The sequence below is a fragment of the Neomonachus schauinslandi genome, chromosome 6 (assembly GCF_002201575.2).
Source record: "Neomonachus schauinslandi chromosome 6, ASM220157v2, whole genome shotgun sequence".
Taxonomy (NCBI): domain Eukaryota; kingdom Metazoa; phylum Chordata; class Mammalia; order Carnivora; family Phocidae; genus Neomonachus; species Neomonachus schauinslandi.
Window position 1 is genome coordinate 101,452,566 of NC_058408.1, and position 144,179 is coordinate 101,596,744.

Consider the following 144,179-nt stretch of genomic DNA (forward strand, 5'->3'; position numbering starts at 1 on the left):
TGTATTCATCATCAGTCAATTTTAGAACATTTTCCTTACCCCAAAAGGAAATTCTACACACCTTAGCCATCACTTCCTGATTACCCAGTCTCCAGGCAACCACTAATCCACTTTTGTTCTCTATAGATTTGCCTATTTTGGACATTTCCTGTATATGGAATCATACAATACTTTGTCCTTGGTGTACATCCGTCTATAAATGAAGTATCAATACTTCATTCCCTCTTGTTCCTGAGTAATACTCCATTGTATGGCTTTTCTAGCTTCTTAAGGTAGAAACTTAAGTTATTAATTTTGGACTTTTCTTTTTCTAATATAGATACTAAGTACTTTAAACTTTCATCTAAGCACTAATTATTTCCATCATACTTACTAAGGGTTTTCTCTATTCTTTCTCTAATTAAATATATTGTATTTTTTATAATGTCCTTTAATATTCTAAGAAAAAAATAATAGGATGAGAAACATGATCTCTGATGTATATATCTCTCAGGCTCAACTGCAATATTCCTTGAAAAAAATTGGTGGAGGGATTTTACTTGTGGAACTTAAAAAATTATTTAAATTCAATTTAGTTAACATATACTGTATTATTAGTTTCAGGGGTAGAATTTAGTGATTCATCAATTGCATATAACACCCAGTGCTCATTACATCAAGTGCCCTCAATGCCCGTAATCCAGTTATCTCTCCCCCACACCTCCCCTCCAGCCACCCTCAGTTTGTTTCCTAGAGTTCAGCGTCTCATGGATTGCCTCCCTATTTTCATCTTATTTTATTTTTCCTTCCTTTGCCCTATGTTCATTTTTTTTGTTTCTTAAATTCCACATATGAGTGAAATCATATGGTATTTGTCTTTCTCTGACTGAATTTCTTCAAGAAAATACTTCATCACAATACATTTCTATCAGCTGTTCTTGATCAAATTGCTGAGATCAGGGTTTCTCAACTTTGGTGCTATTGACATTTGGGGCTGATAATTCTTATCTTTCTTTTGTTCTTTTTTTTTTTCCTTCTTTCTCTCCTTCTTTCTGATATAACTGACATACAAGATTATATTAGTTTCAGATGTACAATATAATGATTCAGTATTTGTATATATTGTGAAATAATCATAATAAATCATTAATATCCATCACCAAACATAGTTACAATTTTTTTCTTATGAGAACTTTTAAGATTTACTCTCTTAGCAACTTTCAAATATACAATACAGTATTATTAACTATAATTACAAGGGTGTACATTACATCTCCAAGATTTATTTTATAACTGGAAATTTGAACCTTTTGACTACCCTCACCCATTTCACCCCCTCCCCCTCCCCTCTGGCAACTACCAGTCTGTTCTCTATACTTACGAGTTCAGGTTTTTTTGTTGTTTTATTTTTGTAGAGTCCACAGATAAATAAGATCATACTATTTATCTCTGTCCAGCTTATTTCGGTGAGCATAATGTCCTCAAGGTCCATCCATCTAGTCACAAGTGGCAAAATTTTCTTTTCTATAGTTGAATAGTATTCCATTTTGTGTATACACGCACAGAGCCCCCCACATTTTCTTTATCCATTCATTCATTGATGGACACTTAGGTTGCTTCCATGTCTTGGCTATTGTAAATAATACTGCAGTGCACATGGGGGTGCCTATTTATAAGTTGTGCTTTTATTTCCTTTAGATAAATACCCAGAAGTGGAATTACTAGATCATATGGTTGTTCTATTTTTAGTTTTTTGAGGTACTTCCATACTGTTTTCCATAGTAGCTGCACTGTAAATACATTGATTTTAAAACTATTTTGGTATTTCACTATAAAGATTAAAAGTTAATTTTCCTGTAAATGCTATTGTTTTCCACAACAGTCACTGTCTTTCATATCTAACTATTTCATAATTTCCTTTCTGGTATCTGAAGCTCATTTTCTAGATTTTTTTGGAAGGGATCATAAGAACATAGAAGTTCCTACATGTTCATCGATTTGTGCCCTTTATACTTGAAGGTTAGTTATGCCAGATATAAAATTTTTTGTTCACATTTTCTTTCCTTGGCTATCTTAAATATCTGTGTTCTTCTGGGATAAAAGTGTTGCTGTCAATATCTGATCATGATATAATTTTCTCTCTAAGTCATGTGGACTTTCTGCCAAAATGCTCAAAGAAATTTTCTCCCTCTTTAAAATCTGGTAATTTACAAGAATGTATTGGTGTTGGTCATTTTGACTCACTATTCACAGATACACAATGTTCTTTTTCTTTTTTTTTTTTTTTAAAAGATTTTATTTATTTATTTGAGACAGAAAGAGAGAGCACACGAGAGGGGGGAGGGTCAGAGGGAGAAGCAGGCTCCCCGCCGAGCAGGGAGCCTGATGTGGGACTCGATCCCCGGACTCCAAGATCATGACCTGAGCCGAAGGCAGTCGCTCAACCGACTGAGCCACCCAGGCGGCCCACAATGTTCTTTTTCAATATATAGTTTTAAATATTTTAAAGAAAGTGTTGTGTCAGTCCCAGCCTATTGATAGTGATGCTGTCACCTAGGAATGCCTGAGACACTTGCCTGGGCCCATGTTAGTTGTGGCAAACTCCAATAGACATTTCCTAGACTGGAGCCAAAGTTGGTGCTAGACCATTCCTTGTCATACTTATTATGATTGCAGGGCACACCTGAGCAAAAGCCATCAGAGACTTAGAAGAACAAAATTTATTACTGGCAGATTCTGAAGGATGCAGGGCATGTCTGAGGGTTACATGGCAAAAACACAGATAGAATGGGCAGGAGCACAGACCTGAGCTCTGTCTTTATTAGGGTCTGAGGGTGGTGTGCCTAAGGTTTCATGGATTCTTTTTTTTTTTTTTTTTTAAGATTTTATTTATTTATTTGACAGAGATACAGCGAGAGAGGGAACACAAGCAGGGGGAGTGGGGGAGGGAGAAGCAGGCTTCCTGCAGAGGAAGGAGCCCAATGAGGGGCTCGATCCCAGGACCCTGGGATCATGACCTGAGCCGAAGACAGACGCTTAACTACTGAGCCACCCAGGTGCCCCTCATGGGTTCATTCTTTATTGGCAAATTCAAACATAAGAGTAGAAATTAGTGCATGGGAGGGGTGCCTAGGTGGCTCAGTCGTTAAGTGTCTGCCTTCAGCTCAGGTCATGATCCCAGGGTCTGGGGATCGAGCCCTGCATCCTGCTCCCTGCTCAGCGGGGAGCCTGCTTCTCCCTCCCCCACTCCCCCTGCTTGTGTTCCCTCTCTTGCTGTGTCTCTCTCTGTCAAATAAATTCTTAAAAAAAAAAAAAAAAAAAAGGAAGAAAGAAAGAAAAGAAATTAGTGCATGGGAAGGGAAAAATAGGGACACTCAACTGTTCAGTTATCCAGGTTACCCAGGAATTTCTAAAAGAGGAACTTCATGGGTGGGGACAGCCTGGTTCCTTATCCAGCTGTTTTACTTATAGCTGCATTATACAGTTGGCAATATCTTTGTTGGAGATGGATGTCTTTGAAATGCATGCCTTGGCAATCAAAGGCTTAATGTCAAGCAGTTATATTACAATCAAAAACGTAATGACAGACACTTAAAGTACAGAAAGTTTTCTTGAAATACAATTTTTTAAAAGATTTTATTTATTTATTTGACAGAGAGAGACACAGCGAGAGAGGGAACACAAGCAGGGGGAGTGGGAGGGGGAGAAGCAGGCCTCCCGCGGAGCAGGGAGCCCGATGTGGGGCTCGATCCCAGGACCCTGGGATCATGACCTGAGCCGAAGGCAGATGCTTAATGCCCTGAGCCACCCAGGCACCCCTTGAAATACAATTTTTAATCATTATTCTCTTCACTTTGTTTTGTTATTTATTTAGGAATTTCTATTATCACTATGTTAGATCTTCTTTGCTTATTTTCAATGTCATTTTCTTTTTAATTCTTTTATTTTTAAAATTGTCCTCCTTTTTAAATTTTTTTTTAAAGATTTTATTTATTTATTTGAGAGGGAGAGTGAGAGAGAGAGAGAGAGCACAAGAGGGAGGAGCGGGAGAGGGAGAAGCAGACTCCCCGCCGAGCAGGGAGCCCAATGCGGGACTCGATCCCTGGACTCCAGGATCATGACCTGAGCCGAAGGCGGTCGCCCAACCGACTGAGCCACCCAGGCACCCCTCCTTTTTAAATTTTTTAAACTTTATTTATCCAGTCATCTGTTAGTGCACTTGGATTGCTTTCATCTTTTGGTTTTTATGAATAATGCTGCTATGAACTTGGGTATGCAAATATCTCTTTGAGTCCTTGCTTTTGATTCTTTTGGGTATAGACCCCAAAAAAGGAATTGCTGGATCACAGGGTAATTCTATTTTAGTTTTTTTCAAACTTTTTATTGTAGTAAAATTTAGAATTTTAACCATTTTAAGTGTACATTAAGTACATTCATGTTGTTGTGCAACCATCACCACCATCTGTCTCCAGAACTTTTTCATCTTCCCCAACTGCAACTGTATCCATTAAACAGTAACTCCTCATTAACCCCTGGCTGCAACCCTTGGCAACCACTATTCTACTTTCTCTGTCTATGAATTTGATTTTTCTCGATACCTCATCTAAGTGGAATCATATGATATTTGTCCTTTTGTGTCTGGCTTATTTCACTCAACATGTTTACAGGGTTCATCCATGTAGCATGGGTCAGAATAACCTTCCTTGGGCGCCTATATGTGTGTGTGTGTGTGTGTGTGCGTGCGCACGTGTGCATGTGTGTGTGTTTAAATCTTCCCATGTACATGGCCGCTTTTAAATCTCTTAATTTCCATAAAACTCTCATCCCAGCCTGTGGGGGGGGGCCTTCTATATTATTGTGCTACCTGTAATCTCTTGCCTTACATATCTGCAGGTCTGTGGTCCCCATATAGCTTTAACAGTGTCTGATGCTTCCCAGGGCTTTTTCTAGTTATAAACTTTTCCTTATCTGAACTCTGAGTTAGGTGAAAGAGACCAGTCCTTCAGGCAGCTTCCAAACAGGCTAGAATGTTAAAAACTAGGCCTGTTCTGTTCCCTCTGGTTCAAGATAAGAAACTGGGAATTGGGCAACTACTTCCTACCACTTACTTAGCACCAGTTTTAGGGTAGGGCAAGAGTAAATAAACACACCACAAAATTTCCTACCATTTTGAGTGTGGCTTTTTCTTGACTGGGCATTCATCTGGTTACTGTAAACCTTTGGCTGTTTTTCAGACCTCTAGACATCTATGAAGTTATCCAGTTTCTAGTTGTTTATTTCATGTTTCCAAGGGGATACAGGAGCTTGGAGCTTCCTAGTCTGCTATCTTCTTCTAGAAGATACATTGATCTTGATATTCTTGACTCCTTGATACATTATTTGCAAAGCTATATAAGTATTCCAAAGTGTTTTTCCTCATTATGGTAAGACATACAGAATTTGCTCCCCCTATCCCAAACAAGATGCAAATCACACATATTAAACTCTCTTAGTGCTTTTAAAAATGCAGAATCAAACAACTTGTATGCTTTAGAGCAATGCTATTTAAGCTGGTTCTCACTGAGATAAGAACCTATAACACAATGGAAATAACACATTGCTTTTTTCATCTTGAAAATCTTGCTATGAAAAAGTTAACTGAACAAAACCATGTACTTATTAATGTAGTTTGTTTACATTTTGATGTAATTTCCTTATCTTGTTGTGGACCAGTAGCAAATCCCATGGCAACTCTTCTACAAACCACTCTAAGTAGCACTGTTTCAGAGCACTTCTAATTATTACCTTAGTTTAACTTTCTATAGACTGTTTTCTCATGGTTGCAGAAGTAAAAAGGGAATGTGAGAGAAATAACACTGATTTATTTTTAATAAGGACCACTTTTTTTCCATCTCAAAACAAAAGTCTGACAAGTGTTTCATGTCACAGAGCCTTAACTTTGTTGCCTTATAAATGTAAAGCAAAAATAGAACATAACTAAATTCAACTATTATGTAAGTTATTTTATCTTCTAAGAGTTAACAACTACAATAAGTTTTATTATACAGAAATCAAGGGATAAGATTAATATGTTATTAGAAGTTAACCATTATGTAGTTATTTTACATAATATAACTCCTGATATATTCAAACCTATGTAAAACCTACATTGCAGTGGAGTTTATATTTAAGGCTTTAAAATAGATATTACAGTAATAATTCTGGGTCTTTGCTGCACTTAAAATTAGTGAATGCCTTTTCTAGAAAAGATTGACTCAAGATACAATTCATCTCCCTAAAATGCCCTGAAATATAAAAGTGTGTATCACTGTGTTCTATTTGAAAGTATCTATTCTGAATTCTTTAAAATATTTAGCCTAAAACAGGCTTGTATAAGAAATAACCCTATTGGGATATTGGAATAACCATATAACAAAATCTAAGGATTTTCTCTTTTTGGATTTTAAAGCTTATTTTATCTGTCATTATCTTGCTTTATACAACTAATTTCAACAGAAGACTGCTGCAGTAGAAATTCAACAAGACCTCAAAAAGCAGAGTATGGATGACTTCCACTCCTTTTGGCTATTCCTTTTATTAAAAATCTGTTTTTACATTTGATAAGACTGCCTTAATCCTAATGTTTATTTTTTATAGCTTATCAGTCTTACTGCATCAAAATGTATATTTAGGTGAATGCTACATTCACACAGAAAGTAAACTTAAAATTCTCAAATAAAAGTTAATACCATTGATTATATTCTCTATGCTGTACCTTTGAACCCCATGATTACTCATTCCATTAATGGAAGCCTATACCTCCCATTTCCCTTCACCCATTTTGCCCACACCCCCCACACCTCTCCCTCTGGCAAACATCAGTTTGTTTTCTGTATTTATGAGTCTGTTTCTTCAATTTGTTTTTTAGATTCTACATATAAGTGAAGTCATATGATATTTGTCTTTCTCTCACTGACTTATTTCACTTGGCATAATACTAAGTCCATCCATGTTAGTTAACCATAAAAAAGAACGAGATCTTGCCATTAAATATATATATAAACTATATAACTATATATTATCCATTCCTCTATCAATACACATGGGTTGCTTCCAGATCTTGGTTATTGTAAATAATGCTGCAATAAACATAGAAGTGCAAAATCTTTTGAAGTAGTGTTTTCAGGGTTGTTTTGTTTTATTTTGTTTTGTTTTGTTTCTTGTAAATACCCAGGAGTGTAATTACTGGATCATATGATATTTCTATTTTTAATTTTTTGAGGAGTCTCCATACTGTTTCCCACAGTGGCTATACCAGTTTGCATTCCCACCAACAGTGCATGGGGGTTCTTTTTTCTCTACATCCTCACCAACACTTGTTATGTCTTGTGTTTTTGATTCTAGGTATTCTGACAGGTGTAAGGTGGTAGATATCTCATTGTGGTTTTAATTCACATTTCCCTAATGATGAGTGATGCCGAGCATCTCTTGATGTGTCTGTTGGCCATCTGTATGTCTTCTTTGGAAAAATGTCTATTCAGGTCCTCTGCCCATTTTTAAATCACATTGTTTTTTTGGTGTTGAGTTGTATAAGTTCTTAATGTATTTTGGATATCAACCCCTTATCAGAAATATAATTTACAAATATATTCTCTCATTCAGTAGGTTGCTTTTTTGTTCTGTTGATTTCCTTCACTATAAAAAACCCTGTCATTTTGGTGTAGTTCCAGTAGTTTATATTTGCCTTTTTTCCCCCTTGCCTGAAGACACCTATCTAGAAAAATGTTGCTAAGGCTGATGTAAAAGAAATTACTGCCTATATTTCTTTCAGGAGTTTTATAGTTTCATGTTTCACATTTAGGTTTTAATCCACTTTGAGTTTTGTGTGTGTATGGTTAAGACTAGTGGTCCAATTTCATTCTTTTGCATGAAGCTGTTGTTTTCCCAGCACCATTTATTGAAGAGACTGTCTTTTCCACATTATATATTCTTACCACCTTTGCTATAGATTGGCCATATAAATACAGGTTTATTTCGGCCTCTCTATGCTGTTCGTTGATTTATGTGTCTGTTTTTGTACCATACTGTTTTGATGACTATAGCTTTGTAGTATATCTTGAAATCTGGAACTGTGATGCCACTAGTTTTGTTTTTCTTTCTCAAGATGGCTTTGGCTATTTGGGTTCTTTTGTGGTTCCATATAAATTTTAGGATTATTTGCTATAGTTCTTTTTAAAAATGCTGTTGGTATTTTGGTAGGGATTGCATTGAATATGTAGATTGCTTTGACTCAGTATGGATATTTTAACAATATTCTTGTAATCCATGAGCATGGAATGTCTTACCATTTTTTCTGTCATCTTCAATTTCTTTCATCAATGTTTTATAGCTTTCAGAGTAGAGGTCTTTTACCTCCTTGTTTAAGTTTATTTTTAGGTATTCTTGTTCAATTGTAAATAGAATTGTTTTCTTAATTTCTCTCTGGTACTTCATTATTAGTGTATAGAAACACAACATTTCTATGTATAGCTTTTATATCCTGCAAATTTACTTAATTCTAATAGTTTTTGGGTTGGAGTCTTTAGGGTTTTCTATGTATAATATCATGTCATCTACAAATAGTGACAGTTTACCTTCTTCCTTACCAATTAGAATGCCTGTTATTTTTCTTGTCTGACTGCTGTGGCTAGGACCCCAGTACTATGTTGAATAAAACTAGTAAGACTGGATATCCTTGTCTTGTTCCTAATCTTAAAGGAAAAGCTCTGATTTTCACCACTGTGATGTTAGCTGTTGGTTTTTCATAAATGGTCTTTATTATGCTGAGGTATGAACCCTCTAAACCCACTTTGTTGAGAGTTTTTGTCATGAATGGATGTTAGATTTTGTCAAATGCTTTTTTTGTATCTATTGAGATGATCATGATTTTTCTTCTTTTTGTTAATGTGGTGTGTCACGTTGATGGAGTTGCAAATATTGAACCATCCTTGCATCCCTGGAATAAATCCCACTTGATTATGGTGAATGATCCTTTTTCCCCCAGATTTATTAGAGAGAGAGAGCAGGGGGAGGGGCAGCAGGAGAGGGAGAGAGAGAGACTCTCAAGCAGACTCCCTGCTGAGTGCAGAGCCCAACACAGGACTCAATCTCATGACCCTGAGATCATGACCTGAGCCAAAATCAAGAGTCAGATGCTTGACTGAGCCACTCAGGCACCCTGGTGAATGATCCTTTTAATGTATTGTTTACAATTGTGGTTTGCTAATATTTTGTTGAGGAGGTTTGCATCTATGTTCATCAGGGACATTGGCCTGTAGTTTTCTTTTTGTAGTGTCTTCAGTTTTGTTAGGGCAATATTGGCCTTGTAGAACATACTGGGAAGCTTTCCTTCCTCTATTTTATTGGAATATTTTGAGAATAGGTGTTAACTCTTCATTAATTGTTTGGTAGAATTCACCTGTCAATCCATGTAGTGCTGGACTTTTGGTTGTTGGGAATTTTTTTATTACTAATTCAATTTGTTACTTACAATTGTTCTGTTTGGATTTTATTTTTCTTCCTACTTCAGTTTAGGAGGTTTCTTTTTTTTCTTTTTAAAGATTTTATTTATTTGAGAGAGAGCACACACACGAGTAGGGAGGAGGGGCAGAGGGAGAGGGAGAAACAGACTCCTCGCTGAGCAGGGAGCCTGATGTGGGACTCGATCCCAGGACCCTGGGATCATGACCTGAGCCAAAGGCAGATGCTTAATTGACTGAGCCACCCAGGAACCCAGTTTAGGAAGTTTCTGAAAATGTATTCATTTCTTCTAGGTTGTTCAATTTGTTGGCATATTTTTTCTAGTAGTCTCATAATCCTTTGCATTTCTGTGGTGTTGGGTTGTTACTTCTCTTTGATTTCTGATTTCATTTATTTGGGTTGTCTCTTTTTTTCTTGATGAGTGTGACTAAAGGTTTATCAGTTTTATTTGTTTCAAAGAACTAGCTCTTGGTTTCATTGATTTTTCTTTTTGTCTCTATTATTTCCTTCCACTGACTTTGGCCTTGGTTGTTTTTTTTTTTTTTTTTTCTAGCCCCTTTAAGTGTAAGGCTAGATAGCATATTTGAGATTTTGTTTCTTGAGGTATGTATGCTTTTATTACTATAAATTTTCCTCTTAGAACTGTTTTCACTGTGTCTCAAAGACTTTGGACCATTGTGTTTTCATTTTCATTTGTCTTCATGTATTTTTTTTTATTTCCTCTTTGATTTCTTGGTTGACCCATTCATTGTTTAGTAGCATGTTATTTAACCTTCATGTATCTGTTTATTATAGATTTCTTCTTGTGATTGATTTCTAGTTTAATACCATTGTGGTCAGAAAAGATGCATAATATGATTTCAGTCTTCTTAAATGTATTGAGATTTGTGACCCAGTATGTGATCTATCCTGGAGAATGGTCCATGTGCACTTGGAAAGAATGTGTGTTCTATTGGTTTTGGATGGAATGTCCTGTATGTATCTGTAAAGTCCATTCAGTTTAATGTGGCATTCAATGACACTGTTTCCTTATTGGTTTTCTTCCTGGATGACCTATCCATTGATATTAAGTGGCGTGTTAAAGTCACCTACTATTATTGTATTACTGTCAATTTTTCCCTTTATGTCTATTAATATTTGCTGTATGTACTTAGGTGCTCCAATGTTGGGTGCATAGACACTTGGTAATTATTATATCCTCTTGTTGGATTGGTTTATCATTGTTAATGGCCTTGTCATTTGTTACATTCTTCTTTTTGTCTGATAAAAGTATTGCTACCTTGGCTTCCCGCCCCCTGCCCCATGCCTTCTATTTGCATGGAGTACCTTTTCCCATCCTTTTACTTTCAGTCTGTGTCTTTAGTCTTAAGTCTCTTGTAGGCAGCATATAGATGGTTCTTGTTTTTTATCCATTCCACCACCCTATGTGTTTTGATTGGAGCGTCTAGACCATTTACATTTAAAGTGGTTATTGATAGGTATATACTTATTGCATTTTGTTAATTGTTTTCTGGCTGGTTTTGTAGTTTTTCTTGTTCCTTTCTTCTGCTGTGATTGATGCCTTTCTTTAGTTTGTTTGGCTTTCTTTCCCTGTATTTTTTTGTGTATCTGTTACAGGTTTTGGGTTTGTGGTTACCATGAGGTTCATATATAACATCCTAAGGATATATGTATTAACTTGATGGTTCAGTTTGAACACATTCTAAAAACTTTTTTAATCCCCTGCCAACATGTGTTCTGTGTATGGTATCATATCTTACATCTTTTTATTCAGACATTTTCTTCTAATTATGGCCTTTTACATGTAAAGAAAAGTCCTTTAACATTTCTTATAAGGCTGGTTTAGTAGTAATTAACTTTCAGTGGGGAAACTATTCCTCCTTCAATTCTGAATGATAATCTTACAGGTAGTCTTGATTGCAGGTTTTTTCCTTTCAGCAGCCACTCCCGTCTAACCTACAAATTTCTGCTGAAAAATTAGTCTTATGGGGTTTCCCCTTGTACCTATTTTCTTCTCTCTTGCTGCTTTTCAAATTCTCTTTGATCTTTGACATTTTAATTATGTGTTGTGGTGTAGACCACCTTGAGTTCATCTTGTTTGAACTCTGCTTCCTGAACCTAGATGTGTTTCCTTCCCCAGGTAAGGGAAGTTTTCTACCCCTTACTCTCTCTTTCTTCTTCTGGGACCCCTATAATGTGAATGTTTGTTTGCTTGAGATTGTCTAAGAGATCCCTTAAAGTATCCTCATTTTTAAAAATTCTTTTTTCAGGGTATTGGGTAACAACCAGTTAGGCATCTGACTCATGATCTCAGCTCAGGTCTTGATCTCCGGGTCATGAGTTCAAACCCCACGTTGGGCTCCACACTGGGCATGAAGCCTACTTAATAAAAATTCTTTGTTTTGCTGTTCAGCCTGGTTGCTTTCTATTATCCTTTCAAATAATTGATCCATTCTTCTACATCTGCTAATCTGTTGATTCCCTTTATGGTATTTTTTTTAAGATTTCATTCATTTATTTGAGAGAGAGATGTTGGGGAAGAAAGGCAGAGGGAGAAGCAGACTCCCCACTGAACAGGGAGCCCGACAGAGGACTTGATCCCAGGACCCCGGGACCATGACCTGAGCCGAAGGCAGACGTTCAACTGACTGAGCCACCCATGTGCCGTGTTATTGTATTCTTCAACTCGGTTCTTTTTATATTTTCCTTGTTTTCAAGTTCTCACAGAGCTCTTCCACTGTTCTCTCCAGTGCAGTATCTTTATGATCATTAAACTCTTTACCAGAAATATTGCTTATCTCCATTTAGTTCTTTCTCTGAGGTTTTGTCTTCTTTCATTTGCAACATATTTCTCTCTCCCCATTTTGCTTGACTTTGTGTTTATTTCTATGAATTAGGTGGAACAGCTACTTCTAAACTCAAAGGAATGGTCTTGTGTAAGGCCATCCCATGTAAACTATGTGTACCTGATGACTTTGGTTTGCTGGCTGGAGCTGTGTGTGGCATAGGCTGGAGTGCTGGGGCTGTCCTTGTGGGATGGCCAGAGCTGCAATGGGCATAGTCTGGGTGGTCCCTGGGCTCTCTGTGCAGAGGGTACCAGGGCAGGCTAGCTGAAGAGTGTATGGACTAGGGCAGCCCTTGGGATCTCTGCAGAGGGTACCCAGGTGAAGTACAAGCTGGGGAATCGGTTATGCTCCATGTAGGAGGCACCCTGGTGGGGGGTAGCTGGAGCCAAGGTTGGGTGTGGGCTGGGGGGTTCTGGGGCACTCCCTACAGAGTGTGCCCTGGCAGGTGAACATAGCTGAAGTGGGCATGGGCTGGCCTGGTCCTGGGGCTCTTGGTGCAGGGGGCACCCGGGCAGAACAGCTGAAACTGATAGTGGGTGCAAGTGCTAAGTGCAGAGGGTGCCCTACAGGAGCAGTTGGAGCTAAGGCAGGTTATGGGCCAGTGAATCCTGGAGCACTCCACACAGGGGTGCTTTGGTGGAGTGGCTGGAACCATGGCAGGCACCGGCCAGGGGTTCCTGGAGTGCTATGCTACAGGTGCCCTGGCAAGTCCTCTGGAGCCAAAGTGGTGCAGGTTTGGAGTGCTCTGGGGTGTTCTGTGCCTCTGTCATCTGACAGATGGCTGGAGCTACAGTGAGCACTCACTAAGGGTGTCCTGGTGTGTGCTCCATCTGGGCTGCAGCTGAGGCTGCCTTGGTGGGATGGCTGGGACTGGCATGGGCTAGAAGCCTGGGTCTCACTAAGGTGGTAAGCCTGCTCGGGTGCTCAGACCCTGCCTCCATCCATGCTATCAAAGTGAAGGGCACTTGCTAGCCCCTCCAACCTAAAGAGCGTTCCAACAGCTCCCCCATCCTTTGGCAGAGTTCCCTTATATTCTGGTTGCTCCTTTAAATCACAGCTTTTTTTTTTTCTGTGCCCCAGGGCATCCAGAGCTGGTATGTAGCCCTCCTTTAATGTTCACCATAAAAAAAAAAAAAAAAAAAAAAAAAGATTGCAATGACCACTGGACTCAAAACTTTTTATGGAATTTTTTTTTTCTCCTTTTCATCTGGAAAGAAAAATAGTTGGTAATGAAACTTGGGAGGGTTCTGTAAGATCTAACACTGAAGAGAGTTTACTGATCCCCACGGAGAGTTTGGATTGAATATAATGAAGAAATCTGTAAGAATGTCATTTCCTTCTGAAATATATATTATTTTTATTCTACTTGCTAAATCACATAGGGTAATAAAGGTTAGTTTCCATTCACTGAACCCCCATTTTATTTCTATCCTTTGGCATTTACATTGCTTCTAGCATGATTATTTCTTTTAAATAAATCATCTATAGCCACAAAATCTAAGATTAAATCATCTATAGCCACAAAATCTAAGATTAAAATACTGAAGCTAATTTTCAAATTTCCTACCAAAATAGTTGTGAAACAAAGGGTATTTTGGAGAAAGGAATTGGTAAAAGTAATAATACCTTCTTACCCAAGCAACCAAATTCTTTCTTAAATATTTAAATAGTGCATAAAGGATAGAAAGCCCTCGTATGAACTAAGATTCACCATAAGAAATGTAAAAAGTCCAAAGGGTCAATGGGTATACTTCATTATGATCACAGCTTTATATTACACCTTATTTTTGAATAAGAGAGAGCTTAAGTAACATTATTGTAGTAACTCCATAACCATAGTAAAGTTGTAGTGCTCCTTTTGAAGGAAACCTATTTTGATTAAGTATCTGCAAGTTCAGAGAGCCTAAATTTTCTACCATATCAGTGTGACATTAGAGTGAATGAAAACCAAGGGGATAAACCTCAGTACTCTGCATTAAAAAAAAAAAAAAAAACAATAGAAATCACCTGTTGTCACTATAGTATGCATTCACATTCAAGTATGAAAAATACCACACAGAAAACAAAAACATTTTTAAAAAAAGATTTAAGATCATAAATAGGTCATTGTTGTCACAACACATTTCAGAATTGAGAAAAACATTTTGGCTTTTTAGAAAAGATTTTTTTTTTTATCAATTCCCTCATCATTAAAAGGACTTGTACATTTTACAATTTCCAGTCTCCTAAGGCACAATAGTTTATCAGAATACCAATATCATCACCCTGCTATAGCAGGAATAAGAGGCAAGGTATTAGCACTAAGAAAAACAGCAAATTTTATGGACAAAATCATCAGTCATTTAAGAAAAGGGGGAAAGAAACAAACTAATGATCATTTTAGTTAAGAACCAGTGTTGTTATATAGGGCTTTGTGTTAAAAATTTTTGTTTAATCAAAGTATTTTAACTCAGATTTAATTCACCACAGAGGAGCTATGAGAGAAGAATGGGACTGGTAAAATACAGTATACTTTCTTTAAAAAGATTTGGAAGGAAAAAAATCAACTTAGAATAGCATATGGGGCAAACATCAAATGGAACCCAGATCAGAGGCCTAGTTTATTCCTAGTCTTCAGGCAGATCCAGAAAAGAAGACTAGGTAAACCTAATACCTAGGTACACACTATGAAGCTTCTGTTCCTTAATCACATGGCCCATTCTAGCCTACCCCCTAAACACTGAGATGTAGTGAAATACTAGAGAAATACTAGAATCAGATGCTTAAACTGTTTTCTTTATCCAACCAAGAAGTTCTTTAGGAAATAAGTGTAAAAATTCCTCATTTTAAACTCTACCTTGCTTTATCCTCTGTGATACCAACTGAACTTTAAAGGTTTGTATGTACAATATGGTGATTTAGTGTTACTTTTAAAAGAAAAAACCCACAAAGTTAGTGATTGTCCACAGATGAAACATCGGATGAGGTTCATGACTGAAATCAATCATGGAGTGTTAGTCAATTGTAAACGCTGGAAAGTTAAGACCGGGAAATGTGCATATCAGACACATTAGAGTATAACAGGAGAGGAAGGGAAGCCTATTTGTCATTCCAATTCTGATAAGGTACATGGTCTTCGAAATTCTTGTCCACGTTCATGGAGCCACTTATTAGATACTGTGAGAGAAAAAAAATATATTAATATTCTCTACTATCTAACTAGTTTAACAAAGTTTCTATATGAGCTAAAAGTTTAAGACCAAATAAGATGAAGGCAGATGGTACTTAGGCACTTTTTTAAAAGCTTCCCTAAATGCTGGACACACATTTGAGAGTCTATGTATGTGCACTTCCTAAAGTAACTGATGTTCAATCAAAGGCTTGAAATGAAAACACAATTGGAATTAAGATATAGGTACAGACAGAACATTGTTTTACCTGTTTGCAAAATACGATCTCTAATAGAGACATTTTAAAAATGAACACAAAGCCTCCACTCTACAGGAACAATTCTACAATCAATCACTATTATGTGCTCATTAAGTTTCCTTGATTCCAAGATACTGCTTTTCAATGTACCTCAAATGGAATTTTCTACTCCTCCTATATCCTAGAGCCCAATCAGTGGCATCAATGCGTGCAAAATACCTAAACTAGGACCCCTAATTACTCTTTTATCTTTCTCAACTCCTGTCTCCAATCTTTTATTAATCAAACCCTGTCACTTTTCCTTGTATATCTCTTCAATCTCTTTACTCTCCAACAGTTTTGCTGCTGCCTTAGTCCAGGCTTTCATCCTCGCCCACTTAGACAAGGGAAAAGAGCCTTCTAAACTGATCTCCCAGTCACTAGTCTCTCTTCATTCTAGTCCAGTGATTCTCAAACATTATCATCATCAGGGGAGATTTTTAAAATTCTAATGATCAGGTGTCACTCCTTAGTCCTGCTATGTCTGATATGGTAGCCACTAGACACATGTGGCTACTAAGTACTTGAAAGGTGGCTAGTGACACATACTGGAATGGATTTATAGGGTTAAGTAATATGTATTAAAATAACTTCACCTGTTTCTATTTTGTTTTAATGTGGCCGGTCATGCTAGCATGACCCTGAGTGTGTCTCTAGCCTCACATGAGTCCTGGCCCCGGTCTCTAACAGGCCTGGAAAACATACTGCTCTTAGCTTCAAGACCAAACTTTAAAATTAAGCTTTGAAGAAGCCTCCCCCAAATATAAGGAGTCACCATCTGTTTACATCACTGTATTAGTGGGTACTATTCTAATTTATCCATTAGCATGTCTCAATCAGAGACGATTGTAAACTTGAGGGAAAGATACTGGTCTCATTCAAGTGGGAATACTGTTAAAATCTGTCATCAGAATTCTGAGCTGTTGAAACCAAATATATTAAGATCAGAAACTGGCTTGGCTGAATCCCTTTCAATGTTAGAAATCACAAGAGAATATAGGAAATATTTACCCCATTTGTTTCCCACTAGCACTGGACAGGCTGCATGCCGTGTACTATAATCTCCTTCTCCACTGGCAAACAGATTATACCAGAAAACAGCAGTTCCCTGTGGAGAATAATACAAAATTATCTCTAAATATCAGGTTATCACTTTTTGCAAAAATTAAATTTTCCTCTGTTCCTGTGAGGAAGTACACCTCAATGGCAGCATTATATCTTCTCTAATAAAATTCTAAAAATATAGTCATTTACAAAATTTTGGTGATCATATGAAAATATTAACACCACAAAGTTGCTTGACAAATCTTACAATAGCAAGATGGAGGGATAAACATCATATGGAACCCATTTTTATCTTATTTATTTAAAAGATTTTATTTATTTGACACAGAGACACAGCAAGAGAGGGAACACAAGCAGGGGGAGTGGGAGAGGGAGAAGCAGGCTTCCCGCTGAGCAGGGAGCCCGATGCAGGGCTCGATCCCAGGACCCTGGAATCATGACCTGGGCCGAAGGCAGACGCTTAACGACTGAGCCACCCAGGCACCCCTGGAACCCATTTTAGGAATGAAAACTTTAAGTACTAATCCTTGGTTGTTCATTACCTCTAGGTAATCATAAAAATTGTGCCATAAAAATATTCAAAATTTTGGGGCACCTGGGTGGCTCAGTCGTTAAGCATCTGCCTTCGGCTCGGGTCATGATCCAGGGTCCTGGGATCCAGCCCCACAGTGGGCTCTCTGCTCAGCGGAAAGCCTGCTTCTCCCTCTCCCACTCCCCTTGCTTGTGTTCCCTCTTTTGCTGTCTGTCAAATAAAATCTTAAAAAAAAATTTAAAATTTACCTGGTATACCTAGTAAGTAAATTTTACCTAGTAAGGATTATCTCTATCTTTAAAAATGGAGTTAATTAAACCATGAAATTGAGGTGCATCTCCTCCTCAGGGAAAAAACAGACCCACAAAATTTAACAAATGAATCAAGTTTACCTTTTTGGGCCAAACACTAGCTCCTACTTCAGGAAAAACAGTGGCTCCTCCTGCTGACACATCACTCATCTGTAAGAATTCCAGAGTATTATCAGAAGCACTGGTATAATAAAGTTAAATATGCCATTGTGAGGAAGATAGGATACTGCACAGAATATGAGAATATCTGGACTTATACCTAACATAGATAGGTTTGTGCATGCTACTCAGTTTTTAAACAAAATGCTGTTTAGGTTTACATAAGTAAAAAAATAAAAAGCAAAGAAATGATACAGTCAGGAAAGGCAATAAGGATATCTTTTATGTCTTATAGCTAGAGGTAAAAAGAGATTATTTAAAACCAATACACCAAGTAATACAGGGGTATAATTATGCATTTATTGCACTAAAGTATAACCTCCATGGGGACAGGACTTTTCATTTGTTCACTGCTGAGCTTTAGTGTCTACAGTAGTAATAGTAGGTGCTCCTAACTAGGTATTTACCCAAGGAATATGAAAACACTAATTCAAAAGGATATATGTACCCCTATGTTTATTAGAGCATTATTTACAATAGCTAAATTATGGAAGAAGCCCAAGTATCCATTGAAAGATTAATGGATAAAGAAGATGTGATGTATATATGCACAATGGAATATTATTCAGCCATAAAAAAGAATGAAACCTTGCCATTTGCAATGACATGGACAGAGCCAGAGAGTATTATGCTAAGCAAAGTAAGTCAGAGACAGACAAATACCATATGATTTCACTCATATTTGGAATTTAAGAAACAAAAAAAAGGGGAAAAGAGAGAAACCAAGAAATAAACTCTTAACTACATGATGGTTACCAGACGGAAAGTCAGGGGTGGATGGGTTAAAGAGGTGATGGGGATTAAGGAGTGCACTTGTGATGAGCACCGGGTAATGTATGGAAGTGGTGAATCACGAACTTGTACACCTGAAACTAGTATCACACTGTATGTCAACTGTACTGGAATTAAAATCTTAAAAATTTTAAAATGCAACCTAGAATAAAAACACAAATCTTCCAAATTGAGGAAGCACATGGACAAAATGAGACAAAGGAAACACAGATCATAAAGACTGTATCAAAAAGCAAAACCCAACTATTGCTACATCCAAGAGTCACATCTAAAACAAGGGACTTAAACACTGAAAACAAAAAGATTTGCCAGGCAAATGTTATATCAAAGAAAACAGAGTTTGATCTTAATGCTTTTATTTTGATTTAAACTGTGCCTGATATTAAGTGAGATAAATAAGGGTATTTTACTATGATAAATACAGCATCAGTAGCAAAGCGCTATCAGCTCTGTAAGCAATGAAAAAACAATGAAAAAGTTGTGCTAAATGGCCCATCTAGGAACAGTATTTAAACAATGGGGGGGGGGGACATGAATTACTAATCTAATCAAAATGCTATATAATTAAAGAACATATTAGTAATTAACATAAAATCTAATGGTCAAATCTAATATTCATGGATATTGGACCAAGTAATACAGCATCAATATTCATAAAAGAAAAAAAAGTCTCTCAAACATCAGAAAAGATGACCAACCTCTCTAATAAGAGAAATGCAAATTAAAGCCACAAAAACTGCTAGTCTAATAAGTGAAAGATGTACAGATCGAAAAAGGTGGGATATAAATTGGTACAATAATGGAAGTTCACCTCTAAAAAGTATACAAGATTTCACAGCATGAATTTTGTATAATGTATCAAGCTTCTCCCCTGGTTTTCCCTTTGTGGTAATTCTCTCTCATCTTTAACTTAGTTATATTACAGTACTTAAATCTTTTTCGAAACAGATAAAGTTGTAAGAGGGGAGGGTGGGAGAATAATAAGGTAGGAAGGTGAGAAGGTAGGTTGAATAGAGGGAAAGCGGAATGGAGGAAATAGAGTAAAAGACACACAGGGAAGGTGAAGGGAGCAATGAAGAAAGAAAATGAGACTGAGCAGAGATACACGGATCATTCAAATGGGGACGGGATAGAAAGTGTAATGAAATAAGCAAAATTTAAGTCTAGATATAAAATACATTTTTTAAGTTAACAAAGGTTACTACTGTAGATTATATTTTCCAAATATTATACCAATATGCCCTGTCCTACATGTTTTTTTACATGACACCAATATCCTTATCGAGTGGTAGAGTCTATGTCCTCTCCCCCTGAACCTTGGCAGATCTTTGTAATTGCCTTGATTAATAAAATGCAGAAGTGACATTATTTGACTTCTGAGGGTAGGTAATGAAAATGCCATGCATTTCAGCCTTGCTTTTTGTGGAGACATGAGCTCTTGTAATCCAGTCACCATGCTGGGAGGAAGCCCAGACCACATGCAGGTATTCTGGCCAAAGCCAGTCTCAACCTCAGCCTTCAAAATGACCTCTGACTGCAAATGCATGAAAGATCCAGAGCAAGAACCAGGAGTGAAGCCCGCTCAACCTCACAACCAAGAGAGATAAAAACCTGGAACACTACATCAAAAACTAACGATGTACTGTTGCTGACTAACATAACATAATAAAAAAGTTATTTTAATCCATTCAGTTTTGTGGTGATTTGTGGTTATTTGTTATGCAGCAGTAGAGAACTGGAGCAAATATTATGACCAAAGTTAAGTTGTTCAGTTCATATACCTAAACATATAGAAAAAATAAAAAAATACCATACTGTTTGAAACTTTAATAAACAACGTGAAAATGGTTAGTTACTCTTAATGGGGCTGCCAAGGTGTTATAATGTGCTATTATCTTGATCTAGCTGCTGCTTACACCAGATGTGTTCACTGTGAAAATTTATGAAGTTAAATACTTATGATTTGTATACTTCTTCTGATATATATCAAAAAAATTCAAAAGGAGTTTGTTAAAATATGTGTGAATATATACAGAGGTGCTTATATATGCATATTAACAGTCCATACTCCAAAATATCAACAATGATTATCTCCAAATATAGATACTGTTAGTAATTTCAGCATTCTTATTCAGGTTTTAATATTATAATCTGAAAAAGTTACAAATGCAAAAAAAAAAAACCCTCCACTTACTCAGTTGTAAAAACTTTAGAATGTTAAATAAGGTCTAAGGAAAACAAACATCTGAACACATCAAAATAAATGTCATGTAATAAAATCCCATCTTAAAATAAAAATTTTAGCTGTAACTTACATAAAACAGCCATGTAGCAATTCTATTTCCTGTCCCCAGCTCTTTGAAAGCATCTGGTTCATCTTTCTGTGAATAAAACACAGTGAAATTCAGTAATGCAAATTATCTAGTGGCAACTAAACACCAGTAATATGCTAAAGGATATGCCTAACCCCAAAAGGTTCATTTATAATGTCTGGTGCAGGGCGCCTGGGTGGCTCAGTTGGTTAAGCGACTGCCTGCAGCTCAGGTCATGATCCCAGGGTCCTGGGATCGAGTCCCACATCGGGCTCCCGGCTCAGCGGGGAGCCTGCTTCTCCCTCTGACCCTCTCCCCTCTCATGCTGTTTCTCTCCTGCTCACTCTCTAATAAATAAATAAATAAATAATCTTAAAAAATACATATATAATGTCTGGTGCACAATATATAGCAGTCACTTAAATACTTGTTGGATTTCAATTCAGCTTGTACAGTGAATACTTTTGGTAAGACCATTGCAGGGAAAAAAACCCCCACATTTATTAGCCTAAATAACGAAAACCAATATCTACTATCTATAGATTATTAATAAAATTCATGCCTATAGTTTTGCTTCCAAAAAGACAGAGAGCCTCATAGCTACATTTATGAACTCTGTTCTCTGTGGGTAAAAAGTTTATTTTGAGATTTACTTTGAACTCGTTATCCATTCAAATGTTTACTGTGATTATGCTTGTCATTCTTTTAGACAGTCAGCACTTTAATCTGGCTGGAGAATTCACATCTGGCTATTTAAATCTAAATTAGGGGTGCCTGCACGGCTTGGTCCGATAAATGTAAGCCTTAGCTCAGGTCATGATCTCAGGGTCCTGGGATCGAGCCCCGTGTCGGGCTCCCTGCTCAGCAAGGAGTCTGCTTCTCCCTCTCCCTCTGCCCCTACCCCCTGCTCGTTCTCTGTCTCAAATAAATAAATAAAATCTTTTTTTAAAAATCTAAATCAAAATACAACACAGTCTCTTGGCAGTTATCCCAGGAAAATGAAAATGGATTTTTCACACAGAAATTTACACACATCTTTATTTGTGACAGCCCCAAACTGGAAACTACCCTAACATCCTTCAAAGGATGAATGACTAAACAAACTGAGGTGTGTCCATACCATAAAATAGTACTCAGCAATAAAAAAGGAACACACTGTTACATTCTGTAAGAACATGAACCTCAAGGGAATTATGCTGAGTGAAAAGAGAAGATCTCAAAAGGATACATACTGCATACAAGTCTAACATTTGTGAAACGACAATTGAGACAGGTTAGAGGAGTGCTAACCAGCAGTTAGGAACGGGAAGCAGAAGGGTATGTGCAGCTACAGAGCAGTACTATGAGGGAGTCTGGCAGCGATGGTGCACTTATGCACCCTGACTGTGGTAGTAGTTTCACAAAGCTACACATGTAATAAAACTGCATAGACACACACACACCTAAATTAGTGTAAATGTAACTGGTGAAATATGAATAAGCTCGGTGGCTTGTGCCAATGCCTATTTCTTGGTTTTGATAATGTGCTACAGTAATGGAAGATGTTAACAGTGGGGGAGGCTGAGGGAACGGTTCACGGGACCTCCTGGTACATTTCTTCACAACTTCCTAAGAATCTGTAATGATTTCTAAATAAAAAAACTAAGAAAAAAATTTAGTTGCACTAATATCAGGACTTGAATTATACTCTTTCACATCATCCAAGACTCTCAGACATTTTTCAATAATTGAAAATAGAAGGGAAAGAAACTAAAAATATATTCTTTGCTGGCCTACACAGAAGAGTCTAGGGTTCTGGGATTTAAGATGGTCAAGGGCTATAACACAATAAAAGCTGTGTTTTCTTTCAAAAGAATATACTCATTTTAAAATGGTAATAGATCAATAAATTTATTAAAGTACCTGAGGCAGTTTAGTTCTTAGAATTCATTTAATTTTTAAAAAATACTTCTCCCTGAATTTATTTTACTTTTTTTTTTTTTTAAAGATTTTATTTATTTATTTGACAGAGACTATGCATGTGCACAATCAGGGGAGCTGCAGAGGGAGAGTGAGAAACAGGCTCCTCACTAAGCAGGGAGCCTGACGTGGGGCTCAATCCCAGGACCTCGGGATCATGACCTGAGCCAAAGGCAGACGCTTAACCTACCGAGCCACCCAGGCACCCCTAGAATTCAGGTAATTATGATAAAGCTTAATTAAGATTTGATAATGTATAATTTATAGCTTAATGTGAAAAAAGAAAAGTTACACCGTTTTAGCAAACTGCTTCGATATTATTTATTCTCCAGTGTCTCTACATCTATTTTGTATTTATCTTCCTATCTCTCAGCATATTCTTGTAATTTCTTCAGATTTATCAGCTAATTTACTAATTCACTTCAACTGTCTCTAACCTGTTTTAATTTATCCAAACTTTAAATTTCAACAATTACTTTTTTCTACCTAGAGCTTCCATTTGTTTTTCAAATGTTAAATCATTTTGAAAGTTAATTAATTTTTATCCTTTAATTTTTAAAAATATTATACAGTTATTTTATATTCTGTATCTGATAACTACCTAACATCCTGGGGGCATCTAAATGTGTGGGTTGTTTCAGTCTCACCAATGGTGTCTTATTACCAGTTAGTAATTTCTTTTTTAATCAGTTCCTGTTTGGCTGACCTTAATCTTTAAAATTCCTGAGGTGTTAGAATGAGGATGCCTGTTTTCTGCCAGGTACCAAGGAGCACTATCTAACTGAACAACTTTAATTTCTCCTCTTCCAGGGTAGTGAAAATTCAAATCCAAGGTTCATGTGGGAGCAGGCCTATGCTTTCAAACTTCCAGAAAAGGCTCTCATACACATTACATCCCCACCAGGGTGATGACAGGCAACTCTCCTTAAGGCTCCTAACTCAAAGTAGATTATTTTCAGGCTATTCGTTCTCTGAGGGTGTAATCCTTTTGGAGATTCAGGTTTTATGCACGGGTCTCTCAGGTTCAGTAGCCTGCGCAGTGGTAGGTTCTCTCACAGAGGTGTTAGTCCCCAAAGCTCTATATTCCTGGAGGCACATGCTTTCAGCTTCAGCTTTTCTGCCACCCCCTTTAACTCTAATTTTAGTTTCTAAGTTTTCCTTGTTCATTTTGCCTTTGGGAATTTCCTTTACTTTCTTCCAGGCTCAGCAATGCATTTAAAAGTATCTAATTTTTTTTTACTGTGTATCTAAGGGTTTTTTACTGCTAAAAAGGTTTTATAGGATATCTATTCCACCATGCTTCCACAAATTGCAAACAGACTATAAATTTTTAATACTAAAATAACAGAATTAACACGTCATGCCTGAGTTTCAGCAGAACTCCTACCGTCCCCATTTTTTTTTTAAGATTTTATTTATTCCTTTGAGACACAGAGATACAGAGAGAGAAAGAGAGAGAGAAAGCATGAGCAGGGAGAGAGGCAGAGGGAGAGGGAGAAGCAGGCTCCTCACTGAGCCAGGAGCCCGATGTGGGGCTCGATCCCAGGACCCTGGGATCATGACCTGAGCCGAAGGCAGACACTTTACCATCTGAGCCACCCAGGTGCCCCCTTCCCCATTTTTTTTTTACTTACCCGTGCAAAATCAAAATGGGGTTCATACTGTCCTCCAACTCCATAATTTGCTACCTGAAGGAGAGGAACAAAGTATGCATTAAAAAGAATCAAGACTACTATTCAAAAAATTTGTAAGTCCTATTTTGGTGTCTTATATGTCATGGTTATGTAGTCCTAGAGAAATAAGAAGCAAAGCAGTTTAAATCAATGAGAGTTCCTAAGGAACCAAGGACAAAAATCTAAGGACAGCTACTATATGATTATTTTAGAACCTTAGTTAATATGTTTTTCTTTAGCAAATGTTTGGGGTACATGTTTTCCTCTAATACATAACTTAAACTAAAATTTGAGTTAGAATTTTTAAATTAGGGCGCCTGGGTGGCTCAGTTGGTTAAGCGACTGCCTTCGGCTCAGGTCATGATCCTGGAGCCCCAGGATCGAGTCCCACATCGGGCTCCCTGCTCGGCGGGGGGTCTGCTTCTCCCTCTGACCCTCTTCCCTCTCGTGCTCTCTGTCTCTCATTCTCTCTCTCTCAAATAAATAAAATCTTTAAAAAAAAAAAAAAGAATTTTTAAATTAAAATGTTTAGTTATAATTTTCTAGGATCAGGATTTTGAGATTTCTTTTTTTTTTTTTTAAGATTTTATTTATTTATTTGACAGAGATACACACAGCGAGAGAGGGAACACAAGCAGGGGAAGTGGGAGAGGGAGAAGCAGGATTCCCGCGGAGCAGGGAGCCTGACATGGGGCTTGATCCCAGGACCCCGGGATCATGACCCGAGCCGAAGGCAGATGCCCAACGACTGAGCCACCCAGGCACCCCAGGGTTTTGAGATTTCTATTATTAATTTTTACTAAACATTTTCCTTTGGAATTTAAATCAAGACTCATGTTTTCCAAAGCCCCAAATGCTGGGAAACTCCCAATCTATTTTAATAAAATCTCCTCCTACATATTTTTTTTACCCTAAGGTAAAAGAGGGAGGAAGTTAACATGAAAATTATTCCTGCTGGAGGGCCCTAACAATTTCAGTTGATAATGACAATCTCAACGTGAAGCAGCAAAAGGAAGTAAGAAAAGTATCTCTAAGTTCTAGTCTTCTCAGTTATAATATATGTAACTTTCAGTACAATCTCAGTTTTCTTATTTATAAACTAAGGAGAATGATACCTTCCTGAACTCCTTCCTTGCATCCCAATATGACAAAATGAAAGGAGAATGTAATTGAAAGAGCGCTGCTGATGAAATGAAAGAACATAATTAAGAGAGTGCTGCCCACAGCCTGGCTGAGATACAGCACAGAAGAGGCAGCTGGAAAAACGTGTGGGGTATACAGGAGGATTTACTAATCTCAGAGCACGTGCTGGACGGACAGGGATTTGGGGGACACTTCTCTAAGAACAAAATAGCTAGAAGGTGTCATTTCCCTTCCTTGTTCCCCCAGCCTAGATATGCAGAGACCTGTGGGAACCCGGGCAGCAGAACACTCTCCTGCTCACAGTGAGAGCCCTGGCTCCACATTCTTCCGCACACACGCCCCCTCCATCCCAGGCAGCTTCAGGTCTTTCTCACACAGCAGACCTGCATGAACCTTACTAACTGCAAACCTCCTCCTTCCCTGAGCTCTTCTATGGACCCACCCCTCCATTCCAGCCTGGGCAGGAGTTTTCCCAGGGGCTGGAAGCCCTCACCCACAGAAACCTGTGCAGATCTTGCTAGCACCATGAGCCCCAGCTCTCTCCAATACACTCTTAGGCAGAGTCCATCCAAAACAGTGCCACAAGCCTAGAAGTGTGCAAGTAGCCCTGCCAGGGGCCTCCACCACTCCAAAGTGACTCCTGCCCTGGGGAGAGGTGAAGATAAATACATGCACCTGTCAGACTGTGGCCCAGCAGGGGGCCAGTCTGATTGCAGGCTCCACCCTCCAACAAAAGCTTCTCAGGGCAAAACACAGGGAAAGCACCCGGCAGTTTAGTGCTATTGCATCTTTGGCAAACATCTGATCTGACTCAGTTTTAGCCTACAGTGGCCCCAGACTGGCCCACTAACAACACAGGGACCAAAACCTGCTCACAACAGGCAAGGAGAGTCATTGCAGACAACCGGACTAAAGGCAAACTTGGCTCAGCCGCAACAGTAGGGTGCATGCAACATACAGAGGAGATACCCTTGAAGCACTGGGTTCTGGTGAACAGGGGACATTGCACTGCAGGGCACTATAGGACCTCTTCTTCATAAAGCCACTACTTTCAAGAGCAGGAGACACAGCTGACTTACCTGACACATAGAAACAAACACAGAGAGTTAGACAAAATAAGGGGACAGAGGACTATGACCCAAAATGAAAGATCAGGAAAAAATTACAAGAGACCTAAGTGAAACAGAGGTAAGTAATATACCTGATAGAGAATTTAAAGTAATAGTCATAAAGATACTCACTGGACTTGAGAACAAAGTGAAGGACCTCAATGAGACCCTCAACAAAGAGATAGAAAACATAAAAAAGAACCAATCAGAGATGAACAACTCAATAACTGAAATTAAAAATATACTAGAGGGAATAAATAGAACAGAGGAAGTAGAATAGAGTAAAGGAAAGCAATCAAGTTGAACAGGAAAGAGAAAAAAGATAATAAATGAGAACAGACTAAGAGAACTCAGTGACACCATCAAATGTAGTAATATTTGCATTACACAGATTCTAGAAGGAAAAGAGAAAGAAAAGGAAGCAGAAAATTTATTTGAAGAAATAATAGCTGAAAAGTTCCCAAATCTGGGGAAGGAAACAGAAATCCAGCTCCAGGAGGTACAGAGAACCCCCAACAAAATCAACATGAAAGTCCACACCAAGACACAAAGTAATTAAAATGGCAGAAAGCAGTGATAGCGAATTTTAAAAGCAGCAAAAGAAAATAGACTACTATATGCATATGATGTTATATATAAACCTCATGGTAGCCATAAATCAAAAACTGGTAATAAATGTGCAAAAAAATAAAGAGAAAGGAATTCAAGTGTATCACTAAAGAAAGCCAGCAAAGCATGAGAGAAGAGAACAAGAGAAAAAAGGAAGAACTACAAAAGCAACCATAAAACAAGTAACAAAATGACAATAAGTACATACCTATCAATAATTAATGTAAATGGACTAAGCACTCCAATCAAAAAACAGGGTGACAAAATGGATAAAAAAGGCAAGACACATTTATATGCTACCTACAAGAGAGTCATTTCAGACCTAAAGACACATGCAGATTGAAAGTGAAGGGATTTTGTAAAAGCATTTATCCTGCAAGTGGAAGTGAAAAGAAAGCCAGGATAGCAATACTTATACTGGACAAAACAGATTTTAAAACAAAGACTGTAACAAAAGACAAAGAAGGACACTATATAATCATAAAGGGGACAATCCAACAAGAAGATATAACAATTGTAAACATTTATGCACCCAACATGGGAGCACCCAAATACATAAAACAGCTAATAACAAACATAAAGGGGGGTGCCTGTGTGGCTCAGTCGGTTAAGCGTCTGCCTTTGGCTCAGGTCATGATCTTGGAGTCCTGAGATTGAGCCCTGTGTCGGGCTCCCTGCTCAGCAGGGAGTCTGCTTCTCCCTCTCTCTGCCCCTCCCTTCACTCCTGCTCTCTCTTGCTCACTCTCTCAAATAAATAAAAATCTTAAAAAAAGAAACCATAAAGGAAATAATTGGTAATGTTACAATAATACCAGGGGACTTTAACACTCACTTACACCAATGGACAGATCATTCAAACAAAAAAAATCAGTAAGAAAAGAGTGGCTTTGGATGACACACTGGACCAGACGGATCTAGTAAGATATACTCAGAATATCCCACCCTAAAACAGCAGAATATACATTCATGTGCACATGGACCATTCTCCAGAACAGGTCACATATTAGGTCACAAAACAAGTCTCAACAAATTAAAAAGATTAAAGTCATACCAAATATCTTTTTTGACCACAATGCTATGAAACTAGAAATCAACCACAAGAAAAAACTGGAAAGGACACAAATACATGGAGGTTAAATAACATGCTACTAAACAATAATGGGCCAACCAAGAAATCAATAAAAAAAAAAGTACATGGAAACAAATGAAAATGGTCCGAAATCTTTGGGATGCAGCAAAACCTGTCCTAGGAAGGAAGTTTATAGTAATGCAGGCCTACCTCAAAAACAAGAAAAATCTCAAATATACAACCTAACCTTACACCTAAGAGAGCTAGAAAAAGAACAAACAAAACCCCAAACCAGTAGGAAGATGAAAATAATAAAGATTAGAGCAGAAATAAATGAAATAGAAACTACAAACACAGATCAATGAAACCAGGAGCTGATTCTTTGAAAAGATCAATAAAATTGATAAGCCTCTAGCCAGACTCATCAAAAAAAAATAAATAAAATAAACAAAAACAGAAATCAAAGAGGAGAAATAACAATCGACACCAAAGAAATACAAAGAATTGTAAGACAATATTAGGAAAAATTATATACCAACAAATTGGACAACCTAGGAAAAAATGGCTAAGTTCCTAGAAACATATTAACCTCCTAAAACCAAATCAGGAAGAAACAGAAAATAGAGACTGATTTGGCAATGAAATTGAATCAGTAATCAAAAACTCGCAACAAACACATCTCCAAGACCAGATGGCTTCACAGGTAAATTCTATCAAATATTTAAAGAAGAGTTATACGGGCGCCTGGGTGGCTCAGTTGGTTAAGCGACTGCCTTCGGCTCAGGTCATGATCCTGGAGTCCCGGGATCGAGTCCCGTATCGGGCTCCCTGCTCAGCGGGGAGTCTGCTTCTCCCTCTCGTGCTCTCTGTCTCTCATTCTCTCTGTCTCAAATAAATAAATAAAAAATAAAATCTTTAAAGAAGAGTTATACGTATTCTCGAACTATTCCAAAAATAGAAGAGGAAGGAAAGCTTCCAAATACATTCTATGAGGCCAGCATTACCCTGATACCAAAACCAGATAAGACACTACACAAGAGAAAACTACAGGCCAATACCTCTGATGAACACAAAAATCTTCAACAAAATATTAGAAAACCAAGTTCAACAATACATTAAAAACTCATTCAACATGGGGCGCCTGGGTGGCTCAGTAAGCACCGGCTCTTGATTTCAGCTCAGGTCATGATCTCAGAGTCCTGGGACTGAGTCCCATGTTGGGCTCTGTGCTTAGAGGGAGTCTGCTTGACTCTCCCTATACCCCTGCCCCTCCTCTTGCTCTCTCTCTCTCAAAATAAATAAATAATCTTTAAAAAAAATACAACTCATTCACCACGATCAAGTGGGATTTATTCCTGGTATGCAAGGGTGGTTCAATATTTGCAAAACAATCACTGTGATATTGTCACATCAATAAGATAAAGGATAAAAATCGTGATTATTTCAATAGATTCAGAAAAAGCATTTCACAAAGTATAACATTCATTCATGATAGAAACCTTCAACAAAGGAGGTTTAGAGGGAACACAGTAACATAATAAAGGCCATATATGAAAAACAGCTACTCAAATGAGGAAAAACAGAACTTTTCCCCTAATGACAGGAAGAAGACAAGGATGTCCATTATTTTTTTTTTTTTTAAAGATTTTATTTATTTATTTGACCTAGAAAGAGAGACAGAAAGAGTACACAAGCAGGGGGAGTAGCAGAGGGAGAGGGAGAAGTAGGCTCCCCGCTGAGCAGGGAGCCCGATGCGGGGCTCGATCCCAGGACACTGGGATCATGACTTGAGCCGAAGGCAGACGCTTAACCAACTGAGCCACCCAGGCGCCCCAAGGATGTCCATCTTTACTATTTTTATTCAACATAGTACTGGGAGCTGTAGCCACAGCAATCAGACAAGAAAAAAAAAATAGAAGGCATTCAACATGGTAAGGAAGAAGTAAAACTTTCATTATTTGCAGATGACATGATACTATATATAGAAAATCCTAAAGACTCCACCAAAAAAACTACTTGAACTGATAATTCAGTAAGGTCACAGGATACAAAATTAATATACAGAAATCCATTTGCATTTCTATACACTGATAATGAAGTAGCAGAAAGAAATTAAGAAAACAGTCCCAGTTACAATTTAACCGAAAATAATAGAATACCTAGGAATACACCCAACCAAGGAGGTGAAAGACCTGTACTCAGAAAACTATAGAACACTGATGAAAGAAATTGAAGATGACTATAAAACACTGATGAAAGAAACTGAAATGGAAAGATATTCCATGCTCATGAATTAGAAGAACAAATACTGTTAAAATGTCCATACTGCCCAAAGCAATCTACAGATTTAATGCAATCCCTATCAAAATACCAACAGCATTTTTTACAGAACTAGAACAAAGAATACAAAAATTTGTATGGAACCACAAAAGACCTCCAACAGCCAAAGCAATCTATTTTTTTTTTTAAGATTTTATTTTTTTTGAGAGAGAGGGAGAGAGTGAGAGAGAGAGCACAGCAGGGGAGAGGCAGAGGGAGAGAGAGAGGCAGATCCCCTGCAGAGCAGGGAGCTAGACTTGGGGCTTGATCTCAGGACCCTGGGATCATGGCCTGAGCTGAAGGCAGATGCTTAACTGACTGAGCCACCCAGGCACCACTAGCCAAAGCAATCTTGAAAAAGAAGAACAAAACTGCAGGTACCATACACAAACATAAAGTTGAAATGGATTAAAGAACCAATGTGATACCTCAAACCATAAAAATCCTAGCAGAGAGCACAGGCAGTAATTTCTCTGACATTGGCTGTAGCAACATTTTTCTAGACATGTCTCTTATGGCAAGGGAACAAAAGCAAAAATAAACTACTGGGATTACATCAACATAAAAAGCCTCTGCACAGCAATCACAAAACAAAAAGGCAAACTATTGAATAGGAGAAGATACCTGCAAACGATGTATCTGATAAAGGATTGGTATCCAAAATAAAAGAACTTATACAACTCAACACCCACAACACAATCCAATTTAAAAATGGGCATAAGACATGAACACACATTTCTCCAAAGATGACATACAGATGGCCAACAGACACATGAAAATATGCTCAACATCATTCATCATCAGGGAAATGTAAATCAAAGCCACAATGAGCTATCAACTCACACCAGTCAGAATGGCTAAAATAAAAAATGCAAGAAACAACAGGTGTTGGCGAGGTTGTGGAGAAAAAGGGACCCTCGTGCACTGTTGGTGGGAATGTAAATTGCTGCAGCCATTGTGGAAAACAGTATGGAAATTCCTCAAAAAATTAAAAATAGAATTACCATATGATCCAGTAATTCCAGAATACAAAAACACTAATTCAAAGATATATGCACCCCTACATTTATTGCAGCATTATTTACAACAGCCAACTTTTGGAAGCAACTCAAGTGTTCATTGACAGATGAATGGATAAAGTTATGGTATATAAGCACAATGAAATATTACTCAGCCACAAAAAAAAGAATGAAATCTAGCCATTTGCAACATCATGGATGGATCTAGAGAAGATAATGCTCAGTGAAATAAATTAGTCAGAGAAAGACAAATAATATTCATATGATTTCACTCATATGTGGAATTTAAGAAACAAAGGAAAAAAGAGACAAACCAAAAAACAGACTTAACTATAGAGAATAATCTGATGGTTACTAGATAGGAGATGGTTGGTGGGGATGGGTGAAATAGATGATAGGGATTAAGAGTACACTTATCATGATGAGCACTGAGTAATGTACAAAATTGCTGAATCACTATATTGTACTTCTGAGACTAATATAAAATTGTATGTTAACTATACTGGAATTTAATAAAATAGAAAGAAAAGAAAAAGAAAGCATAAACAACTAAAAAAACCCCCAAAGCCAAAAAACAAAAAAAACCTATCAGACTTCATCAAAATCAAAAATTTTGTGCCAAACGACACCATCAAGAAAATGAAAGATGACCTACAGAACGGGAGAAAATATTTACAAACCATGTATCTGATAATGCTCCTATATCCAGAATGAAAAAAGAACACTTACAACTCAACAATAAAAACACAAACAACCCAATTAGTCAAAGGATTTGAACAAAAATTTTTTCAAAGAAATAAATGGCAAATATGCACATGAAAAGATGCTCAACACCATTAGCCATCAGGGAAATGCAAATGAAAACTGTAATGAGAAAAAAGAAACAGACAAGAATAAGTGTTGACACAGATGTGAAAAATTGTAATCCTCATACTCTGTCAATGGAATTACAAAATTGTGCAGCCATTTTGGAAAACAGTTTGGCAGTTCCTCAAATTGTAAAGTCACCACATGACTCAGCAGTTCCACAGATACCTATATACCCAAGAAAAAATTAAATGTTTGTACAAAAACATGTACACAAACATTCATAGCAGCACTAGCCATTATAGTCAAAAAGTGCAAACAACCCAAATATCCTTCAGCTGATAGATACATGAAGTTGTGATACATCCAAACAATGGAATATTATTCAGGCATGAAAAAGAATAAAGTGCTGATACATTGAAAACATTACATTAAGTGATATAAGCCAGATACAATAGGCCACATATTGTATTACTCCATTTATATGAAATATCTAGAAAAGGCAAATTCATAGATAGCCAGAAAGGAGATTAGTAGTTGCCACTGGCATTAGGGAGAGGGAATGGAGAGTGACTGCTTAAAGTTTTTGAAGTGATGAAATAGTCTTATAATTAGATAGTGGTGATAGCTGCATAAGCATATGCATGTAATAAAACCAGGGTAAATTTTAAGGTATGTGAATTCTATCTCAATAGAAAGAAAAAAAACACATTAAAAAAAAAAAAAAAACTGCCCCTGGTTACCTGACAGGTTTAGTTAGGAATGACAAAAAATTATATAATAAATATATAAAATATATTTATATTTTATTATATTATATATTATATTAATATTTACATAATATTAATGTTACATATTGTTCATTTCCCTATAAATTTATACTTAACAGTACGAGTTTTTAATGTTTTGTAAAAGAATTTTAGAGCTCACAGACTAATCCTAATTTTTCTCATTGATTATTAAAGAGTAGTTTGTTTGGTTTCAGCTTGCATATTCACTTTTAGGGTCCCCAACTCTCCTACAATACCTAATCAGTGCCCATACAATGTTAGGAAATCTCATCTGCAACATTTTTTGAAAAAGTATAAAGAAATAATGTGATAGCATATGGTTTAAGGATAATGTGATTACCTACCTGTAATTCCTCTGCTGTGGAAACATCTAGTCCTGTTAGATCTTGTATTCTCATATTAATTCGAGACACCACAGGGTTTTCATAGCCAGAGAGCCAGGCACTAAGAACAAGAAGAAAATATTACTTATAATGTTTCAATACATAAAGACTAATGGCCATCATTTTAAAAGCCGTAATATATGGGACATTAAGCCTTATGTATAGGCATTTAGTTGGCTTGCTTGTTTGATATGATTTTTATTAAACAATGTTGTCATTTTAAAAAATGCTACATTTTACAGTTAAAGGTTAGAAAAGAAAAAAACTCATTTATTACAGTTTCTTTGAAAACAGCTGGATTAATGTAAGAAGGCTATATAGGGCTATTACATTGAGAATTTTTAAAAATTCTATAAAAATACATATCAAACTGAAAACAATTCTTTTTTACATTAGGCATAGGAACTGACTGGGGTGGAGGTCATAGGGTTTTTAGCTTGATTTATATAGTGTAAATATTTTATAAGAAAAAAATTCATGTAGGGGCACCTGGGTGGCTCAGTCAGTTAAGCATCTGACTCTTGATTTCGGCTCAGGTCATGATCTCTGTGAGATCATGAGCACTGTGTTGGGCTCTGTACTCAGTGGGGAGTCTGCTTGGGATTCTCTCTCCCTCTCCCTCTGCCCCTACCCCTGCTCACACACTCTTTCTCTCTAAAATAATTAAATCTTAAAATAAATAAATAATTCATGTATTACTTGCATAAATAAAAATAAGTTTTTAAAAGGTACCAAAACACCCAGTAGGAGGGCTATAATAAAAACAGGTGGACGGGGGCACCTGGATGGCTCAGTCAGTTAAGTGTTCAACTCTTAGCTCAGAGCGTGATCTCAGGGTCTTGAGTTCAAGCCCCATGTTGGGCTCCCTGCTGGGCGTGAAGCCTACTTAAAACAAAACAAAATAAAACAAAACGATGGACAGTAACAGGTGCTGATGAGAATGTGAAGAAATCAGAACCCTCACACATTGCTGGTAGGAATGTAAAAATGGTGCAGCCAGTTTGGAAAACAGTTTGGCAGTTCCTCAAATTTTTAAACATACAGTTACCATATGACTCAGCAGTTCCACTTCCAGGTACATACCCAAGAGAAATTAAAACGTATGTTCATACAAAAACTTGTACATGAATGTTCATAGCAGGATTATTAATGGCCAAAAAGTGTAAATAATCCAAATATTCACCAACTGATGAGTAGATACATAAAATGTGATACATCCATATGATGGATTATTGTGCCATGAAAAGGAATTGGGTACTGATAAACGCCACAATACGGATGAACCTTGAAAACACTGTTAAGTAAGCAAGATACAAAAGACCACATACTATGATTTCATTTATAGGAAATATCCAAAATAGGCAAGTCAACAGATAGAGAAAGTAGATCAGTGGTTGCCAGAAGAAGGAGGAAATGGGGAGTTAACTGCTAATAAGTACAGGCTTTCTTTTCAGGGTGATGGGAATGTTCGGAAATTAGATAATGGTAAAGGTTGCACAACTAAAAACACTAAAAACCATTGAACTGTACACTGTAAAGGAGTGAATTTTATGGTATGGGAACTATAGCTAAATTTAAAAAGGCACCCCAAATTAAGCTATCTCCTATGGTCTATCAGCTTTCTTTCTTCACTTCTCTCATCAACCTCTGATTCCATGATCCATCATTTCAACAACATTCTTGCTAAATGCCTAAATTAAACTGGCAAAAGTATTATCCTCAATGAATTTTTTTCTCTAAGCTTATACCTGTGTCATCAAACTCTACTGGAGAAAGTCATGAAATAGGGCAAATGTGTTCCACTGATAATTCATGAACACCAACTTCAAATGGGTCCTTACTCCTACTCCTTCTTCTACTCTGAACCCCAACCCACCTCAGCTTCCCCCTTCTCTCAGTACATATCCCCTACTTCAGAGAATATAGAAACCATACACTTTACCTACATTTGCATCTATCTGTTCCTTTTAGATCATCTAGTTCCTTCATTCCAGTTCCAGAGAGGAAATTTCTCTCCATTATCTAAGGCTAACCCTCTGCCTTAGATTCTATAATTTTCTGACATTTTAGGAAGCATAAATCATTGATTAGCCCTTCTCTCTCTTACATAATCAACTTTCCTTCTCAATTCCTCCCACGGCTTTTAACTGAGCTTAAGTCTCCTCTCCCTTAAATAAATAAACAAACATTGGGCGCCTGGATGGCTCAGTCAGTTGAGTGTCTGCCTTCAGCTCTGCCTTCAGCTCAGGTCATGATCCCGGGGTTCTGGGATCGAGCCCCATGTTGGGCTCCCTGATCACTGGAGAGCCTGCTTCTCCCTCTCCCTCTGCCTATTGCTCTGCCTCTTGTGCTCTCTCTCTCTAATAAAATCTTAAAAAGAAAAAAAAAACTGAACCAGGATAATTACTACTGTTAGAAAATTGACATTTCTCACATCCATGTCAAAAGAAAATATATAGGATTCTTCTTGATCTGATAAGACTGATTTCAGGAAAATCATTTTTAAAATAGTAAATAACAATATAATTTCTCAAACTATGCTAAGAAGTTGTCAGAAAGGCAGCTATAATCTATAATTAGAATTGACAGGATTAGGGGCGCCTGGATGGCTCAGTTGGTTAAGTGTCTGCCTCCGGCTCAGGTCATGATTCCAGGGTCCTGGGATAGAGCCCTATGTTGGGCTCTCTGCTCAACAGGGAGTCTGCTTCTCCCCCTCCCTCTGCTCGCTTGCTCTCTCTCACTCTCACGTGTGCATGCTAATAAATAAAATCTTAAAAAAAATAAAAAATTCACAGGATTAGGAATGTATTTTGAAACATTAAGAACCACATCTCTTTTTTAACTTTACATTAATGCACGTTTTTCACTGGTAAGGCGATTTTTTGCTGTGGATGCCACGATTAGCAAGTCTCTTCTTAAGTAAGATACACTCTCTGGTTCAAGACTAAAATGAGTTTTCTAATTTTGCCCTCTCTTGGAACACAGGCAACTATCTTTGTCTTTTGTATGCAGGTAGGCAAATATTGTGAAATGCAGTTATTGCAGTCTTCTAGATTTTATTCTCTCACAGTTAAACAGGGCAATTATTTATTATTAAGAATAAGATTCTGGGGCGCTTGGGTGGCTCAGTCGTTAAGCGTCTGCCTTCAGCTCAGGTCATGATCCCAGGATCCTGGGATTGAGCCCTGCGTTGGGCTCCCTGCTCCACAGGAAACCCTTTCCCTCTCCCACTCCCCCTGCTGGTGTTCCCTCTCTCACTGTGGCTCTCTGTCAAATAAATAAGTAAAAATCTTAAAAAAAAAAGACTCTTTGAGGGGCGCCTGGGTGGCTCAGTCAGTTAAGCATCTGCCTTCAGCTCAGGTCATGATCTCAGGGTCCTGGGATGGAGTCCGGCATTGGGCTTCTTGCTCAGCAGAGTCTGCTTCTCCCTCTCCCGCTCCCCCTGCTTGTGCTGTCTCTCAAATAAATAAAATCTTAAAAAAAAAAAAAAAAAAGAGTAAGACTTTGAAACACTTTCAGTTTTTAAAATAGCAAGGCTTCTGAAATACTGCTCAAAACTAGCTTTCAATTTTGGTGTATGACCTGATACTGACACATTTGATCTGTTAATAGTTTTTTCTATCAACTATACTTTGCCCTCAGTAGGGGTTAGTGTTGTAGTTTCAAATAACTTTTACAGAAATAGATTTTAAAATAAGTTTTAATTTCACTGAATTGAGATTTTTATCACTCATGTACCTGTGGAAGGTAATTTGAGCACATACATATTTGCCTACATATGTGTGTGTGTATGTTTTTAAAGTAAGCTACTTTTACCATTAAAATAAACCAGACTACACGGACAAACTATGAGAAACAGTTTGTCTTCCTTAGAAATCCTTTTCTAGGTTGAAGAGGACAAGTAGTTTGCTGAATGATTTATGAGGCTATAGGCTTTTCATCATTTCTTAACTCCACCTAGCCCTGTCTCACCACCACAGCAATAAGCATGTCCACTTCCTCAGCAGCACGAGCCTCTAATGTGTCAAAAAAAGGTTGTTGACTGAGCATTCAATGCTGTTTTGCAGTCTTTCAACAACTCTCTCTCCACTTTATGCCCAACCTTGGCATCAAAGAAACTATCCACAAGCTCAAGAATATCTTCCTCTGTAGAGTGCACAAGTCACAGTTTCTGTGCCTCTACTCTCCCTGAAGAATAGATATGCACCTTCATTCCAGCTTCTTTCCATTTCCTAGCTGCTGGAATGACATCTTCAATGAATGCTGTTCTTATTCTCCCACCTGTAAAATACTGCCTTCCACATGAATCTTTATATTTGTTATCAGTACCATGGTTTTCCATCCAGAGATCTCTGCCAGCACACATGATCTACCACAGCTTGGACATCTATTGTAGATCATCCACCCCATTCCCAGATGTTGCAGAGGTCAAAATACCCTATCCTGATGGGAATCCTCTTCAGCCTGTTACCTCAAAAGACTGAGGTCCTACTGGCACTCTTCTTTCCAAGAAGGAAGAAGTATTTTTCTCTGCGGTTAATTCTTAACATTTTCTCTGATATAAGGAAATAAGATGCTCTTCACAAAAGCAATCATGCTTATAGTCCTTCTGATATATAACAAGACCACAGTGACTTTGGTGGGCACCTACTGGATGCTACTATGGGAATCACCCTTGGTCCAGAGGGTGGAGAGTGGCGGCAGCTGTGCCCCCAGAACCATTCATCTCAGAGCTGGCAACTGCCTGCAACTGAAGCACTTCAGGGAGAGGCTACCTCCATGCCCCCAGAAGTGGAGAAGGCAGCTGCCCCTAATGTTTTTACAGTACTATATATCTTACTTTGTAGCATTTTTCACACTAATTGTATATTAATTTATTGTTTGATTAAGGTAAGATGTCTTCATTCAACTACTAGTCCCAAATACGTAAATTCTGCCTGGTTTTGCTCACCACTGTACCTGCAGAACCTATTACAGTGCCTGGCACATAGCAGATGCTCAATAAATATTTGCTGAATGAAGAAATGAATGAATCATAGAGACTTCCCAGAACTAATCCAAGATTTATTCTATTTTACCATACTACTTGTCTGGTGATCCCTTGTAAATTTATATGGACTGACTGAGTAGAATTCCTTAGTGTAGCAGAAATAGGAAGGATCTAAGAATTTTACTGTTATAAAGGGTGCAGCAGATAAATACATTAAGAACTTACTTCTCTAAATTCTGACTGAGTTCCTAGTAGAACTAGGAACTAATCTAGTCTGTCAGTGTACCTATATTTCTGGCTGGCAACAATTTGATAGATTTTTGAACTTTATAATCCACAAACTACTGACTTGATTTTGTAGATAACTGCAACACAAAATTGGCAAGTGTTCTATTAAAATTTCAGGGGCACCTGGGTGGTGCAGTTGGCTAAGCATCCGACTCTCGGTTTCGGCTCAGGTTGTGATCTCAGCATTGTGAGATCAAGCCCCGCATTGGGCTCCGTGCTCAGCACTGAGTCTCTTTCCTTCTCCCTCTGCCCCTCCCCCTGCTCGTGCATGCTCTCTCTCTCTCAAAATAAATATCTTTAAGAAAAATTCAAACTAGGGCGCCTGGGTGGCTCAGTTGGTTAAGCGACTGCCTTCGGCTCAGGTCATGATCCTGGAGTCCCTGGATCGAGTCCCGCATCGGGCTCCCTGCTCGGCAGGGAGTCTGCTTCTCCCTTTGACCCTCCTCCCTCTCATGCTCTCTGTCCCTCATTCTCTCTGTCTCAAATAAATAAATAAAATCTTTAAAAAAAAAAAAAAAAGAAAAGAAAAATTCAAACTAGATGCATCTTTTTTTTTTTTTAATGTTTTATTTATTTATTCATGAGAGAGAGAGAGAGAGAGAGGAGAGGCAGAGGGAGAAGCAGGCTCCTTGCCTAGCAGGGAGCCCAATACGGGACTCGATCCCAGGACCCTAGGATCATGACCTGAGCCGAAGGCAGATGCTTAACCATCTGAACCACCCAGGCACCCAAACTAGATGCATCTTGAGAATTGTTCCTATTCCATCCTGGAACCTATCACCCACAGAGAACCTGTCTCCTACTTCTGTTACCTTCAACTTCCTTCCTTGCTACCACAAGCATCGATTCCTACCTTTTCTCTAATACTTTGGTAGAAGCATCATCCTTCAGCCTTACAGAGACTGGATCTTTTCTCTACATTTTTGAACCTACCCTTTTTAACTCAAATTGTTGCTAGCCAGAAAGACAGGTACACGGACATACTAGATTAGCTCCTAGTTCTACTAAGAACTCAGTCAGAAATGGGAGAAAGAAGTTCTAACTCAAGCTACCAATTACTGCCTCTCTTTTTTATCTTTAATCTTCTTTGACAATGCTTACTCTTCTGCTAAAGTTTCCTGCTACCAAGAACGCCTTCACTTTTGTTATTCTAGCAAATTACCATTACAATCTTTCACTTTACACTTTTAAAATTATAAAAGCAAGAAATGTGGGGCATCTGGGGGATTCAGTCAGTTAAGCATCCAACTCTTGATCTCAGCTCAGGTCCTGAACTCAAGCTTGTGAGTTTAAGCCTGGTGTTGGACTCTATGCTGGGTGTGGAGCCTACACACACATAAATAAATAAAATTTATATATATATATAAAAGCAAGAAATGTTTGTTATATTCAGTAAATAGTCCGGGGACAATGGATAACCACATGCAAAAGAAAGATGTTGTCCCTACCTCATATCATAAAAAAAAAAAAAAAAGACCTCAAAAGGGATTAAAGACCTAAATGTAAAAGCTAAAATTATAAAACTCTTAGAAAAAACTGTAAGTGTAAATCTTTGTGATCTTAAATTAGACACTAGTTTAGCTATGACATCAGAAGTATAAGCAACAACAAAAAAATAAACTGGGTATCATCAAAATTAAAAATTTTGTGCTTCAAAGGACACCATCAATAAAGTGAAAAGACAACTCAGAGAATGGAAGAAAATCTCTGCAAATCAAATGTCTGATAAGGACTTGTGTCTAAAAAATATAAAGAACTATTACCACTAAATAAAAGATAACTCAATTTAAAAATGGGCAAAGGATCTAAATAGTCTCCAAAGAAAATATACAAATGGCCAATAAGCACATGGAAAGATGCTCAACATCATTAGCCACTGGGAAATGCAAATCAAAATCACAATGAGATAGCATATCACACCCACTAGGATGGCTATAATCATCAAAAGAACAGACAGTAACAAGTACTGATGAGGATGTGAAGAAATTGGAATAACCCATACATTGCTGGTAGGACTGTAAAATGGTACTGCCACTTTGGAGAAGTTTGGCAGTTCCTCAAATGGGTAAATACAGAGTTACCATATGACCTAGCAATTTCACTCCTAGGTATACACCCAAGAGAAACTTAAACTTATGTTCACATAAAAACTTGTACATGAATGTTCAGAGCAGCATTATTCATAATAGCCAAAAAGTAGAAACAACCCAACTGTCTATCAATAGATGAATAAAAGATAAATAAAATGTGGTATATCCATACAATGGAATATTATTCAGCCATGAAAAGGAATGAAGTACAGATACATACATCAACATCAATGAACCTTACAAATACGGCAAGTAAAAGAAGCCAGATGCAAAAGGCCACATATTACAGGATTTCATTTATATGTAATATCCAGAACAGGGACACCTGGGTGGTTCAGTTGGTTAAGTGTCTGACTTCAGCTCTGGTCATGGTCTCAGGATCCTGGGATCGAGCCTTGCATTGTGCTCTGTGCACAACAGGGAGAACAGAGAGTCTGCTTGTCCCTCTCCCTTTGCCCATCCCCCTGCTCATGCTCTCTCTCTCTTATATAGATAAATAAAATCTTAAAAAAAAAAAAAAAAATCCAGAACAGGCAAATTATCCATAAAGACAGAAAGTAGATTTGTGGTCACCCGGGGCTGGGGTGGCGGGGGGGGGGGGGGGGGGGGGGGGGGGGGGGGGGGGCGTTGTGAATTGAGGGTTGGGTAGTCATTGCTAAAGCAGAATTTCTCTTCCAGGTAATGAAAATGTTCTAAAATTCATTGTGGTGAGGGGCGCCTGGGTGGCTCAGTTGGTTAAGTGGCTGCCTTTGGCTCAGGTCATGATCCCAGGGTCTTAGGATTGAGCCCCACATCAGGCTCCCTGCTCAATGAGCAGCCTGTTTCTTCCTCTCCACTGGTTGTGCTCTCTCTCTCTCAAATAAATAAAATCTTGTAAAAAATAAAATAAAATTCATTGTGGTGATGGACACACAACTCTGGATATATTAAAAGCCACTTAATTGTACATTTTCAACCAATGAATTGTACGGTACATGTATCTCCCAATAAAGCTATTTAAAAAAAGAAATACATATAAAAATTTCAAACTGCATATACAAAAGAATACAAAGTCCCTTTCCTAGTCCCACTCCTCACAGGTAAACTGTATGTTATAACAAATAGGTACATATCCTCTCAACATTTCTCCCTGTGTATAAACAAATATACAGAGAGAATTTTTTAATAAATAGGAATCTACTCACCTTCCAATCTCTCACATCAATATACACATTCACTTTTTCTCCCTGAAAATACTTCTGACATCTTCCAAGTCAATACATATAGCACTACCTCAGTTTAAAAAAAAAGATTGTGGTAAAAAAATACGTAACATAAAATTGACCATTTAACCATTTTTAAGTGTAAAATTCAATAGCATTCACAAAGTTGTGCAATGATCACCACTATTTCCAGAACTTCTCATCATCCCAAACAGACACTCTGTACCCATTAAACAGTAATTTGCCATTTTGGGCACCTAGGTGGCTCAATCAGTTGAGTGGCTGCCTTCGGCTTGGGTTATGATCCCAGGGTCCTGGGATGGAACCCCGCATCAGGCTCCTTGCTCAGCAGGGAGTGAGCTTCTCTACCTGACCTTCCCCCATCTTGTGCTCTCTCTCTCACTCTCTCAAATGGATGAATAAAATCTTTTTAAAAAATAATAATTTGCCATTTCTCTCTCCTCCCAGCCCCTGGTAACCTCTAATCCACTTTTTAGCTGCATGATTTTTTCATTCTAGGTACCTCCTATATAGAATCACATAATATTTGTCCTTTTGCATCTTATTTCATTTGGTATAATTTCCTCAAGGTTCATCCATATTGTGGCATGTATCAGAATTCCATTCCTTTTTAAGGCCGAATGATATTCCATTATATGGATATACATCATTTTATCTATTCATCCATGAATGCACACCTGGGTTGCTTCCACCTTTTGGCTACTGTGAATAATGCTGTTATGAACATGAGTGTACAAGTACCTGCTTGAGTCCCTCCTTTCAATTCTTTTCGGTTATGCCTAGCAGTGGAATTTCTGGATCATATAGTAACCCTATGTTTAACTTTTTGAGGAAATACCAGACTCTTTTCCATAACAACTATATCACTTTACATTTCCATTCCACAGTGTTTTTTAACTACTACTTTTCATTTTTTAAATTTATTTATTTACTAAAGATTTTATTTATTTTTGAGAGAGAACAAGTGGGGAGAGGAGCAGAGGAGAAGCAGGCTCCCCGCTGAGCAGGGAGCCCGATGTAGGACTCCATCCCAGGAACCTGGGATCATGACCTCAGCCAAAGGCAGATGCTTAACCAACTGAGCCACCCAGGCACCCCCATTTTTTTCATTTTTAAAGATTTATTTATTTGAGAGACAGAGAAAGCACGCATGAGAGCATGAGCAGGAGGGACAAAGGGAGAGGGAGAGAGAGAATTCCAAGCAGACTGCTCCAAGGGCAGAGCCTTGACTCAGGGCTCGATCTCATGACCCTAACATCACAACCTGAGCCAAAGCCAAGAGTCGGATGTTCAACTAACTGAGCCACCCAGGTGCCCCTGCTTTTCATTTTAAAATGAAGTATCTTTACTTCCAAAATGACCATTAAGGTCTACCAATAAAGCACTGGTTAAATAAGGTTATTTCTACTTTTTCTCTATTACAAATAATATCTCCCGGTTGAACTCCTAGATGTGAAACTGCTAGATGACTTTTACATTTTGATGAATGATGTCAAATTGTTCTCCCAAAAAGTATTTTATACTTTTACCGTATGTTTATGAGTGCCCATTTCAGAAAATACTTGCCAGTATCAATCTTTTTAATTTTTGCTAATCTTAAAGGAAAAATATTTTAATCCTAATTGTTTAGATTTTTTAAAAAGTTTTAATTTACACTTTTTGTTATACCATAAATGATCTCAATGGAAGGTGTGAGGCTTAGCAGTTAAAGTTATTAATGATTAAAGGTTAAAAAATAAACTTAATTGTGGTTCTGTTACTGTCACTAGAGAGGAAAATAAACTCTACTCATGCATGTAAAGTTATTTCACTTAATTTGACTTTCACGTGAAAACCTCTCCAAAATATAAAAGGATTCTCTTTAGTTACATTTAAAACATTTCATTCATCTGGATCCCAACTGCTAATCTGTCTTCAGCAACATTGTTATAGATCTATCAGGTAATCTAAGAAATGAGCCCTGAATTTAGATTGTTGTAACATTGCTCAAAAATTCAGTGGAGACACTGAGGATACTGTAATATATATTAACTATCTATTCTTTAGGATTTGGAAGTCTTATTCCTGCATTAAATTTTATTAACAGAAATGAAGGTTCTTTCTTCTAAGTACTCAGTGTTTTTTAACTGAATTAGAATGTAAGGTTACAGTATTTTCCATTACTAATTAGATAACACAAACTATATTCCTTTTGGTCTTAATTACAGGAACCCCAAATCTATCACTGGAATGCTTTCTTTTTTTCTCCTTTTTTTTTTTAAGTAGGCTCCACACCCCACAACATGGGGCTTCAACTTAAAATTCCAAGATCAAGACCTGAGCTGAGATCCAGAGTTGGACACTTAACCAACTGAGCCACCCAGGTGCCCCTGGAATGTTTTGAGTAAGGAGCAACATTCTCACACTGCATGACTATATTTCTAATATATTAATAAGGACATCATGTTCAAGTAAATAGATAGACAATATCATTTTGGAGGTTTGGGAGATTATTACAAAACTTCCAAAGGAAAATGCAAGTGATATAATTTCCACTACTTTCTTCCAACCCAACACGTGAAAATTGACATTTTACAATTAGCTAATATAAAAACTATGTGATTTTTTGCAAAGGCAAAAAGTAATTCAGGACCCCAAGTGCCAGTTAGAGAGAGCAAACTTTCAATAATTCTTCTCTAAGTGCTTGACGGTTAACAAAGAAAGGCTGATCGGGCGCCTGGGTGGCTCAGTTGGTTAAGCGACTGCCTTCGGCTCAGGTCATGATCCTGGAGTCCCGGGATCGAGTCCCGCATCGGGCTCCCTGTTCAGCAGGGAGTCTGCTTCTCCCTCTGACCCTCCTCCCTCTCATGCTCTCTGTCTCTCATTCTCTCTCTCGCAAATAAATAAAATTTAAAAAAAAAAAAAGAAAGGCTGATCATCTAGCCTGGGAATTTATCCTGGCCCTTTGGATCTTAGTGGGACAATTACACAATCATACTATATAGATCTATCCGTTTCAGTTATCTCAATCTGAGAACTACTGTTCAACCTAACAGACTGTCGTTGTTAAAAGCGACTCCAATTTAAAAAAAATCTGAAATATTCAAAGATGTTTGTATTTGCCCCATACTATAAAATAATAATAAGCTTTTATATTGTATTTGTTCCTTATTTCCATGGGTAAATTAAATCGTAAGCATAAGAAAATGCCATATTATGGGAAATCTGTATATCAGAGTAAGAAAAGGAAAACTATTTCTAAAAATAACCTACCAGAATCAAAGAAGCTTTTTCTACCACACTAGATTGTTTATTTGCATATCTCTTAATATTACTTTAACTGGACTTTATGAGCTCACATAACTAAATGTCTTTTCAGAGCATGTAAACTCAATGTTTACTTTTCCAAAACTAAAATTCCACTTCTCTGCTGTAGCCAAAATTATTAGCATCTCCATTAACAAGCTGTAGTAAATTTTTAGTTTTTTTTTTTTTTTAATTATGGAAAGGACAGACATGACTTACCAAACGTTCAGAGATAGTCAATAAAGTAAATAAACAGTAATGGATTTCCACACATACTTTACCCGAATAAAATTCTATTTGCTAGGATGCTGGAACATATTTTTCCTTCCACGGAAGATGATGCAATCACTTAGAAATTTCTCAAAATACAGATATTTGAAATTCCCTTCTGACCCATTCAAAATACAGATGTTCCCACAGCAAAAGGAACTACATTAACTGACATCAGTACACATAAATTTTTCTATTTTACATTTGAGATGCCTTTTTCAGAGGTATAATATATGAAGTAAACCTAAAACACTCATTTATTTCACTTGTAGGAATATTCAAAATTCAGATTCCAGTGATGGGTAAAAAATGTCTTGACATAGCTAATAAATTCCCAAAAAAGCAAAAACTTACTTGCTAAAATATGAAATGTTTAGGATATTTTATGGAGCAAATTCCTTCTTTAACAGTTAAGGCCTCTCTCTCAACATACGTATTTTCTTTTTAAAAGACTTGCTGAACAATTTTCCTTGAGTAAATATGAGTATTTGAACACGAACACACACACACACACACACACACACACACACACACACACACACACCCGCATACTCTGCTAAGATTGGGTGAATTTATTCTGGTGTTAGTCTTCCAATGCTTCTAATGCTGCTGGCTAAATGCCTTCTATTGCCATATATAATATAAAGTATGGTTGTGTCTTTCTAAAAAATCCAATAAAATTGCTTCTCAGAGCTATAAAGTTAGAATATTTTAAAAATAAGCCCAAAAGGCTTAGAAGTATTTAGTTCTTAAGGAAAAAAAGTCTGTAGATCACCTTTCCAAGAGTAATTTATTTTGCCTTACTGGTAAGAGTCCAATGACTCTGTGGGCTGGATATTTCTTCAGAAGGTCCACTGTATATATAAAAAAATTTCCAAAAAGGACTTCCAAAGAACTAAGTTCATGAAATTTTCTTTTATGTGCTTCCTAAAAGCATCCAAATCTGGAGAATTTAGAAACAAGCCTTATGACAGTAAAAATGCCTAAAACCATATAGTAATCTTTGATAAAATACATAATGGCTTATTTTTTAAAAAATAAAAGGTTAATTTTTAAAGACATGAGTAAGATTCTGTAATAAAATGGAAAATTAGCTGAAGTTTAACTTGAAATTTAGAGTTAATTACAATGCACAGAAGCATTATAAATCATGTATCAAAACATTATCCAAATTAATTTCTACAAATCCTTAGTCTCCCTGAAATCAAAGTCGTATGATAGAAATTAAATTTTCTTCATGTCTTCTAGTTTGCTGGGGGCAGGTAGCATGGGGCACACGGTTAGGAAACCAGGATATGTGTGCTGGCATGTTGAAGGTTATTACCATATGAAGGACATATAGCTTTGCTCAAAAACAGTAAGGAAACAATGCATTCTGTACAGCCTTCATAGTACTTTTGTTATGACTTACAGCAATAATATTCAAAATTTCTGTTCCAGTAACTCCTAAAATAGTTGTTAAATCTATGTACTTACTTTCTGCACATTTTAGTTGAAAACCAGAATTTTTCATCAAATAGTTTGAAAGAATTCTGAAATTAGTGGTAATTTCTGAAAAATGATCTTTTTTTTAACGTATCCAGTGGAATCTAAATACCACGATGATTTAATGCCCACCATGACTCACTTTTAAAAAAATACATGAATGAATTTTTTAGTACTTGGGAACTTTTGTATCATTCTTTTTTTTCCCCCCTTGAACTGCATTTTCATTCCATTCTTATCTTAGAATAGTGGCTTTCAACATGGGTAGAGAGGTGAAGTCTCTGGGGTGGTGGTGGGAATTTTGCCTACCAGGGGATGTTTGGCAAAGTCTGGAGACATTTTTGATTGTCAAAACTGGGATGAAGGGCATTACTGGCATCTAGTGGGTGCCAGAGATGCTGCTAAATGTCATACAAAGCTATGTCACTTACTCTGTGGGCTCCTTCTAAGTTATATACATGAGTTACACAGTAATCTACTGTTAAAAATTATTTCAGTGATCAGCTAGTAACTTAAGAACATTCTCTTTAAACATTGTTAAAAGCAAAGAATTTGAAACCAATTGACTTAAAAAGGATGTGTTATGGAATCCTTCAAGGCATGCACTTTCTCAATACCTGCAGCTATTCTGGTGACCCAGAGATTTTTATACCTTTGCTTTACTATAGAAGCCAAATTAGGCCTTGTTTCTACGAAGGTTCTTTGGGAACTTCTCTTACTTCAATATCGGAACACAACTTCACTTTTCAATTAGGGTCTGAGGAGTCTCAGCAGGCATTTTGAAATCCAGTAAGTTACTTCTGGAAAATCTCTGTTAACTGCCCCATAACCATGTCTGTTTATTAGTCTATCATGAAAATTCAAGCATGGTTGTCATGCCTAAGCCTAGGTCTTAGAAACCTTTATGAAAATTAGATTCTCAAGAAGGAAAATGGTCCAAATAGGACTAAAATTCTCTCCATTACTCCCTTACCTCTTAGATACTCTGTACTGTGCTGTGGTCAATTTTCCAGTCTCAGGGTCATGTACTGTAGCTCGGCTCAGCTACAAAAAAAGAGAAAGGACAAGGACTTACTCACGTAGCAGGCAATTTTGGGCTTTTGTTTGTTTTGTTTTGCCAAGCCACAGGTGATTGGAAGGGTTCAGATTGGTCTGGATGGTAGGTAATGGTTTCAAATCAGCAAAAACATTTAGACAGGTGGCAATAAAAGCCACTTCCAAATCAAGAGAAAATGGGTTGACATATTTTTGTTGTAGATTTATTGTCCTTTCACTTTTTTTTAAAAAAATCATTTGAAAATATATGTAAATGATTTATAGCACTGGGTTTCACAGGAGCTTTCTCAGATCTAGAAGTTTAAAGTCCTTTAAGTATTTTGACAAAAGAATAGTTAATAGTCTCTTTAAATTTATTTTTTAAAACTCTCACTGAGATAAAACTGTTAAGTCTCTCTGGCAAAGTAAAAGGCAAATAAGTTCATGAGTAATAGTAGTTAGAAGACTGAGATCAGAAGCATAACCCTTCTTTCCATTGCCAACTTTCTAGTCAGCAAGTTTTTTAAAATAACTCCAACAGGAGGAATACAGATTACTCCAAAATGACAATGGTATTCCACAAGATGAATGAACAAATGCCAATACAAATCACTATGAAGAATGATGTGAATTTACTGCAGCATTTATGAATATGAGAGAACTATATAAACAAAGACTACTCCCAGATTAATCCAGGCTGCTGCTTTTTCTTTTTTTTCCCTTTTGGCAAGAAAAAGGAAAAAGAAAACAAGTATCAAGCCATTTCCTGGAGATTTGATTCCTGACCTGAAGAGAAATGCAAAGCGTATTAATTCCCTCAAAACAAAAGACCAATTAAAGATTAAAAAAAGAACTTCTAGTTAAAGGGAAAGACCTGTGAAACACAAAGCAGTTTATCCATGCGTATATAAATAGGCGGTGACTTGAGCTGGAGACTGAAAATGACCTACTTCCCTTAAATGAATATTCCTGTAGGATGTACAAAACACTCATTAGAGGGCAAAATATGCAACATACACATCTCTTACCTTTTGCTAATTCTGTAATGTACCGTCTCCAAGTCTCCTGTTATTGGGTTTGAAATGGTGGCTCGCCTCAGCTGTGAAGCCAACCATCAAAATAGTTGCATTACAAAACAAAAAAAAATGAATCACATTTATCCAACCAGTCAGAATTCTGGGATTTTTACAAAGGAGGATGAAAAGAGAAAAGAACTCCATAAGACTTCCAGTCACCCTGTGTTGAGCCTTGAGAGACAGTTGGCTTTTAAGCTTTTTTTGTTGTTGTTATTTTTTATATTTTGTTTTTGCTTTGCATGAATGGAGGGTACACAAACAAAAGAGATTAGAAATTAAATTTCTTTCAGTCGTTGGAGGAGACTGGGAGGGAAGAAATTTCTAAAATTTGATGTCTAATTTATAGTTATAAGAATGGCTATTTGTAGTTAATGATCCGTTTCAAACTTTTGATGTTAATTTTTTTTAGTGATGGAACTGTTTACAAAGGTTAATGCTGTCCAAAATTTCTTTCAGGGTCCATCTTTACTTCTTTCAACATATCTGTTCATGTATTTCACATATACAGTGAAATAATCTTGGACTCAGCAGAAAGGCAGATGAAAAGAACTCATAAATGTACAAAAACAGTAGGAAAGAGAGGACCAGCCAAGATAATGACTTCAAACTAACAAATAAAAATGATTCTGAAATTTGAAAAGAGTATAGGGCGCCTGGGTGGCTCAGTCGGTTAAGCGACTGCCTTCGGCTCAGGTCATGATCCTGGAGTCCCTGGATCGAGTCCCGCATCGGGCTCCCTGCTCGGCGGGGAGTCTGCTTCTCCCTCTGACCCTCCCCCCTCTCATGTGCTTGCTCTCTCTCATCCTCTCTCTCTCAAATAAATAAATAAAAAATCTTTAAAAAAAAAGAAAAGAGTATAAAATTTTTATCGGCACTGAATTTTTTGATTAAAATAATCCAACTGAGGCATCCCCTTTGAAGACTGAGGCCTCCAAATCCAGAGATACAAGACTTGACCTCTTAGCTGAAATGAATTCTTAAAAAATATTCCACCAAGGTATTTTGGTTTACTGGGTTTACTGACCACAAAGAATGGACTAAAACAGAAATTGAAAAGATACCAATAGAATATGGTGTGATTTAAGTAGTGCTCTGGAAGATTTATAAGAATTCCCTTGGACAGCACCTATACATATTAGACCAGTCTTTTCCATTTAAAATGTAATCTTTGGTTAAAAAAAAAAAGTACCAATCTGGAATAGTAAAACTTAACAGCAACAAAAATTCTGACCTTAAGTTTAAGTACAGATATCCAGATAATTAAACCTTTATAACAAGGATCAGCAACCTATGGCCCATGCACCAAATTCAGCCTGCCACTGGTTTTTGGAAATAAAGTTTTATTGAAATATAGCCATGCTCATTTATATATTTTCTATGGCTGCTTTCACACTACAATGTAGACTTGAGTATTTGTGATAGATGACATAGCCAGCAAAGCCTGAAATATGTTTATTATTTGTACCTTTACAGAAAAAATTTGCCAACTCCTGTACAGAGCACAGATAAGCTTAATGTTTAACAATCTCTTTATGAAACTGATGGCAGTTTGTATTACTATCAATGAGATCAAATAGGTTTTAAGAACAAGCTGATGGGAAAAAAGGCAAGAGCATAAAGGGTAGTCTTTCTCAAATTCTCACAGAAGAAGAATTTCTATGCTAAACACTAAGTTTATGGGATTGTGTTTACATTAAATTATTTTCCTTAATGAATCACTAAATTCTACCTCTGAAACTAATAATACACTATATGTTAATTAAATTGAATTGAAATAGGGCGCCTGAGTGGCTCAGATGGTTAAGCGTCTGCCTTCGGCTCAGGTCATGATCCCGGCATCCTGGGATCGAGTCCCGCATCGGGCTCCCTGCTCCTTGGGAGCCTGCTTCTCCTCTGCCTCTCTCTCTCTGTCTCCCATGAATTAAAAAAAAAAAAAAATTGAATTGAATTGAAATAAAAAAATTTTTTTAAAATTGTTTTCCTTAAGATAAATGATAGGAGTTAAAGTCAGAAAACTATGATGTCCTTATTTCAAATTAGCATGATGCTTGTGCAATTATATCTTTCCAGTAATAATGTGCCCAAAGAGGAATAAAAATACTTCAAGTATTCCTTCAGATAAAAATATTGAAGATATGAGAAAGTTGGTCTTTGATTAGCCTATGAGACTAAAGGGTTTGAAAATACATACAAAACTTTTTCAGGAAGATGCTGAAACATCTGTGAATAAAATCAGTGTGAATAAAAAAATCTCATCTATGATTTTCATAATTTAGTGTTTAAAACCCAGTTGCAGGGTATGCTATTTGTGTTAATAACAAACTGAGGAAAAACTAGTATAAACAGAGCTTATTAACAACTCCATTATGTTGTGACAGCAATATCTAAAACTATCTGTGGGGTTACTGCCATATCAATTGTCATCTTTGTAATCTTGCAAAGGCAAAACTAATACACAGGTAGAGTAAATTGAGAGAAAAAAATTATTTACCCTTGGTTTTGCTAGATCTTTGACAATTTCAATTTCTGCATCAGAAATAATATCATGGAAGCGAATAATACGAGGCTTGTCCCACTCATCCTCCTGTTTGGCTGGAGCCAGAATGAATTTAGGATTCCGGTTTCCATCATGGTAACGGCAAAAGAGTTTTTTCTGTCTCCGAGGAGTCTAAACATAAAGTTAAGAAAATGATAAACATATTAGAGTAATAATGCTTGCTCCTATGCAAAAAAGAAACAATAATCCTGCTTGCGTATACATAGAGCATTGATGGAAGAATATACAAAAGATAGTACTCTGCAAGTATTTTGCATCAAATAGGACATTCAGGATTTAAAAGTTTTATTAATGATTATTTTCTGGGAGAGATGCTAGGCCTTAAATAAGAAAAAAGATAGGGTTTCACTTTTAACCCATGTCTCATCAAAATAAAGTTCGGGTATCTAAATATAAAGAATAATGAAATATTTATGAAAATATGAAATGAATGACCTGCATTGCTCCAAACTTCACAAAGTAACTGGGAAGCACCCAGAGAAAAAGTTTTTAAAAGGAAAAATAAAACAAAACCTCACCAGGTTTTCCTAAATACCTCCCAGTTAGATGCTTGCAGCATAAACAAATTTAGTTAGTTTTAAAAAGCAAAGATGAAAATGAGTAATTCTGAAAAAGAGAAAATAAGTTATTAAAGGCGGGTGCTTTTATTGATGACTATTAAAAATAGAGTGATCGACAAAACAAATAAATGTTCCTTTCAATCTATATTAACTAAATTATCCATTGCTGATTCTTCTCTTGATTAAACATCATATATGAAATAGAAATAATATTAGTTTTTGTTTGTTTTTGTTTTTTTAAAAGATTTTATTTATTTGACAGAGTGAATGAGAGAGCACAAGCAGGGAGAGCGGCAAAGGGAGAGGGAGAAGCAGGCTCCATTCCAGGACCCTGGGATCATGACCTGAGCTGAAGGCAGATGCTTAACCGACTGAGCCACCCAAGTGCCCCTAGTTTTTAATTATTAGCTAACATCCTAAGACAAATAATGATGCATGTTTATTCTCCATGTACTTTATTTACCTAGAGTCAAATCTAAAGATTTATTTATTATAAGTCTTTGATAGAATGATGAGGTGAATTTAACTATTCTGAGAGTAAAGATGATCCTTGATTTTGGGCAGAGTTGACATGTGTGTGTCACATCAACACACTGGTAAATTAAACAGACTTCTGTTTTATACCTATGGCTCTATTTTGATTTCTTCTTTAAGATTTATTAAAGGCAATAAAATAGTATCTGCTTACTACTAGAAATTTGAACACTAACTAGATGTATAATATTATGGAAATATTGTGCACCTTTTTAGGTGTAACAATAGTTTTTTGGTTATTTTTTGAGTATCTTCAACAGATGTGTAATAAAATATTTAGGTGTGAAATTAAAAAAAAGAAATGTTTCGTGAGTCTATCAGACTGTCATTATCCTTTTATTTACTCATTAGCACCCAAAGCAAAAGTAAGCATGTTCTTCCAGGAGTCCATAAACTTAGCTCTCAAAAGTGTCAACATAGATATGATCTACGCATTTGCTGTTAAGAGATTAAGCTGTCAACAGTAAGTCCTCAAATATCAAAAAGTCACCAATATCAAAATGTACAGCCCAGCTTGACTTTATTAGTAGCAGAGAAAAACTTAACACACTATTCAAATGTTTACACTTAAAAGTACTTACTTCAAAAATTCACTAATTCCTTCTACATATGCCTGCCTTCAACTGAAAACTAGTACCACATGATATTCCTTAAAAACGGGTTCCATGCTTTATCAATTAATGTTGGGAAGCAATGTATAGCATATCCATATTGTACATTATCATAAAAAGGCTCTGAAAAGCCCTGGGGCCGAACAAAAACCTATGTTCCCAGACTTGAACTTTTTTGTTTGTGGTCTTTTATCTATTAACACCCTGAAACACTAGTACTCTGAGTTATAAATACATAAATACAGATACACAATAAAGAAAAGGATATTTATAGGCACATTTAAGTATTAAAAAAAATAAATGTTAAAGCCAAAATCTGCAGAAACTCTTTCGGCATTTTAAGTATTTCTTAAATAGACTAACACAACATTTCACTAAGCAATCCTGTCAAGGTCAACTAGGAGTAAAACCACAAAAGATTATTGTATAGATGAGTTCTTTTTTTACAGGATGGGTTAAGCTGGTATATTATTTCCGCTTAAGACTGTGGAAATATCTTTTGCATTAAAATATAAGAAAAAATCTTATCACTTCCCTTAAACTATCTGATCCTTCATCTTATAAAAATAAGCCTCTTTTGGCCTATGCAAAGAGTTATATTACCAAAAATACACAAAATGGCATAATGATTCAACAGCTTTATTCTAAAGCTATTTTACTAATCGTTGGAGCACACTGTGACACCCACAATAAGTTGATGTGGCATACTGTAATACTTTAACAGTTAATTCTAATTTTTATGACATAGGCTTAAATATAAAAGAACTCTGATTCTCTCCAGAACTATGTACAAACACACACACACATTCATACACACACACAATTGGCTTTTCCACTTTACCATTTTGATACCCTCCCCACGGCACAGCATTTCGTACTTCTGTCTCTCTGGCAGGTAATCCACAGCAGCCCCTTTTTTCTTCAGTGTGGTTTTCTGATCAGATTGGTCATCTGAAGCGGACTTATTGACATCTTTTTCTTTAGCCATTATATATTCAAAATATTTTAAGTTACCATTAGCTCTCTGGTGTTCAGGATCTATTGGATAAGGAAGAAAGCATGACCATGGTTAAGTTTACAGTCATTCAAGCATCCGAATATAGTAATATAAAAATAGAGGCCCATATAATTTACCTTCCAAACCAGGATACTTATGAGAGTGAAAGGAGGCACTAATAAAAATTATTATACCAGGGGTGCCTGGGTAGCTCAGTCAGTTAAGCGACCAACTCTTGGTTTCAGTTCAGGTTTGATCTGGGGCTGTGCGATGAGCCCTGCTTCCAGCTCCACACTCAGCACAGAGTCTGCTTGAGATTCTTTCTACTGCCACCCCCACCCTGCTCACGCATCCTCTCTCTCTCAAACTAAATAAAATCTTTTTTAAAAATTATGGTACCAAAATAACAGGTATAAAGTAAATCACATAGAGTCACCCTATGTAAAAAGGGTTCTGGAGAAGGAATCAGCCATTTATTTCAAAGTAGCAAATATTCTACTTTGAGAAATTATTAATCAGCCAAATGAATTATGATCAATTTGAAGCCAAATGAATTCTAGGGGCGCCTGGATGGCTCAGTCCATTAAGTGTCTGCCTTCAGCTCAGGTTATGATCCCAGCATCCTGGGATCGAGCTCCACATCAGGCTCCATGCTTGGCAGGGAGCCTGCTTCTCCTTTTCCCTCTGCCTGCCTACTTGTGATCTCTCTCACTCTCTCTGTCAAATAAATAAATAAAATCTTTTTAAAAAATGAATTCTAAAATATTACTCATTCTACTTATTTTAAGCAATGTTAAAGATTTTTCTGAAACTGAAATGTAATCATCATGGGGAAGACAGTGTATGCAGTTCAAAAGCAACGTTCACCACAGATACATTATAAATGCAGAACATAGCCTACTTCCGAGGGCTGAGAGAATTTCAGTCCCAAAATTCTACGTGAGATGGAAAAAGAGAAACTAAAGTTATAATTTTCAAATAAGCCAGAATCCACTAACTGCCTCTGAATTGCCAGTCATCATTTTAAGCTATCTTTTAGTAGGGGAAAGAAGACTACTCCACCCATCCCGGAGAAAGAAAAAAAAAATCCACACCACACACACACACACACACACACACACACACACACACACACACTACAAAATACTGAAAAAAGGGGTACTTGAACTAATATCTCAATTTATTAATTCACTCAACCAAGAAATAACCTGTTAGAAGTTCATTTTCAGATGACCAATCTTTTTAAACTATTTGACTCTTCTAACATACACATATTAACCTGTTCAGAAAAAAACTAATTTTTAAAAAGTTTTAAAGCTTCATTATATACCAACGGCCACCTGAACATATTAACGTACAACTCTACCTCCAGAGATTCTGATTTAGTAGGTCTGGGGTGGAGATCAAGGAATTTTTCATGTCTAATATGTATCCAAGTAATTTTGATGCACATGGTTTCTGGATCATACTTAGAGAAACAAGTCCAAAATACTAGTGATCAAATCCTCATAGGATATCACATTATCTAACATTTGAATATGACAAATATATTTTGTCTATTTATTTCAAATCACTATTTTTAAATATGAAATGCAATAAAACATAAACATTCTTCAAAGGAAACTGGTTAATATTTAATACGACAACATGGTAAATAAACATTTTTGACAGAGCTAGTTAGGTTAGATCCAATTTTGAAGTTCCCGAAGAGTACACAGCAGAGAATAACAGCCACTGTCATAGTACCATTAGCTGAGAAAAATGAGTTGCCATTTATTCAGTGGACAGAGGATAAAATTTGTCTAACAGATAGACTCTTGACTTGTAACAAATAAAAAGTACAAAATGGATATTACTCAGCCATAAAAAAGAATGAAATCTTTGTAATGACATATACGGAACTAGAGAGTATAATGCTAAGCAAAGCAAGTCAGTCAGAGAAAGACAAATACCATGTGATTTCACTCCTATGTGGAATTTAAGAAACAAAACAAATGAACATAAGGGGAGAAAAAAGAGGCAAACCAAGAAACAGACTCTTAACTACAGAGAACAAACCGATGGTTGCTGAAGGGGAGGTGGGTGGACGATGGGTTAGACAGGTGATAGGTATTGAGGAAGGCAGCTGTGGTGAGCACCAGGTGTTGTGTGTAGGTGATGAATCACTAAATTCTATATCTGAAACTAATATTGCACTGTGTGTTAACTGGAATTTAAATAAAGACTTGAAAAAGAAAAAAAATGTACCAAAGCTATATGATGAATTATATATCAGAATTACAATTATCGGAATTATATATATTTATCATTACATATATAAGACAAGATATATAGTCATATATCAGAATTTTATATATATATTTATCTTACGATACAGCTTAGCACTTTTATATATCATGGTTATGAGATATATATAAATATATATCAAATATACATATATATACACACATACATACACACACACACACACACACACACACACACATATATATATATATAACCTTGAATTAGGCCAAATTAACATACCTAGTTCAAGAAGCTTCTTTGTGAGCAAAAGTGCCTTATTCAGGTCTCCCTGCTGGTATACCGCATAGCTCAAATAGTCTAGAACAGAGACTTTATCAATGGTAGAAACCTCGCCTTCATCCAGCTGCCTTAGTGCTTGTTCCATCCACAGTTCTGTATGATAATAATCGGCTTCTGTATAGGCCACTTTGCCCAACTCAAAACAGTCTTCAACTGTTAGAAAAGATTTGTGTTTTACTCCTGTGGAAAGAAAATAAAGAGAACTTTAGAAATATTTATTTAGGACTACACAGCTTTCAAAGTGCTATCTCACTTTCATTTGAACTTTATAACAGCCTTCTGAACAAGAATCATCCTAAATTTATGAACAAAGGAACAATCTACAAGGTAATGAAACATGGTAAGAATCATACTAATAGGGGTCGTGGACCTAGAAAACCCAAGACTTCAATGATCAGTCATCATACCAAAATGAAACATCAATTAAGTTGAAGCATGCAATTTTCTAGCACAGCAGGAATCACCATAGGACAAATATCTTACTCCTAACCAATAATCTGGGCAAAAAATGAATGGACAGGAAGAAAGGCAGACCTGTAAATTGATTCCTTCCCTTTCCCCTTCCCTCCAACAGCATTAATAATATGTACTTTACATACCATAAAGTTCACCCATTTAAAGAATAGTTTACAGTATATTCAGAGTTATGCAACCAACATCGCAATCTAATTTTAGAACATTTTCATCACCCCAAAAAGAAACCCTGTAGCCATTAGCAGTCACTACCCATTATCTCCCCCTCTCTGCCCCAGCCTTAGACAACCACTCATTGCCTATTCTGGTTATTTCATATAAGCAGAAGCATGTAAAATAGGGTCTTTTGTGACTGCTTCTTTCAACTCAGTATAATGTTTTCAAGGTTCATTCATGTTGTAGCATCTTTTTTATTGCCAAATAACAGTCCACTGTATGGAGAGACTATACTTTATCAGTTGATGGGACATTTGAGTTATTTCTAATTTTTTGGCTTTTATGAATAATGCTACTATGTACATTCATGTATAAAAGTTTCTGAGTGGACATTTGTTTACATTACTCATAGGTAGTAGTGGAATTGCTGGGTCCCATGGCAACTCTGCTTAAATATTTTCAGGAATTGCCAAACTGTTCTCCAAGGTACCCACACCATTTTACAATCCCACCAGCAATGTATGAAGGTTCTAATTTCTCCACATCCTCACTAATACTTGTTGTCCAATTGTTTATATTATAGCCATTCTATTGGGTAGAAAGTAGTATTTCATGATGATGATGATGATGATGATGATGAGCATCTTTTCACATGCTTATTGTCCATCTGTGTATCATCTCTGGGAAAATGTCTACTCAAATCCTTTGCCCAGTTAAAAATTTGATTCTTTTTATTATTTTTAGAGTTGTTTACATATTCTGGATACAAGTCTCTGATCAGAAATACGATTTTCACATATTCTCTCCCACTGTATGGGTTGTTTTTTCACTTTACTGACGGTGTACTTTAAAGTACAGAAGCTTTAATTTTGGTGAAGTCTAACTTAATTAATCCTTAGTTAGTTAGGCTTCTGGTGTTGCTATGTCAACTGGCTTGTGAAGTAAAACTTCTGTCTTAAGAAAAGGAGATGGGGCACCTGGCTGGCTCAGTCAGTAGAGCATGCAACTATTGATCTCAGGGTCAGGAATTCAAGCCCCACACTGGGTGTGGAGCCTACTTTAAAAAAAAAAACTAGTTAAAAAAGGATATTTGACGGTTCATATAAAATAAAAAAAAAAATTAAAAAGTGGAAAAATAGCCTCACTAATCATTAAAGAAATATGAAATTAAAACAACCCTGAAGAAAAATATTTTTAAACAACAGCCTACATTTATTGAGGCCTTACTATGTGCCAGGCATTTGTCACTCATTTAATTCTCAAAGCAATCCAGATGAGGAATTAAGGTAGAGAGAGGTTAACTACTGTGCTAAAGGTCACACAGCAAAGAGTCAGAATTGGAATCTGCACACTATTACTCCAGAAGTCTGTGTCATATTATACCATTAAATGGCAAAATTTAATAGGGGAGTCGTAAACTGGTAACTTTACTCTTAAGACATCCGGTAATATGAAACTAGAGTAATAATTTTATGTCTATGAATTGATACTATTTTTCAATTATTTTCTTGAGTTTAGCACTAGGGGTTGGGGAAGAAACACCTTGTTTAAACAAGTTTTGTAGCTGAACCAAATATTACAGCTAAAAACTGTAATAAACTAAAAGCAAGGAAATGTATAGGCCAACATGTCAAAGAAAGATAATTTTTTTAAGATTTTTATTTATTTGAGAGAGAGAACATGAGTGGAGGGGAGGGGCAGAGGGAGAGGGAGAAGCAGACTCCCCACTGAGAAGGGAGCCCAACAACAACACAGGGCTCAATCCCAGGACCCTGAGATCACGACCTGAGCCAAAGGCAGATGCTTACCCGATTAAGCCACCCAGGCACCCAAGAAAGATTATTTCAAATGCCATATAGGAAGCCAGAAAGATCTAGACAGAAATATGTGAAAATGTTAAATTGAGGGCACCTGAGAAACAAACTGAGGGTTTTAGAGGGGAGGGGGGTGGGGTGGGGGGATGGGTTAGCCCGGGGATGGGTATTAAGGAGGGCACGTACTGAATGGAGCACTGGGTGTAATACACAAACAGTGAAATCATGGAATACTACATCAAAAACTAATGATGTAATGTATGGTGACTAACATAATAAAATAAAATTTAAAAAAAAGATATTTAGAAACCAAAACAATATAAAATTTTAAATAGGAGAAAGACAGGATAGGAATTAAAAACTAAGCCTGTGATAAATTTGCTTTCAGTGAAAAAGACACAGACTAAGAAAAGGGAGGACCAAAGAGCAGGAAAAAAAGGAGGCAGGGGAGAGATTTTTCCAAGTTTTGACATCAATGGGCAAACAGTAACTGTTCAACTCATGGTGGTTTAACGTGAATGTCAAAATGTCTCCTACCCCAACTTCTCTGACCTAAATAAATGGAGAGATATAACATGTTCATGGATTAGAAAAAGTCTATATTGTTAAAATGACAATGCTGCCCTAATTCTTTGCAAGATTCAACCCAACCCCAATCAAAATTCCTACAGGCATTTTTTTTCATTTTTTTTGGGAAACTGACAAGCTGATTCTGAGATTTATATGGAAATATAGACTAGTCAAAGCAATTTTACCAAAGAACATAGCTGGAGGACTTTTTCTGCCTGATTTCAATACTTACTATAGAGCTATAGTTCAGGAGCCCCTGGGTGGCTCAGTCGTTGAGTGTCTGCCTTTAGCTCAGGTTATGATACCAGGGTCCTGGTACTGGGCCCTGCATTGGGCTCCCTGTTCAGCGGAAAGTCTACTTGTCCCTCTCTCCCTCTGCCCCTCCCCCCACTCGGGCTTGCTCTCTCTCAAATAAATATTTTTTTTAAAAAGCTGTAGTTCAGACTGCTTGATATTATTTACAGGTAGACATATAAATCAATGGAACAGAATTGAGTCAAGAAATAGACCAAGTGATTTTTGACAGATGTCAAGGCAATTCAATGGAGAAAGGAAAGTCTATTAAATGTTGCTCAACAAATTAAGAATTCATATTAAAAGAAAATAAACATCAATCTTTACTGCCTACCACATACAAAGTCAATTCAAAATGTATCCTATAGCTTAATGTGAAATCTCAAACTATCAAACTTCTAGATAAAAAAACATAAGAAAAATATTTTAGACCTGAACGGAGACGAAGATTTCTTATATTTGACACCAACAACACTATCAATAAGTGAAAAAAATATTGGGCTGCCTGAGTGGCTCAGTCAGTTAAGTGTCTGACTTTTGATTTCAGCTCAGGTCATGATCTCAGGGTTGTGAGATCAAGCCCCATGTTGGGCTCTGCACTGAGCGTGAAGCCTGCTTAAGATTCTCTCTCTCCCTCTCCTTCTGCCCCTCCCCCACCTCTCTCTAGAAAATAAAATATTGATAATTAAACTTTATCAAAGTTTAAAACTTCTGCTCTCTGAAAGGCACTAATATGAAAATAAAAAGACGAGGCTGGTTAAAAATATTCACAACACATTTATCTGATAAAGAACTTATATCCAAAATATATAGAGAACTCCTAGACTCTTCGCTAAAGAATAGATATGACTAGCCAATAAACACAAGGAAAGATGTTCAACATCGTTAGTCATCAGTTGTAACATATATGTAACAATGTAAATTAAACAATGAGATACCACTATGTATCCATTACACTGGCTAAGATTAAAAAGACTGAATATACCAAGCGTTTGAAGAATGTAGAAGAAATCATACTGATGAAAGGAATGTAAAATGGTACAAAAAATTAGGCAGTTTCTTAAAAGCTAAATATATGCCTACCATACAACCCAGCCATTTCACTCCTAGATATTTAACCAAAAGAAACAAACAAAAACAATAATAATAAAAAGAGGACAATACCTTAAAACTGGAGAAAAAATACTGGAATGAATAAACCCAACTATACAACATTGAGGGCATAAACACACAAAGAAATGAATTACTTCAGGTGTTTTTCAAACAATATTTTAACCAATCATATCCAATCTAACATATATTCTAAGGATAAAAAGTACAAAGAAACAAACTGCATTCAACAACCTTAATGTTGTTAATAATATAAGTACTGTTATTCTGAAATTATTTTAGGCCTATTACAGGATAATACAAAAATCTAATTATGTTTAATGTCATTGGAAGCAAGAGTTTCAACAAAAGAGAGATATAAGTATATAAACCCTATAATCTTACATTTGAATTGGAATTAACATGAACTCACATATTTCCTATCTCTGTTCATTGAAAACACCTAGAATCAATGACAAACTTGATAGCAATAGACATCCCTAGAACCCAGCTACACTCCACTCTCTAAATGCCATTCCCCATTAAAAAGAATTAAGGTTCACTATAGCAAGGCCTGATTCTTCCTGCTTTGGGGTAGAAATTCTTAAGACAAGCTTGGAAAAAACTGCCAAAAATTAAATTTCCTTAATAGCAAAGAATAATAGGATCATTTCAAAAGGACAAATTAGCCGATCTAAAGAGGATCCCACTGGCCTCAAATAGGATAACAGGGCATCAAATGAATAATTAATAATAATGGATTGAAATATAAAAATATATAAAAAATCCATGAGTTTATAATGATACTTCAGATAAAAATCACTGGTCACTACCAGAAGTTATTATGACATCAACTCATTACTCTGAAAATTGATACAAGAAAAACAATCAAGGATTTATCTTGCCCTTCATATATAAACTCTAGTTCAGGGTAACAAAATGGTTCTTGAAAGAAAGTTCTTAATGATAGAATTCCAGCTAATAAAAGTAGAAGGAATGATGAGATAAGAAAATCAGCATTTTTCAACCCCTAATGAAATAGTTCTAGGCAAGGATCGTCAAAGTCTGCCAAAACAATTAGATGAAACTCATGGAAAACTTCATATGGACTTATCAGTCTCCCACCACCAAAACTACTCATCAGTCACTAACACAAAAAGTGTGATGAGATGTTAGGTGTCTGGTCATGCAATTCAACAGAAAGTTCAGAGTGCCACCCATGTAGTTAATTAAAAACTTAACTAGAATCTAATTGAGACTCAAGCTCTAACCAGTTTGTAGGAAACACAGGAGTTAGAGGAACAAATTAACACAAAAGAAAAAAATCGGGCTACTCCAAAATGTACATTTAACAAGACATATAACCAGGTTTCTCCAACTTAATCAACAGAATAGGAGAGGGGAAGAGAGGGGAAGAGAGGATAATAAAAAGATTTAAGAGATGAAAACCAAAATGTACAACTGTGAAAAGATACCTTTGAGATCACTAGAGAAACTGAATATTGACTGGGTATTAAATTATATTAAGGAAATACTGTCATTTTGTTAGGCTGGATAATAGCAAGTGATTGTTATTTAAAAAAAAAAAACCCTGATCAGTTAAATATGCATATTTAATTATTTATGAATAAAATGACATCATAATCTAGGATTTGCTTTTAAAATAGTCCATTAACAGGCGCCTGGGTGGCTCAGATGGTTAAGCGTCTGCCTTCGGCTCAGGTCATGATCCCAGGGTCCTGGGATCGAGTCCCGCATCGGGCTCCCTGCTCCTTGGGAGCCTGCTTCTCGCTCTGCTTCTCTCTCTCTCTCTCTCTGCCTCTCATGGATAAATAAATAAAATCTTTAAAAAAATAAAAAATAAAAAATAAATAAAATAGTCCATTAACAACAACTAAAAGCAGGGGGTAGAAAACAAGAATGGCAAAGTGTTAAAAACTTTTGAAGCTGGGTAATGGATACATGGAAGCTCATTATGTCACTACCTTTATTTTTTTGTTTGATATTTTCCATAATAATAAATTTTATAAACATTAAGAAGGAGAAAGTCATGTCCCATAGGGCTCTTTTTATGCTTTATAAAAGGAAATCACATAATACCCTTTTTGACACTAACAAAAAAGAAAATGACAAATGTGAAAAAATAATAAAATTAGATGATAAAAAATAAATACTACTTACCTGACATTTCCCTTTGAACACACAGTTCTAAGAATCAGGAAGGGAAAGATGGTGGTGGGGTAGGTGGACCCTAGGCTTGCCTCATCCCATGAATACAACTAGATAACTATCAAATCATCCTAAATACCCCAGAAATCGATCTTAAGACTGACAGATCAAACTCCACAACTAAAGGTATAGAAGAGGCCACATCAAGGGTAGGAAGTGCAGAGAGGTGGTTTGGGAGAGAAAGGGATCGTGGCCACTGCAGTTGGGTGGGAGGAGACAAACTAGCACACAGGGGAGCGTACAGGGAAAAGGAATCCCCGTAACACTGGCTTGGAAAGTGAGAGGGCCTGAATTAAGTGAGTTCTTGCAACCAGCAGGACTAAAAGCCTATAGAGTTTTAAAGGTCAGTGTGCTTGACTTTGGGAGAGCTCAGAGGACATTAGGACTGCTTTTGGAGAATAGGCAAGGCAAACAGCCTGTGTACATACGGCATTGAGACAGCAATCTGCAGAACACCTGGGGAACAATGTCAGGAGGTTAGCTGCTCATCTCAGAGCATGTCCCAGAGAAGCAGCATTCTTGGAAAGACCCTTCTGTATACAAAAGAACTAGCAGACACCATTTCCCTCCCATGCCCCTCAGCATAAACACAGAGCCACCTGCAGGAATCAGCTCAGTGCCAGTATTTGCTACTTGCTTACACCCCACCCCCACCCCCGGAATCCGGAAGAACCACCCTTCTCAGTCACACTTGCCCCAGTTCCAGAAGACTAGCCCAAACCCCTGCCAACACCACATCTCCCAACCTGGGAGTTTTGCGAGGCGTCGGTTCCAGTGGTGGCAGCAACAGGTCTCATTTCACAAGCAGACCAGAGCACACCTGGTTAAAACTCACCACATTCAGGCCAGGGACTAAACACTGCCCACAACAGGCAAAGAGCCTCTGCATATGACTGACCTGAAGAATAAAGTGGCCAGGACACAACAGCTGAGTGCCTGTAGCACACACTGGAGACACAACAGGACCCTGGAGCATAGAAGACACAATACTGCAGGGCACTACAGAACCTCTTCTTTATAAAGCCATTACCCCAAGAACAGGAGATGTAATTGACTTTCCTAACACACAAAAACAAGCACTGAGACTTAGACAAATGAGAAGACAGAGGAATTTGTCCCTAATGAAAGAACAAGACAAAGTCATGGCTGGAGATCTAAGTGAAACAGATATGAGTAACATGCCTGATAGAGAATTTAATGCAATGATCATAAGGATACTCACTGGACTTGAGAAGACAGTGGAAGACATCAATGAGGCCATTAACATAGAAATAAGGAATAACAACAGTGATAAAGGACTCAATAAATGAAATGAGAAACACGCTTAATGCAATCAACAGCAGGCTAGAAGAAACAGAGGAACAAATTAATGACCTAGAAGACAGAGTAATGGAAAGTCATCAAGCTGAACAAAAGAGAAAGAAAAGTTATGCAAAACGAGAACAGACTTAGGGAACTCAGTGACTCCATCAAATGTAATAACATTCGTATTATAGGAGTCCCAGAAGAAGAGAGAGAAAAGGGGGCAGAGGATTTATTTGAAGAAATAGTAACTGAAAACTTCCCTAATCTGGGGAAGGAAACAGATATCCAGATCCAGACGATACAGAGAACGCTTAACAAAATCAACAACAGCAGATCCACACAAGACATACTGTAATTAAAATGACAAAATATAGTGATAAAAAAGATTAAAAGCAGCAATACCAAAGAAGAGCGTTACATACAAAGGAAACCCCATAAGGCTATGAGCAGATTTTTCAGCAGGAATTTTCCAAACCAGAAAGGAGTGGCATGATATGGGGCGCCTGGGTGGCTCAGTCAGTTAAGCGTCTGTCTTCAGCTCAGGTCATGATCCCAGAGTCCTGGGATCGAGCTCCGCATCAGGCTCTCTGCTCAGCGGGGAGTCTACTTCTCCCTCTGCCTCTGCCCTTCTCCCCGTTTGTGCGCTCGCTCTCACTCTCAGTCTCTCTTCCTCTCGCTTGCTCTCTCTCCCAAATAAATAAAATCTTAAAAAAAAAAAAAAAAAAGGAGTGGCATGATATATTCAAAGTGCTGAATGGGAAAAACCTGCAGCCAAGAAGACTATCCAGCAAGGCTATCATTCAGAATAGAAGGAGAGATAAAGAGTTCCCAGACAAACAAAAAATAAAGGAGTTCATTACCACTAAACCAGCCCTGCAAGAAATATTAAAGGGACTCTGAGTGGAAAGGGGAGACTAAAAGGGACAGTATAAAGGTAGGAAACACAAAAGCAGTAAAAATGAATCTTTCTGTAAAAAAATCAGTTAAGGAACTCACAAAATAAAAGCATTAAAACATGATACCATATACCCAAAACATGGGGAGGAGAGGAGTAAAGAAGAGGTTTGAACTTAAATGACCATCAACTTAATAAAGACTGCTATATGCAGAAGAGGTTATATAACAAACCTAATGGTAACCACAAACCAAAAACCACTAATAAATATGCAAAGAATAAAGAGAAAGAAATCCAAATATATCACCAAAGAAAACCAGCAAACCATGAGAGAGAAAGAAAGGATCAGAGAAAATCTTCAGATACAATGACAAAACAGGTGATGAAATGGCAATAAATACATGTCATGGATAATTACTTTGAATGTGGTGGAGAATGAGTTATCTTATAAATGGATGTCAAAAGAAAGCCGGGGTAGCAATACTTATATTGGATAAACTAGACTTTAAAACAAAGACTGTAGGGACACCTGGGTGGCTCAGTAAGGTAAGGGTCTGCCTTCAGCTCAGGTCATGATCTCAGGGTCCTGGGATCAAGCTCCACTTCGGGCTCCCTGTTCAGCATGGAGCCTGCTTCCTCCTCTCCCTCTGCCTGCCACTCCCCCTGCTTGTACACTTTCTCTCTATATATAAAATCTTCAAAAAAAAAAAAATGGGAACTCTTCATACATTACTGGTAACAGTATAAATTCGTGCATCTGCTCTGGAGAATAATCTGGCCACATTTGGTAAAGCTGAAGAAACATATAGCCTGACTTCTTATACCCTAAGGAAACATTTGCATGTGACTACATGAGCAAAAGAATACATAACAAGGATGTTTACTGGGGCGCCTAGGTGGCTGAGTTGTTAAGCGTTCAGGTCATGGGGCTGCTTGTCCCTCTGCCACTCCCCCTGCTTCTGTTCCCTCTCTCTGCTGTGTCTCTCTCTGTCAAATAAATAAATAAAAATCTTTAAAAATAAATAAATTAAAAAAAAAAACCAAGGATGTTTACTGAAATCTTGTTTGACATAGCAAAAAAAATTGGAGATAACCAAAACGTCTATCCATGCATAAAAGAATGAATAAATCAATTCTGTCATATAATACCATACAGCAGTTAAATGAATTTATTCAAAAAATTGAGTGAAAAAGTTTGCAGAAAGATACACAGAATATAAAACACAACAATATATGTAGTAAAGTATAAAAAGACAGACGAATACAACCAAGTTCAAAATAGTCATTACCTTGAGAAAGGAAGGAAAGGTGCACAAGGGGCCTTCAAACACATTTGGGAGTTTTTATTGTAATAGAAAAAGGTTTAGAGAACAAGAAAAGCATAAAAACTGTGTATTATTTCACTCTAGTGTTATTTTTTTAAATTTTATTTTATTATGTTAATCACAATGCATTACATCATTAGTTTTTGATGTAGTGTTCCATGATTCATTGTTATTTTGACCGCTTATAGGACATGATATGATTAGAAAATTTGAGGGACTCTAATTATAAGGAATTTGCATGAAAGGAAAATTCAGTAAGAACTGAATGCAAAACAGTGACTTAAAGAGGAAGAAAAGTCAATAAAGGGGAAAAAAGTGCCTGAGAAAGGATAAATATTGTCCCAATGAAAAATAATTACACAAGGATGCCTGGGTGGTTCAGTTGGTTGAGCATCTGCGTTTGGCTCAGGTCATGGTCCCAGGGTCCTGGGATTGAGTCCCACACCCCACTCCTTGCTCAGCAGGCAGCCTGCTTCTCCCTCTGCCTCTGCTCCCCCTGCTGTGCTCTCTCTCTCCCCATCTCTCTGACAAATAAATGAATAAAATCTTTAAAAATTATGATAATAATTACACATATTCTCAGTGTGTCTTATTTTCAGCCATTCTCTATGAAAGTCTTACCAAGTGATTTCTAGATTAAAGGCAAAGTGTTCAGGGAACCCAATGAATGTCCAAGACAAAACACAGCAAATTCAGGGTTAAATAATATTCAATGCCATTCTGATGGAAAGATAATAAAGTTTTAAACAGAAATATAGTAAACCAAATGAAATTTATTATCCCCATACACAACAAACCTGCTTCTTTTGTGTTCTTTATTTTGCTGAATGGAACCCATATAGTTGTTCAAGCCAAAAACCCATATCAAGTCCACATCAAATTCTACCATTACACCTCCTAAGCAGCTTGATAACCTATCCACTTCTCTCCATATCTACTAGCTACCACTATCATCTCTTAAATTTTTACAACAGCCTCCTTTCTGAATGTCCCTACCCCCAGGTCTCAATCCAATCTCCATTCTGCAGTCAGAATGGATACTCCTAAAATGAAAATCATTTTCATTTAAACCTATTTAAAGCTTTTCAACCTATTTAAAACTTTTCAATGGTTCCTTATTGCACTCAGAGGATTTCAAACTCCTCCACATGTCTTACAAAGCCCTTCAAGAGATGGTTTCTGCTTAACCTATCTAGCCTCGTCTCTCACTACTCACAAAACCAAACCCCCATTCCCACCACTCATACACTCACCTCTTGAACAAACTACTTGTTAAGATATCTGAAATAATACACTCTCTCCTCTCTAGCTTTTATACACATTCTCTCTGGAATACTTTTCTCATGCCCACTTTTTTCTACATTTTCCTGGTTAATTCCTTATCTATTATATCCCCAATTTTTTTTAATGTGTCTTCCAGGAAGTCTTACATTATGCCTCTTATCAAGTACAGAATTAGGTTTCCTTCTATATGCTTTCATGGTATCCTAAATTATCCTCACCCAAGTGTTCATATTATATCATAAGAATATAAGTACTCTAAGGGCAAGAGCTGTATTGGTCTTATTCATTATTGCATCTCTAGAACCTGAAAGAATGGTTGGTACATATTATATAGTCAATATCTATTAAATGAATTCATGTTTCATACCAGAAACCAATTTTTAAAGATAAGGTTATGATCTTATCAGAACTGTTATAATGTATATTAGTAGAAACAGAAAATAATGGAATTATGTACCAACTTAATGGAAATTTTATTTAATATTGTTGTACCATGGTTAGCATTGCCACTTGATATTCACCCCAAATAAAGAGAGATGAGCAAGAAAACATCCTAACAAGTACCTCATCCCACTGTATATTCTTACTGAGGAAATCAATTTCAATATGAAGATAGAGGTAACATATTTCTCCAGCCAATAATGACAAGGAGATAGTAACGACAGTAAGCCATATACTCAAAGAAAAAGTGAAAGATAACAGAAGTAAAATACTGCATGAAGTCAGGTATCGGTAACCCAAGTAAAACTAGCAAATTTAAAAATTTGTGGAAATGAAACAACACACTCTTAAAACAACCAATGGAACAAAAAAGAAATCACAGAGAACATTAGAAAATACTTTAAAACAAATGAAAACAAACTCACAAAATACCAAAACTTATAGGATACATGAAAGCAGTGGAAAGAGATGTAATGTAAACGCTTACATTAAAAAGCTATAGGGAGGGGCGCCTGGGTGGCTCAGGTTAAGCATCTGCCTTCGGCTCAGGTCATGATCCCGGGGTCCTGGGATCGGGCCCTGCATCAGGCTCCCTGCTCAGTGGGAAGCCTGCTTCTCCCTCTCCCATTCCCCCTGCTTGTATTCCTTCTCTTGCTGTGTCTCTCTCTGTCAAATAAATAAAATCTTAAAAAAAAAAAAAAGCTATAAGGATCTCAAGTCAACAACCTAACTTTACAACTTAAGAAAGTAGAAAAACAAGCGCTAAACCCAAAGCTAGCAGAAAAAAGGAAATATTAGAGATAAATTTAGAATATAAAAAAAATAGAAGTTATGAACCCAAAAGTTGGTCCTTAGAAAAGATCAAGAAAATTGATAATCCTTTAGCTACATGGACTAAGAAAAAAAGAGAAGATTCAAATTACTAAAATCAAAAATGAAAGAAGGGATATTACTACTGATTCTACAAAAATACAAAGGATTACAAGAGAGTAGTATGAAAAATATACACCAACAAATTGGATAACCTAGATGAAATGGGCAAATTCCTAGGAACAAAAAGCCTACCAAGACTAAGAAAGAAACAGAAAATCGAATAGACCTCTAACTAACTAGTAAGGAGACTAATTCGGTAATCAAGTCTCCTGACAAAGAAAAGCCCTGGACCTGATGGCTTCACTGGGGAATTCTACCAAACATTTAAAGAACTAATACCAATCCTTCTCAAACTTTTACAAAAAACTGTAGAGGAGGGAATGCTTCCTATTTCATTCTACGAGGCCAGCATTACCCTTACACCAAAACCAAAGACTCTACAAGAAAACTACAGACCAATATCCCTTACAAATATTGACGAAAAATCCTCAAGTACTGGCAAATAGAATTCAGCAGCATATTAAAAGGATTATACACCATAACCAAGTGGAATTTATTCCTGGAAAACAAGGATGTCTCAACATATGAAAACTGATCAATGTAATACACCACATTAACAGAATAAAGGGGAAAAAACACATGATCATCTCAACTGATGCAGAAAACATATTTGACAAAATTCAACACTTTTTTACAATAAAAAACACTCAACAAACTAGGAGTAAAAAGAAACTAGCTAAACATAAAAAAGATATACTTGAAAAATCTACAGCAAATATATGCAATGGTGAAAGACTGTAAGATCAAGAACAAAAACAAGGATGGCCACTTTCACTACTTCTACTCAACTTAGTATGGAAGCTCTAGCCAGAGCAATTAGGCAAGAAAAAGTAATATAAGGCAGCCAAATTGGAAAAAAAGTAAAATGATCTCTCTTTGCAGATTATATTATCTTCTATGCAGAAAGCCCTAAAGACTACACACACACACACACACACACAAAACTGTTATAGCTAATAAATTATAGCTAATAAATTCAGCAAAGTAGCAGACAACAGTCAACACACAAAACTCAGTTGCATCGCTATATACTAACAATGAATAATCTGAAAACTACTAAAACAATTTTTTTTGAAGATTTTATTTATTTATTTGAGAGAGAGACAAAAGAGAGAGAAGAGGAGGGGAGGGGCAGAAGGAGAAGCTGACTCCCCACTGAGCAGGAAGCCCGATCTGGGGCTTGATCCGAGGACCCTGGAATCATGACCTAAGCCTAAGGCAGACATTTTAACTGACTAAGCCACCCAGGCATCCCCACTAAAACAATTCTAAGAATAAAATACTTAGGAATTAACTTAACCAACGAGGTGAAAGACTTATACAATGAAAACCACAAAACACTGTTGAAATAAAAGGAGACATAAAAAAATGGAAACACATCCCATGTTCATGAATTGGAAAACTGAATACTATTAAAATGGCAATACTACCCAAACTGATCTATAGATTCAATACAATCCCTATCAAAATCCCAATGTCATTCTTTGCAGAAATAGAAAAACCTATCCTAAAATTCATATGTAATCTCAAGGGATAGTCAAAACAATCTTGAAAAAGAATAGTCAAGGTGGAGTGAAAGATGGCAGAGGAGTAGGGGACCCTATTTCAACTGGTCCCCAGAATTGAGCTGGATATCTACCAGACCACTCTGAGCACCCACAAAACCAGCCTGAGATGTAAGAAGATCTGGCTCTCTACAAACAGAATATTGCAGGCGGTTGGTTTTGAGGTACGAAGCGGGGAGCCGTGATTCTGCGGGCAGATATCGGAGGATAAACGGCAGCGGGAGGGAGCCTGGCCGTAGGGATCCTACACCGACGGTGAGCCACAGCCTTGTGCGCTGGGGACGGGCACAGACTCGCAGACCCCTTGCAGCAGGGAAAGGACTTTAGGGCAGCCCCCAGGGTGGAAACTCGGAGGGGCAGGATCGCGCCTGCGAACTGGGAGTGGCTGGCGGTTTTACAAGCACAAAGGGCAGAGACGTGTCCCGACCTGGAGGCAGGACTGGGAGCCCCGCAGAGGGGTGCACAACCCAGGCCGCTGCAGTTTATTTTGACAAAGAGATTCCTTACGTACAGAGGGAGGAACAGCAGAATAACGTCAGACCTATCCACAGAGACCTGGCAAGCCAGAAAGGCCTGACAAGACATATTCAGGGTACTAAATGGGAAGAACATGCAGCCAAGAATACTTTATCCGGCAAGGCTTTCATTTAGAATGGATGGAGAGATGCAGAGCTTCCACGACCGGCAGAAACTGAAAGAATATGTGACCACTAAGCCGGCCCAGCAAGAAATATTAAGGGGAGGTTCTATAAAAGGAGAAAGACCCCAAGAGTGATCTAAAACAGAAATTTATAGGGACAATCTATAAAAACAACGTCTTCACAGGCAACATGATGACAATTAATTCATATCTTTTAATAATCACTCTCAACGTGAATGGCCTAAACACTCCCATAAAACGGCACAGGGTTGCAGACTGGATAAAAAGACAGGACCCATCCATACGCTGTCTACAAGAGACTCATTTTGAACCTAAAGATACATCCAGACTGAAAGTGAAGGGATGGAGATTTTTTTTTAAAAAAAAGGAGACAATAACAAGTACTGGAGAAGAAGTGGAGAATTTGGAACCCTTGTGCACTGTTGGTGGGAATGTAAAATAGTGTACCTACTATGGAAAATAGTATGGCAGTTCCTCAAAAACCTAAAAATAGAATTACCATATGATTCAGCAATTACACTTCTGTGTATATACCCAAAGAATGGGAGGCAGGGTCTTGAAGAGATATTTGCACAACCATGTTCACAACAGCACTGTTCACACTAGCTAACACATGGAAGCAACTCAAGTGTCCTGTTGATGGATGAAAGGATAAGCAAAATGTTGATGGATGAACGGATAAGCAATACATATATATATACACATACATATGTACATACACACACACACACACCACATTACTATTCAGCCTTAAAAGTAAGGAAATTCCGACATCTTCTACAATGTGGATGACGCTTGAGAGCATTATGCTAAGTGAAATAAACTCATCACAAAAAAACAAATACTGTATGATTCCACTTATATGAGATACTTAGAATAGTCAAAATCATAGACACAAAGCAAAATGATGGGGCTGGGGAAAGTAGGGGATGGGGAGTTACTGTTTAACGGGTACAGTTTTAGTTTTACAAGATGAGAAGAGTTATGGGGATGGATGCTGGTGATGGGTGCATGACAGTGTGAATGTACTTGGTGCCACTAAACCACACATTTAAAAGTGATTAAGATGGTAAATTTTGTTATATACTTTTTGTTCAATAAAAGATTTTTAAAGCAAATTATCATGAAACCTGCTGTAACCTAAATAAAAGGTTTTGCCAAAAATAGGTCATAAAGCAGGATGGTCCATATTACAGAACACTTTAAAAATCTGTGTACACAGTATGTCTTGGTTTTTAAATTATTGAACATATAAACTTTGATTATCAATTCCTTTATAACTTTACATACAAACATTGGATGTTCTAAAAAAAAAAAAAAAAACATGAGGAAAACTGATTGTTTCTTTTTCCAGGTTAAAAATGCCTAAAATTGAAGCACCTGGGTGGCTCAGTTGGTTAAGTGGCTGCCTTCGGCTCAGGTCATGATCCTGGGGTCCTGGGATCAAGCCCTGCGTCCGGCTCCCTGCTCAGCAGAGAGCCTGCTTCTCCCTCTCCCTCTGCCTGCCACTCTGCCTACTTGTGCTCTCTATCTCTCTGTCAAATAAATAAATAAAATCTTTTTTTAAAAAAATGCCTAAAATTAAGTCCCTATAATATTAAGCTTTCACAGTAACAAGCTATAAACTTATCCACAACTATTAGGTCCTAGGGAAAGAGAGTGCTGTTTTGTCCTCAAAGACTATGAAATAAACTAATGTTAAAAGTCCTAAAATATAAAAGTTTTCTTTTAGATTAACGTTCTAATGAACTGAATAGAACTAGGTAATAAATGTTTTATATACTACAAGAATTCTTACCTGGGAGATTACCCTTTGAGATGGTGTCTGTATCCAAATTATAGGTGTCCTGGAGACGCAACAGAGCTTTCGCTGCCCCAACCTGATCTTCATCATTAGGGAAGTACTGTCTCTGAATGGTTAGGTTAGAGATAAAGCCTTGAAATTTAAAAAAAAGAAAAGAAAAGAAAAAAAAAAAAAGAAAAAGAAAGACTCTAGAACCTCACAGACTTCCAATTTGCAATATACAGTGTTTATAAGGATTTTTCAAAATTGATTTTATTATAATTTTCTACCATACCATGAAAGTTCTGCATGCTCAACAAGAAAAAAACTAAATACACTAAGACTTGAAATGCCTCTAATTTATTCAAACTTCCCAAATCCTAATGTCACTTAAGTAATCTGAAGTCACTGCATAAATCGTATCATATTAGGTAAAGATCAACATGATAACTGAGTTTCTAGTTACACAATATAGCCTCCACCAAGCTTGAAAAATGAATGGATTTAAGGATTTGAAAATGACACCCACTGGCAACCAATTATACTTTCAGATAACAGATGGTAAATAAAATATATGTGCTTAAAGAAAGTTCTATTTTCTTCTTCCATGTGTCACACATTATATAAATATGTAAATATATAAAGTTTGGTGGAATCCTTTGAGGCGGAAAGAGATTAATTATATATTTAAGATTATCAAGTGAACTCATTTATTAAAATATATTTAGATCTGTTAAATTACTGAATATAGTGATCAAGATTTGCTCTATATAAAATCTAATCCTTCGGGCTCCCTGCTCCTTGGGAGCCTGCTTCTCCCTCTGCTTCTCTCTCTCTCTCTCTCTGTCTCTCATGAATAAATAAAAAAATCTTAAAAAAAAAAAATCTAATCTTAATTTTAAAAAGTTTTATATAAAATATAGCAAAAACCAAACTAACAAACTAATTACTGATAATTATATAACCCCTAAGGAGAACAGAAGCTAAATACTCCTTAAGGAACCAAAAAAAACCAAAAAGTTATTTAAAATTTTAATCATATAAGGTTCATCATTTGCAAATAAAAGTTAGGTATGAAACTTCCCTCCCCTCTCATTTACTTATAATCAACTGTATTTTGCTCAGCAAAAGGCCAGGCATTTTTATGTTAATGAAAATGTACAAATGAACAAGTAGCTAGGAGAGGGTTAAAGTTCATACTAAGCATATTCTTTAGTTTTAAGAGCAACTCTTAATCACAATCTCCACATGGAATTTTACAAGTTTTACAGATTTTTTTATGACCCAAAATAAAAACCAAGAAGTTGCTTAAATCCAATCCAATAAAAAAGTGGAAAAATACATGTATTATAGCACTATGGGATGACTACCACAGATTAAAACGTCAAAGTCTCAAGGTTTACCTTATAAAAGAACTTAGGTCATAAAGATCATTACTTGAGAATTTTTTTAAATTAATAAATAAATGTGTATATGTGTGTGCACACACACATACAGGACTTTAAAAATGTTCTCATGGTGCTATATAAGAGAGCAAATAATCACTGGTATTTCCCTCTCACAATGAAGTTTTCACAAGTGCCTGCCTTGATTTTTCTCCTCAAGGCTTCCTGTCCTATGCATAATAGTTTACTGCTCAGAAACACTCATAAGCACCCTTGGAGTATTTTCATTTACATAGCTAACTCAACTCTCTCCCTCTTTCTTGCTTTTTTTCATTCCACCTTCAGTCACTGAACAAATATTATATCTAAGCATATTCCCTCTAGTTCTTAGACTCCAGACTTAGTTTTCTGTGTCTGTTACTAAAATATCTAAAACACCTCAATTCTCCAAATACAATTTTGTTTTAATTAGAAAGACCTTCATTGTTACTGTTTGCAGTCTTAGTTTTTAAATTTACGGTCTAAAAGAAGTCTAAGATTCAAAATACTACGTAGAACACAGCTAACACTTTTCCTTATAGTACCACTCCCAATACATTAACAATTGATGAGAAGATAGAGATTTATCCATAAATTTTTGAAATCTGAAGGTAATCCTAAAATGGAAAGGATTACTCTCAGAAATGAAGCTATATGCCAAATAACTGATTCACTTTTATAAATTTCAAGCAAAAAGTACCAATGCTAGTCACCAACAACAGAAATTACTTTTTTTTTTTTTTTACACTAAAGTTATTTTTGTTTCCAGTTTTTTTTTACATCGAGGAATTCAGGATCTAGACTAACTCCAGTCAAACCAAACACACCCCTGCAACAATTTAGTTATTACAACACTGAACACTTGATGTTCTGGGAAATGAATTTATTAGTATTGGCACTTCCACACGTGGCAGCAGTATTGTCTTACTTTTTTTGGCTCCTTAGTCTTACCATCTGACTTACCATCTGACATATCCTTAAGGACCAGATTCTCCAACTCACTCCATTCAGTGTTCAGACGTTTCATTAATTTGAATGCATTTACAGGGTGCCCAACAAAGCCTTCTGGATCTTTTGTCGCTGTGCTGGTTAGTCGATCTAACTTCTCTGCCCATCTATACACGTAAGACATAAATGGAGCACACATACACTTAAGGAAGAATACAATTTAATAAAGCACTCAGAAAAAGAAAAAAGACTAGATTAGAGGTTTTTGAGTAAAAACTATATTCAAAAACTCTTTTTTATTAAAAATTATAGGTTTTTTTAGGGGCGCCTGGGTGGCTCAGTCATTAAGGGTCTGCCTTCGGCTCAGGTCATGATCCCAGGGTCCTGGGATCAAGCCCCGCATCGGGCTCCCTGCTCTGCGGGAAGCCTGCTTCTCCCTCTCCCACTCCCCCTGCTTGTATTCCCTCTCTCGCTGTGTCTCTCTCTGTCAAATAAATAAAATCTTTAAAAAAAAAAAAAAAAAAAACTATAGGTTTTTTTAAAAAGCAAGACTGTTACGGGTAAAATCTAGCTTGGTAAAATAAAAATATAACAAGTCCTTTTCTTTTAGTTTTGTTTCTCTCAAATGGTTACAGTAAATGGAACCTATCTTAGAAAAGGTGTGATTGCATACCTCTACTAAGGGTCTAAAAATTCATCTCCCCATAGGTCCTTAGAGCCAAAAAATTGATTATTATAAAGTACAAATGAGCCCAATCGAAATTCAGTTACATGTTCATTTAAATCAAACTTATACCAAAATTTTACATTCAGTACCTAAAAACTATATTTTAAAACAAACAAAAAAAACCCTGAATATTCAGCTACTCACTAAACAAAAGGCAGGAATTCTCACATCAGGATTAACTCTGAGCCTGAGTCAGTTAAAAATAAATTAGCAGGTAAGGAAAAACTGTATCAATTAATAATTAACAATACTTATCACTGTAATCTCTAGAATGGAACCACAGGAGTGAAAGATAAATAGAACTGGAAAATTGCTCTAGAAGATGACTTGATTAGGGAGGTAAGAGGAAGACAGAAGATATTAACAACCATTTTTAGAAACTGTCAGTCAACACCCATACCCATTTATATCCTTATCTCAATCCATGTTCCTTTACCTAAACTCCTGGCCCAGGCCTAACTCTTGTTTTCTGTGCTCCTATTTTACCCATTTCAGCCAGCTTTTAAGAGAGGTGGCTGCCATTTCCACTCAAAGAATGTTTTAGCTCTAGAACGAAAACATCCAGGTGGAGTCAGAATCATAGTAAGTAGAACACTTTGCTTACTTTTTTATTTGTTCTAATTTATCCTCTTCTGCCTTAATATAGTCTTTCAGAGAAGTCACCAGATCTTTCTCAGTATGGATCAAATCAGTCATCTGACCTAGAAGGAGAAAGGAAGGTTATCAAATATCTACATTGGTCAACACAAGTATTTTAGAATAATTTAAAAATGACCAAGAATGCTTCATTCTTTGAGAAGATTTAACTGGTATTAGACACAGATATGCTGGAGAAAACATCTTTCTTTTTTCTTTTTTAACTAGATAAACAAAGACAACTGTGTTCCAGTTCTAATTTTCAAGCTACTTCATTTTGCAAATTGGACCATACGGGCAAACTGATCTAAAAATTTATTTATTTATTTTTTTTTTTTTAAAGATTTTATTTATTTATTCATGAGAGACAGAGAGAGAGACAGAGGCAGAGGGAGAAGCAGGCTCCCCGTGGAGCAGGGAGCCCGATGCGGGACTCGATCCCAGGACCCTGGGATCATGACCTGAGCCGAAGGCAGACGCTTAACCGACTGAGCCACCCAGGCGTCCCTAAAAATTTATTTTTAAATTACAAAACAACACTACTTTTTCTTCTTCCCTACCTCTGCTCTCATCTTTTTTTGTTCTTGAGACTAACTAGAATTAATTTTGTATTCAATAAACTAAAACCACACTAACAAAAGATATACTTCACAAATGAAATTCAAATCATCCATGTTTAGTTATTTATAATGGGATAAGAAGACTCATCATTTTATATCCTAAAATTGTATGTCATAAATATAATACTTGTGTTTTAGTTAGCACTACTATCACACAAGGGTAAAACTAGTTAACAGCATGAAGGAAAACATCTCACTTAAGGCAGATGAAGTGTGCATATAGGAAAATATAAAAGGATACACATCAAACATGAAAAGTATTTCTGGGGGAAAGAGGACATGTGGAAGTCTTACATTCTATGTATTTTTGTTTGTTTCTTCTTTAACCATATGCTATTTTAGTAATACTTTCAAAGATTTTTTTAATTATGCTGTAGAAAAAAATAACTTGTGTTCATAGTAGATTCTTAAATGGAAAAAGCAGGTTATGAAATAATGTGCAATGTATTACTTATATCTGTGCATTAAAAAAAGACTTAAATTATTTGCTGAGTAGACTCATTAACAAAGAATTTTCTTGGTATGCTTTTCTAAATTTTCTTAAGTTCTAACCTGAAAATGTGCTGCTTTTGTAATCAGAAAAGAATTTTTTAATTAAATTTTAAAGAGAGAGACTTGTAGAGGGGAAGGAACCAAATCAATGCTTCAGTCTCTGGGAATATACTGTATTTGTTTTTACTGATTTAAAAACACTAAAAAATGGGGTGCCTAGGTGGCTCAGTCTGTTAAGCATCTGCTTTCAGCTCAGGTCATGATCCCAGGGTCCTGGGATCGAGCCGCATCGGGCTCCCTGCTGAAGAGGGAGCCTGCTTCTCCCTCTCCTTTGCTCATCTCCCTCTCCCTTGCCACTCCCCTCACTTATTCAATTCTCTGTCAAATAAATAAAATCTTAAAAAAAAAAAAAAAAAACTCTAGGGGCGCCTGGGTGGCTCAGTCGTTAAGCATCTGCCTTCGGCTCAGGTCATGGTCCCAGGGTCCTGGGATCGAGCCCCGCATCGGGCTCCCTGCTCGACGGGAAGCCTACTTCTCCCTCTCCCACTCCCCTGCTTGTGTTCTTTCTCTCACTGTATCTCTCTCTCTGTCAAATAAATAAAATCTTAAAAAAAAAAAACCAAACACTAAAAAAATGGAAAATTTTAAATGCAAGATCAATACAAACCAAAAAATAGTAAGACTTACCAATTGAAGTAAAAAAGCCTGGATGGGCCAAAGACTGGGGAAGCAGAATCCCTACAATTAAAATACACCAGATCATCTTGGAAGACTTAATTTTTCAGGTTCACACACCTACAAGAGAAATATGGCCATTATAACAACAACAAAAAGTAGGGTAGGAAAAGTTCCTAACTGATTTTTCCTATAACCAAAATGTAAGTCAGACACGAAGATTGCCCACAGACTGTTGTTAATTCTTATAAATTCATTTAATAATTTAAGACCTACGATCTTATTTTTCATATAAATACTAATTTTATATTTCATGTTAAAGAAAAATATAAAGGTTTGTTATCACCTGATAATTTATGCTTAAAAATTCAACCCGTTTGTTTTCTCCTTAGTTACTACTATAATTAGAGTGATTAGATAGTAACTCTTCCATATAGACTGAAAAATAAGTTTTCTGTTATCTACATCTAAACTATGAATTTCGTATAAAAATATACTACTTCATTAAAGTAACTTAATTTAGGGGTGCCTGGGTGGCTCAGTCAGTTAAGCGTCTGCCTTTGGCTCAGGTCATGATCCCAGGGTCCTGGGATCAAGCCCCGCATCGGGCTCCCTGCTCGGCAGGAAGCCTGCTTCTCCCTTTCCCACTCCCCCTGCTTATGTTCCTTCTCTCACTGTGTCTCTGCCAAATAAATAATAAATAAAATCTTAAAAAATATATATACAAAAAATAAAGTAACTTAACTTAAACATTACCAAAATTCATTCTGAAATGTTAGAATATGTTTTAAAGGGAAAAAATAGTTTTCAGAGCCACCGATTTATCCTTTAAATTCCTAACTTGTTCCATGTTTTCCCTACATGGCTTTCAATTTTAAAATAAGTTCAATTACAGGGGTGCCTGGGTGGCTCAGTCGTTAAGGGTCTGCCTTCGGCTCAGCTCATGATCCTAGGGTCCTGAGATCGAGCCCCGCGTCGGGCTCCCTGCTCAGCAGGAAGCCTGCTTCTCCCTCTCCCACTCCCCCTGCTTGTGTTCCCTCTCTCGCTGTGTCTCTGTCAAATAAATAAATAAAATCTTTAAAAAAATAAAAAAATAAAAATAAAATAAGTTCAATTATAAAAGTTGTACATTTCAGGGAATCTGGGTGGCTCAGTTGGTTGGGCTCCATGCTGGGCATGGAACCTACTCAAAAAAAAAAAAAGTTACAGATTTTTGGGGTGATGAAAACGTTCTAAAATTGACTGTGGTGACTGATGGTTGAAGAACACAGTAACAGTACTGAAAACTACTGAATCGTGACCATTAAATGGGTGAACTGTATGGTACATGAATTATATCTCAATAAAGCTGTTATTTTTAAAAAGTACAGAATCCAAAAAGAATAAACAGCCCTGTTGATTTAGGCTAGTAATTTCTCTCAAATGACCTAGTGTTGAGGTTTTTCCTTTGTCCCTGGTAGCACTGACTTTTCTAGAACAAATTCTTCACGGCAGGTGCAAATATTATCTAACCATCAGAAAGATTTTACTCTTCTTTCCCAAATGTCCTGATAACACTCTTTTCTTGCTCCTTCACCATCACATACATCGATTTTTAAGTCCTCCTTATTACCTTACAGAAGAGTAAGTTACTATTACAGTACTTTTTGCCCAGTAACAGGCTCCCATTAGTTCATCTTCTTGTCTCCCTATCCCTCTTTGAGCAGGCATTTCTGACTCTTTCCAAGTGACTTCACTTAAACCAACAGGTTCAAATCCACATTGGAAAGCTCCCTACTCCGCCAAAACAAACAAAAACCAAAACCAAAACAAAAACAAAAACCCTTTCCCCTTCTTGAATCTCAATAAAAAACAGATCACCACAGAAACTGACATTCTTCTCCCTCAAGTTTGCCACAAGCTTCCAGATACTTCCAAAACCACACAGTAGTGAAATACACTGCTCTCTTGGCTGCTTTACAGTAACTCTTTGGGAAGGCTTCTAGAATGCAGCAGATGCAGACACTTCCTCTCCTGGGCTCCAGCCAAAGCACAAGGCTTTTTCAAAATCCTGGGCTGTCTGAAAAGTCTAGAATCTTCTCACTGTTTATACAGATTTCTGCCATAATTTTCTTCATGATTAAATGTTATTTCCAGAAAATACAAATGCTTTTGCCATACTAACAAAAGGCTAATCAGAAATGCTGTCTAAATGTTAAACTCTGATAAGAAAGTTCAGATTTGTCAGGCAAGAGGTTATTTTTTCATAGCTAAAATATTATTTTGTAACTCAAGTTTTTTTTGTCATCTTTCAATGTCCTTAAATCCCTCAATGAATCAAGAACCATTAGCCTACAGAAATCACTAAAGTTTGAAAACTGCATTTTAACAATGATAGACTTACATAGAACATCAAGGCATTAATCACATGAAGAATAATAAATATACCTTTACCTTACATCATGCTCCAAAATAAATTCTAGATCGATTAAAGAGCTATAACCAACAAAAAGTAGAAAACTTACTAGATCTCTAAAAGGAGAAAAGACTCTCTCAACTTTAAAAAAGATAAAACAAATAACCTATCAAAAGCCAGATGGAATTTAAATACACAAAATAATCTAGGCTTATATGTGTTTTTTAAAGACCCCATAAACAGGACGCCCAGGTGGCTCAGTTGGTTAAGTGTCTGACTCTTGATTTCGGCTCAGATCATGATCTCTGGGTCCTGAGATTGAGCCCCATGTCAGGCTCTGTGCTGAGCATGGAGCCTGCTTGAGATTCTCTCTCCCTCGCCCTGCTCTATCAAAACAAAACAAAATGAAACAAAACAAAAAAACCCTATAAACTACAAATTAGGAAACTAAAGAAAATGGAGCTCATTTAAGGAGCTCATACAAATCAATAAGAAAAACACTAAGATATTAATAGTAAAGTCGATTAAGAATGCAGAAAGTCGGGGTGCCTGGGAGGCTTAGTCAGTTAAGCATCTGCCTTCAGCTCAGGTCATGATCCCAAGATCCTGGGATCGAGCCCCACGTTGGACTCCCAGCTCAGTGGGGAGTCTGCTTCTCTCTCTCTCCCTCTGCCTCTCCCCCTACTTATGCTCTCTCTCTCGCTCACTCTCTCTCTCAAATGAATAAATAAAATCTTTAAAAAAAAGAATGCAAAAAGTCACAAAAGAACTAAAAATAGTTTAAAAAGTTCACTCAGTTATCAAAGACCCATTTTTTGTCCTTCAAATGAATAATTAAATTTAACAAATTCACAATTAAAAATATCTAATGATGGTGCTATAAACATGTCAAGGAACTTAAAATGAGTATATCCTTTAACTTGCGAATTTAAATGAAAACACAAAATTTAAAAATTAAGAAACTCACATTCATTGCTGGTGAGAATGCAAAATGGTAAAGCCATCTTGGAAGATGGTTTGGCAGTTTCTTAAAAAATCAGACATACTCTTACCATATAATCTGGCAACTGTTCTCCTTTGTATTCACCCAAAAAAGTTGAAAACTTATGTCCACACAAAAACCTGCACATGGATATTTCTAGGTTTCTTCATAATGGCCCAAATTTGGAAGCAACCAAAATGTCCTTCAGTAGGTAAATGGATAAACTGGTACATCCAGACAATGGAATATTATACAATGCTAAAAGGAAATGAGCTATCAAGCCATGAAAAGACATGGAAGAATCTTAAATGCATATTTCTAAGTAAAAAAAAAAGCCAATCTGAAAAGGCTATGTACTGTATGATTCCAACGAAAGGCATTCTGGAACTACGAAGACAGTAAAAAGATCTGTGGTTGGGAGGTGGGAGGATGAAGAGATGGAGCACAAGATTTTTAGGGCAGTGAAAATACTCTGTAAGATATCATAATGATAAATACATCATTTATTTTTGGACATACATTTGTCCAAATCCACAGATTATACAACACCAAGAGTGAATGGGTAATGTAAACTATGTATGGACTTTGGGTAATTATAATGTGTCAATGCAGATTCAAGCAATTATAACAAATGTACCACTCTGGTGGGGGATGTTGAGCCTATCCATGTGTGGGGGTAGGGGGTATATAGGAAATCTCTGCACCATCCTCTCAATTTTGCTTTTAAAAATTAAGTCTCGGGGCGCCTGCGTGGCTCAGTCGGTTAAGCGGCTGCCTTCGGCTCAGGTCATGATCCCAGGGTCCTGGGATCGAGTCCCGCATCGGGCTCCTTGCTCAGCAGAGAGCCCGCTTCTCCCTCTGCCTGCCACTCTCCCTGCTTATGCTCTCTCACTCTGTGTCAAATAAATAAATAAAATCTTAAAAAAAAAAAAAAAATTAAGTCTCAAAATAAATTAACATCATACAACCCTGGTGGAATCTGTATTGAATTAGATTAAGTTTCCACTACTCTGACAGAAAGTCATAAATACATATGGATCAAAACAAAGAAAAAAATTATCATAATATGATATAACTATGCATGAAAATACACAGCAGAAATTCACCAAAATGCAGTTGTTTCTGGACAGTAGAACATTAGGTAATTTTTTTCTATTTCTTTGTATTTTCCAGATGTCCTAGGGTATATTTACTTTTATAGTGACAAAAAATTAATTCTATACAAAATCATAAACCTACAATAATAAAACATCAACTCCCATATTATGTATGTCACTGTAAGCTTTTAATGAAATGGTTAATTACTCTCTAATACAAAAAAGTAGCTAACAAATACTATCCACATTTACACCTGTTCTACATTCTAACTATATAAGCCTCCAAATTTCTTTCTCTGCTACGAAGATAGGAAGTTTATATGAAAGCAACCCAAATATCCAGCCATGAACTACACTGTCAGAGTAGCACACTTTTCTATTATCCTTCCTCTTACAGACAGACACAGGATGTGGGCTAAGCCAGTCACTGACATAACATTTGAGGGGTGGGTTTGTGAAATGATATAAAGCAGCTCCTTCTGGAGTTGCTCAGCTCGTAGGATATGAATTTGGAGCTGCCTGTGATGATCTTTCCCACTTGTCAAGGACACATAGGAGCCCAATCTAAAAACAGAACAAAGTCATCCAGAGATAGACAATTCCAAGCTCCATAGTCCTGATTCTTCCAATTATTCTATTCTTCCAATCTGTGAGCTACTCCAATAATCTTCCAACCCAGTAAAGGGAGCCTCTAAATTCCCTTTTTAAGGAATTTTAAACTACATCAAGTTGGATTTCTATCATTTGCAATATAAAGTTCAGACCCACACAGCATTACTCCAAACTACTATGCCAATCAAATGAAGACAGCCCTATAAAGCAGTGGTTCTCAAACTTTAGCTATATCAGAATCACCTAAAGGTCTGAGACATGCAGATAATTTACACAAGTTCTTAGGTGATGGTGATGCTGCTTGTCTGGGGATCATACTTTGAAAACCACCAGATACAAACATCCCTTAAAATCACACAAAAGGTGCTTTCTACCTTTAATAGAGTAAAATTTGATCAATGATGAAAACAGCCAAATCTGAGCATCAAAAGACCTTCCTGATACATGATCTTTCTAGTTCTGAGAAGCAAAAGTAACTTAGACCAATAAGGGCTTATGTCTGGAGGGAGGGAGGGAGGGAGTGTGTGTGTGTGTGTGTGTGTGTAAAGGTGATCATGTGACTGTGTATAACCGAGGACTTGATAATGAGATGGGGGGAAGGAGATGTGTATGTGTATGAGACTAATGAGTTCTGAGCAATGATGAAAAGGTTTTACTACTGACCTTTACAACTATGAAGGTTTCTACACTTGATGTGAGCTCAGAATTGAAGAAAAATAAAAAAATAAAAATGCAATAAAATAGTAAAATTTTACTTCAATTTATTTTTTGAAAAATATAACTGAATTTCTAATTATTCTAGTGAACAGTTGCTCTAATTTCTCTCTTTTTTTTTTTAAATTTATTTATTTATTTATTTGACAGAGAGAGAGAGATAGCGAGAGCAGGAACACAAGCAGGGGGAGTGGGAGAGCGAGAAGCAGGCTTCCTGCCGAGCAGGGAGCCCGATGCGGGACTCGATCCCAGGACCCTGGGACCATGACTGAGCCGAAGGCAGACGCTTAACGACTGAGCCACCCAGGCGCCCTCTTTTTTTTTTTTTTTTTAAAGTAGGCTCCATGCCCAGGGGTGCCTGGGTGGCTCAGATGGTTAAAGTAGGCTCCATGCCCAGCGTGGACCCCAACATGGGGCTCGAACTCACGTCTGTGAGATCAAGACCTGAGCTGAGATCAAGACTCAGATCCTCAACCATCTGAGCCACTCAGCTACCCCTCCTCCAATCTCTTTTAATACCAGATAGTTGTTGGGGGCGCCTGGGTGGCTCAGTCATTAAGCATCTGCCTTCGGCTCAGGTCATGGTCCCAGGGTCCTGGGATCGAGTCCTGCATCGGGCTCCCTGCTCAGCGGGGAGCCTGCTTCTCCCTCTCCCACTCCCCCTGCTTGTGTTCCCTCTCTTGCTGGGTCTCTCTCTGTCAAATAAATAAAATCTTTAAAAAAAAAAATACTAGATAGTTGTTTATAAGCAAGGGTTTTTGTTGTTTATCAATCACAGGTTTTTAAGACAATGGTTTCCTTACTTCTGATGTCTCACTTCCATTTATTTCCATCTTCACTCAGCAGCTTTCAAAGCAAATCATTATAAGCACCCAAGAGTCAAGCATCCTAAAAGACACTGGAGTTTTATCAAAAATAGTAAGATACAGGGGCGCCTGGCTGGCTCAGCCGGTAGAACATGAGACTCTTGATCTCAAAGTTGTAAGTTTGAGCTCCACAATGGGTTCGTAGAGGTTAGTTAAAAATAAATTTAAAAAAATTTTTTAAATAGTAAGATACAAATGTCTCTTCTTCTAAATCCTCAAACAAGCCTGAAATAGAATGTAAATGGGTTAAAGAGGATGCAAGGAAGGTAAATCTCAGCTCCCTAAAAAGACTGGACTCAAAGAAAAAAAAAAAGAAAGCCAAAGGGGAGTCAAAGATACAAAGATAAATTTATACTAGCATCAAATGTAGTATGGAAACACTACAGATAAATTACTGAGAGTATTTTGGTTCTTGGTTAGATGGTAGGTTCATGAGTGCTTATTATCTAATTTTTATAACATACATATACATTACACATGTTTAATATGCATGAATATCATATTTTAGAAACTATAAGGAAAAAGAGTATGGAAGATATCTTTCTGGAAAACAAATAAAAATAAATAGCAAAATATAATATTTATCCAAAACTTTCCTACAGTTCTTCTCCCAGGAAAGTCCAATCCCACACACTCACAGGTCAATCAAACCTGGGAACAGATTTTATTTTATTTATTTTTTTTTTAAATTTTATTCATTTATTTGAGAGAGAATGAGCTAGAGAGAGCATGAGAGGGGGGAGGGTCAGAGGGAGAAGCAGACTCCCTGCTGAGCAGGGAGCCCGATGCGGGACTTGATCCTGGGACTCCAGGATCATGACCTGAGCCGAAGGCAGTCGCTTAACCAACTGAGCCACCCAGGCGCCCTGGGAACAGATTTTAAAACAGTTCTACTACATTGTAAATATTTACAACTTTGAGTTATCAGGATTCACTGAATTGTATGTACAAGTTATTTAATGAATTACCAGGAACAGGGTATCTGGCAAATAATTCTATTGGCCTTTCAGTCTAGCATTTTTCTTCCAAGAAAAAAATTGCAACATTTTAAAAACTTGGGTCTTTCCCAGATAAATCATTAAAAATTAATAAGGCCAACTAAAGAATGCTTGATATTCTAATCTAAACTTTCTTTGACAATAAAAATTTTCCACAGGTCTCCTTCTAGCAGTCCCTCCATAGCTTCCACAACTGTTCCAAATCTTCTTTTAGAGGGCTCCAGCTTAAATTTATTTAACCTCATACAAATCCCACATTCAACTGTTGGTCTTCCTGACTTCACTGTTAGACTTTTTTTTTTTTTTTTTTTTTTGACAGTTTTTATAGTGAATGCAAAAGACCAGCACAAATCCAGGCTTCTAATTCAGGCTATAACAATGGGGTGTATATCAAGACTTGGCATGTCTCCTATATAAAAGTAGGATGGATTTTCTAAGACAACTAAGAGTACTTACTAATAGAACTAGTTATATTTCTGTTCTTCCCTCTAATCCCTCTGGCAAATTGCCATTTGTTTTAACTTAACACCATGAATTCCAGTCATACTTATGCTCCCAAAGAGAGTAAACTACATCTCTAATACATACAATCTGACGGACAAGTGCTTTAATGGCTATGACCAACTTTTCTATCAAAAACTCAGAAATCCATGCTAGCTTTCCCACAGTGTACTTGAGCTTTCTGTACTTGAGCAGTGAACCCAGTCATTGGTATAATTCCAACTGAACAGCATTTTGAAATTTGGTTGGGAAGAAGCTCTAAATCAAGATATCAGCCTTAACTGAAGTACTATAAAGTCTGTCTTTTGGAGATTCTTGCAAAATTCAAACTTTTCCTTGTCAGAAAGAACCTGAATATAATATCATTTCAAAAACACACACCTATTTTTGCCTATATGGTGTCTCTACCACCCTACTCTCTTTCTTCTGGAAACTGCCCCCTTCTACCTTTTTTACTGCCCCCATCTACTTTTAATTCATCCTCATAGTTTCATCAGTCATGTTATACAGCGTGCTACTTCTTCCCTCACCAAGTAACCAAAGTTCTTTCCTGGAAATTGTGAAAATAAAATTGAGGAAAAAAGGGTAGGCACTATTACATTATATTTGCCTGAATTATATAAAGCTCAGGAGAAGTAATGGACCAAGTTTTGACATATTGGTCAAAAAGTAAATGAAGTTTATCTAGAAAGAATAAAAAGTGAAGCAAATATACAGAGAGGAAGATAAACAAGAGACAGAAGAAAACATTCTGATGCTCCTGATATTCTTGAAGTCTAATAACATTCCTGACCTCAATTGTTAAGACAACTCCCTATCCCCACAATACTTACATAAATTCCACTGTGTGTTAGTATGAGTTGGGTTTCTGTTTAACGCAGAGTCCTAGTTAATTGTGTGTCTAATCCTGCAGTTAATATTTTTATAGGCAAAATAAATAATAAGGTAATTTTTTTGGCTTAATTGTTAGAAATCCAGTAAGTGCCACTTCTATGTCAGAGATACAGAATTTAGAATAAATATTTTAATCCATTTTTTTAAAAAGATTTAAATTGGAATTTGGATTCAAAATTAAAGGAAGTTTAAATTCACCAGTATTCTACCTCACTTTTATTTCTGTGATGGTTAAATCGCCTAGCAAGCACACCTGTGGTTGTGAAACTAGCATAGCAAAAAAGAAAATCCCCAGTTATTGATGTACTAGATTTGTGTATGTCTTTTAAACAGTTCTAGTTTCCACTTTACATGGAATAACCAGGAAGTGTAAAAATTCAAAAGTGAAATAAAAAATTTTATCAGTTAAAAAAAATTGAACTTAAACTCAATGTTTAAAGTTTGTTTCAGGGTGCCTGGGTGGCTCAGTCGGTTAAGCGTCTGTCTTTGGCTCAGGTCATGATCTCAGGGTCCTGGGATCAAGTCCCATGTCGGGCTCCCTGCTCAGCAGGGAGTCTGCTTCTCCCTCTTCCTCTACACCTTACCCCTGCTTGTGCTCTTTCTCTCAAATAAATAAAAATCTTTAAAAAAAAATAAAGTTTGTTTCAAATAGAAAAGTTAAGTTCCCCTAAACCAGAAACATTTTACAAATAAATGTAGGCTGATGGAGGTTTGAGAAAGAAATGAATCTTATTATTATTAAAATGGTGCTATTCTTCACTGACTCTTAAACTATGTATTTTAAACTGTATAATATACCTCTCAACTATTTCAAACACTTTAGTTAGAAATGCACATATTTCCCAATGTGGGGGGAAAAGGTCAGGATTCTTATGCCCAGGATACAGAATATAAAAAATTTACCAGAAGTGGTATTTTTTAAATAGATTTTATTTATTTTTTGACAGAGGGAGAGACAGCGAGAGAGGGAACACAAGCAGGGGGAGTGGGAGAGGGAGAAGCAGGCTTCCCGCGGAGCAGGGAGCCCGATGCGGAGCAGGGAGCCCGATGCGGGGCTCGATCCCAGAACCCCGGGATCATGACCTGAGCTGAAGGCAGATGCTTAACGACTGAGCCACCCAGGCACCCCACCAGAAGTGATATTAAAAGCCCCCCAATTAGTAAGATTAATCAATAACATCTACCTTTATTTGGTGATCCCCTTAACAAGAAGCCGAATAAGCAAAAAAGGTGTCAAAATATTAGGTCAAATCTGACTACAAGCAAGTAATAAAAAAAAAACAAAAACAGTAATTTAGATGGAAGTGCCTAGGACGATACTTGGCACATAAAAGACACTTAAGAAACGTTACCTTTGGATGTGGGGCAAGAACTTTAGATGGATTTGTGCCAAGGGTATCTCCAGGGACATAGGAAAAAGAAAAGACTTGGAGAATGGTAGGAAGCCCAGGAAACCTCGATCCTGGGCAGGGACAGTGAGAAGGAACAAGTAGCCTAGTCTACTAGCAGACAGATGAAGACTCATAATTTAAGAATTTGAGTAGGAGAAGTAAGTGGATGGAGGCAATGGAAGGAAAAAGGGAAAAGAAGTAACCATTAAATTATATGTGCTTTATTTGTTGCTTGTAAATGCTAGTATTTCCAAATATTAACAATCTATATATTTCTCATTTTAAGAAAGACCTTGCAGTGTCTTCTCTTGGCTGTATAAACTAGTTGTTATATTAATGAAACTGTGTATCTAATAACATAAATGTCAATTAACATTGGTTAGGGCACTAAAAAACCAGCAGTAATATAAAAAGCAGCATTAGAGATTCAAACTCTTCTTTTTTTTAAGATTTTATTTATTTATTTGAGAGAGAGTGAGAGAGAAAATGCACGGGGCGGGGGGGTGGGGGGGGTCAGAGGGAGAAGTAGACTCCCAGCTGAGCAGGGAGCCGGATGCAGGATTCCAGGATCATGACCTGAGCCAAAGGCAGTCACTTAACCAAATGAGTCACCCGGGCACCCTACAGATTCAAATTCTTAAAACTAGGTTTGTTTTCTAATTTGGAGAGTGGTAAATATATACGTGAGAAGTTTTAAAGTCTAATTTCTAAAGTTTAAAACTTTTGTATACACACACACACTTTAAAACTTTACGCAGTAACTAAAAGAACTCAAAAAAAAAATTAACAACTGAGAGATGGGATCACAATTATCTTCACTCAACTTCTGCATTTTCTTTAATAAACATTTAATAGAACATTTTTATTTCTGTAAGTAGACAAGCTAAAAAAAAAAGTCAAAGTAGCATTGAAGTGAGGAGACAAATTGAGAAAATCCAAATGTTTAACTCCCCAGCTCTACTACCTGACACAATACCACCATCAATCCCTTTTGCTCCAAATTTCATCTATTTTTTATTTACACAGGAAGGTCTGATAAGACAACTTTACTGTCTTCACCACCCTAAGGATACAAGTGAAACATAAAATTTAGATTTTTACGTTGTAGAGTTTCTAAGCTTAAGTAAGGAATATGAGATGATGGCAAAATATTCCAAAAACAGAATTTTCAATGAAACATGTAGAACAGTGGAACAAAATAGATAATCTAGAAACAGAAAATGGTCTGTTTGGTTTTGGCAAAGGTATAAAGGCAACTCAATAGAGCAAGGATAGTCTAGAATAGTTGGATATTCATGTACAAAAAAAATGTTTTATTTGGGCACCTCATATCCCCTAATGGACACTGGGCAGCTCCCTGCCCAGGAATTTATATAAATTTTGGGACAAATTCCATTTTTCTTAACCCTAGTCTCCCTCTTCTCACTCTAGCCTTTAATTCCCTCTTTTTCCTATTGCCAGATCCTCAAAGTTGTCAAGTTCAGGAAAAGATATATGAAATAAAGTCACATTTACTAGAATAAGGAGAGATGAATTCATGGTTGCAGAAAATGTGAATCTAGATATGGGTTTCCATTCAGCAGTTACTCAGATTTAACATCAAGTAAAATTGTCAGTAACATGCTTGCAAGGCATGTAACTTCCATGTCTCATTTCTCCTAGAGAACGTTTCTTATTACTCTTTTGATTCTCCCACAGTCTATGAGACACATTATGTTTTTAAAATGAAACTTAGTGGAATGATTTAGTTAGTACTAACCCCGGACCCTACTTTATTTCAACCCTGGTTGTTGAAAACATTTATAAAACGTTGGTAATATGCTATTAAATTTTTTTTTTCTCCCTGTTCCATTTCCTCAGACTCAACCTGATCAATTATCAAGAATGAAGTACTATGAAATGTGAATCAGAAAACACAACCTGGGTCCAAGTCCTAGTTCTGACAGTTACTATATTCTTGGGCAAATTACTTGACTTCTCTGAGCCTCAGTTTCTTCATTTATAAAATGAAGATGATATAAAACTACCTTACAAAATTACTTTAAGGATCAAATTATACAATATATGAAACAACACTTTAAAAAATATAAAGTGCTTTAGTTATTATCAAGTAGATTAAAAAATCTTTTTAGAGGCCAGTCCAATGCTCCTAGAAAATTCATTCAGAGGGGGAAGGAAAAATTACCGATAAAAGGTTTTATTGTCATTTGTTTCTCCCCGCCCGAAAAAAAAAAGAAAAAAAAAAAAGAAAAGCAGAAAGAAAACTGGTTAAAGTTTACTGTAGCTATACAGGTGGATATAAGAAACTGCTAAATTACAGCCTTCTCTTTGCACTACTTATCATGGAGAAACAGCTCAAATGCCTAACAAGAGAGAAAGGCTAAGTATATTAACATATTACAATATTACTATTTAAATGAAAAATATGTAAACCACCAAAACATGGACATATTTATATGAAACACTAAGCAGGAAGAGGAAAAGAGTCCAAGATAGTATGCATTCACAGATGACACTATGTAAGAAGCATGACTCCTATCCTGTATTTTTGCCAAAGTCCAACCAAATATACTAATAGTCATACTGATCATCCAAAGCAACATCAAGAAAAGGAATATTTCTCATTACATCAAGTTCAAAAATTGCTGGAGTAATCTTAATGAAGTCTTTTGAACTTCTAGTTTTTATTAAGGCACAATATTTGGCCAGAGGAAAACCAAAGCTTCAATTTATACAAATAAATTGCATTGGGTAGAAACACGAATGAAGCTTTAACTAGTTTCACAAATATACATACACACTTTATTTGGCTTGTCTCTTACAGAGTCTTATATCGTACATACAAACACACCATTATGATTTAATTATAAGATTCAAGTTCTCACTGTATGAAGAGTAACAGTTTCATGCCAAGGGCCTAAGCAATTTATTTTTGTTTACATTCAAGCATTTTCTACTTTCAGAGTAGAACCAAAGACATATTACAACATATGAGGGGAAGGGAAGGGGGGGAGGGAGGGGGGAGGACAGGCAATATCACGTATGATTGCTTAGACAATTTAGCAATTCAACAATTCTCCCACCAACCTATTAACTTTTGGTAAAACCGTTTCAGCAAAAGTTTATTACTGTCATCTATGTACTCCAATCTAGTCAGACTTACAACTCAGTTCCATTTTCAGAAATATTCAAGAAATACTGCCTCAAGATACCTAGATGTACTTAAAGATTAACTTCATATATCTTTTATTTTTTATTCTTATACCAGTTTATAGATGTGCAAGGTTGGGGGAGGGGAGTATCTGTAAATGGTACATAATACTCCATGCAGATCTGTGCACTTCCATTTTCTGACCCAGGATCCATACTTTCTATCAGATTCTCAATGGATTTCATGACCTCAAAGTATCTCAAGTCTAAGAGCAGTAATTATATCCCAGTTGATATTTAATTGCTAAATAAAATAAGGCATTCCTTCCACATAAATGAAGGCTCACAGCTTTACCACTGGGTCCCTGGAGTAACTCCTGCTGCATCCCTGGAATAAAAGCAGGAATCTGAACTTAATAGCCTTATGAAAGATATTGCTTGTCAGTATACAACCCACTCTGCAGCATTAGAAAAGGTTAATTAATCCCCTTATCAGAAAGCCAGGGTTCACCTGCAAACCGGGACCACCTACGTGGTATAAAGCTTTCTTTTTTCAAAAGTCTTTTGCACTGTCTAAATTTTTCTACAGTAATTAAAAATTGTATATATTTCTTTTATCTCTGTTACTACCTTAGTTACCAAGGCACAAAATGACCAATGTAATTATCCGCTTACCAAAGTCATGGCTTTAAGTACTTCAAAATAAAACTCATCTTAAGATGTCAAAGGAGGGGCGCCTGGGTGGCTCAGTTGGTTAAGCGACTGCCTTCGGCTCAGGTCATGATCCTGGAGTCCCGGGATCGAGTCCCGCATCGGGCTCCCTGCTCAGCGAGGAGCCTGCTTCTCCCTCTGACCCTCCCCCCTCTCATGTACTCTCTCTCATTCTCGCTCTCTCAAATAAATAAATAAAATCTTTAAAAAAAAAAAAAAAGATGTCAAAGGAAACAGCATTATCCATCTAAAAAAAAGAGACAACATAGTCCTTTTCCTAGTTAGTCTATGTTAAATCTGTAAGAAGCATTTGCCATCAGCTATCTAAAATACTGACAGGATTCAAGGCATAATGTTTCAAAATCAAAACTGACATTGCTTTTAAAGGTAAGTGATAAAACCTATGCTTCCCACAGAAAGAAAAAGGTAAAATCTGAGATTCTTATTTAAGATTCTGAAATTATATTCACAGGCTAAAAGCCAAAATTAAAGAAAAAAACACACGTAATGTCTATTTAAATTTCAAATGAAGGCAACACATATTATAAGTTGTTCACTTTCAGCTTCTTGAATATTTCCTGCTTAAGGTATCCATTTTCTCCACAGAAACTCAATCAGAAAAATCCCTTCAAAATGTTTTATAAATTCAATTGCAATGTTCCTACTATTTCATCTTATTATCTTAGAAAAAGACTAGCCTCATTCATAAAGCTATTCACACATCTAAACCTAAAAGGGGAAATAAGTTTCTTCCTAGAAACTTTTTTTAAAAAGGAGCAAAAACCTGATGAAAGAACACTGTTGCCACGTCTTTTCCCCTCCCCCACTCACGTAGTGGCAGTTTCATCCCTTCGGAGTGCATTCCAAGGGAAAGTCCAAGAGCCACAGCTCTCCGAGAAACCAGAAACAGTTAAGTTCAAACTGGCAAGTCTCTGTGGCCTTTCAGATCAATTCCTAAAAGGAGAGCTAGCTGCTGCTTCATCCCTTTCTTAAAGCAAACAGCGCAAAATTCCAAAGAGTCTTCACTCTCCGGAACGCATATAAGTGTCAAAAAATTAAACTCTACTTAATACATTCAATTATTCAGGAAAAACAGTCTCCTAGAAATAGGAGAAATGGTACCATTCTTCCTCCCCCTTAAAACATACATCTGGGAGGCATTCGTGAAATCCAACTCGAAGTTCTCACACAACCACGAAACTCGATTTACTGATGTGGAGTTTTAAAAAGCAGAACACTCTGCTTAGAGTAAGAGAAGGGGGATGGTGGGGGAAGCTCATGTGCCTTTAAAAAAATTCGTGGAAGAAGAGGGAAGGAAGAGTAGCTTCCCCGACGACTGGGTGATCTGACAGCCGCCTTCCTCAAACCAGCAGACCGAAACTCGGCGCCCGGGGCAGCGTCTAGCTGCTCCAGCAGCACCGCTGCGCGCAACAGATGAGTCGAGCCCGAACTTCTCCGACTAGGTCCGCTTCCCAGACCCGACGATTTTTCGATAGGGTAGAAATGCCTCAAGTGCTTCGGCTCCTGCCCTAAGCTTTTAAAATCCGCTCTCCACTCCGCCACATGCTACCCATCTGCCGCGGCGGAGGCCAAAAACCCACGCCCCGCCCTCGCGTTCCCCCCAGCTTTTGTAGGGAGGACCAGGTATGAGAGCGGCTCGGAAAAATCAACAGGGTGAGCCCTCCCCGGGAAGGAAGGAATATTCAAGAAAGTCCTGGTCCCCAGGCCGGGGACAGAGGCTGCCGCAGCCCCAACGGTCGGGGGCGCCGACCAGGCAGGAGGCGGGAGAAGGGGAGCACGAAGAAGGGCAGAAGAGCCTCTGGGGCAGCCAGGGGGCGCGGGGCGCCAGGCCGAGGTCTCCAGAAAAGAAGGTATTCAGGTTGCTGTGGTCAACTGGAGAACCCTCCGCCCCCAAGCCATCCCACCACAGCGGGCAGGGAGCGGACCACCACAGCTGTCCCAGAAGGGCCACATTGGTCCTAGGGCCTGAGCCGCAGTCTCCCGAGTCGGGGGAGCGTCTTACCTGGGAAGTGGGGCGGGAGGGGCGGCGCGTTCTTCAGTCCCCTGTAGCCAGCTCTCGGGCCGGACACCGGCTCCCTTTCCTCAGCCCGCTGGCGGCGCGACTAGGCAGCAGAGGGAGCCAGTTAGCCCTTTTATAACCTCTAGGCTCCGACGGCAGCGCTAGGGAGGAGGCGACTGCAGCCCTCGCTACGTGAGCTCGATCACACCAGCGTCCCGGGGACTGCGCAGGCGCCAGCCCGCGCCTCCCTCCAGTCGGCACTCGCGGCCCACGCCCGTAATCCCCTCCAGCCCCGGAGTCCTAGGCGGAGAAAGGGGGCGGGCAGGCGGGCCTGGCATGTGATGCGCCTGCGCAGGGTTCTCGCCACGCCGCCGTCACCTTCCTTCCTTCAGATTTGCTTCGCTCCTTTTCATCAGGTTGTTTAAACGCGTTAGTTTCAACGTCGGCCTCAGGCCTGGGCGTCGAAACCACCAGCAATGATATATGAGAAGAGGAGCATGGGAGCGTAGAGAATGAAGCAGAAAAGAAGCCTCGGGTGGAAAATAATACAGTGCATCCTTGGTATCTCGGCTGTCGTGGCCCGGAGGCTTTTCGCCTTACTCACCTCCCTTTTTCACCTCCACTGTTATTTTATACGAATCTCACTCTGCCACTTTTATACTTACTTTATTAGTAAAGTATACGCACTTCGGAGACAGATTTTTTTAATTTAGTTCCCGGCTCAGCCCTGTAAAACGCAGGGCATTAACCTCTCTTTATCTCCGTTTCCTCATCTGTAAAATGGGAATGGTGGTAGGTTCCTCAGGAATACTGGGAGAATTAAATGAGATAATGTATGTGAAGCACTTAGTACATGCCTAGCACGCAGAAAGGACTTGGTAAATATCAGATGCTGTTGTTATACCATATAAGACACCCAATATTGTGTTTGGTCTTAGTCTAAGGTTTGCCTTGGCCATTATATTCCTAAAAGAACAAAGCCTTGGGGAGCCTGGATGGCTCAGTCGTTAAGCGTCTGCCTTCGGCTCAGGCCATGGTCCCAGGGTCCATGGGATCGAGCCCCACGTCGGGCTCCCTGCTTGGCGGGAAGCCTGCTTCTCCCTCTCCCACTCCCCCCGCCTGTGTTCCCTCTCTCGCTGTGTCTCTCTCTGTCAAATAAATAAATAAAGTCTTTAATTAAAAAAACAAAGGAAACCAAACAAAGCCTTGCTATCCGGGAGCAGACAATGAGGGAGATACTTTTACCCTTGTCAGTAAAAGGGAAGAATGGCTTCTCTAAGAATGACTTCTCTAAGACGTGGGATTCATTAAAAATTGTTTCTAAAGTTTTCCTTGTATGCCAAAAAGCATAGCAATAATTAACATTTGACTCTTACCTAGGAGGTGAAGTTGATTATATGGATACAGAAATAGAGAGCAGGTACTTAGAAACTCTAGGCATCCAGAAAGTAGATATAAAGATGTCTAACTCAGCGGTTGTCAAAGTGTAGTCAGGGGTCCACAAGATCAAAATTATTTCATACTGGGGCTCCTGGGTGGCTCAGATGGTTAAGCGTCTGCCTTTGGCTCAGGTCATGATCCCAGGGTCCTGGGATCGAGTCCCGCATCAGGCTCCCCGCTAGGCGGGGAGCCTGCTTCTCCCTCTGCCTCTGCCTCTCTCTCTCTCTCTCTGACTTTCATGAATAAATAAATAAAACATTTTTAAAAAATTATTTCATACTAAGACTGGGCTTTTCCAGAGACTACATGTTTGTGATATTGCAACAGATTGAATGCAGAAGCAGATGTGAGAATTCTGTTAAGCCAGACATTATAGAGATTTTCAGAAATGTAAAATAGTGCCACTCTTCTCTCTAAATCCTTTTTGCTTTGAAATAATAGTTCTATTTCATTAAAAATGTTATTTATGTTAACATGTAACAGATTTATTGTTTTTTATTTTAAATGAATTAATATTTTATATGTTTGTTTTAACTCCTAATACCATTAATATTGACAGATATGATTCACATAAAAGCTTTTTGGAGTCCTCAATACTTTTTAGGAGTGAAATGGTCATGAGACCAAAGAATTTGAGAACCTCTAATCTAAACAAATGGTAGAAAGCCCTTTGACACAAGAGGCAAATCTCTGCCTCAAATGGAATTGTAATCCACTGGCCCTACATGAGGTGACTGAAAATTGACAATCCACCCTATAGATAAAATGGCCCCAGACCCCAAGGCAAATTTAATGCAAAGCTGAGAGGCTTCATCTTCAGGGGACTTCATTTGCACTAGCTTTTTCCAAGGCCCTGGAAGGGGCCCCAGCAGTATATTCATACAGTTCACAAAAATTTTAACTACAATCTTTAGACGGCAAACTGGTTCCTCACTGATTTCTCCTGTCACACTTCCCCTTGTCTAGTGGTGTAGGAGGGGCTAGCAGGCATTTTTTTTAATTTAGCTGAAGGAAGTTGAGTTAGAATACATTTGGTTTGAGTTTAGTGGGATATATTTTTGTAACTCACAGTCTCTTCTACGTATAGTTAAAATACTGCCAGCTGTCCCAGTGTAGGAATGGCATCCAAGAATACTCCTACCACCCATTGTGCCAACCCACCCATCATTGTAAAACAAAGGTGCAGGGCCAGACATTTTATAACCATTTGAATGTGTCTTATGTTCTATCATCAAAAATATATGTATAGTGGAGCAGACACAAAGTTGAAATTTAGGGAGCCTGAAACTAATCTGTGGGATATCCTTCTATTTATTGGATGTGTAAAAAAAAAAAAAAAAAATTTTTTTAAGTGATCTCTACCCTCAACGTGGAGCTCTTGAACTCACAACCCCAGGGATCAAGAGTCACATGCTCTACCAACTGAGCCAGCCAGGTGCCCCCAAATGTGTAAAATTTTAATGAAAGATTTAATGCTTGTCAATGCTTAGCTAATAAAAGGAAGTTCTTTTCTGTTAGAATTGAATAAGGATATCCACAATAAAAGTTAGAGTATTATCAGTTTAAAGAAACTTGATATGCCCTGAACTCAAAAAAGTCACACGTAATCTTATTTGAGATTCTTCCAAATGTAACGGCAATCCTAAAAATTAACATGACATTATCAGTAATGAGTTGTGAAGCTGAAAGAAATGTCTAACCTGTCCCTTACAATATCATTTGGTTGCCCAAAAAGGACATTTCATATCAATTTTACATATGACTACTCAACCTGATCATACCTGCTTGGTTAGAATGAAAATGAGAGGTACCTTGGAGAGCAAAAAAAGAATGATACAACTCCCCCTTTGAAAGACCAAACATTAGAACAGAACTGCTCTAGCTGTACTATAAATCTCCAATCTCTTCTTGCATCTGAAAAAGTTGAATGGGCTCATCAATTAAAATAAATATTTCTTGAACAAAATATTAAAAGTCCCATATTTTTAGGAAAAGATTATTATATAGCTATGGTAACAACTAATGAACAGAAGTAATTTTAAACTCAATTAATAGATCAATAGTGGTAACTCAGCCTTGTGAACAAGCCTCTAAAAAACCAGCCTGTCAGTGACAGCTTCCCACTTTTTAAAGTTAGCCAAACAGCAACAGCCTTACTCTTGTGAACACATCTCTGAAAATCAGCCAATTGTAAACAGTCTCTCCACCACAATAATTATGATTTCATAGCTGATGTCAACCCAACCCACTCCCATCTTTGAAAGTCAGTCAATCCCTGAACTCCACCTTTCACAAAATACCATATAAGATCAGCAGAGAGACTGGACCAAACAAGTATAGTACTTCTACACATAGAAAATAATAAATCAGCTTTTTATTTCACATTTTGAATGATGGTTACTTCCAAGAAAAGGGGAAGCCAAAATAGAACATGTAGACTTCTTGAAGGCAGTTTTAATCAAATTGCATTCACACATATGAAACAATTAGAAATCATTTGAGAGAGTAGATAAGTACTGAATTGTGAGGATTATAAAATACTACACACTTTACTTGGGAGGAGAAATAATAAAGTTGAATTGGATAAAATAAGTAATAGTGGATAAGTTTTTCAGCAGGGGATTAAGATGATGGAAGCAATGTTTTAGAATATTATGCTATGTAAATTAGAAGAGAAAGAAAGTGGAGTCTAGATTAGTAGTCCAAGATTTATTGAATAAATATTTATGGAACACCTACCAACGGTGTCCAAGACACTGCCTGCTAGGCTGTGGAAGATCAAACTTCAATTAGACAGTCTCTTAAAGAGTTTATAAGCTTATTGGATAGAGTGATATATGATTCCTGCTGTCATATAACTTGGAGTCCTTTGAAGGAAACTGAAAATACACTAAATAAATAAATAAATATTAATTATAAGAAAAGAAAATAAGGTGCTATGGAAAAGAATAACAGTAGGGACATAATTTAGATAGATAACACAGGGAAAGTGTCACTGAAGAAGTGACATATAAACTGAGACCTGAGTTGGCCAAATGAAGTGTGTGAACAAGAGCATCCTAAAGAGAGAGAATAGCATGTGTGAGGAGCATGTGACAGGAAAAAGCTTGATGCATTTGAGAAGCTAAAAGAAACTTAGTGTATTTGTAGTTCCATAAGCAAGGGAGAAACCAGGATGATCAGTATACAGAGGCTAGATTAGGTAGGGCCTATTTGGTACTGTAACAAGTACAATGGGAAGGCACTGAAATATTTTAAATAATGAGGCAATATCATGTTGTTTACCTGTCACAAAAGAAAATGCAATGTAAGGGCGCCGTGGCTCAGTCGTTAAGCATCTGCCTTCGGCTCAGGTCATAATCCCAGTGTCCTGAGATCAAGTCCCACATCGGGATCCCTGCTCGGCGGGAAGCCCGCTTCTCCCTCTCCCACTCCCCCTGCTTGTGTTCCCTCTCTCGCTGTGTCTCTCTCTGTCAAATAAATAAATAAAATCTTTAAAAAAAAAAAGAAAGAAAGAAAGAAAATGCAATGTAAGAATATGAGTTTTCCATGTCACTGGGCATGGGGATGAGCCTTGGGACCAGGAGCGATAGGGACTTTCTGTTTAATCATGAGTAGGAACACAAAAGTCAAGAGATGAATGCAGCTGAAACTGGAAACCATTCCAGTTACTAACATCCTATCACTGCAGACTGAGGAAAGTGGCTGCAATGGGGTAGCCAGACCATCCATGTCATGTGGCCTCAATAGGGATGCTCACTGTAGCAGGCAAAATAATGGCCCCTCAAAGATGTCCACATCCTACTCCCTTGCACCTGTGAATATGTTACTTTATCTGGCAAAAGAACTTTACAGATATAATTAAGGACCTTTAGATGGAGAGATTAGTCTGGATTATCCAGGTGGGCCCAATTTAATTAAATGATTCTTTACAGCTGAAAACTTTTCCCAGCTGTGAGGATGGAAGCAAAGTGAGATATTTGCTACATGGCTGATGTGAAGATGGAGAGAGGGGACTAGGAGCCAGGAAATGTGGGAGGCCTCTAGAAACTGGAAAAGGCAAGGAAATGGATTCTTCCCTAGAACAATTCAGAAAGGGACATAGCCCTGCTGATACTTCTGATTTTAACCCAGTGAGACCCATGGCAAACTTCTGACTTACAGAACTGTAAGATAATAAATTTGTATTGTTTAAGCCATCAAGTTGGTGATAACTTATCATAGAAGCAATAAGAAACTAATATACTCATCACTTATATGACTATGACTGAAACAATATCTGAAGACAATGACATTTCCCAGGGGTCTGAGTAAAGTTCCTAATGTTCTGTCCTAAAAGTGAATATAGTAATTAGGACTGACCTCTTACACAAGAAAAGCATTCTTGAAATCATGGGAATTATCTGAGGAAGAGGACTCCAGAGAGGAAGAAAGTCCTCTCAATAAGCAGGACAGAAGCATTAAGACCTTTAATTTTAATAGCAAAAGGCATATGACCTCAAATTGTACCCTCAAGCTGGTAAAGCAGAACATATTAGTTACACCAAAAAAGTGCCATGGTCTCTAGTTTGGAAAGCTGGCCAGTATAATGGTATCAACAACCAAAATAAAGAAGTTGGGAAAGTGACCTAAATTTGCAGACCAGTTGAAGAGCTTGATTTTGAATCTTATTAGATTTGAAATGACAGGGGTCATCACTGGTTTCAAACTTATTCTGCCAATTAATAGTTTGTCAATACTAAGCAGATTTCCATATCACAATGAAACCATATATAGAAACTAAACTTCTATCTACTTGCGGTTCTACTTTAAAATTAATCCGTGGTTTCTTTAGATTTAATTCTGCTAAACTTGAGTCAGCTGCATATTAACTGCAAATGTCTTTCTACTGCTGGTTGGCAAGGCAAGACTACCTCCCCGTGGTATTCATTAGTACTGTTCACCAAATATTTCTAGGACTTTTCCCAGACAGAAAGTTCTGCTCTTCTCCACTTTCCTTTTTTTTTTTTTTTAAGATTTCTAAAATTTATTCATTTGAGAGAGAGAGAGAGAGCGTGCACGCACAAGCAAGGGGAGAGGCAGAGGGGGAGGGAGAAGCAGACTCCCCTCTGAGCCGAGGCTCGATCCCAGGACCTGGAGATCATGACCTGAGCCAAAGGCAGATGCTCAACCATTTGAGCCACCCTGGTGCCCCTCTTTGCCACCTTCTTTAAAGTTAGTTGTGGCCAACAAATTTGCTTTGGCCATTGAAAATGACATGTTTGAAATTCAAAATGTGTTCATCACAGTCCCTTTTGAGTACTGCAGTTACCATGGAAGCCCATATCAAGATGAAGCTTTAATCAGTCCAGATCTCTTGAGTTCCTACAATGAACAAAGCCTCAAACTCTGCACTACCTTGACAATCTCCACTGGGTATGTAGCTTGAGTGCAAAACAAACTTCTATCATGTTAACTCACTAAAACTTACAGTTATTTATAACTTCAGCATTACCTAGTCTATCTTAACCTATGTACTGCCTAAACAGGTCAAACTTTTCCATCACAAAACTTATTACCAGAATTGTATTTATTGATTATATTTGTACCTAAAATGGACACTGTGTGCTGCCTACCTAGAATTCATCCCCCCACTTTGCCAACCTTATTAGGACTTTCCAAACTGCATAGCAATTCAGTGTAGGTGTGACTTCTACTTCTGCTTGGTAATGTAAAAAAAAAAAAAAAAAAAAAGTGCAAAGAATTTTGCTCCCACAATGACAAAAAAAAGCCAGATAATCTGCAAAAGCATACATTTTCTTGAGTACACCAGACAGCTGAGGTTGCAAGGCAACCAAGTAACTTGAGCTCTAGGGAGAAATGGGCCACACAGTTTAGACCTTTGGCAGAGTAAGAAATAACTCAACAAAAAGTTTAACAAATTGCTAAAGGTCATGTGTAGGCTAGTATATCGGTTTGGAGCCTCAGACACAAAGGGAGATTGCACTCGCCAAGTTTTTCCCACAAGCTCAGTGGTAATCAGATGAATGATTAGGGGCAGGGCAGGAGATCATAGAGAACCCCAAATGTTGCAGACATAAAGGAGGTAATTGGCAGCTGCTAGGAATTGGGCATAAAACCTCCCAGACCCTTTTTCGTCCAGACTCTTCTATCCTATGAAGCAAAAGCCATAAGCCACTGGATAAGGGGTAGCAAACACGTTGGCCCCCAGGGCACAGACAAAGCTCCCTTGTGGATAGGGGAAGTGTAGAAGGAAAGACCTATATCTTTTCAGGGGGAGGCAGGAAATTCTCTTAGGCCCTGGGGGATCCTACACTGATAACAAGCTGAGATCCACTATTGCTGAGGGAGGAGCAGGAAACTCTTGTCCAAGACAAACCATAGATAGAAGGCTGAGTTGGCTTCCACAGGTACTGATGTAGCTCTTTCATAAAAGCAAAGTGGTGTTAGGCAAACTTTTGAAAAGTAGGGGATGCCAGTAACCAAAGAGAAAAAAAGTGAAAAACAAATAGAATAATAAAATCAGCTGTGAGACAGTATCAAAAATCCTACATATGTGTGGTTGGAGTTCCAGAACGGGAAGAGAAAGGAAATGGGCCTTTAGAAATATCTGCAGAGATAATGAGAAAGTACATTCCAAAAATAATAAAATCAAACTGCATATCCAAGACATTTATCTACTCCCAAATCAGGGGAGGCCCCTCATCCTGATAAGCCTGATTCACATCAGTAAGGGACAATCTGTCTTGTCACAGCTATTAGGGATGGTCACCTAACCCAGGTCCCAAACAATTCATGATGTTCCTTTGACCCCAGGAATTGTTTGGTTAGGGGTTCAGAAAGTGGGGATTGTAGCCTAAATTGATCCAAATAGAGTGAAGACCAATACTTTTGTTTAATGGCTAAGGGTAGACATACTCTCTGGATAGTAACAAAAAGGTAAATAGCCCTAAGATCTTCTGGCAGCCCTTTGTCTACCATGATGAAAGCCAACTTGAGGACAAGCCAATACATGAAATAGGTCAGAGCTAAGAGAGACTGAGTAAAACCTTAATCAAATGGTATCTGAGGCCCAAACTACAGTTGGATGTTTTAGCTATGCAAGTGAATAAATTCACTTATTGTTTAAGCAAATTAAATTTGAATTTTCTCAAACCTCATTTGCAAGTAACAAAACACATCTTAACTGATGTAGAACCCTAGCACTGGTATTAAGAGTTGTTTTACAGAAGGCTCCAATTCAGCTCTCAGATGTTTTCTTGTTTTGAACCAAATTTCTAATTCCCAAAGGAGGTGTACTTGTTTTCCGAAGGGAAAACAATCATGTCAGGAGACTACTACCTTTTACCAAGCAACTTTTGCCTTTGCTCTATTTAGATCAATTTGTTGTAATAAGGAAGCCTATTTTAGTTATTCACTTATTCATTCATTCAATAAATATTTATTGAGCACTTACAATATTCCAGGTATTGGGGCGCCTGGGTAGCTCAGTCGTTGGGCGTCTGCCTTTGGCTCGGGTTGTGATCCCGGGGTCCTGGGATAGAGCCCCGCATCAGTCTCCCTGCTCAGCGGGAAGCCTGCTTCTCCCTCTCCCTCTGCTGCTCCCCTGCTTGTGCTTTCTCTCTCTGTCAAATAAAATCCTTAAAAAATAAAATAAAATAATAAACCTCTCAAAAAAATATTCCAGGCATTATATCTAGCATTGGAAATACATTGGTAAATAAGACACATTTATTTATTTATTTTGGTTGTGAACAATTTATGAATAGCATGACAGCTGTATCAGACTCCAGTTACTCCTTTCTCATTTTCTGGTATCTTTCCTTAGCAATGTATCATTCTTTGAATATAAATAACTTGAGTCCTAAGTATTACATATTTTCAGGTGCTATAGCAGGGGAATTGCAGGTGCTTGCAGGGGAATGTCCAACAGCTATTCTGTCAAGCATAAGACATGTTTACAAATTTTAAAAAACATATTTTTATTGAAAACAATTAAGTTACATTTCAGAAGAATGCTTTGGTTATAAACAAACAGCATCTGACTTAGCTGTCTGAAAGATTTGCAGAGCTTGGCTAGTCCATGCATTCTTCCACCCAAATGAGCTTCTCAAGAGCTCAAACCAGGTGAGAATGCCAGAAGTCTCAACTTTATTTGGTGAAGCAAGATTCAGAGTTTAGGACCTGGAATTCATTCTGTCACAGAATCACAGGATTTGGTAGGCAGAAAAACTCTGACCTAGAAGGAGCACTGGTAGAATCAGTGAGCCCAGGGGCCGCCTGAGTGGCTCAAATGGTTAAGTGTCTGCCTTTGGCTCAGGTCATGATCCCAGGGTCCTGGGATCGAGTCCCTCATCAGGCTCTCTGCTCCTTGGGAGCCTGCTTCTCCCTCTGCCTCTCTCTCTCTTTCTCTCTCTCTCTGTCTCTCATGAATAAATAAATAAAATCTTTAAAAAAAAAAAAAAAAGAATCAGTGAGCCCAGGTTCTAGTCCATCGTTAACAGTATAGAAGGGTGCCCTAAGTGAGTTGTTTTAACTTTTATGCTTCATCCACCAAATGACCATAATAATATTTGCCCCCATCAACTACACAAAAACATGAGAATTGATTGAGATAGTTGTTTTGAAAATTCTTTGAAAAGCATGAAGTACTACATTAATAGGAGTAATCATCATTGGATGCTGTATAGTATAGAATGTGTGAGGTTTTGTTTTGTTGTTGTTGTTTTTTTAAAGATTTTATTTATTTATTTTACAGAGAGAGAGAGAGAGAGAGACAGTGAGAGAGGGAACACAAGCAGGGGGAGTGGGAGAAGGAGAAGCAGGCTTCCCGCCAAGCAGGGAGCCCGACGTGGGGCTCGATTCCAGGACCCTGGGATCATGACCTGAGCCAAAGGCAGACGCTTAACGACTGAGCCACCCAGGTGCCCCTGTTTTGTTGTTTTTTAATCATAGAGCCGAAGTTGGTAAGTTTTAGATCTGTTTCAATGACTTTCACAAAAATTATGAAACAGAGTTATTAGTTCTTTTTTTTTTTTTAAGATTTTATTTATTTGACAGAGAGAGACACAGCGAGAGAGGGAACACAAGCAGAGGGAGTGGGAGATGGAGAAGCAGGCTTCCAGCCGAGCGGGGAGCCTGATGTGGGGCTCGATCCCAGGACCCTGGGACCATGACCTGAGCCGAAGGCAGGCGCCTAATGACTGAGCCACCCAGGCACCCGGAGTGATTATTTCTAATCTTAATGTGTACAAGGGGTAAAGAGAAGGATGCTTATTTATAGCATCTGTAATTAGTCTATGGTTAATGTTAGTTCTTAAGTCAATCCTAAAGTTAAAGAACACTGTTTGATATCCTATACCAATTTAAGGAATACTTTTAATAGAGCTACTGTGTTAGATTGGTTGCACTAATAGTCCTAATTCTTCCCTACTTCCTGTATTCACGCTTATGTCTTTAAAAAATTTACCTGGCCCAAACTGAGGTTTGGCTTTTCCCCCTGGTTTTTGGGAGGTAATCTCACGCCTGATAGGGGTATCTTTGTTTGCCTGGGGGTCTTGGAGCCCACTGAATAATCTAACAATGTGAGTTAGGGTGGGGATTGGCCATACCCAATGGCCTTAGAATAGGGATTGTCCACACCAGAAAGCCCAACAATGTGATTTACAATTGGAGCTTTGGATGATGGAGCCCCAGTAGGAACTCTGGACTCCAATGCTCAAGTGAATTTCCCTGGTCAGCAACATCCTGTATGTATTGTCACTCACTGATGCTGGAAAAGTAATGCATCCCAAGTGTGTGGGGAGAGAACAATGGGAGCTCCACTTTTGGTACTTCTCCAGATTCTACCTTATGTGCTTCTCTCCTTGGCTGATTTTAATCTGTATCCTTTCCCTCTAATAAGCCATAATCATGAGTGTAATAGCTTTCAGTAAGTTCTATGAGTCCTATCAAAACTGAGAATGGTTTTGGGAAGCCTTGAAATTTATAGTTGGTATCAAAGTGAGAGTCATCTCTTGTGGGGACTTGCATATTTCCACGTGTGCTTTTACCATCTGCCATCATCATCAAAAGAATGTGCCCATGCTAGCTTGCTAGCAAATGAGAGACACATGGAGCACCCCCACTGTCCTAGCCAAGACCATTTTAGATTATCTAACGGTGTACTACCCCTAGGCATATAAATGAGCTTAACCAAGATCAGCAGAATCACCTAGCCAACCACTCCAGGTGTGTGGGTAATAAACACTTGCAAGCATCTGTGATTTTGTGCTTGTTTGTTATGAAGCATTATTGTTATAATAGATAACTGATAACAGCTATCTCCCAAGCTTCCATTGTAATGTAGGAATAAAGAGAGTATGGAAAATGTAAATCAGGGGGAAATCTCTAAATCCTTTTCATCCAGGGCGCCTGGGTGGCTCAGTCGGTTGGGCGACTGCCTTCGGCTCAGGTCATGATCCTGGAGTCCCGGGATCGAGTCCCGCATCAGGCTTCCTGCTCGGCAGGGAGCCTGCTTCTCCCTTGGACCCTCCCCCCTCTCATGTGCTCTCTGTCTCTCTCATTCTCTCTGTCTCAAATAAATAAATAAAATCTTTAAATCCTTTTCATCCAACATCGAAAACATAATGATCATATATCTGAATAATACTTATGTTATAAAATATTAGAGATTTAGTGATATCTCCAACTGAGGCTTAAAGAAGTAAAATAATCACCAGATTAAGTAACAGAAAAAATTACATTTGCTTTGGGAATATAATGACACACAATATACACTTTTTCTAATACTCAGAACCTCTTTAGATATTGGGGTAAAGGTGAAACTATACAAGACACTAGAGAAGTGAAAGTTATTTAACTATAGTCATAACTCATTATTGAAAGCCTTTGCCAGGGGCTCCTGGGTGGCTCAGATGGTGAAGCGTCTGCCTTTGGCTCAAGTCATGATCCCAGGGTCCTTGGATGGAGCCCCGCATCGGGCTCCCTGCTTAGCAGGGAGGCTGCTTCTCCCTCTCCCTCTACTGTTCCCCCTGTTTGTGCTCTCTCGCTCTGTCAAATAAATAAATAAAATCTTTAAAAAAAAAAAAAAGAAAAGAAAGAAAGCCTTTGCCAGATCTTTCAACTGATAATGAAACTGGTAATTTTTTATTAACTTCTGCCAATTTTCTGATGGAACTGCTAGTGACTACGAGACTGCTAGTGAAATGGTTCACAGTCATTTAAAAAAGGGGGTTGGGGAGCAAAAGCAAAGAGAGTAAGAGTTCAATTAACAGGAAATTGAAACCCAGTCAGTCTAGTGACTGCATTATGCTAACAAAATCATGTATTCAAATTAATTTTTAACTTGGTATACCATAATTGTTCCGTTTTAGCTTGTCTTCCAGCTGCGTATGGTCTTGGTTCCATTGACTGCTATGTGTTAAGCATCATTCCATATTTGGGAAGGTAGAGGAGAAGGAAACCTATTGTACTTTGCTCCTGAAGAGTAGCGTAAGGACCTCCCAGTGTTTATGGCACCACTGGCTATGCAGATAGGGCTCTTTGAAAGTGGCTTATTATTTAAGGGACCCTCACGTAAACCCCTTCCCACCCATTTGCTTAGATCTTTTTCTTGTCCCACATGTAATGGGACACTATCCAACCATAAACCTACCAGCAGAATGAAGTTGTAATTTCTCTCCAAGTTTGCTCTGGTACACCCTACATCCTATGTCCACTCCCATAAGTGGCCAAAGACTGAGTAAATGAGCTGTTGTCTCACATGCTTGCATGTTAACTCTCTCTCTCTCTCTCTCTCACACACACACACACACACCATAACGCACATATACATGCATAATTAATTTTTGATGGCAGAGGCAGTATGTTATTCACCACTGTAACCTCAATTCTAGCATGATGCCTTGCATATGACAGATGTTCAATAAGTATCTGTTCAGGGGCGCCCAGGTGGCTCAATTAAGCATCTGCCTTCAGCTCAGGTCATGACCCAGGGTCCTGGAATGGAGCCCTGTATTGGGCTCCTGCTTCTCCCTCTGCCTGCCTCTCCCCCTGCTTGTGCTCATGCTGTCTCTCTCTCTTTCTCTCTCACAAATAAATAAAATCTTCAAAAATAAATAAATAAATAAATATCTGTTCAATGAATTAATAAACACATATCTTTAAATACATTGTTACTTTTGGGGTGCCTGGGTGGCCAGTTGGTTAAGCATCCGACTCGGTTTTAACTCAGGTCATGATCTTGGGGGCATGGGATTGAGCCCTGCGTGGGGTTCCACACTCAGCCCCGAGTCTGCTTGAGCTTTTCTCTCTCCCTCTCCTTTTGCCCCTCTCCCCACACATGTGTGAGCGTGCACGCTCTCTCTCTCAAATAAATAAATCTTTTGGGACGCCTGGGTGGCTCAGTTGGTTGAGCGTCTGCCTTCAGCTTAGGTCATGATCCCGGAGTCCTGGGATTGAGTCCCATGTTGGGCTCCTTGCTCAGCCGGGAGCCTGCTTCTCCCTCTGCCTCTGCTGCTTCCCCTGCTTGTGTGCTCTCTCTCTCTCTCTTTCTGACAAACAAAAAAATCTTTTAAAAAAATAAATCTTTAAAAAAAATAAATAAATACATTGTTACTTTCACCACCAAAAGCTGGACTGGGATTCAACCACTTGAGGCTCAATTTTTATTCTTAAAACAGTATTAATTTATAACATGGTTAAACATTGCCGTTGATTTAAACTTAAGCACATCTGAGGAAAGATAATTTTTACCTTATCATGACCTAAAAACATTATGAGGATTATATTTATTTATACCATATTTGCTGTATTTACTAACATGTACTGTGATTGTTTAACACAATTAATGATTTGATTGAATATTTTTAACAGCTTTATTGAGCTATAATTCAAATAACATATAACTTACCCACTTAAAGTGTGCAATTCTACTGAATGATCTGCAGTTCTTGGGCTCACAGAACTGTGCAGCTATCACCACAATCAATTTTACATTTTCATCACTCAAAAAAAACCCCAAAAACCCCAAACCTCTGTTCCCACCGGTATCCCTGAAGTCTAACCTCCACACACATAGTAATTCCTTTACAATTTAAGTCAAATCATCTCATTCTCTTGCTCAAATTCTTCTGTAACATCCCATCCCTCCCAGACTAAAAACCAAAAGGATTACAATGGCTCTCTAAGAATTGTAAGATTTGTGAAGTCCTATGTGATCTGATACTTGGCTACTCTTTGACCTCATCTCTGACCATCATGCTTTGTCCTAGGCTTTCCTCAGACCTGCCAGTTATGGTTCCTCCCCAGGACCTTTGCATCTGCTGGTTTTCTCCTGTCTACAAATCTCTTCGCATAGATTTCCACTTGGTTTCCTTCCTTAACTCTTCCACCGTCTTTGCTCAAATATCACCTTTACAATGAGGCTAGCCACCCTATATAAAATAGCAAAATCCTCCCTCCTCTTACCTTGCTTTATTTTTCTCCTCAGCACTTATAACCAGACACAGTGTATATTTACTTGTTTGTTTTTCCTTTAGAATGTAAGTTGCACGAAGACAGAAATTTTCATGTTTTTTTCCCCTGCTGTATCTGGTGCCTATTAACAGTCCCAGGTACATTTGGTATTCATTAAATACACGTTGAATGAAGGTGCTTCAAAACTGTCTTCTCCTATAAAGTAAGAAAAGAGCAGAACCAAAGCAGTTTTGCTAGACTGCTTTCAGTCCTAAGGAATCCTGCCACGGTTGATCAAGGGATGCATTCTAACATAAGCTCACACACATTTAGACACCGTCGGGTCCTTTTAAGTTGGCAGAATTCATGAAATGTTAGAACTAGTTCTAAAGTGGGCATACAGAGACAGAAAGGTTGAAAGTTATCTGAGTTCCTGCCCCAACACTCTTTTCCTCCCCCACAAAATATGCCTTCTGTGTACTAGGATGGGTTTAATGACTACCTTTTTGTTATTCAAAAGTGAATCTACTGCTTCTTCAGAGACAAGTTCGGTAGTTTTTCTGGTAATGGATTTAGAAGATCTTAGATCATGCTTTTTGACACTCACGGTTAACTTTGCTGTTGGAGCCCATAGCAGCATGCCTCTGGATTAAACTACAATTCCCAGAGTGCATCTCTAGGTGAATTCTGGGAAGTGTGGCAAAAGCATGCTTACAACCATGGTTAACTTTGGAGGACTTAACAGCCAGCATGAAACCAGAACTACATTTCCCAGAGTGCATCTCTAGGGGATTCTGGGAAGTGTGGCAGAGGCCGCAATGGTCCCTCTAGGAAAGGGAAGCCCTACTTCCCAGCAACGTTAGGAGTTCCCTGGTTTCTGCTGATTTTTGAGGCCTAGGAAGGCACCCTCCCCCAACAGAATTCAGAGTGAGTACGGCGGAACAGAAAACTGTTGAGGTTCTAAGCCCAGGAGGGATTTTATGGGAAGGCATAGTCAAAACTTGAAAAAAGCTCTTGGTCACAACATTTTGTGATTTTAGCTTAGTCTTTTCCTTCCTGCAGAAACCAGGGAATGGCCACAGTTTTGCATCATAACTTAAGGAACTATTCTTTTAACTAAAGCTAATATTTTTCTGGAACTTTCTTGGAGAGTCATTTAAAAATAGAATTTGCCTACTTTTTTGCGTTGTGCCTGCATTATTTTTGAATTGAGGGAGGAAACATTTTTTAGAAAGCAAACCATAAAGCTACTTAGTGAGACCTTGAAATCTGTATTCTGTGGCTCCTCAGTTTTGCATATTTCCTCATTCCATTGAGGTCCACAGTAATGAATAGACAGAACTGAAAAGGGCTCTCTCAAACACTACCAAACTTCTTGGTAGAAATAACCACAGAGATTCGAGATGGGCCTTTTCTTCATGCTGTAGTATTTTACAAAGTAATCTTTCTTCTGTTAAAATGAACAGGATGAGAAATGTGGGAATTACTTATTACAGGGGCTTGAGAGAAATTGTTAATCTTAACAGCCTTGCCTCTTCATTGAATAGTTTTTGGTAAAAATAATATTATCTTTCATCTCTATCAGTCTTTGTACTTTTAAAATACATAATCATAAATGAATGTTGAAAAATGCTTTCCCATGTATTTCTCATCAACACATGAGTTTTGGAGCCAGATAGCCCTGGGTTTGAAACTGCTGCTATCTAAATTGTGATTTCAGATTAGTTAAAGCTTTATCTTCCTCACTTGTAAAATGGGATAAATTCATTCATTCATTCATTCATTCATTCACCTATCTATATTGTGTTTTACATTGTGATAGAGACAATGCTAGGTGCTATAGATAGGGGAAGATACAATCCCAACCCTTGAGGATTGTACAGTCTAACAGGTCTGAGAATTGGGTATGTGAAAACCTGACATGGTTGTAATACACTTTAGATCCATTTTCTCTCCTTCCTTCCCCTGTGAGAAGTGAGACAGAAACCAAGCTCCTATGAGTTATGTGACAGCTATAGATCACAAATTCAGTCAGTGGGAGAGCCCAGAATAAAAGTCCGGAGTCTCTTCAGTGCTTACTTGCCTGTTCCTTCCTCGGTTTGGAGATACGCACAGACACTGTAAATAAAACAGAAGGCAGTCCTGGGCTTGTCATCTAACGTAAAATAACAGTGCTAGTATTTTCTTCCAAACCTTATTTCGTGAATAGTGAACTTTTATCCCCAGAATGCCATCAGGAATAAAATACCATAATACTTGCCAATCCAAACAAAAACAATTCTGTTTGTAATGTGGATTTGAGTATCATGGCAGGTTTACCAGTTGTTTTGCAGCATGTTTACTAAAGGTAAGCCCTTGAGCCAATACACTTTGAATAAAACATCGCACTGAAGACCCCTAAAAGAGTAAAAAATCACAAACTATTTAGAAATAAGTAAATTTTCCCTGCATTAGATTTCTAAATAGTAATGGAGTTATAAGAAATTATATTTTCATTCTAAAAGTAATTTCACATATCCTCATTGTTAAAAGACCTTTTTTTTTTTTTTGTACTGAGGTACACAAAGAAAAGCAACACATATAGCAGTTGGTTCCTATAATGTGTTTCTATGATCATATTATGGAAAATGCTGGAAATGTACTATAATATTCTAAAATCTAGAATAGTCAAAACCACAGTAAATAAATGAGCACAGGACATCAAACAGTTTGCAAAAGGGGAACTAGAACTATTAAATCTCAAAACACTTTCAATCTTGGTAGTTATAAAAAAAATATAAAATGAAAGTTCTTTTTTTTTTTAAACCAGACACTACTGAATCTTATAAGTGTGGCAATGTGTAGAAGGAGCCATATGATTTTAAACTAAATTTTATCCCAGTAATTCTACTTTGGGAAACTTAACCCAAAAATATCAGCACACAGGTATTTAGTGGTATCTTATTTCTGGTACTTTAAAATCAGAGCAACCTAAATGTCTAAAATCAGGGGAATGTTTAGCAAAATAAGGATGAGTCTACCTGAATGTAGTATTTTGCAGCTAAAAAAAATTATATAGCTTATACAAAAACATGGAAAACTGCTTGTGATGTGTTTCATGAAAGCAAGTTGACAAAAATATGTCCTCTGATTACAAATATGTAGAAGTTGTATGTGTAAAAAGATTAGAAAATACATAAGTTATATTTATGTGGCCATATTATGGACACCCTCATAATTCTCTTTTCTAGATGTCCTGTAATGTAATTATGTTAATTTTATAATTTTAACGATCTATTTAAAAGAGAAAAATATAGTTAAAGCAGATTTTTAAGGAAATCGTTTTCTCTTCTTTGACTTTTCAATAATCTCTATACTGTTTTTATATAAGATGTGTATAAAAAATATACAAGGGACCATTTAGAAAAGGAATTAGACTTAATTTTTATCTACTAGGTTTATGACTGTACCAATGAAGGTGCAGTTCTCAGTTGAAATAAGTCTGGTTTTCCTCTTGATTGTTAGTATTTTTTCAAAGTTACATTAAGAACTTGACTTTGTTTTTTATAAGCTCTGTGACCATCCCATGAGTCAGCAGACCATGGTAATCCACAACTGGCTAAGGTTAATTTCGTAACAGAAACTAGGCAAAGCATCAGGCAGCCAAGTACAGTGGGCCACACAGATTAGTTGGTACTTATAGCTCAACCAAACAGCTCTTGGCTCTCAGGATTCAAGGAACTCACCAAAAGAATTCCTTTTGGCTCCCTGGGAATGTGCTGAGGTACTCCTGTTGATGATATGTTATGTGTACTTCTAGTCACTTTAAAAATACAAATAGATACATATCTAATTTATGTTTACTGATATGTATATGTCCTTTTCTTTTTTTTAGAGAGGGAGAGAAGTGGGGGCAGGCAGGGACAGAGGGAGAGGGAGAGAGAGAATCTTAAGCAGGCTCCACGCCTAGTACAGAGACCGACGCAGGACTCGATCCCACAACCCTGAGATCATGACCTGAGCTGAAATCAAGAGTCGGATGCTTAACCCACTAAGCCACCCAGGCTCCCCTATGTCCTTTCCTTTATAAATTAATTAGATCACGGTAAACCAACCAAATATTACTTGCTTTTCTTACTTAAACATATATTGTGAATATCTTTCCCTGTTACTATATATGAATGTTTCCACTGTTATCTTGTATTTATTTATTTTAAAGATTTTATTTATTTGAGAGAGAGTAGGGGGGAGGGGCCGAGAGAGAGGGAAAGAGAGAATCACAAGCAGACTCCTTGATGAGCGCAGAGCCCAACGTGGGGCTCGATCCCAGGACCCTGAGACCATGACCTGAGCCAAAACCAAGAGTCAGATGCTTAACTGACTGAACCACCCAGGTGCCCCTCTTCTATTTATTTTTAAGAGCTGTATATTATTCCCCTTTATCATACCTTTCAGTTAATGTTCCTATACATATCCTTTCCTTCTTAGGATAAATTCATAGAAATGGAATTGCTAGGTGAAAGGGATGTTTATTTAACATTTCAATAGATATTCCGATATTGCCACCCAAAAATATTGTACCAATTTGCATTCTCAGAGTTTGTACATGAGACATATACATATGACATACCCATATACAAGAAATATATTTCTTCCAATATATCACACAAGTCTTTTAATACTCTCCTAGAGTGCGTTGTACCCACATATCACATGTTCCCTTCTGGGAAAGCTGTTTGTTTTCTCTCTCCTACTAGAGTCCCTTGACCGTAGGTTTTTCATCAGTACATTTCTGTGTTCCTTAAAGGACCTTGCATAAAGTCAGTTTTCAATAAACACTTTTTGTTGAATGTCTTTGCTAAATATATTTTACCCTTGGCTAGGACATAGATTGTAGCCAAAACTGTCCAAGGATTAGTCATCAGTGATTCATAATTATGCAACCAAGAAGTAAGCCTAAACTTTAGATGTTCCTCAGTGATTTGTTTAGTGTCAAAGCTTGCTTTGGTTATTTAACTGTACTGATTTTCTCATTTCAGTGCAACTTCTTGACTTTTATTGCCAGTGTGAAATGTACTTTTCATGGGGAATAAAATACTTATTGATATACAATTTAAAAGGAATTACCTGCAGAATGGATTCGTAAGATACAGAATTTTTTTTCTCTCACAATGGAATACACAAAATAGAAAATATCTTAGATTCATGTAGATTTGCATAGCTGCCTTTTGAAATATTTTCTTAATGGCCATGATTTTTGTATTTTTCTTATCTATAGGATTCCTCTTACTTCATTCTCAGAGGGACTTTGGCTTTCATATATTCTCCATTACTCTGGAGACATTCCCAGTCTTACCTGGTCTTAGAGCAATGCTAGCTGCTGGAACAAACTTCAAAAGTTCAGTTGCTTAATATGGTAGAAGTTTATTTCTCACTCATAAATCGTCCAAAGTGTGTGTTGGGGGGGGTCCTTTGGTTGGCAGGTGGCTTTTCTCCATGCTGTGATTCAAGGATCCAGGCTTCTCCATCTAATGACTCTGCATTCCAGAGTCTTCCAAGCAGAAGGAGGAAAGAGGATGAAGGCATACCCACTTCTTTTTTTTATTTAAAAAATTTTTTTAAAGATTTTTTTTAAATTTATTTGACAGAGAGAGACACAGCAAGAGAGGGAACACAAGCAGGGGGAGTGGGAGAGGGAGAAGCAGGCCTCCCACTGAGCAGGGAGCCCGATGAGGGGCTCGATCTCAGGACCTGGGGACCATGACCTGAGCCGAAGGCAGACGCTTAACAACTGAGCCACCCAGGCACCCCTTATTTTTTAATTATTTAAAGATTTATTTATTTAGGGGCGCCTGGGTGGCTCAGTTGGTTAAGCGACTGCCTTCGGCTCAGGTCATGATCCTGGAGTCCCGGGATCCAGTCCCGCATTGGGCTCCCTGCTCAGCAGGGAGCTGCTTCTCCCTCTGACCCTCTCATGCTCTATCTCATTCTCTCTCTCAAATAAATAAATAAAATTTTTTTAAAAGATTTATTTATTTATTTGAGAGAGAGAGAGTGTGCACACATGCGAATGGGGGGAAGGGCAGAGAGAGAGGGAGAGAGAGAATCTCAAGCAGACTCCAAGCCGATGGTGGAGCCCAGTGCGGGGCTTGATCCTATCACCCTGAGATCAGGACCTGAGATGAAACCAAGAGTCGGATGCTCAACCAACTGAGCCACCTGGGCACACCCTAGGCATACCCACTTCTTAGCTGCTTCAGCCTGGAAGAGATATACATCACTTCCACTCACATTCCATTGTTAAGAACTACTTTTGTCACTGCTTAGATATAAGAAGAGAAATGTAAATTGTGGCTTAGCAGCTAACTTCTAGCAACAATTCTACAATATGGAAGGAGGAACATATTTTTTTGTAGATAATAGAGTCTCACAATAACCTATTAGGTAGGCAGAACAGGTTGCAATTTTGTAGATTAGAAAAGAGGTACTAAAAAGTTGAAATCCCACAGCTAGTTAGTGGCACAAATGCAATTTAGAAGCCAGATCATCTGACTCCTATTCAGTTTCTTTCCTTAATATTAAAAAGTAATCCTATCCTGGCGTAAAGTATATCACCTCTTGGTGATTCATTACTTTAAATTGCATACTATGACTTTTTTTTTTAACTCCTCTTTTCTCTAAGGACCTGACAATGTCCCTGTATTGTGGAATTGGTTGCAGGAGAAAATCTTTTTGGTACTTTAGGCTGCTGTCAACTTATGTCACTAAGACCCGGTGAGTTGTGACCAACCTGAGCTCTGATTATTCTCTCTTTGGTCCATTAAATTATAAAATATAAATATCTCAAAATCCTACATTGAGGATTAAGGATACATGATTAAGATTTACATATAAGGATAGTCATTGCAAATTATTTATAATTGGAAAAATTATAAATAAATTTCCAATATTACCTAAAATGTCTGACATACTTAAATATTAAGTTCTTTTAAGATAAGAACTTTGTCTTTCCCAGTATGGTACCCCTCGTGCATAAAACAATACCCGGCGCATAGTAGGCACTGAAGGATTGTTGAATGGATGAATGAACAAGAAGGGAGAAATTAATGATGGTATACCCCTATGATGGAATTAAAAACTATACTGAATAATAATAGTTCATGAAGTTTCCTGAAAAAAAGGTAGATAATTCTAATTCCCTCACCTCTCACCTCTAAGAAAGAACTAAACTACCAGTTAAAGGTAGACCAGGAGAAAAAAAAAACCTACACCAGTACAGGAAGATGGTAAAGGACTTCTTTGTCACAGCCTGGGCAAATCTGAAATCTGTGAATTTGAAATCACTAGCCTGTTCTCATAGTTTTGGGGTTTAAACTTGCACCATCTGTGTTATGGTCCCCAAACCCCAACCTAAGAAAAGAATATAAGTAGTAGTCGTAGACTTATAAGACCCCTGGGCACCTTGCAGAAGCAAGGTAAAACTCCTCTGAAGAGATAACACTTATAACCAGGGCTTCCTAAATGAAAAGCTCTGCCAAACATGAGTGCCCAGTCCAGAATTTAAAGGCACGTAAGCATACAATATTACATGAACGAGAGTGAGAAAAGAAAATTGCAGTACTTAAATTATTGTAGGTTATTTGCAGTGCTCAGGCTGAGACTCTGAGAACAATAATTGAATTATTGAACAATTATTGAATGGTCTAAAAATGACTGTTAAAGTGATTTTAAATTTTTTTTTTTTAATTCATGTGCCAGAGAGAGAGAGAGAGGGAATATGAGCAAGGGAGAGAGGTGGAGGGAGAGGGAGAAGCAGACTCCTCGCTGAGCCAGGAGCCTGATATGGGGCTCGATCCAAGGACCCTGAGATCATGCCCTGAGCTGAAGGCAGACGCTTAACCATCTGAGCCACCCAGGCGCACCTGTTAAAGTGATTTTAAAATGAGTAAAAAGTCATGAGAGAATGAAATTCTATCAGTAAAGAACATGGCATGAAAAGAATGTTAAAGAAAAAAAGGCTACAACTTAATAGGTATGATTCTTAATATACCTATCTATATACAGATACCAATAAATAGTTTGAAGAATTCCCAGGTGTAAACAGTGATAATCTCTGAATGGTGAGATTCTTGATTTCCCTTTTTTGAACAAATTGCTAACTGTATTTTCTGACTTTTATGGGATGACTTTTTATTTTTATAAATAGGAAAGTAAGTTTATGTCTGATAATCTTAGTGTTGTTTCCATGCTATTATAATTAAAGGGGGAAAATTAATTTTTCAAATTAGTGTTCCTGATCGAGAAGGAAAATGTAAGGAATTTTTTGGATCTCAGTTCCAGTTCCAGTTCGGCCCCAGATTTAAGACCTGGGTGTTTATGTAGGTGTTGTGCTTTTTAGGGTCATTAGGGCAAAGCACAGGTTGTACCACTCTTACTGTTCTTTTAGGAAGGCAGCGGTGTTTGTTCTATTGTTTATATTTGGTAACTTCTGAGTGGCACATGTCTCTCCTTTGACATGAATTAAGTCTTTGCCCCAGGAAGTGAGTCACTTATAATAAGTTTAAAAATACCATGAGTATTAAAATCTCAGGTTTCTTTGGTCTTGTGTTTATGAAGAGCTCATTGTAACCCCTTTTATCATATAGTCAAAAATAGGTTCCTAAAGATGCCACTGGGGCACATTTATCATTTTGCTTTGTAGTTTTATGTTGAACCAACTCTGTTAGTGTTACAAAAGCTCCCAGATCCTACAGGAAATATCCATAAACTGTGTTGCCTACCTCATGACAAAATCTGCCATAAATCTGCGTCTGTTTAGGGCTTTTAATAGGCAAAAATGGTTATCCCTAAGGCTTCAGAAGGAGAATCTACATTCAGTACCCCCTGAATCATGTGGACCCTGACCCAATTTCCAAGGCTCTTGAAGGGATAAACTAAGGTAATCTTTAATGAAGGTGACTGAAAAGCCTAGATCTGGATCCAGTACTATTTCTTCTAGAGAAACTAATGATAGGATGTTGTCTTTTTCCACATTTGTATTTTGGCTATTGAAGATATTACACTTATTAAATAAGCGTAGGTCAAGTATAGGTTTCACTTTCCCATCAGTGGTCTCTGGTAGAGATAAGGAGCTAATGGTGTCCACTTCGAGGACTAGGTGTTGGAAGCACGAATGCACTGAAGATAACAGCTCTTTATCATCCCTAGATTGAAAGAGAGTTAAGGTATGGTGTTGGCTCTCTGTCTACAATAATAAAGTCTGCTCCCATTCCTCGGTATTCTGTGGTTGATGTTTCCTCACTGTACTTGTTTTCCTTTCACTCCACTGCATGTAAATTCTTGCCTCACAGCGTAATATTGGCAAAGTACCTTGAGGTTCAATTCAGTAAATATTTATTACCCTTGGAGTTCAATTCAATAAATATTTATTGAATCAAGCCATTCAATATGCTAATTACTAGAGATACAGAACTAAGGCTGACCCTGCCCTAAAGGAGATCCTAGTCTTTCAGGGGAAAGCAGTTTAGGATATAAATAAAAGGAAATAACTGTGATAGGAGAGGGATGCAAGGACCAAATTCTGAAAGATGAATGCTGTACAAGTAACTAAGTGTGGTTTTAATAACGCTTTATTTCCAAAATACAGGTATTTATTTGAACTGAAGGAAGATGATGATGCATGTAAAAAAGCCCAGCAGACAGGAGCATTTTATCTCTTTCATAGCCTGGCTCCTTTGCTTCAGAAATCGGGACACCAATACCAGGCCCCCAGGCATAGCCTACTAGGTAAGCCCAAAGAGGACCAGCAGTACTGTAGACCAGCCTGTGGCCATGAATGAATTTCATCCATATCAAATCCCTGAGAAGGATCCTTCAATTTTAGAGTCCAGGTTTTTCAAACTATTTCTACCAATTAATTATTTAGTGTATAAACCTGAGTTGCCCAAGTATTATTTAGTAGTGGTATGAACCACTATTGCCTTAAACTAGGGGTCAGTGAAACTGCTGTCCAAATTGGAACCCACTGCTTGTTCTGTAAATACTGGAACACAGCCACGCTCATTCATTTACATATTGTCTATGGCTGTTTTCGCACTACAGTGGCAGAGCAGAGTGGTTGTGACAGAGAGCCACGTGGCTCACAAAGCCTAAAATATTTTGCCAAACCCTGCTTAAACCAGTGATTTCCAGCCCTGTGGAATTGCGTACTCTTCTACTATTGAGATTTGCATCATGACTTCATTTCTTCTAGAAGGGTCAAAACTTAAAAGTGAATTAAAAATAATGTTTTAAGAACTCTTTAAGGGTATGTAAATAGACATATCTAAGCATTCAAGGTACTAACTTTCAGTTTTATATGATGTCACTATACACTGACTTACTTCTAAATACAAAGCCAGTGAATTTCCTCCATGGGTCAGAGGTTGAGTACTTGGATAGGTAGTTTCTAGCAGTGCAAAAGAATATCAGGATGCCATCAGAAGGCAATGTTATGTTGTATTATGAACAAATAAATATGTCCTTCACGCACAGGAGGACAGATTTTCTCCCTATACAGCACTTGTCTTATACAGACTGGGATCTTGGATGAATAGTCTACCCTAGACCAGACACCCAGCATAATCTGGAGACTACACTGTATGTAACTGATTTGGTCTCTAGCATTTTAAGCGTACACTTTTTTTTTTTTCCAGCACCATAATGCATTAACTGTCATGTATCTTTTGAACTAGGGGATATTCTCCTTTCATGATACAATCACAGAATACAGTGGTACACAGCAAGAATTCCTTCTTTAGTCTAAACACTTCAGATTGCTCATGGGAAGATGGAGGCCTAGAGAGGCTAAGTGATTAGACCAAGATCACATAGCTAATTAGCTGCAGGGCAGTGGCTAGAAGCAGGTATACCTACTTCAAGCTGAAGTAGATGATTTCCTAGGTTAATAAGACTGTGGTGATTTAATGAAAAACCTTTGTTTTCTTCCCTTCTCCTTTTCTGTTTCTTAGAGTTGGAAAGGCTCCTGGCAAAGTTTGGACAGGACACACAAAGAATAGAAGACTCTGTGCTGATTGGATGCTCTGAACAGCATGAAGCATGGTTTGCTCTGGATCTAGGTCTAAACAGCTCCTCTTCCATAAATGGTATAGAACATTATTTCTAATGGGTACTTCCCAGTGGTGCTCAGACTTAGGGATTTCATGTAATAGTAAAATTTCAAAAAAAATTTTGTGAATACCAAAGGTTATCAACCTTGTTTTTTTTTTTTTAAGTTAGGACCAAAAAAATACTACCCATCTACTGTCATCATCATTTAAAAGATAAAGAATATTTTAATACTTTCTAAGCTTGGTGGTAGGTACACAGATGTTTGTTTTATTCTCTGTACCTTAATACATTTTATATTTCTTAAATGTTTTAAAATTCATGACATCATTCTTCTCTCAGGTGACTAAACATGTTACCATGCTCAGGGTCTTCAGACCTGCATTTGGGAACCAGTTTGGTATAAGGTTCATGGTTCCTACTAGGCTTTCCTTCTCTCCTTCCAGGTCTGGTTGTAAATGTAATGATGCTGGAATGCAGTGCAGATAGGAGCTTAGAGGTGCCATTTTACCTCTTTTCCAGGGAGAGTGTGTGGTTAGTGCAAATATTCTTATTACTCTGAAGAGGATCTTGAGAAATACTATGCTCTGATGTTTCGCAAATTTGCCTGAATATAAGAAATCACCCAGTGCTTGTTTAAAAATAAAGATTTCGGGGCCTTACTCACCTGCTGTTCAGAATCTCCAGGTAGGGGCTTGAGAACCTGTGTATTTTTTATTTTCCCTAATAAAGTATTATCAGGCGAGTTTGGGAAACACTGCTTTAATAGGCATACTTGAGAGGGGCCCCAAGGCAAAGTTTGGTGTTTGTTTCATTTTATCCTCTGTTCTCATTTTCTAGCTTCCTTAGAGAAACCAGAAATGGAGACAGAGCTTAAGGGCTCTTTCACTGAGCTGAGGAAGGCTCTCTTTCAGCTGAATACAAAGGATGCCTCCTTGCTGACCACGGTAGATTCTGACTTCTTAGTTCTGTAGGAAATTTGGTAAAGCAATGTTTATGGGTGAATACATGCATGCATGCACAAGGCTAAAATGACATTTGGTTTCTTCTTGAATAGATCACAGTCCTTCCTACAAACCTTGGCAGGACAAGTTGCTGTAGGGAGATTGCTTATTCTTCTTTCTTTTGCCCTTATTATTGGCAGGACCATTTTCTCCTAAAGAAATGCAGATCTATCAGCCTCCTGATATTTTTAATGACCCATAGCATAACATACCATTATGTTACTCCTATGAAAAATTACTTTGTATTGCTTTAATGACTTCTCCTCACAGCTTTAGACTTCACTTGTTAAAGTGCTTTTGGTTGTTCATTTTACTTAAAAAGACATCTCTAAACATTTTTATTTGCAAAAAAATTCCATCTTTATTGGGGAGGAATACCTGTTGGGGCGTTACACTACATTGGAAATATCTTATTTTTAAGTTGGGTCCTAAGTACATGGGCCATTCATTATAATAGTTTATATATGTATTTTAAATGAATGATAATACTTTCTCTTATTCATATTTCAGATGCTAGAGGAGTATTTCCAGATAGTTTCCTTATTTTAAAGTTCAAACAGTTAATAACCATTTAAAGTAGGTGAGCTGGAAAGGGATTGGCATTTCCCTTTGAGTTGCTCTAAATACTAGGCCAGCACTATTATAGATGAGCTTCACATTCTCTCCAAATGAAATCAGCCTATCTTTGTATTCCTAGGCTCAGGCTCTTCTCCGTTGGCATGATGCTCATCAGTTCTGTAGCAGAAGCGGGCAGCCCACCAAGAAGAATATGGCTGGCAGCAAGCGTGTGTGCCCTTCCAATAAGATTATCTATTATCCACAGGTAAGCACTACTTTAAAAGGACAGTAATCCAAGAAGACTGTGCTAGCCTGTCCTGGGGACAGAAGCCTGTACAGTTAAAAGGCTTTCCTTAGTTATCCATTCCTTCATCCATTAACAGGCCCCAAACCCTAATGTCTAAGTCTTCCATCCCCTTTTCCTAGATGGCTCCTGTGGTGATTACTCTGGTGTCAGATGGGACTCGATGCCTGCTTGCCCGCCAGAGTTCCTTTCCCAAGGGAATGTATTCTGCCTTGGCAGGTTTTTGTGATATAGGTAAGAAGTTTAGGGAATGTACAGATGACTGGAGGACACAAAAGTTTAACAATAGTAGGTATTTCTTTGTCTTGTTGCTTTTATGCTTGGAGTCTCAAGCACACTGTTCCCTGTCAAGTCAAGAAAATAGCCTTCTGGCATTATAATTTTCCAATATTAGGCAAGTTTTCAAACATATGGCATACCTGAAAAAATTATACAGTTAATACTCACCCATACACTTACCACCTAGATCCTACAATTGCTTTCTTCATTTCCTTTATCACATATCTACCCATTCTATCCATCCACCAATCCATTTTATTCTTTGATACAGTTTGCAGACATTAGTACACTTCTCCCTAAATATTTCAGCGTGCATTGTATTAATTAGAATTCAATAGATATTTACAGGTTGTTTTTTTCTCAGTCTATTGGGGTAAAATTTGCAAAAGGTCAAACATGGCATTAGAATTTTATTAAAGCTGAGAACAGCAGTAGCCTGTCACTCTTATTTTGCATTCTCACTAATTAAGTAACTAGTATAAGTATTGTAGTTCAGCACCCAACTCCAGACTTGAGTCCTGTTGCTGTAGAGACTCAGGGATTTAGGGCTCTCCCAAGAATACTTAATTGAGACTTTGGAGCCAGTTTTGGGCTCCTTTCACAAATGGGCATCTGTATCACCCTTCCTGCTGCAAGGCTGTCCTGAATTAATCTGAGTGCTTATAGGTGAAAGTCTGGAAGAGGCTGTCAGGAGAGAAGTTGCAGAAGAGGTGGGATTGGAGGTGGAAAGATTGCAGTACTCTGCATCCCAGCACTGGCCCTTTCCTAATAGCTCACTCATGATTGCTTGTCATGCAACTGTGCAACCAGGGCAGACAGAGGTAAGTTCTGATGCTTCCTTAGGCTGTGATATTTCCTTTGCTTCACCCACAATGGTCAGTAGGCACCTTTCTAGTCCAGCATTGTCTACGTTATACAAAGATGTGTAACGTAGGATTTGTTCCCTTAAGGAGTTTGCAGTCTTATAAAGGAAGCAATCTCCATGAAAATTCAGAGCATCCGCACAATTACCATTCTTCTTTGTATGTATTTCAGTCATGTGACAATTTATTTTTCAGCAGGACTTAACAGAGCATCTTATACAGAGTAGGCACACAATAAATATATCAAATTAAAGGACTGATTTCAGGGTTGGTCTTATTGTTCAAGTCTGTTAGGATGTTGGGGACCAATTATATAAAATCATAGGAACTTCTGGTTGAAAGGGATTTAGATGTTGTCTTATCCAGCCTCATCTTGCTCTTCTACAGCATCCTGATAGATGGCATTGTGGTCCCTACCTGCCAAAGTCTATTGTGTTTTGGTTTGCATAGAATTAATAATATCTCATCTGTCTCAGCTTCCTGCGGATACAATGTGCATTGCAAAGAAGATACTATGCCTTTGATAATCATTAATAATCCCTTATCCCTTAGAGAAGAGTAATTTTATGTTCTTTTTAAATTGAAAGTTAATCAAGAATTATTTATATATTACACCTCACTGTTAACCACTCTTTAGTATTTCAGTATTTGTGCTTCCAAGATTTTTAAAAGGCACTTTTTTCTTTTACACTGTTTAAAAAAATATATTTAACTCTCACCTTTTAATTATGCCTCTTTTGCTTCTGCACAATATCTAAAACTGATTATCTCCCAGCCTGTAGATCCCAGGTATTGCTCAGTTCTGGGAACATTTTCTCACCTGTGGCCAGAGTATTCTAAATTTTGTAGCTCCTAACCTTACATTCTGTTTTTCTTTATGTCTTTTAGATCCAGGTGAACTTGAAAGAACTAGAGGCAGCTGGCTGGTTCAGTCATGATGAGGTAGCCACAGCCCTGAGGAAAAACAATCCATATACTCAGCAACAGTATGGGACATTCTGGTTGCCCCCTAAGTTAGCCATTGCCCACCAACTGATTAAGGAGTGGGTGGAAAAGCCGCCCTGCTCTACCCTGCCCGCTTAGCTCAGATTGAGCCACCTAGATCCCTTCTCAGTATCCTGGAGGGGCATAAAAGAGATCAGTTGATAAAAGGGAAGTGACCAAAGGCCATTTCCAACTTCATACTAAGGCAGAGCGGGAGGTGACCCTACAGCAGGATGCCTCTAATAGCAGTGAAAGGAGGTTCCTGTTCATAGGCAATCAAAATGCCAAACAGATAATGACGATTGTCAAAATCAGAGGGAAGTTTGAAGCATTAGTTTGGATATAGGCCCCCATGCACCCATTTTCACTGAGGTCTTGGAAGCAAACATCTTTTGGCATGTATCTCATTAATGCTGGGTTTACACTAACTGCAAAAATGCCTGGTATAATTTTAATTTTATCTTAGTATTGAAGATACATAGCAAATCTCAACCCACTACTGAGTTACCTTCATCCTCATAGAATTAAGAAAAATGGCACAATATAACATTAAAAAATTCATGTACAGGTATTTTGTACATGGTATTTAAATAAAAGCCTTATTTCTTTAAGTTATCTGAAGGGATGAAGAAAGTGGGAGCCAAGGTCTTCCTCAGAGTACCCTGTAATAAATCAGATGCAGTGATGTTCTGCTGGGGTAATTGCATCCCAGTGGGGCTTAAGAGAGCTAAGTCTTTTGCCGTTACTTGCTCAGCTTGTGACCCAAGGAAAAGATGATCACTTTGCCATGTCTGATTTCCTAAATATAAAATGGTCACTGCCATTTGCATACTGTAAGTTGTAACTTCAGCCAAGGGATTAGTGAGGGTAAACCATTTCTTGTTTTATGGGATAAACTAAATTTAGGATTGCTCATCATTCATGTATGTCATTCTATACTTTGTCATAAGGGAGAATTTATCTGGAGGAAATAAAGTAAATTTCCACACCTTTGTTCAGATGTATTTTTCTGTCTTATGAAGTGAGGAAATAGTAGAAAGTAAGAATCTGGGGCAGGGAGTAGGGAGGGAGAAAAGGAATCTATTTGTATGATAAGCATTGAAGCCCAGGTCCCAAGTGTGGAAAAACTGAAGCGATGTGCAGAAGAAAAATTGTTAGAAGTCTGTTTGAAAATAGGAATGGCCGGGAAAGAGTTGTATCTTCAGATGATTTCAGGCACTAATTTGTGATAAAAGACTCAAGTGCTAGAGATACTAAGATTGTTCACACATTAAAGTCTACTAGATTCTAGAACTAGACAAGATGAAGTGCTGAATTTCCCTTTGATCCCAAAAGGTCGTTGCTTTTGCCATTGCTGGCAAATCATCAGTACTTTGGGGAAATCAAAGTGCCTTCATCAGGAAATGTTGAGGGATAGTATGTGATGGGACTTGATTGTCCTGTTAGGTTGGCAGCTTGCCCTGACCTGAACTAAACCCAGCATGTAGAAGGGAAAAGCACTCTCCAAAGGGAGGTCCTGAGATTTCTTCATATCTTGCAGTTAGAAGAAAACAGTTCAGGGTCCATGTGTATTACCATCTCCCAATCTTTTCTATCTCTCTGTGGGTGTGTTTGTGAGCACCTGTGTACACATCCCCAATCTGAAAATACTGATAGAAAGGGGAGTGTGCAGGATTCACGTTAAGTTTCTCAAACTTACCATGGAGTAACTGTTTGCTTTTGGATTAATGTGTTGATTTGGAAAAGAAAAATGAGAGAGGCTAATAGAGGAGCTGTGACACTGAACTTTATTTCCTGGCAGTGAGTGGGAGGAGGGCTTTGCTTCTTAGAACTCCAAGGATATCTGAAAGCTGAGGCAAAAGAGGGCAGGGCTGAGGTACTGAAAATGGCAGATAAATAAAAGGAACTTTGGTACAGGGCCTACCTGGCTGGACAATATTCATGTGGCAATGAGTGATGAAGGTGGTAAGGATAAAAAGAGCCCACTCAGTCCGTGAAGCAGAAGAGCAAAAACAGGTAAAACATTAAAACAAATGTATTTGTCACCAGAGTGAGCCTGGCTAAAGGTCATTTCTGGTAACTGGAATAAAAAAGCAACTCACTCACTTCTCATTTTTGCCTATCACCCTCCTTTCTCTTCCTTTAATCCTCAGTAAAGATCAACTTAATGTTCTAAACACGGAGTGTGTAAATCTCTCAGGGGCTGTCCAGGGGCTTGATTTTTCTCTCTTCTGCTGACTTCAAAACCTTGTATGTACCTCAGCTGAGATCACAAAGACTTATGCAGAGTGGGCAACATTTGGGGCTCACAGAGGAGAAGTTAGCCTGTGAAACTTGTACTGAAGAAACATTTTTACTAAATGAGTCATCTAAACTATACATGAGCACAGTGAGACTCAATATTTATTTAAGAAGAAAAAAAGAGAGGCTAGGTGTGCTGGCTAATCTTGCGTTGGCTTACTTGTGGGTCTGTGATCAGTGTTATCAGGCAGCTGTACTCCCATGCTTTGTAAAAGGTTGGACGCAGGTCCTGCCAGTCCAGCTTGGGAACTATAGGATTCCAGTATATTTGAAACCAGGTTCAGGTCTATATCCACTGGTGTCATAACAGATCCTCCTGCACCAGAATCTTCCTCATCTGAATTATTATTGGTAGTCTGGGATAGAGGTTCCTTATTTATGGAGAGAAAACAAAATCATGGAATAGGCCATTAGATTAGATGGTAGTTACAAAAAAAACTAAGCAATAATGTAAAACTGAAATCTAAATTAAAAAGGCAATTTCTTATCCTTAATGATAGAAAATAAAAATGAAGTCTAATAAACTTCACAATTTAACACACATATTAGAATTTGGTTCCAAAGATTTTAACACACTTCTTTCTAGGAAAAGTTTCTATAAATTGGATTTCTTCCCCGTTTTGAAATAGCCCAAGGGAGATAACCAAAGTTAAGGAGACATATTTATAGCTTGCCTAAGAGTTTTAAAAGAGATACGCAAATATGAACATTAAAAAGAGAGACTCTAATTTTTTCTCTAAATGAAAGAAACTAATTACCTTTTTATCCCCCAGTGAAAAAACTTTAAAAGCCTGAGGCTCTGTGGAGTCCAACCACAAAGATTCTGAATTGTTACTTGAACCTCTCTGGTTTCACAGGTTGGGAAAGGATTTGAAAGACTGTAGCTTGAGTTATAGGCCTTAGTATCTTTGCTATTCAAAGTGCAGTGCATGAATCAGCAGCATGCTGATCCCAACACTGCCTGGGAGCCTGTTAGACATGTAAAATCTCAGGCTTCACCCCAGACCAACTTAACCAGAATCCACATTTTATTTTCTATATTTTACTTTTTGTTTTACTTCACTTTTACTTAGATCTTTAGATGGCTCATATACATATTAATATTTTAGAAACACTGCTTTAGATAAATTTAACATTGTTTCTTGGTTTCTATTAGGTTTGGGCAATACTGGAAGTGATTATAGTTTAAATGTGGTTTAGATGATCAAAGCAAGGTAAATAACATTCATTAAGGGCCTTATGGATTTCACTGTTGTCTCATTTAGTTCTCATATTGATTCTACAACATAAGGATTACTGGTTAATGGATATATAGTCACAGCGGGTGGTTGAGCTGGATTTCAAACCCTAATCCCCAAGGCTCCAGGGTCCACTCTCTTTCATAATGTCTCTTAGGCCCAGGTTAGACACTGCTGGTATAAAAACTAGGATAAAAAAATGAGTGGAAGATGAATTCTTAATTTGGCCCTAAATTAAGAAAACACAGAACAAACACTATTAAGACTTGAAAATTATTTGGATATTTAAGATCCTTTCTGTTTTTAAAGTCCGTGTAAGCTGTTAGTAGTAGAATGCAACCACAAACTAGTCTGACCACACTGCATGACTTTTAATGTTAAATCCTAATGGATAACAGAATAAGTAATATAATTAAACATATTTAGGAGAACAAAGTTAATAATCCTTAGGGAAACATTAGCAATCTTAAATTCTTATTTATTTCAAATCAAAATATCAAATTCATCATCAAAAAAAGGAAAGAAAGAAAAACTAAGATAAAATATAGTTTTAGCTCTCCTTCATAATATTAAGATATTCAGATAGGGGAAGAGGTTAAACACTCACGTACCATTTGCTTCTGGGTGGTGAAACTTTTGCCAATGCTGGTCTGTGCCAATTCCTGGTCCATCTGGGCCATGTATGACTTGAGATTATTAAGAGTTCCTCTTACAGATGCTTCTTCCCCAGTCTCCTGGGTTTTAAGATCCAAGTCATCATCACTATCTAAACATTCAAAGTCTTCTTCATCCAGATCATCAGAGTCTGATTCATGAGGACTTGGACCTACACAGACCCCAACACAAAAAGAGCCACATGGTAATTTTTTCTTGAGTGATTATACCTCTCAAAAGAGTTAAATATTATCTGCGGAAAAGGACAAATATACAGAGGTAAATTACTTAATAAAAATCCCTTCCAGAAAATGGTACTGCGGGCAGATATTTGCAGAAAAGTACACAGGCTGATCTGAAAAATACAGCTTTTTTTTTTTTACTATGAATTCAATAACTAAAATTTTTTACTTAAAATTTAAAAGCTACAGAATACATGGATATACTTTGATATAAATATTCAAGCCATATGGAGTTATTATTGTCTCACATCTCACTCTCTTCCCAGAGTTAAGCATCTTTTCACAGTTTGGTGGGTACCCAGGCCTTTATGTAGTTCTTTACGTATGTATAAAAACGTAAGGGTATTACACACATACACATATCACACACACACACACACACACTGAACCATGGTTTGCTTTTCCACTTATTTCTAGGTCTTGGAAGTCCTTCTTTGTGAAAACATGTAGATGGATCTCATTCTTTCTTAAGACTGCACAATATTTCATAATATGATTGTACTATAATTTAGCCATTTCCTTCTCCATGGACATTTAGGACATTCCAATTTTTTGCTACTACAATGCTGTAATCACTATCTTAGCACATATGTGTCCTTTTCATAGAGAAAATTCCTGGAAGTGAAATTACTAAGTCAAAGGTTATAAACTTTCTAGAGTTCCAAACCACCCTGTGAAAGACAACTTAAACTTCCACGCTCATAGTTTGACAGTACCCCATTTCTTCAACCCTTTGAGAAAACTGGGTATTGTCAATCTTTTAAATCTTTGCCAATATGGTGGGCAAAAAAATAAGTTATTACTTTGAATTGTGTATTTATTTACTAGAAACAAGTATTTTCAAATATTTATTTGTCTGTATTTCTTCTTCAAGGCATTGCCTGTTTATATCCTTTGTTGATTTTTTAAATTGGGCTATTTGTCTTTTTATTATTAGGGTTAAGTACAGTAAGTCAAAAGAGAAAAAACAGTGTAACATGGAAGCCAAGGTAAAACCATATCTAGCCACACAGCATTCACTCATTCAACAAATACTCAATGAGCAGCTACTATGTTAGGCACTGAGCTAAGCATCCTCTGCAAAATCATTCAACTGGGCAGAAGTTCATGGTTGAAAGAAAGTCAAAATCATTAAGAGAAAGCAAATACTTTGACTTCCAAGAGATCCAATGCTCTAGTACTCTAGCAACAGCCTTGCTACTTATAGTTTCAGAATCAGAATAAACATCACACTGTAACTTACCTAAAATCTTGTCAAAATAATTAAGAAAAGAATCTGCATCAAAAGTGATTGGAGCCTCGGAAGGTTCTCTGTAAGATTAAAGGAAAAAGACCATTTATTTTGAACACAACTCTCTGGAACTTTTTTTTTTTTTTTTAAAGCAGTGCCATTCTTAGGACTACTACTAGAGATACGATCTCAAAAGAAGTACAACAAGAAATACTGTAGTTTAAATGGTCTTGCAGGGCAAAAGAAATGGGAAAGACTGATGAAATAAAAGTAAAGGGTGCCGGGGTGGCTCAGTTAGTTAAGCAACTGCCTTCGGCTCAGCTCATGATCCCAGAGTCCTGGAATTGGGTCCCACATCTGGCTCCCTCCTCAGCGGGGAGTCTGCTTCTCCCTCTGCCTCTCCCCCACCTCTTGTGCTCATGATCTCTCTTTCTCTCTCACAAAAATAAATAAAATCTTTAAAAAAAAAAAAAAGAAAAAGTAAAAATTTCACTTTGTTTATGCACATTTAACTTACACTGATTTAGGGACCTACCCACCCTGCACCTCCCACAAGATATATATATATATATATATGGCATTAGCAGAACAAATCACATCTCTGAATTAATTTTAAAAAGGTCTATTTCTTTAGGAACTAAACTTTTATTTTTTTATTTTTATTTTTTTAGATTTTATTTATTTGAGAGAGAGAGACAGAGATAGTGAGAGAGAGAGCACAAGTGGGGAGGAGAGGGAGAAGCAGGCTCCCCACAGAGCAGGGAGCCCGATGCAGGGCTCGATCCCAGGACCCTGGGATCATGACCTGAGCCGAAGGCAGACGCTTAACTGACTGAGCCACCCAGGCGCCCAGGAACTAAACTTTTAAAAGTAGGAACATATTTCCTCTTATCTCTTTCTTTCTTTTTTTTTTTTTTTTAAACTGGCTCCATGCACAGTGTGGAGCCCAACATGGGGCTTGAACACACAATCCTGAGCTCAAGACCTGAAATGAGATAAAGAGTCGGATGCTTAACCGACTGAGCCACCCAGGCGCCCCCCCCATCTCTGCTTTCTTAAAAAGAGAATACTGAACATAAATTTTATTCTTCTCATGAGGCTCAAGAGCATCAACACGAATAAAGATATATTTGCCGTACAAGTGACAATTCCATCTACCTTATTTTCCTATTACTTGCCAAATGTAACTTCCCATTTCTTCTGTTATTATTTCTTCCTCTGATGAACTCTTTTATCCCTCTCTTTTGAATGTGAAGCTTCCAATCGGCTTGTGGGGTGGGAGATTGAATGGAAGTGTGGATTTGCTGAGAGCTAGGTGTTAAGAGCCCATAAGGTTCTGAGTAAAAGTTTAAAGGGTAAAATACACGATTTCCTTGCACAGCTCTGGGATGGACACTTTTAGATCTGTTGAGTAGTCTCTCTGACTTACTTTAAGAATTGCAAAGAATCAGACTATGAAAAATACAACTCCAGGGCGCCTGGGTGGCTCAGTCGTTAAGCGTCTGCCTTCGGCTCAGGTCATGATCCCGGGGTCCTGGGATCGAGCCCCGCATCGGGCTCCCTGCTCAGCAGGAAGCCTGCTTCTCCCTCTCCTGCTCCCCCTGCTTGTGTTCCCTCTCTCGCTGTATCTCTCACTGTCAAATAAATAAAATCTTAAAAAAAAAAAAAAAATACAACTCCAGATAAGTCATCATGGTACTAGGCACCAAAAGAGGGAAACACAGCAGTACAAATCATTTACTGAAAAGAAAAACAAGAGTGGAAATGGCAATGACTAGATGACTTCAACATCTGCATTCTAACTACTTAGATATTTATACTCTAACACAAATTACCGAGGTAGCTCTGCTCCTTTGTGGGTTGAAACTTTGGAAATGAAAGCTTTCATGCTTTCTGAGACTTGACTTAAGTCGTAGTTCTGCTCCTCCTTGGAAATGGGCTCTGCTTCTGTTTTGCCAGCAGCTTCCTGCAGTAGCTGGTCCAGTTGATCTGGTGAGAGATCTAACCACTGGTCATCTGAAAAAGAAGAAAACAGGACACTGCCATACCACACTGAACATGGCAGGTACTCTCAGAGAAGGGCCCTGTGAGACTTAGTGGAATATTTTCATCTTTCCTAAACCTTCTGCTCTATCCTGGTCCATCACTTACCATCTTCTGGAGGAAGACTGGCTTCTTCCTTCTTAAGCTCTTCTATATCAAATGGTACAGTTTGTAATAAGGTTAAGATTTCTTCACCTGGGCTCATAGCAAGAGAGCTATAAAAAAACAGAAGACATGGGAATTTTTTTATAAGACAGCTCAGAATAATAATCACAAAAAAATAGTATTTTAAAGCTGGGAGGAATAATCTAGTCTAATTTGTTTTGAAACAATTGTTATAGGTTACAGACCCCTTTTTCTCAAAATTTTACCAGGAACTCTAAAAGAGCTCAAAGAAAAACTGCTTTGTACAGCAAAGGAAACTGAAAAGGCAACCTACTGAATGGGAGAAAATATTTACAAAATCATACATCTGATAAAGGGTTAATATCCAAAATATATAAAGAACTCATACAACTTGATAGTAAAAAACCAATCTGGGGCGCCTGGGTGCCTCAGTTGTTAAGCGTCTGCCTTTGGCTCGGGTCATGATTCCAGGGTCCTGAGATCGAGCCCCGCATCTGGCTCCCTGCTCAGCAGGAAGCCTGCTTCTCCCTCTCCCACTCCCCCTGCTTGTGTTCCCTCTCTCGCTATGTCTCTCTCTGTCAAATAAATAAATAAAAATATTTAAAATTAAAAAAACCAATCTTATTAATTTTTTTAATTTAAATTCAATTAGCCAACATACACTACATCATTAGTTTCTTTCTTTTTTTTTCTTTTTTAAAGATTTTATTTATTCATTTGAGACAGAGAGAGAGAGCATGAGCAGGGGGGAGAGGTAGAAGCAGACTCCCCGCCAAGCAAGGAGCCCATTGCAGGACTCGATCCCAGGACCCTGAGATCATGACCTGAGCTGAAGGCAGACGCTTAACCATCTGAACCACCCAGGCGCCCTACATCGTTAGTTTCTGATGTAGTGTTCAATGACTCATCAGTTAAAAACAATCTGATTTAAAAATGGGCAGAGGACCTGAATACAGGATGTACAAATGGCCAAGAGGTACATGAAAAGGTGCTCAACATCACTCGTCATCAAGAAAATACAGATCAAAATCACCATGAGGTATCAGCTCACACCAGTCAGAATGGATATTACCAAAGGACAAGAGAGTTGGTAAGGAGGTGGAGAAAAGGGAACCCCCATGCTTTGGGGAATGTAAACTGGTGCAATCACTATGAAAAACAGTATGAAGAATCCTCAAAAAATTAAAAACAGAACTAGCATATGATCCAGCAATTCTACTTTTGGGTATATATGTAAAGGAAATGAAAACAGGATACTGAAGAGATACCTGCAATTCCCTTCACTGCACGATTTATTCAAATAGCTAAGACATGGAAACCACCTAAGTGTCCACCAATGGATGACAGGATAAAGGAGATGTGCTATATTAATACAATTATATTATAAATTGTATTACAATTACAAATATATATAATAAATATATACACATATATTATTCAGAGAAATATATATAAGAAGGAAATACTATTATTTGTGAAATGGATTGACCCTGAGGTCATTATGCTAATGGAATAAACCAGACAGAGAATGACAAACACTGCATGGTATTACATATATGTGGAATCTCAAAAAAAAAAAAAAAAAAAAAGTAAAGTTCATAGAAACAGAGTCGAAAAGTAGTTGCCAGGGACTAGGGAGTGAGGGAAATAAGGAGAGGTTGGTAAAAGGAAGGGTACAAAGTTTCTAAATACCATCTAAGGATCTAATGTAAAACATGGTGACTATAACACTGTATCTTATAATTGAAATCTGCTCAGAGAGTAGAACTTAAATGTTCAAATTGCCCCACCAAAAAGATAAATATGTGAGGTGATGGAACTGCCAATTAACTAGATCCCTTCAAATGTACAAATATCAAATCACCATGATGTATGCCTTAAATATTTACGATTTTGTTCCTCAATTATTTCTCAGTAAAGCTGAAAAAGAAAAACTGCTTTGATTGAAATGGAGTTTGGAAGCTCAGAGATGTATCCATTTCACCTTTGCCTTTGGTTCTGCAACAGGATGCATGGAACACCATTATGAAGCTGCTGACTGAGTACAACTGTTTCAATTTATATATAGCATATATATGAGAAAAAGAAAACCCAGAGGAAAGTATGAACTAAAATTAATCTTGCATGTATAATATGCTAGGCTAGCACTTAATTTTAATTTTTTTTTTTTTTTAAGATTTTATTTACTTGACAGAGAGAGAGCACAGCAGGGGGAGCAGCAGGTAGAGGGAGAAGCAGGCTCACCCCAAGCAGGGAGCCCAATGCAGGGCTCCATCCCAGGACCCAGGGATCAGGACCTGAGCCGAAGGCAGACTCTTAATGACTGAGCCACCCAGGCGCCCCAGGGTAGCACTTTAAATACATTTTCTTATTTAGTCCTCCAATTACTATTATGAGGTAATAATCCTGGTTTACAGATGAGAAAACCAGAGCTCAGTGAAGTTCTGTAACTTTTGAAAGGTCATTGAGTTAGAACAAAGTCTCGAAGTCTTCTGATACTATCTTATGATCCTCCTACAGTAAACTGATGAGGAAGTAATGCACAGAGATATTATCTGTATGATGAGCATGTTATTTTATGATGGCAATGTGACCTGTTATATAAACTGATGGAACCCTGTCTGACCTATTTATAATGGAGCAAATCAAGTTATAGAATGGACTTACATTCATTTAAATAAAGATTTGCACACCTTGCTAAATCATATAGGTGACATAATCATATTATGCAAATATTACTAAGAGGAAAAAATAAATACACAAATAATCATAATAAATTACACAATATAAAATCATATTTATTTATTTTAGAGATAGAAAGAGAGAGAGAGTGTGAGCAGGGGGAGGGGCAGAGGGAAAGGGAGAGAGAGAATCTCAAGCAGACTACCTGCTTGTGCATGGCTCAATCTCATAACCCTGAGGTCATGACCTGAGCCAAAATCAAGAGTTGGACCAAATGCTGTGAAGAGTCACAGGAGAAGGTAATTAATTACATTAACTACAGAGAAGTTTAAAAAAAAAATGATAAAGACAATGGAAGTAGTTGAGTTAGGCCTTAAAGAATGGGGTCGGGGGCCTGGGTGGCTCGGTTAAGTGTCCAACTCTTGATTTCAGCTGAGGTCATGATCTCAGGGTCATGAGATTGAGCCCTGCACTTAGCGGGGAGTCTGCTTGAGATTCTCTCTCTCCCTCTCCCTCTGCTCATACATGCTCTCTCTCTCTCTCTAAAATAAATAAATCTTTTAAAAAAATGGGGAAGATGTTTTCTTAAGATTTTATTTATTCTGAGAGAGAGAGAGCCCGAGTGCATGAGCAGGGCGAGGAGCAGGGGGAGAGGGAGAAGCACACTCCCACTGAGCTGGGAGCCCAACACGAGGTTCGAACGCAGGACCCTGGGATCATGACCTGAGCCCAAGGCAGACGCTTAACCAACTGAGCCACCCAGGCACCCAGAATGGGTAAGATTCTGACAAGTAAGATAGGGTAGAGGAACTTCAGGCAAAGGGGAAAATGAGCATTAGTATAAAGGCAAAGAAGTGAGGAACATGTTCACAAAGCAAATGGTGTTCAGTTTGGCAAAAGTGTGGAAGACGAAGCTGAACAGATGGACTGGGATGAGAGCACAGTGAGCCTGAAATGGCTAAGTTTGGACTCAATGAAATAAGCAGTGGGTGATCACTGATGGCTTCTTTTTTATTTTTAATTTTTGTTTTAAGAGATTTAAATAATATAGACAAGTCCAAAAGATACAGCAAAAAAAAAAAAAAAAAGATGATATAACAAATGTCCATATCCTACCACCTAGAATTATAATATTGTTATACTTACGTCCAGTCTAAAGGAATGATTGATTACCCTTAACATAAAAAATTAAACATGCATGTACTTTAAAAATTTATAGATAAAGCTAATACTTTTCCTTTGATGATCAACATTATCAGTTCCAACCCATTTCGTTATTACCCAGAGGTGACTGCTCTCACAAATGATCCTTCTGGTCCACTGAGGTCCACACACACACATTTATTATATTTGCTGTTCTCTTTCCCTGGAATTTTATTCCCCCCCAAATACCTGTATGCCTCATTCCCTCACTTCATTTATGTCTCTTCTCAAACAGAACCTCCTTGGAAAGGCCTCTTTGACCAACCTATTTGGAATAGCAGCCTAGCGGTGCCTGGGTGGCTCAGTTGGGTGAGCCACCGACTCTTGGTCTTGGCTCAGATCATGATCTCAGGTTCATGGAACTGAGCCCTGTGTCAGGCTCCATGCTCAGCACAGAGTCTGCCTGGGATTCTCTTTCTCCTTCTCCCCGTCCCCCTACTCGTACAATCAATCAATCATCAATCAATCAATAAAATCTTTAGAAGAGCAGCCTGTACGTCTCTTTCCTCATACACTGTTTTCTCTTCAAAGCACTTACTTATCACTATCTAATATCATATAGTGATTTACTGTCTTTCTTCTACACTAGCATGTAAGCTCCATAAGTATAGGAAGACTTTAGGTTTAGGGCGCCTGGGTGGCTCAGTTGGTTAAGCGACTGCTTTCGGCTCAGGTCATGATCCTGGAGTCCTGGGATCGAGTCCCGCATCGGGCTCCCTACTGAGCGGGGAGTCTGCTTCTCCCTCTCCCGCTCCCCCCTCTTGTGCTCTCTCTCTCATTCTCTCTCTCAAATAAATAAAAAACAAAAAAACAAAAGATCAGTGGTTTTCAACGGGGGGCAATTTTGCCCCCAGAGGATATCTGGCAAAGTCTGGTGATATTTTTGGTTCTCACAATTGGGGGCTGGGTGGAGTGCTATTGGCATTTACTGGGTAGAGGCCAGGGATGCTGCTAAACATCCTATAATACACAGAGCATCTCCCACAACAAAGAATTATCTGGTCCAAAATGTAAACAGTGCCAAGGTTGAGAAATCCTGAATAGACTCATGTACATTTAGCTAATCTCTGGTTAACTAATGGATAGTGGTCCATCATACAAATACACTGCAATTCATTTATCTACTATTTTTGTTTTTAAAGATTTTATTTATTTATTTGACAGAGAGAGACACAGCGAGAGAGGGAACACAAGCAGCGGGAGTGGGAGAGGGAGAAGCAGGCCTCCCGCCAAGCAGGGAGTCCAATGCGGGGCTCGATCCCAGGACCCCGGGATCATGACCCGAGCCGAAGGCAGACGCTTAACGACTGAGCCACCCAGGCGCCCCATTTATCTACTATTGATGGACACTTACATTGTTCAATCTTTCACTTTTACAATCTCTAATAATTTTTAGGAGAGGGATTAAAGATGATTGAAGATATATTTCAAGCAGATTCTCCTGGCTGTAATGGTTGCATTGGAAGTGAAGAGTCGCTAGAAGTTGGGAAACGAATTTAGGTATTGCCATAGTTCAAGAAATAAGCCAAAAAAAAAGAAACAATAATTAGAGTAGGTAGGCAGTAAAAAAGAAAAATGCAAGACACAAGATAATAATAAAAAGGATCAAGAGACTGGATCCAAGGAGAGCCAGGAAGTCTAGGTGATAAGGAGGATGGTAGTACTCTTAAAAAAGAGAGTGGGAAACAGTCTGTGATATTAATCCAGGTATTAAAAAAAAACAAAACAAAACACTGGGAATTCAAGAACAGGTCTGGAGGGAGATGCGAGTTTGGTTTTAAACTGTTTAGAAGCTACCCTGGTTTGGGGAATGGGAGTCTCTTTTGCAACATTATTTAGAATGTTGGACATGTAGGGGCGCCTGGGTGACTCAGTCGGTTAAGTGCCTGCCTTTGGCTCAGGTCATGATCTCAGGGTCGTAGAATCGAGCCCCGCATCAGGCTCCTTGCTCAGTGGGAAGCCTGCTTCTCCCTCTCCCTCTGCCTGCCGCTCCCCCTGCTTATACTCTCTCTGTCAAAGAAATAAAATCTTAAATAAATAAATTAATTAAATTAAATGTCGGATATGGGGCGCCTGGGTGGCTCAGTTGGTTAAGTAACTGCCTTCGGCTCAGGTCATGATCCTGGAGTCCCAGGATCGAGTCCCGCATCGGGCCCCCTGCTCGGCAGGGAGTCTGCTTCTCCCTCTGGCCCTCCCCGCTCTCCTACTCTCTCTCTCTCTCTAATAAATAAATAAATAAAATCTTTAAAAAAAAAAAATCTTAAAAAAAAAAAATTAAATGTCGGATATGTAAACTACTTATAATTCTTTCTCCAGTAGTAAAAATATGGTAAGTTATAGCACATCCATTTCCTGAAATATTATGCAGCTCTTTAAAATTATGCTTATAAAGACTTTTTAATGTCGGGAAAAAGTAAGATTATAATGAGTAAAAATATGGACAGGATATAAAATTTTTATATAGCATAAAAATGTTTTAAAAATAACTAGATGAATGGGGAGGAGGGAAATCCTGGAAGGCAGTAGATCAAAATGATAATAGTTGACTCTCTGGTATAAATATTTTCCTTATTACATCTTTCTGTATCTGCTATAATGAGTGAATGTTATTTTGTAACAACAACGAACTTATTTTAAGATTTGAGAGAGAGAGAGTGAGTGAGAGACAGCATGAGCTCAGGGGGAAGCAGGCTCCCCACCGAGCAGGGAGCCCGACATGGGCTTGATCCCAGGACCCCGAAATCATGACCTGAGCTGATGGCAGACACTTAACCAACTGAGCCACCCAGGCACCCCACGAACTTCATTATTTAAAAAGAACTACCGAACCACCAATCTATCTTGTTTTGTGCAAGGAGCCCTAACTTTCCTACACACGAGTCTCTCTAATTTCTTAACATCTCTTTAACCCAAGTCTGTAAGGTAACACTTCTCTACAAGCAGAGTGGCCCTTTGAAGCAGATGGGAATCATCTGGGGGAGATTCTCCTAACCATGAGGGCCACCTCTTTTACTCTCCTGACTCTCTTTCCCAAGTTTTCTGAAATGATACCCTAAGAAGGAATCCTCTTGCCACCAATTATTGCCATAAAACTGATGGGAGTGGGACAAAGGCACACGCAAACACCTCTGAAGAGTAAGGACTGCTGTAAAGTCATTATTATCTCACGGACAACTGATGTTAAGAGTTCTCTCAGCATCAACTTTGCTTCACCAGTCCTCAAAGAACATTCTATCACACAAAGAAGTGATGTTTGCCATGCAAGCAGAATGACTGGACTTCAAAACCAGAAAGTTTTATTTGGAAAAAAAAAAAAAAACCCAATAACAAAATGAGAAACACAACTTGGGACCTTTTAACCATAATATATACAAAGCTATTCTTTCATATTATTTAACAGCTTTGAGTATCTCAAATTCAATTTTGCAACTATAAATTGAATTTTTTCCAATACTCAAATTCTGACCTTTGATTCCTGAGCTCAATAAGACTGAGGCTTTCGGCTAGAGCTCTATTTTTTCCTTGGTGCTGCACTGACTAGGAAGTGACCTCAAGGGACAACTCAGATAATGTGGTCCACATCTATTCTGATCTTCTTTTAAGGGTCCTATTTCCTTCAGTTTTTGCCTTATTTTGTTGTTTTACTGTGTCTTCAAATAATTGTTTCTTATATTCTGTCCAGAGTTTATAATTACAATTGGCAGGGGCTTAGTTGGATATGTTACTCCACCATTACGAGACCTCCATTTTATTAAATTTTAAAGGGGTGCCATTTCCTTCCAATCTTGTGCTCATTTCTTTCTTCCCCCAGGAAATATATGGCAGCTCAGAATGAGATTTGATTTAAAAGATCAATGTCTGCTTTATTCTGTGTTTCAGACCCACCTAAAAGTAGCTAGACACAGCCAAGGGCTCCTATAGGAATTAAGCATTTGCTCAATATCAGACTACCTGAGTTCAAATCCTGTATCTGTCACTTATTAGCTGTGTGACCTTTGGCAAACTACTTAATCTCTCTTGGCCTCAGCTTCTCTGCTATAAATAGGGAACAGTAATAATCATACTTATTTCATAGGACTGTAAGAGAGATTTGACAAATTAAAGTGGCCTACACTTTATAATTACCAATGTTAGCCATTATATGATGATGATGATGCCAGACGCAGTGATCTTCCGTAGCAAAACCCCCTCTCCCCCACCTTCAGCACCTTCAACAGTCATGATCCTTGCCATTAACTCTTTAAATATGGCAATTCCAACTCCTGCAACTATCTCAAGAGTGAGGAACTCCTTAACTTCTGGCAGGTTACCACTCTGCTGCCACGGTTAGGTAGTGATAAACTCACCCTTCTGGTTGGTTAACTGAGAGTTGGAAGTAGCTCTTTGCCATTTCTAGCCTTGCCTGGTACTGAGCAGAACCTTCTATCAGTCCCTTAAAAAAACAACAAAAAAAAGGCCTATCAGAACATTATTTACATGGTATCATTAAAATAACCTGCTCACCAGCAATTTTCAGGAAGGCAGTATGTGATACATTATTCAGGAATCATGAGGCTTGAGTCCAATCCCTGTTTTGTCATTAATGTACCTTTTTGGGCTCTAGTTTCTCCAAATAAGGGGACTAGGCTATATGTAGTAGTACCTAATCCTTTTCACCTTTAAGGACCTCTTTCCAATTTGGATGATTTTCTGCCATTTTCTAATATTTAATTAGTTGTTAAAAAATAACTGATTAGTAATTTATAAAACAAAGTACAAATAGAAACAAAAAACAGCATAATCCCACTTTAACTACCATTTCTGATTTTCACATGTACGTTTATTTTGGCATTCATACTTAATATTTTATATTCTATCAAAAATAGACTATAATATCATAAGCACTTTGCCATATTGCTACAGTCTTTATATCATCATATTTTTAAAAATTTTAATTCCAGTATAGTTAGACTACAGTGTTATATTAGTTTCAGGGATACAATATAGTGTTTCAACAATTCTATACATTACCCAGTGCTCATCACAGTAAGTGTACTCTTAATCCCCTTCACCTATTTCACCCATTCCCCCACCTCCCCTCTGGTAACCATCAGTTTTTCTCTATAGCTAAGAGTCCATTTTTTGTCTTTTTCCTTTGTTCATTTGGTTTGTTTGTTGAATTCCACATGAGTGAAATCATAGGGTATTTGTCTTTCTCTGACTTGTTTCATTTAGCATTTTACACTCTAGACCCATCCATGTTGTTGTAAATGGCAAGATTTCATTCTTTTTTATGGCTGAGTAATATATAGATCACATCTTCTTTACCTATCCATCTACTGATAGGATATTTGGGTTGCTTCCCTTGGCTATAAATAATGCTGCAATAAACATGGGAATGCATGTATCCCTTTGAATTAGTGTTTTCATTTTCTTTGGGTAAATACCCAGTAGTGGAATTACTGGATCATATGATAATGCTATTTTTAAATTTTTTGAGAAACATCCACACTGTTTTCCACAGTGTCTGCACCAGTTTGTGTTCCCACCAATAGTGCACAAGGAAGGGTTCCTTTCTCTCCACATCCTCACCAACACTTGTTTCTTGTGTTTTAGATTTTAGCCATTCTGACAGACGTTTGTGATTCTGTTTTGCACACATTGTGATTTTGATTTGCATTTCTCTGAAGATTAATAATGTTGAGCATCTTTTCACGTATCTGTTGGCCATCTGTATGTCTTCTTTGGAGAAATGTCTGTTCCTATATCATCATATTCTTAATGGACTTTTCTACTTCTTGGATGTTTCCTTAAAATAGATTATTCAAAGTGAAGGTTCTCAGTTGGAACCTTTCTATAGCTCCTGGAACACATTAGCAAATTATTTTCCAGTTGAAGTTCTAACAATATGCAATGTTATGGCAAGGTATAGGAATATTAACTTCACTACATATTCAATAGCACTAAATATCATACAGATCCTTTTTCACATATATGCAAAAGTATTATTGTGTTCATATGTATATCCTTACTACTTGGGAGAGTGAATATTTTAAGAAAAATTTGTTAGTTGTCTTTTTGTAATTTTTAAAATCCATGTCTTTTTTTTTTTTAATATTTTATTTATTTATTTGACAGAGAGAGACACACAGAGGGAACACAAGCAGGGGAAGTGGGAGACGGAGAAGCAGGCTTCCCGCTGAGCAGGGAGCCCGATGCGGGGCTTGATCCCAGGACCCTGGGATCATGACCTGAGCCAAAGGCAGACGCTTAATGACTGAGCCACCTAGGCGCCCCTCTTTGTTCATTTTTCTATTTGGTGTCTTCATGTTTGCCTTATGATTTGCCCCAGTTGTTCTTCTGATACATGATAACTTTCAGCGCTCTATACAAGTGTTAGTAATTTTTCTAAAATACTGGAAACA

General features: G+C 37.7%; 3 protein-coding genes, 2 non-coding genes and 1 pseudogene across 8 annotated transcripts in view; 3 read left to right on the forward strand and 3 right to left on the reverse strand.

Annotated features, from left to right (window-relative positions):
* Positions 1-14,333: 14,333 nt before the first annotated feature.
* On the reverse strand, positions 14,334-96,288 carry P4HA1 (prolyl 4-hydroxylase subunit alpha 1). 3 transcript variants are annotated; one of them, XM_021700206.1, is made up of 15 exons: positions 96,084-96,288; positions 79,762-79,869; positions 77,931-78,027; positions 76,615-76,766; positions 74,243-74,380; positions 57,350-57,589; positions 54,668-54,864; positions 52,056-52,232; positions 49,517-49,587; positions 33,784-33,883; positions 24,535-24,588; positions 20,945-21,010; positions 17,760-17,828; positions 16,782-16,878; positions 14,334-15,479 (listed from the first exon to the last, which is right to left on the reverse strand). In XM_021700206.1, the coding sequence occupies exons 2-15, from the start codon at positions 79,835-79,837 to the stop codon at positions 15,409-15,411; spliced, it is 1,605 nt and encodes a 534-aa protein (XP_021555881.1). In that variant the 5' UTR covers positions 79,838-79,869; positions 96,084-96,288; the 3' UTR covers positions 14,334-15,408. The 3 variants fall into 3 exon arrangements, with proteins under 3 accessions (XP_021555881.1, XP_021555883.1, XP_021555884.1); XM_021700208.2 differs by lacking the exon at positions 49,517-49,587 and adding an exon at positions 48,427-48,497 and having other exon boundaries at positions 96,084-96,204; XM_021700209.1 differs by lacking the exon at positions 74,243-74,380 and having other exon boundaries at positions 96,084-96,204.
* Positions 37,780-43,777, reverse strand: LOC110589364 (annotated as a pseudogene).
* LOC123325233 lies at positions 85,229-85,300 on the forward strand. Its single transcript, XR_006540332.1, has one exon. It is a non-coding gene; the product is annotated as a small nucleolar RNA U2-19 (small nucleolar RNA).
* Positions 85,469-85,538, forward strand: LOC123325230. The gene has a single exon (XR_006540329.1). It is a non-coding gene; the product is annotated as a small nucleolar RNA U2-30 (small nucleolar RNA).
* A 15,555-nt stretch (positions 96,289-111,843) lies between the features above and the next one.
* On the forward strand, positions 111,844-127,043 carry NUDT13 (nudix hydrolase 13). The gene is made up of 9 exons (XM_021699926.2): positions 111,844-111,905; positions 117,640-117,731; positions 120,604-120,743; positions 121,967-122,101; positions 122,904-123,010; positions 123,765-123,890; positions 124,052-124,163; positions 124,875-125,029; positions 125,960-127,043. The coding sequence occupies exons 2-9, from the start codon at positions 117,649-117,651 to the stop codon at positions 126,152-126,154; spliced, it is 1,053 nt and encodes a 350-aa protein (XP_021555601.1). The 5' UTR covers positions 111,844-111,905; positions 117,640-117,648; the 3' UTR covers positions 126,155-127,043.
* Positions 127,044-127,370: 327 nt separating this feature from the next.
* ECD (ecdysoneless cell cycle regulator) overlaps positions 127,371-144,179 on the reverse strand; it is a 30,200-nt gene continuing 13,391 nt past the window's right edge. For both annotated transcript variants that reach the window (XM_021699928.1, XM_021699927.1), the window contains exons 9-14: positions 142,122-142,207; positions 133,873-133,979; positions 133,557-133,737; positions 131,734-131,801; positions 130,206-130,420; positions 127,371-128,727 (exon numbers count right to left, since the gene is read on the reverse strand). In XM_021699928.1, coding sequence (XP_021555603.1) covers positions 128,497-128,727; positions 130,206-130,420; positions 131,734-131,801; positions 133,557-133,737; positions 133,873-133,979; positions 142,122-142,207 — 888 coding nt within the window. In that variant the 3' untranslated portion in view covers positions 127,371-128,496. The remainder of the gene's footprint in view (positions 128,728-130,205; positions 130,421-131,733; positions 131,802-133,556; positions 133,738-133,872; positions 133,980-142,121; positions 142,208-144,179) is intronic.

What these genes read in the sequence shown, in the direction of transcription:
- P4HA1 (XM_021700206.1), bottom strand. Translation starts at nt 79,837, where the DNA reads ATGATCTGGTGTATTTTAATTGTAGGGATTCTGCTTCCCCAGTCTTTG. An exon ending in CATTACAGAATTAGCAAAAG is followed by an intron (nt 33,884 to 49,516) that starts GTAAGAGATGTG and finishes TCTTGTTCTTAG; the next exon opens with TGCCTGGCTCTCTGGCTATG. An exon ending in GCTAGTGGGAAACAAATGGG is followed by an intron (nt 15,480 to 16,781) that starts GTAAATATTTCC and finishes TTTCTCTCACAG; the next exon opens with TATCTAATAAGTGGCTCCAT.
- NUDT13 (XM_021699926.2), top strand. Translation starts at nt 117,649, where the DNA reads ATGTCCCTGTATTGTGGAATTGGTTGCAGGAGAAAATCTTTTTGGTAC. An exon ending in ACTTATGTCACTAAGACCCG is followed by an intron (nt 117,732 to 120,603) that starts GTGAGTTGTGAC and finishes TCCAAAATACAG; the next exon opens with GTATTTATTTGAACTGAAGG. An exon ending in CAGCTCCTCTTCCATAAATG is followed by an intron (nt 122,102 to 122,903) that starts GTATAGAACATT and finishes CTCATTTTCTAG; the next exon opens with CTTCCTTAGAGAAACCAGAA.